A 144,179-nucleotide genomic window follows, 5' to 3' on the forward strand; every position below is an offset into this window, starting at 1 on the left:
ACAGAAGGAGAGCGTGAGGCTGGGGGGGGGGGGGGGGTGGTAGTATAAAAAAATTCCAAGAAGCATATTATTCAAACATCAGCCATTCCCATAAAGTCATCAGGATTATTTGCGTAGCAATGTTTTACTTATATATGGAGTTACTTAATGCTTAATATATATCTACTTGTTTTAAAATTCAAACCTATTTACTAAGAAATAAAATGTCTGTTAAAATAACCTTATTTTTACGCTTACATGCCATCTAAAATAAGCTGTATTACTGGTGTCACATGAACAAATTGGAAAACAATGTCCTTTGTTTTATCAATGGTAATAAAAAGGAAAGGCTAGAGTTGAGATACACTAAGAGAGATTCATCAAAAAATGGTAGCTGATTGAGTGATGATGGTAATATTAGCTAACTTTATACTAATATGTACTTAACACAATTGTAAACACTTCACCCTATGATAATACTATTCATGGCTCCATTTTATGGAATTACATAAAATTCACATTTTATAGATGGGAAATCAGGCATGAAATGTAGTAGGATTGTCTTAAGGCTTCTTTCTCATCTAGGTTTTTTTCTAAAGCTTCAGTGGATGCAATAAGGAAAAATGCATTATAAATATGAAAAAGGCAACATTTATTGGACCCTTGTATATTATTATTAATTATAATAGGATATTAATGGTATTTGGTGATATTAAATCCAGACACAAAGAAATAACCATATTCTTTCTGACTAATGAAAACTAACCTCTTGTCTTCTATCACTACGTGAATTTCTCTGTACAATTATTCGGGTTGGACAGAGTTCCATTTCTACAGCAGTCGCGTAACCTAAATTTTGGTGAAAGTCGAAACACACACTATCCTAAGTCACTTCCATATCCTAACACAGTTGTAAAATCATAATCTAGAACATAAATACACAACTAAGCCACAGGAAGAGGATACTGCATATTCTTCCACCACATGCAACCAAACTAGCTCATCCATGTAGTCTGTAAGCACGACGCCAATGGTGTAAGCCAAAACACTCACATCTTAATTTCTTTATATTTTTATAGGAGTGAGCATTGTGAACTTGAGCTGTCATACGTCGAAGTCATAACCTGAGGACCCCCTGTCTTCTTAAAGAATAGCAGCACATTGAGACATCAAGTGCCCATTGAGACAGGATTCCATACCCCAAGGGAAACTTTGCTGAGACTGAGTTGAATATGTATAGCTTGGGCATTCCATCTTCTGCCAGCTTACCCTTTTCTGTGTGTCATTCATTTGGTAAATAAAGATCAGTTACATACCCTGTGTCAAGTACTAGGAATATAGGATTGAACATATACCTCTTTTCCTTCTTGGACTTTATATTCTGTTGAAAGAAGATAGATAATAAGTTAGATTTTTAGTATATTGGATGATCACTAGGACCATGTGGGAATAAAACAGGGGATAAAATAAAATAAAAATGAACAGGGAAAAACAATAAGGAGAGTGTTGGGCAGATAAAATATATTATGCTCACTTTGTTAAAGATGGAGCTGCCCACATGGAAACCATCACCCAGGTGATATTAATGTGTGTTGGGGATGGCTGTGGGCAGGCAGAATCCTTGTAGCCTGGGGCTTGGTTTTAGGACTAAGCCTTTCCCACCCTTTTTGATGTGGGGTAGTACAATCCCCTTATTTTGTATATTGGATTAAAGGTTTTGATTTCTACACTATAAAATGGGGCAGAACAGGAGCTTGCTCTCTTGGTTCCTGAGATTAATATTAGAGGAGAGAGAAGAGAGGCCACGTGGAGGAGGCCAGGAGAAGCAGCCAAGATGGTGGAGTGCTAAGTGAGCAGCCAGTTTGTGCAGAGTTTGTGCAGGGAGAAGGAAGGAGATGGGGAACAGAGGTGAATAAGGCTGTTGAGCTAGAAACCTTTGATTCTAGGAAACTCGGATAAGTCAGTAGCTTTGTGAGCACTGAATGTGAGTGGGTTTTGGAGCACACTGTGTGTTTTTACTTGCCCGCCAGGTGCAAGCTAGGATTAAAGATGATGGCCCACCAATTTTTGGCTACGTTGTTTCTTTTTGACTGTCTGAATCCAATGCGAACCTGCATGGGCCAGGCGGCTGTGATGTTGGCCGCGGCCACTGGCTTTACAGAGAGCCAGAAGGATGGGATTGCAATTTGTTACAGGATGGGCCAGAGAAGGTCTCCTTGAGAGCTCTGCACTTTGACAAAGACCTAAAGGAAGTAAGTCATGAAATGACTGAAGCATTTCTATATAGAAGTAAAACGTGAGAGCTGGATGGCTCAATCAGGCTCCCATCCTCTAGCTGCCTGCAAAGAGGAAGTGGAAGAGAAAGAACCAAAAAATGGCAACTGCCTTTTAAGTTATAGTGACTCCATTTGCTATTTATTGTGGTTTGTAATATACTTGAACGTTGACCAGGCAGAGCAGCAACTACCTTTACCTTGAGAAAAACTTAAGACTGGTTTAAAAAAAGCAAGTATGGCTCAGGGAAAAGTGTTCTCCCAATGCTAGCCTTAGATTATTGATAGATAAATAGAGGATCTGTGTACAAATAACTCCAACTCATGTTAGATTGTGTTTAAAGAATTGCTTTTCCAAACTGACTTTCCTGTGTTATCATCATGCGTGCATCTACTTAATTTAATTCATCACTAAAATAAAGGCTATGCTGAATAAATTTTACACTTAAATAAAAGTTGTTTTCTAGTAATCATTGAATAAATATCATAATGTAATTAACCACTATTTTGTTAGACATTTTTCACTTAAATGTAATCTTGTTTTTAATAAAATATTAAGTATTAGTTTATAGAAATCAATAGATTATTGGAAAATAATTTTATGATAGTATAAATATGCATTCAACCAGTAAAGTTGCTCGTGAAAGAAGAAACCTTCCAAATAGAGGATATTATTTAAATGAATGTCTTATATTTCCCATTGGAAAGACTCTGTGTCTAATATTAAAAAAAAAAAAAAGAGGATTCTTGTAAAATTAAAAACTACACATATGTCAAATCCAGTAAAAGAGACATTGGCATGACTTTCTAATGTTGGCTCTGTCAGAACTAGACAACTGTAAATGGAGAAGTTTTAGCAATTGAGTAGTTCTGGTGCCTTTAAAAAGAGGCCGGAGTCTTCCCTCAGGTGTGCTTCTGCCCGGAGTCTTCCCTCAGTGTGCTTCTGCCCAGCAAAACAATATAAAATGTGTGATTTGCACCAAAGATCATAGCAAACTCTGGCAACACCTCTGCTTTCCTTGTAACGTCCTACAGTGAAAAGAGGAGTCCGTCCTTCATCCTCACCTTTTCATATCAATTCTGAAATGGAATAAACCATAGAAGTGACAAAGTTTAGACCATAATTAGTATCATCCCTAAGGTTCCAAAACACACTCCCACAGAGATGAAAATTTAGATTTACACTGATTAATATTCTCTTTGTAGATTTAGTAATTACACATTTTGTGGTCAGAGTTGGTATAAACCTTAAAGTAAGTATTCCATGGTATTTATTTACTTTTTTTTTTTTTTAATGAGAGGAGAAGAGAAAGTTAGGCAGACTCCCCTGGGATCCACCCTAGCCAATGCTGAGTCAACCAAGCTATTTTTAGTACCTGAAGCTGATGCTCAGCTATCCTTAGCCCTGGAACCCAATAGAGCCACTGGCTGTGGGAGGGGAAGAGAAAGAGAAGGAGCAGAGAGAGGGGGAGAGAAGCAGATGGCCTTTTCTTTTGTGTGCCCTGACCAGGAATCGAATCTGGGATAGCCATACACTGGGCCGATGTTTTATCCACTGAGCCAACTATCCCGGGCCTACTTCTCATTTTTTGAGCACTGACTACTTGCTAGCCAAGGGCTAGACTGTGGGGGAGACAAACAGAAGCCACAAACATAAATCTTACTTTCTAGAAGTCTGTTCTAGTAGAAATAGAACAATTTCCAATTTGCTTAATAGCTTATAATGAAAAATGATTATTCTCTCTGAGGAAGTCCAGGAGGGCTTCCCAGAGGTGGTAACAATTTAATGATGCATAAAATATGACTGTAAGTTCACCATTTGTAGAAGTGAGGTGGGTTAGCATGTGAGAAAGCATATAGAAAGCTCTGAAACAATATATAATGTTTGGTGAATGAAAACTAATTCTGAATGATGATATTATATATTGGAAAGCAAGAGACAAAGAGTTTAAATGGCTTTTAAACATTAATGGTTCAAAACTAGATCCTTTAGAGCTATGGTCCCCAACCCCCAGGCCACAGACTGGTATTGGTCCGTGGGCCATTTGGTACCGGTCCACAGATAAAGAATAAATAACTTACATTATTTCCATTTTATTTATACAGTGTGTCCGTAAAGTCATGGTGCACTTTTGACTGGTCACAGGAAAGCAACAAAAGACGATAGAAATGTGAAATCTGCACCAAATAAAAGGAAAACCCTCCCAGTTTCTGTAGGATAATGTGGCAGCATGTGTGCATGCGCAGATGATGACATAACACCGTGTATACAGAGGAGCAGCCCACGGCCATGCCAGTCGAGATGTGGACGGTACAGAGGAAAGTTCAGTGTGTTCTGTGGCTCACTAAATTCAAATCCGTGACCAAAGTGCAATGTGAATATCAGCGTGTTTATAACAAAGCGCCACCACATAGGAATAACATTACTCGGTGGGATAAGCAGTTGAAGGAAACCGGCAGTTTGGTGGAGAAACCCCGTTCTGGTAGGCCATCAGTCAGTGACGAGTCTGTAGAGGCTATATGGGATAGCTACCTAAGGAGTCCTAAAAAATCTGTGTGTGAGCCCACATCAAACTGCACTGAATAGGTATGAAACTGGGAGAGTTTTCCTTTTATTTGGTGCAGATTTCACATTTCTTTTGTCTTTTGTTGCTTTCCTGTGACTGGTCAAAAGGGCACCATGACTTTATGGACACACTGTATTTAAGTCTGAACGATGTTTTATTTTTTAAAAATGACCAGATTCTCTCTGTTACATCCATCTAAAACTCACTCTTGACACTTGTCTCAGTCACTTGATACCTTTATCCGCCCCACCCTAAAGGCCGGTCCGTGAAAATATTTTCTGACATTAAATCGGTCTGTGGCCCAAAAAACGTTGGGGACCATTGCTTTAGAGAACTTGTGCCATTGGAAGTTTTTTAAGTAGGATTATTACATTTTATTTTTAGAGATATAAATTGTGGAGCAATGTAAAACAAATATTCATTACAAACAAATAAGTACCATTAAATGATTTGATGGAAAAAATAAAAGCTATGTATGTTTACAGGCATGTTCAAATATGACCACGGCCATTTATTACCTTTGCTTTTTAACTTTTAGAACCAGTTTTTCCTCTCTTCTGTAAAATAGTAAATCTCTAACTTGCATGATCACTGGACACAATTCACACAGAATCAAGTACATGGTAGGTGTTCAATAAAAATTTTACCACCAATGGTTTTATTCATAGGGTTGTTGTGACAATAAAAAATAATTTTTTATCTGTTTAAATTTCATAGTGTCAACCCTGGAATATGTAAAGCACAATGTTTCATTTCTTTTTCTCTTTATTTTTTAAATAAAATAAGTAGTTTTTTTATGTTATTTTTTTTTTCACAAGAAAAAGCAAAAAATAAGAACTTACTTTGAAAATGCCATAAGGAAATCTTGGGAATCAAGCTGTGTGTTTAAAAAATAAAGTGACAGGCCCTGGCTGGTTGGTTCAGTGGTAGAGTGTCAGCCCAGGATGTGGAAGTCTCAGGTTCGATTCTGGGTCAGGGCACACAGGAGAAGCGCCCATCTGCTTCTCTACCTTTCCCCCTCTCTTTTCTCTCTATCTCTCTCTTTCTTTCCTGCAGCCAAGGCTCCAATGGAGCAAAGTTGGCCTAGGCGCTGAGGATGGCTCCATGGCCTCCACCTCAGGCACTAGAATGGCTCTGGCTACAACAAAGCAATGCCCCAGATGGGCAGAGCATCGCCCCCTGGTGGGCATGCCGGGTGGATCCTGGTCAGGCGCATGCAGGAGTCTGACTGCCTCCCTGCTTCTAACTTCAGAAAAATACTAAATAAGTAAATATATATATAAATACAGTGACAATAATAAAGTGATATACATTCACACAGAAAATAATAGTTTTCAAATGAAATGCTGACCTCTATATATACAATTATAATATGTAAGAATTTTAGATATGGGCGAGAGAAATGGTATATAATGTGATCATGGTAAAATGTAAATGATGTGTACAAAACAAATTAGAACACAATATCTGTAGGCTGATCACATTTTAGGGAAAAAAGTATGTATTATGTAAATACAATACCATTTGAAAGATATATGCCAAACAGTTAATGTCACTTCTGTGATGATGTGTTCCTATCAATTTTATACTGTTATATTGTTCTGCATTCTTTACATTTTTATAGGCATGTGTTGTTATGTTTTTGTTATAAATACAAAATTTGGTGATTCACAAACCACAAGCTATTTATTTATTTTAGACTGAGATAATACACCAAAGATAGCATAAAGAACAAAACATCAATTCCTTTTATACAGGGACCCCGCTCACAAAAATGCAAAGGGGAAGTGGTGGCTTTACCTTAATGAAGATAGAGCTGACGCTGAGAAAGTCCAGCGCGGTACTGAGGGAGTGCAGAGGTATGCCTCCGCTCATTTGTGGTCGCCGACTACCAACTCTGCTGCTGTGCACGGACAGCTGAGGCAATCTGTGAGCTTCCAATGAAGTAAATAAAGATAAATCTTCCCCTTTATACTACACAGAATTAGAAACTAAAGGGTTCAGGGACCGAAGTGATAAATAGCCTAAAATTAAATTTGAGCATATGGCACCTATAGCCACACAGGATGTGTTTTTCAGAGATTCCAGCTAGAGTGAAGAAAGTTTGTGTCACTTTCAGATGACAAATTGAAGGTATAACATTATGAAATGATAAATATGGAGTCAAAAAGGCTCTCATTCTGAGTTACACTCAAAAAATGTTGGCAATGTTAAAAGGGAAAATGCTATTTTTCATGTAGATGAGAACTTATATTTTCTTTTTTAAACACTTTATGAACATTTTGCATTTGTATATATTATGTTTTCTGCTTAGATAATCTCAAGGCTGAGAAGGAACATTTGGAAAGTAAAAAACTAGAATTATCTGCCAATCTAATATATCGTGTTTAATTCTTTTTTTACCTCAGTTGAATCTTGTCTGTCTAAGATCAGCCATAGCACCTTCTATCTGCCGAATCCTATAGCCTTATTATTTTTTCTTGTATTAAATGTGGGTGTGTGCTTTACATTATATAGTAGAAAAATTTTATAGAAAGTAGCAAGAGTAATTTAAATCACCCCTTAGTCTGTCATCTTATGGCTATAGATGTCACTATTTTGGTTTCTTGCCATGAGAGAGAAAGATCTCACAAGCACAAGTATTTTACATGTAATGTCAGCAATATAACTTTTGAATAGCAGTGAAATACATCTATGAGTTTGTACTGTATATTATTTCATTCTGAAGCTGAATATTTAGGTTTTTTAGTGTATAAGTGTTATAAATTTCTTATGATAAACACATCTACATGCTTTCTGTTCTCTGTATATAAAATCGTTTCCTTAGGCTAAATGAATTAACCTTCTTGGCCTTGCTCTCAGGAACCAGTAGTAATATATATAATAAATAATGTTCTTGACACCAGTCACTCTGGCCCAAACCAGAGTTGCCTCTGAGTGGCAGGTCAAGTCAAAATCGATACCTCTTCATTTGGAATATACGCCTGTCTGAATATAATGTTGATTTCATACATGGGATCACCATTTGTTTTCTCATTCCAAAGAATCTTTTTCTTTTCAATTTCATTCAAGCATAATTTATAAATAAAATTGTGGCAGAAGCTTACTGCTTATTGTGTGCTGTTACTGATTGACCTTCATGTAGGGGTCTTAGTATTTAGTAGCAATCCTGTGATGCATAATTTAAAAAGTCAAGATAAGCTAGGTTATATCATGGTGATAAACAACATGAATGTCCTGGTGATTTTCAGTATAAGAGTTTTATTATTATTTTTTCATCCCACATATTTATTGTTAGTGGAGAAAGCATGAAAAAGGCCAACTTCAGAACTAGACAGACTTGTCTTCAGTTTCTAGCACTCTTTGGAAGCCAGAGCAGATTAGTGTTCATTATACTATGTGAAGAAACCAAAGTGTACGAAGCCAGAAAACAAGCTAATTATGTTCCAAAGATACTTCAGTTTTTATTTTGTTAATGGGAGCTTAAATTCATGCAACCCATTTTAAAGGCAATTTGACTCTGTATGTGAAGAACTTCAGAAATAATCATCTCAATAATCCAGAGATTCTTTTTATTTAAGTATATAAGGAATTTAACCTATTTAACCAGTGAATCTGTTTCAATGAAATAGCTGAAATAATTTTTTTCTCAAAATTGGAAATATGTATTTTGAATAGTATGATATAAATTTTGTTATATGAACAACATGAAATATATTTAGGAGTCCAGAGGACCCTCAAAATAACAGACAGTTATTGTGGTAGGTTATGTTATTATCCACAAATGTTCCCTCCCTCTCCCTGGGGAAGGATTGCAGTGTGTCTCATAGACTCTAGCTTGGCCACATGACACTCTGTCTGTCTATGGGCAGCAGATTTCAGTCCCTTCTGCAATGATGACTGGCTGTGGTCCAGGCTGTGGCAGCTCCATCAGGCTGGTTAAGCAGAGAATCTTATGCTTTGAATAAATACAAACTCCTAATCATATCCTGGGAAGCTCTGCGTATGTAATCTGGCTCTTGCCTGCCTCCAGACTTCGTTTTCCACTGCTCTCCAGACTCGACTCCAGACACTCAGGCCTCCCAGGTGCTCTTGTTCTTCAAGCATGCACCAGCCCTGTCCTCTCTTCTCCCTCCCTCCCCTCAGAGCACGGCTTTTACTCCACATATTCCCCATCTCTAGCCAAATAAACTTTCACAAAGAGAAAGGTCTTCCCTGACCAGAGCTAATACTTCAGGCTCTTCTTATGACTTGTCTCCCTACTCCTTTTCACTTCTAAAACCATTGCTTTTATATTTTTAAAATGCAAAGTGTATTTACTTGTTTACTGCCTGTATCATTTGCTGTTGTGTTCTCAATGCTTAGAAAAGTACATATTGAACATAGCATCTGTTCAATAAATATGTGCAGGTTAAATTAATTAAAAAATACTATAACTTAGAGCAGGGCTGAGTTTTATATTCTTAAATAAGTGTTTTGTTGTCTTGCTGTAAGGAATTTTCATAATTATCAACAGGAAGGCAGAACATACAAATGCAGCAAAAACATTAGTGTTTATGTTAAAAGAGATGTTTTGATTATTTCATCTTGCTATTGTAACAATGAGAATAAAGTGCATGTATGGTAGAGCAAGATGGAGTTTCTGTAGTAAAGGGCACAGATTGAATGCTGTCCCTTAAGAGCTATCACTGGCCCTGGCCAGTGCTTCAGTGGATAGAGTGGAGGCCAGTATATGGATGTCCCAAATTTGATTCCTGGTCAGTTCACACAGAAGTAATCATCTGCTTCTCCCCCTTACTTCTCCCCCTTTTTTCCCTCTTCCTTTCCTGCAGCCAGTGGCTTGATGGTTCAAGTATGACCCTAGACACTGAGGATTGCTCAGTTCGTCCAGCCTGTCAGCCTCAGGTGCTAAAAATAGCTCAGCACTAGACCTAGTCGGGGTTGGCAGTTGGATCCTGGTCGGGGCATATGAGAGTCTGCCTCACTGTCTCCTCTCCTCTCCTCTCATCTAAAAGAAAAAAACAAAAAGAGCTATTACCATGCCTAGTTTCTAATGTTCTTTTAACTTTTAGGTAAAATGAAAATATGTAGATTATTATAATTGTGAATATTAAATTAAAAATCTCTATTCATTTCTTAGTATGGCATCTGTCATATAGCAGGCACTCAATAAGTATCAACTGTTTTATATAATCTTTAATATATATGCTTTGAATTTTAGGTATATAACACATCATTAATTGGCAGTAGATTACCTAATCATAATAATTTCCAAATGAAATGTCTAATAATGAAAAGATAAAAAGTACGTTAAATATATACTTTAATTTAAGAATTTGGTCATTTTAAAAGAAAACTTTTTCCCTCAGAAATACATAGAGTCCTTGGAAGAAATTCCTATGAAATATCAGGCTTTGGTTGTATTTTTTGATGTACTGCATTCTTTATCACAGGAATATAAATATGTTTAATTTGAATTAAGCTATTACTAGAGCACGCATTAAAAATACTACTTCAAATTCTTTCCTGTGAAAAATCTCTTGCATAATTATCTAGCATATGATCAAATCATAAAAATGTTACGTGAAATACTCAAGACAAGATGTTAAATACAGTTTTGTTTTTCTAATTTCACAAGGTTTTTTTTGGTTGTTTTCTTTTGTAAAAAAAACACACACACACACAAAAAACAAAAAACAAAATAAACTCACTGATTGTACATTTTCTTCCCACAAAGTATACAAAATTGGTTACAATAAAACTACACATAGTAAATCCCTGGCCAGTTGTCTCAGCTATAGAGTGTCAGCCCAGGTGTGTGGAAGTCCCCAGTTTTATTTCTGGTCATGGTCAGGGCACATAGGAGAAGCAACCATCTGCTTCTCCACCCCTCCCCTTCCCCCTTCTCTCTCTCTCTCTCTCTCTCTCTCTCTCTCTCTCTCTCTCTCTTTCTCTTCCTCTACTACAGCCATGGCTCAAATAGTTCAAGCGAACTGGCCCCAAGTGCTGAGGATGGCTCCATGGCCTTGTCTCAAGTGCTAAAATAGCTCGGTTGCCAAGTAACAGAGCAGCAGCCCCAGATGGGCAGGGCATCACCTGATAGGTGCTTGCCGGTGGGTCTCTGTCAGGGCTCTTGCGAGAGTCTGTCTCTGTGCCTCTTCATCTCTCATTTCATAAAAAATGAAACAAAACAAAACAAAGAAACAACTACATAGAGTATATACTTATACTCCAAACCATTTTATGGAAACACATTTAAAAATATTACTGTCTGGCCTGACTGGTGGTGGCACAGTGGATAGAGGAGCAGTCTGGAATGTTGAGGACCCAGGTTTAAAACCCCAATGTTGCTGGCTTGATGGCAGGCTCACCACCTTGAGTACAGGATTGCTACAGGACCATCAACATGATCCTGTGGTTGTTGGCTTGGGCCCAAGGGTCGCTGTTTTGAGCAAGGGGTCACTGGCCCAGCTGTAGCCCCCTGGTCAAGACACATTTGAGAAGCAATCAATGAACAACTAAATGTTGTAACTACGAGTTGATGCTTCTCATCTCTCTCCCTTCCCCTCTCTGTCACTAAAAATTAAAATAAAATAAATAAATAAAATAAAATAAATATATAAATGTCATTCTCCTTCTTAAAATCCTTCAGTTCTTTTCCAGTGCCTACCTATACCTGTATTAACAGTTCTTGATTGTTCAGCTCATCCACCACCTCTTCGTTTGCCCACTATTTTCTAGCTGCAGTAGAGTTTTTCCATCCTGGAATGGGCTAAGCTCTTCCCTTCCTCAAGTCTTCTGCATCTGCTATTCATTCTGCCTGAAATTACTCTCTCCTCCATCACTTTTTGCCTGACTAATGCCTACTTCATATTTCAGCTTAAATGTTACCAATTGTACCCCACCCATCCTTCTCACCCAGTTACACAACTCAAAGTATGATGCACCAGTTAATTAAATTATTTTCATATATATATATATGTGTGTGTATATGTGTGTGTATATACATTAACATTGATGTATAGTTTTTCCTATTAGATCTTAAACTCCATGAGAGCATGTGCAAAGTCCAATTTCTTCACACATTAATCTTTATTACTGAGTAATTACTACATGATAAATAATTATTAAATGAAGGTATCCATAATTATCTGGTTGGAGAATTTGTTTTCATTCCATTTCAAAATACAATCACGTTACAATCTCAAAATTTTGTTTACTCTTAAAATAGCAGTATTTCCAAATTCTTTTGTGTAATGTTGGGAAGGTTGTTTCCACTGGCTTCAATCATATGTTTTATTTTACGTCAGGGCATATTTATTGCTCACTTACCGTGATAGTGCTAGGCCCTGGAAGCACAGGACTGATTAAACTGGCCCCTGCCCTCGTTGTCAGTGCACCAAGCCCAGGAAGCAGCATGAACAGAGCCTGCGTGTGCGCTGAGGCCCACTCTGGCCCCTGCCCTCGTTGTCAGTGCACCAAGCCCAGGGGGCAGCATGAACAGAGCCTGTGTGTGCGCTGAGGCCCACTCTGGCCCCTGCCCTCGTTGTCAGTGCACCAAGCCCAGGAGACAACATGAACAGAACCTGTGTGTGCGCTGAGGCCCACTCTGGCCCCTGCCCTCGTTGTCAGTGCACCAAGCCCAGGGGGCAGCATGAACAGAGCCTGCGTGTGCGCTGAGGCCCACTCTGGCCCCTGCCCTCGTTGTCAGTGCACCAAGCCCAGGGGGCAGCATGAACAGAGCCTGTGTGTGCGCTGAGGCCCACTCTGGCCCCTGCCCTCGTTGTCAGTGCACCAAGCCCAGGGGGCAGCATGAACAGAGCCTGCGTGTGAGCTGAGGCCCACTTGCTGTTGGACTCACATTGCAGACGTCACTGAGTTTCCTGGCTCATCTTTCCTTCATCTTCCAATATTGGTAAGTCCTAAATCTTGCCAGTTTGAACATTAGTTTTCTTATTTTATAAACACTTTCATGACTGTGTTAGTAATAATTTAACCAATTTTAAAATTATTTTTATTTTATTTATTTATTTTTTTTAATAAATTTTTATTAATGATAATGGGATGACATTAATAAATCAGGGAACATATATTCAAAGAAAACATGTCTAGGTTATTTTGTCATTAAATTATGTTGCATACCCCTCGCCCAAAGTCAGATTGTCCTCCGCCTCCCTCTATCTAGTTCTCTGTGCCCCTCCCCCTCCCCCTAACTCTCTCCCTCCCTCCCTCCCATGCCCTCCCTCCCCCCACCCCTGGTAATCACCACACTCTTGTCCATGTCTCTTAGTCTCGTTTTTATGTTCCACCAATGTATGGAATCATGTAGTTCTTGTTTTTTTCTGATTTACTTATTTCACTCCGTATAATGTTATCAAGATCCCACCATTTTGCTGTAAATGATCTGATGTCATCATTTCTTATGGCTGAGTAGTATTCCATAGTGTATATGTGCCACATCTTCTTTATCCAGTCTTCTATTGAAGGGCTTTTTGGTTGTTTCCATGTCTTGGCCACTGTGAACAGTGCTGCAGTGAACATTGGGCTACATGTGTCTTTACGTATCAATGTTTCTGAGATTTTGGGGTATATACCCAGTAGAGGGATTGCTGGGTCATAAGGTAGTTCTATTTTCAGTTTTTTGAGGAACCACCATACTTTCCTCCATAATGGTTGTACTACTTTACAGTCCCACCAACAGTGGATGAGAGTTCCCTTTTCTCCGCAGCCTCCCCAACATTTGCTATTACCCGTCTTGTTGATAATAGCTAATCTAACAGGGGTGAGGTGGTATCTCATTGTAGTTTTGATTTGCATTTCTCTAATAACTAATGAAGCTGAGCATCTTTTCATATATCTGTTGGTCATTTGTATTTCTTCCTGGGAGAAGTGTCTGTTCATGTCCTCTTCCCATTTTTTTATTGGATTGTTTGTTTGTTTGTTGTTGAGTTTTATGAGTTCTTTGTAAATTTTGGATACTAGGCCCTTATCTGAGCTGTTGTTTGAAAATATCATTTCCCATTTAGTTGGCTGTCTGTTTATTTTAATATCAGTTTCTCTTGCTGAGCAAAAACTTTTTATTCTGATGTAGTCCCATTCATTTATCTTTGCCTTCACTTCTCTTGCCATTGGAGTCAAGTTCATAAAATGTTCTTTAAAACCCAGGTCCATGATTTTAGTACCTATGTCTTCTTCTATGTACTTTATTGTTTCAGGTCTTATATTTAGGTCTTTGATCCATTTTGAATTAATTTTAGTACACGGGGACAGGCTGTAGTCGAGTTTCATTCTTTTGCATGTGGCTTTCCAGTTTTCCCAACACCATTTGTTGAAGAGGCTTTCTTTTCTCCATTGTGTGTTGTTGGCCCCTTTATCAAAGATTATTTGACCATATATATGTGGTTTTATTTCTGGGCTTTCTATTCTGTTCCATTTGTCTGAGTGTCTATTTTTCTGCCAATACCATGCTGTTTTGATTATCGTAGCCCTATAATATAGTTTAAAGTCAGGTATTGTAATGCCCCCAGCTTCATTCTTTTTCCTTAGGATTGTTTTGGCTATTCAGGGTTTTTTATAGTTCCATATAAATCTGATGATTTTTTGTTCCATTTGTTTAAAAAATCTCATAGGAATTTTGATGGGAATTGCATTAAATTTATATATTGCTTTGGGTAATATGGCCATTTTAATTATATTTATTCTTCCTATCCAAGAACAAGGAATATTTTTCCATCTCATTGTGTCTTTTTCTATTTCTCTTAATAATGCCTTGTAGTTTTCGTTATATAGGTCCTTTACATTCTTTGTTATGTTTATTCCTAGGTATTTTATTTTTTTTGTTGCAATCGTGAAGGGGATTATTTTTTTGAGTTCGTTTTCTAATATTTCATTGTTGGCATATAGAAAGGCTATGGACTTTTGTATGTTAATTTTGTATCCTGCGACCTTATTGTATTGGTTCATTGTTTCTAATAATCTTTTTGTGGAGTCCTTCGGGTTTTCGATGTATAGGATCATATCATCAGCAAAAAGTGATACCTTTACTTCTTCTTTTCCGATAAGGATGCCTTTTATTTCTTTGTCTTGTCTGATTGCTCTGGCCAGAACTACTAGCACCACGTTAAATAAGAGTGGAGAGAGTGGACAACCCTGTCTTGTTCCTGATTTAAGGTAGAAAGTCCTCAGTTTTATGCCGTTTAATATGATGTTGGCTGATGGTTTATCATATATGGCCTTTATCATGTTGAGATATTTTCCTTCTATACCCATTTTGTTGAGAGTCTTAAACATAAAATTGGGTTGTATTTTATCAAAAGCCTTTTCTGCATCTATTGATAAGATCATGTGGTTTTTGTTCTTTGTTTTGTTGATATGGTGTATTACATTAACCGTTTTGCGTATGTTGAACCATCCTTGAGATTCTGGGATGAATCCCACTTGATCATGATGTATTATTTTTTTAATATGTTGTTGTATTCGGTTTGCCAGTATTTTGTTTAGTATTTTAGCATCTGTATTCATTAAAGATATTGGTTTGTAGTTTTCTTTCTTTGTGCCATCCTTGCCAGGTTTTGGTATGAGGGTTATGTTGGCCTCATAAAATGTGTTTGGAAGTATTGCTTCTTCTTCAATTTTTTGGAAGACTTTGAGTAGAATAGGAACCAAGTCTTCTTTGAATATTTGATAGAATTCACTAGTATAACCGTCTGGGCCTGGACTTTTATTTTTGGGGAGGTTTTTAATAGTTTTTTCTATTTCCTCCCTGCTGATTGGTCTGTTTAGGCTTTCCGCTTCTTCATGACTCAGTCTAGGAAGGTTGTATTGTTCTAGGAATTTATCCATTTTTTCTAGATTGTTGTATTTGGTGGCATATAATTTTTCATAGTATTCTACAATAATTATTTGTATATCTATAATGTCTGTGGTGATCTCTCCTCTTTCATTTTGGATTTTATTTATTTGAGTCCTGTGTCTTTTTTCCTTGGTGAGTCTTGCCAAGGGTTTGTCAATTTTGTTGATCTTTTCAAAGAACCAGCTCCTTGTTTTATTGATTTTTTCTATAGTTTTTCTGTTCTCTATTTCATTTATTTCTGCTCTGATTTTTATTATCTCCTTTCTTTGGCTTGTTTTGGGTTGTCTTTGTTCTTCTTTTTCTAGTTCCTTAAGGTGTGAAGTTAAGTGGTTTATTTCGGCTCTCTCTTGTTTGTTCATATAGGCCTGAAGCGAAATGAACTTTCCTCTTATTACTCCTTTTGCTGCATCCCAGAGATTCTGATATGTCGTATTGTCATTTTCATTAGTCTTTATATATCTTTTGATCTCTGCGCTTATTTCTTCTTTGACCCATTCATTTTTTAGAAGTATGTTGTTTAGTTTCCACATTTTTGTGGGTTTTTCCCCCTCTTTTTTGCAGTTGAATTCTAGTTTCAAGGCTTTATGATCAGAAAATATGCTTGGTAGAATTTCAATTTTTCTAAATTTGCTGATATTGTCTTTGTGGCCCAACATATGGTCAATTCTTGAGAATGTTCCATGTACACTAGAGAAAAATGTATACTCTGTTGCTTTGGGATGAAGTGTCCTGTAGATGTCTATCATATCCAGGTGTTCTAGTATTTTGTTTAAGGCCACTATATCTTTATTGATTCTCTGTTTGGATGACCGATCTAGAGCCGTCAGCAGAGTATTGAGGTCTCCAAGTATGATTGTATTTTTGTTAGTTTTTGTTTTAAGGTCAATAAGTAGCTGTCTTATATATTTTGGTGCTCCTTGGTTTGGTGCATATATATTAAGGATTGTTATGTCTTCTTGATTCAACTTCCCCTTAATCATTATGAAATGACCATTTTTGTCTCTGAGTACTTTTTCTGTCTTGTAGTCAGCATTATTAGATATGAGTATTGTTCCACCTGCTTTTTTTTGGGTGTTGTTTGCTTGGAGTATTGTTTTCCAGCCTTTCACTTTGAATTTGTTTTTATCCTTGTTGCTTAGATGTGTTTCTTGTAGGCAGCATATAGTTGGATTTTCTTTTTTAATCCATTCTGCTACTCTGTGTCTTTTTATTGGTAAGTTTAATCCATTTATATTTAGTGTAATTATTGACACTTGTGGGTTCCCTACTGCCATTTTGTAAATTGCTTTCTGTTAATTTTGTATCTTGTTTGATTCTTCTTTTTTGTTTTTCTATCATTTGTTTTTGTTTGTTTGTGTTCCATACTTCTTTCCTCAGTTGCTACCTTTTTTAAGTCAAGTGTTTTTGTGGTGGTTTTTTCAAGGGTGGTTACCATTAAGTAATGAAAAGGGTACCTACCATATTCATTGTAGTACCCTATCTTATGAGTATTTCTGCACTTCATCGTCCTTTGCTACTGTTAATCTCCATCCTCTCCCCCCTTTTTTTTTCCTTTGTTGTCACAGTTTAAGTTTGGTTTTATTGTGTTCTTGGTGGAGCTGTTACTTGTGGTGTTGTTTTCTTTTGTTCTTTGAATCTGGTTGGAAAACCCCCTTTAGTATTTCCTGGAGTGGGGGCTTTCTGCTGATAAATTCTCTCATCTTTTCTGTATTTGTGAATGTTTTTATATCTCCTTCATACTTGAAGGACAGCTTGATGGGTATAGTATTCTTGGCTGAAAGTTCCTCTCTTTCAGGGTTTTAAATATTGGGGTCCACTCTCTTCTAGCTTGTAGAGTTTCTGCTGAGAAATCTGATGATAATCTAATAGGCCTTCCTTTATATGTTGTACTCTTCTTTTCCCTGGCTGCCTTGAGAATTTTTTCTTTGTCATTGGTTTGTGTCATCTTTATTATGATGTGCCTTGGAGTGGGTTTGTTGGGGTTAATAAAACTTGGTGTTCTATTTGCTTCTTGAATTTGAGGGTTTAGTTCTTTCCACAGGCTTGGGAAGTTCTCGTCTATTATTTGTTTGAGTATATTCTCCATTCCATTTTCTTTCTCTTCTCCCTCTGATATACCTATTATTCTTATGTTATTCTTTCTGATGGAGTCAGACAATTCCTGTAGGGCTTTCTCGTTTTTTATTATTTTTGAGTCTCTTTCTTCTTCTCTCTGTTGTGCCTCAAGTTGTTTGTCTTCTATTTCACTAATACTATCTTCTATCTGGGCTGTTCTGTTAGCTAAGCTTGTTACCTCGTTTTTCAGCTCGTGAATTGAGTTTTTCATTTCTGTTTGATTTGTTTTTATAGTTTCAATTTCCTTGGACATATATTCTTTGTGTTCATTGAGTTGTTTTCTGATCTCCCTAAATTGCCTTTCTGTGTTTTCTTGTATATCTCTGAGTATTTTTAAGATTTCTATTTTAAATTCTCTGTCATTTAGCTCCAAGGCTTCCAATATGTTAAGTCTTTTCTCCACAGATTTTTCCACATCTATTTGTGTTACCTCTCTTTCTTTTGTATCCATAATATTCGATTTCCTCTTTCTTATTGGCATCTGAGGGTGGTCTTGTTGATAGCACTAATTAGAATTAATAAAGAGTAAAAAGAAAAAAAAAAAAAAAGGTAAAACACCCTACAAAAAAAACATTAATAATATATTATTTCCCCCTTTTTTCTTTCTTCTCTTTCCCTCTTCTCCCCTCCTCAGGGAAATATCGTGATGACCTGTGAATTATATTATGCTAAATGGAACAAAAACTGCCTATAATGGAGGGCCTGATTTGGGGTGAAGAGTTCAAGGGGCCAAAAAAAAGGGAGTAGGGACCTACTAAATGCAAAAAAAAAGAAAAAAGGAAGAAAATCTTAGACAAGCATAAGATGATTTGCTTGTAAGTGATGGTCGACTAAGAGATATAATGAGAGGGATAAGAGGGAACCAGAAAAAAGGAGAAAAAAAAAGAATAATAAAGAAAAAAATAAAAATAATAAGTAAAAATCTGTTGTATTAAGTGGAGCGAAGACTAAATACAATGGAGACCTTGGGTTGGGAGGAATGCTAGTAAGTTGAAAAGCAATGTAAAAAGTACCCAAAATTCCACAAAAATAAACAAACAAACAAAAAAAACAAAAATAAAACAAAAAAAAACCCCTTGAGTCCCAAATTAACTAATTTGTTCGTGATTGAGGATTAAATGGGAGGGAAAGTAAAACGAGAAAAGAAAAAACGAATAGAAAGGAAAAAATAAGAAAGAGAGAAAAACGAAGGAAGAAAAAAAAAGGAAGAGAAAAAAACAAAATAAAGCAAAACAAAAATAAAACAAAAGAGGAGAGAGTGAGAGTTAAGTGTTTTGGAGTATAACCTTAAAGGAGGGTGAGGATGAAGATAAGAAATAAAATGTAACACTCATGGGTAGTGTAGTTCAAGAAAAGGGAAGCATAAGATGGGCAGAGAATAGAAGGACCGAGGTGGAGGAAATAGAAATAATCATAATAAAGGCAATAAGATAGAAGAAACAAACAACAGCAAAAAAAAAAAATTAGTGGAACAAGTTGTAAAGTCTGTGGATTTTTCTTGATTTTGAGAGGTTAACTTCTTCCTTTTTCTTTTCTCTCCCTCTTCCTGGTCGGTGACTCTGTACCCCAGGCTCTGCCCCTGTGTCACACTTAGGTAGGGATTTGCAGTTGATGGGATTCTATGGCAATGTCATATAATTGGCTTTAGTCTTGCTGGTAGTCAAGGCTTGTTGGCGTTTGCAGGGTCCAACGATGAGAGAGTTTGCTTTCCTGGAGTCTCTCTCCTAGTCCCCCCTTCCTGAATTAGCAGCCTGGTGATCCAGCTATAAGGCTGCTACTGCTTCTGCCTGGGGAGTAAGAGGTTCAAAGAGCTAGGAAATCCCCACTCTATCCCCACTCAGCGCAAGGCTTTGGGAAAGGCTCTGGCAGTCAAAGCCTCCAGTGTAATCAGGCGGGGGTGGGAGTCAATTGTTGTCAAGGTGACTGTTCAGCGCCTAGCATTCAGTTGGACCACTCAACCCAGGCTTTCCACACTTTGTAGCCTGTTTTGGCTGGGAAGAAGAGGCACTAGTCTCTGCTTGCGACTAGTGTAGTAAAGATCTTATTATCTGTCAAGTCCCTCTTGTTAGCGTTTATCCCTGAATATGGAGGCTCTATCAATCAGAAGTTGCCCCCGCCCCTTTAGCTAGAGGTACTAAGAAATATCACGCCTCTTGTCTTGGATCCCTGAACTGAGAGAGATCTTATCAATTAGAGCCCGTGGGTGCGCAGATTTCATGGGTTAAGCTAATTTCAGTGATTGGGTCCGCAGCTGTGCTCCCGAAGGTATTTCAGGCTGCCCGCGCGCCCCTCCCCCAATGCTTGATTGTTAGCTTGAGTGGCTGGGTGAGGTGCCCCGCCCACGGAGAGAATCTCCCAAGTAGGGAAGACCGCCCTGGCGCCTCTCCCGCTCGCCCCGCCGCTGGCGGCTGGGGCGCACCGTGCACAGGATAATGGGGCACCCTGGGTGTGCGGGCCAGTAGGGCGCACCAGGCGCAGGATAATGGGGCACCCTGGGTGTGCGGGCCAGTAGGGCACGTGCGCAAATGGGGTGCTCCAGGCACCGGTGGCTGGGGACTCTCACTCGCAGTGCGCGAGCCGCTGGGAACGTTAGCAGTGCTCGCTCTGCAACCGGACCGGTTGCGCGCCGGCGGCTGCTCGCCGCTCCCGAGTATGGGCCGACTCACCACAGGCGCGCTCCCTCCGCGGCTTGAATGAACGTCCCTGCGGTAGTTAGCTTCCTCCACACCCTGTCTCTCAGATTCAAGTGATAACAGTCCTTTCTCTTTCAGTTTGTGTGGAACTCCGGAATGCTCCGAGGATAAATTTTTCTGTTTCTAGTTGATAAATTTGTTGTGATTTTGGGGAGATCTGTCGGACACGCTGCTCACGGCGCCATTTCCTTGACGTCACTCCAAAATTATTTTTATTTTACCTTCCTCTTCTTCTTTCAATTTTCCAAGTTCCTAATTTTTTTAATCCTGCCCCTTTTTCTCTACGTTCTCAACAATTTTATGACACTTTTAGTAAATTTAGAGAGCTTTATGCATTTATTATCAGAGAATTTTGTAACTTTTCAAATGGTTAGAACACTGGCAATTTTTAGAGATAAAATGGTAAGTGTTTCTTTTGCTAGCACAAGATTAATAAATGTTTTATCATCATAAGTTTTTAATTATATTTGAAGATGACCTAATAACAATAGATAATACTTATTCAGTGTTTTCTGTTTGCCAGGTTCTGTTTTATCTCATTTAATCATGATTATAATATTATATAGGCAGGTTCTATATTACATCTATTTTAGAGAAAAGGAAGTATTTAAATAACTTGTAATAAGAACACACTGACAGGAAGATTTTCAATATTAATTTTGGTTGACCCTTTAGTTCTATCCCATCTAATGAACACTTAATTTAATTATTTTCAGAAAAATAGAAAAAAGAGAGTAACTCATTTAAACAAACAAAACAATACAAAGAAACCGCTGCCATCATCTGGCAGGATATGAGCAAGAAGCTATTCAGAGGTCAAAATGCTTTTCAAGCAGGCCTTGCCCAAAGAGGCATCACTAAAGGAGCGTGATCTCCTCAATTTCAAATAGAAAGATTCAATATCAATATGAGTTGCTTGTATTGCTAAGTAGTGCAGGCTTGGTTATTGGGGTCAGGGACTAGTTTAGCAGGAGAGGCCTCTGTATCCTTGATGGGGGAGGTGATACAGCTATTAGTGAGAAAAAACAACAGCCTTGTGAGATAGAAATAGTAACAACTGCAGAGAAACACATAAATGTAAAAATTTAAAGAGGCCCAACGGGGGGTGGGATGGGGTGGGGGAAGCTCAGAATTTACTCTAAAACAAAGAAGAGCAGTCATGGTGCCTTCCATTTGTCACAGATACCACAGGGTGTTTTATGAAAGAGGAAAATAGCTACAAAGAAAATTATAATCTCTTATACAAGGCCACTGTAACCCCAGGGGGAAAAACTTGATTTACATATTTATCTTTTGCATTATAGTACATGGAATTACAGACTCTGCCCTCTGCAAAGGCAGGCCGAAAATCACCTCATCAACTGACAAAGAGGAAAGAGAAGAGGAAAGTGTATCCACCGGCTGGAGTTCCCCAGCTAGAGATGGAGCCGGCCCTGGAAACAAAACCTACTCTCTAAATTAAAAACCTTAATTTTATTATTTATTTATCTTTAAACTGAGATCATAAAGTGCATACTATTGAAACTTAGTCAAAACCTCAAAAGAACTGAACTATTTTTAAAAATGTGAAACAGAAACTTAAAACACTTCCCGAGCAAAAAGTCAGTCCAGTCCGCAGTGCAGAGGGATCGGGACAAAGGGCTGGCAGAGAGGACCCTTGGAAAGACGTAGCGAGCTCCTTCAGAAGGACCGAGCCAAGGTGGATGTCACTGGGCTGCCTGCCCCAATTCAGAGATCTGACTCCGTCCTGGACGGGGAAGACATCCTCCCGGTCAGAAAGACAAGTGCAGGGATTAGTTTTCTGGCAGAAGTGAACTTGAAATATGGAAGAGGAAGAGAACACGCTAACAGGCAGTAGCACGGAATGGGCTGATGACTGCAGGGCCGTCCGTCCCAGCTCCGGGGAGATGAACCTGCCAGGACTGACCAATTCAGAAATCTACAGGCATTCCTGACCTAGAGGGGCCATTTAATTTTTTTTCAAACTTTGGACGATTGGCTTCGTTGGCAGATTAGAATAGCCTTTTGTTTCTCAGATAGGGCCAGGAGTGTTCTGTGGTTGTGCAATCAACAAGCAGATCAGTTTTCCCAAAGACAAGTTTACACACTGGGATTAAAAACATTCAATTGTACTGATATGTAGTTTCCAATATTATGCCTCAGCCACCTAAATTCAACAATTGGAGTCTTCACACTCTGTTCCTATGCACCTTAGAACAATATGAACATTCTCAGGTCCTCCACATACGGAAAACACCTGTGTCTAGTGACCCTTTCTGTAAACTGTGCAGTCTCTTTCTTTCATTCAATAGACTGATGGTAGAAAAGGTAGTGTTGACGAATGTTGTCTCCTGATCATTTGAAGTTTTACCACTTAGTACATGGTTAATGATAAACAGTTGCATAAGCTTGACCTATAAAACATTTTTGTAATAATAATGGCAATCTAAAAAGCGGTGTTCTTATTAACCTCACAATAAAGTGGCATGCATTATAGTCAATTAAATTTTGGACCCTTCATACAGTGTTACGCTCCAGTTTCTTGTGTCTGGAGTCTAAAACGCTCTCCCGAGGTTTACTCAGACAGACAACCTCCTCTCCCTCTCTCCACCTACATGGCCAATAGGTACTTCCAAAAGCATCTTCCAGACCAGGCGGAAGCACAGTGGAAAAGCATCTTCCAAACCCAGAACATGTTGTTTCCCTCCAAACCTACTTTTTCTCTAACATTTTCTTTCCAGCTGTGGCTGCGCCATCTGCACAACCACAAAACAAGAGCCCCGGTGCCGCCCTCTTCTCCCACTCCCACCCACAGGTCGTGCAGCTCTGCTGATGTTGCCCCCTCGTTGTGCCTTGAAAATGACCATTCCTCTTCTTTTGCCCCTCCTTTCCCCGGTGAAAGCCCTCACTATTTTCCTCCATGGCTTCAGTATTGTAAAAGTCTAAATCTAAATTGGTTCTCTCTTAAGACATCCTGTCCTGTGCTGTTAGAGTGGCCTATGGAAAGGCACCTATGAAAAGAGCAACCCACGCCTCCAGCCCCTCTCCGGCTCCCCACCGGCCAGGACACAGCCCACGGCTTCTCGGTGACACGAGAGCTCCTGCCATACTTCTTCCCCCATCGGTAACTCCACTTCAGGCTAAGAGAGCCACGATGGTGGCATAAAAGACCAGTGACTTGTTTTATTGTTTGTTAATCTCTATTTTCCTTTGTTTCTTGCTTCAATGACTTTGTCATGGTGTTCTGTCTTCCTGAAATAATTCTGCTCTGGCCAGATAGCTTAGTTGGTTAGAGCTTCATCTGGATATGCAGAGGTTGCTGGTTCGATTCCTGCTCAGGGAACATACATAAACAGATTGTTTCTGTCTGTTGCTCTCTCTTTCTCTCTAAAATTAATAAACAAATATCTAAAAATCTTTAAAAAAGAAATAGTTCTGTCTACTATCTTCACTTGTTGCTGAATTCTAGTTAAGTTTTAAGTTTGTAGGTGCAGCCTCCCCTTGGTCTTTATCCCAAACAGCTGGCTGGCTGGGTCCCATTTTGTGTTTAGTCCTGCCAGCCCTGTTGTCTGGGAGGAAAACACTGCGCTAGATCAGTTCCATCTGGTTTTAGATGGATATCCTTAAAGAACCTACTTTCCCTGCGGCAACAGGATCTCAGCACTGCAGTTATTCACTGTGCCCAGCTCTCAGAGCTGGAACACGCACGTGGAAAAGCCTGCGACATGGCCACACTGTAGTCCCTCTGCCTTGGAGCGCATCATCCCATCAAATGTCACCTGATGTGCTCACAGCTTCAGGGAGAACAGGTGTTTTTCCCTGAACCAGAGATTCTGATGTTTTTGCGTTTCCTTCCATGAAATGGAATTTAGAAGGCAGTACACAATAAATGCCTTTTAAAATAATTAGAACCTTGAGTTATTTTCATTTTAGATTTTTAGTTAGACTTTTATTTAGTTAACCAGCAGTAGTGCAGATCACTCTAACTTCTACTCCAGTTAACCATCACTGTGTGATGGTGAGGGAGTCTAGCTATACTTTGGTGGTTTTGTTTTCGTAGTTTGCAAGGTTATGTACTGGGATTGTAAATCTTTGGTTTATTAATATAAAAGAAAATCTCATGGGTGTAGGTTCATCAGTTAAAATTAGATTTAGCTATGGCTAACTGGAAAATGAAAGCTCAGATTAGGGGGACTACAGTATTCAGAATTGTTCCTATTTTTGAAGAAAAACACCTACTATACAGCTCTCTTCCTTGTGCAGTAGGTGTAGATGGAAAGTAACAAGATAATACTATTATAATTCTTAGAGGAAGTATTGATATAATTTTCTCACTCACCTAGAGATAATGGAATTTTCCTTTTTTTTTTTTTTTTTTTTTTGACAGAGACAGAGAGTCAGAGAGAGGGACAGATAGAGACAGAGAGGAAGGGAGAGAGATGAGAAGCATCAATTCTTCATTGTGGCACTTTAGTTGTTCAATGATTGCTTTCTCATATGTGCCTTGACCAGGAGGCTACAGCAGAGCAAGTGACCCCTTGCTCAAGCCAATAAACTTGGGCTCAAGCCAGCGACTTTTGGCCTCAAACTAGTAATCATGAGGTCATGTCTCCGATTTCATGCTCAACTGGTGAGCTCTGAGTCTCGAACCTGAGTCCTCTGCTTCCCAGTCTGATGTTCTATCCACTGTGCCACCACCTGGTCAGGCCGGAATTTTACTTAAGTGAGAGGCTCAGGCTACATAAAAAGATAAGTGGGTATTAGGTATCTGTAAGGGGTTTCCGTAAGTATTTCCAGTATCTAGAGTAAGGATAGAAATATTTGTTAATAAATTTTACTTCCTCCAAATTCTCTTAAATTTATTTTCTACTGTTTTCATCTGATTATAGTCCTGAAATTTTACTTTTTAATATAGGTTGGGGGAAAAGTAGGTTTGCAATTGTTCATATAGAAGAAAATACAATAATTAATAAATTATCGTGTGAGAATAAACTCTGTGTTTCACGGACTCACAAATGTAAAGCTTCTTTCCCCACCCTGTACAAATAAATGACTGTGACTAAGAAGGAAAGAGGCTAATAAATAATGCTTCAGATCTTTTTGTTGACTTTACTTCTGGGGACATGTAAACACCTCCAGAAAACTTTTTCCAAATTTCCTCCAGGGTTTTTTGGGTTTATTTCTTCTTTTTTTCTATTTTTTTAAAATAATCTTTCCTTGTTTTTTTTCTCCTTACTTTCTCCATTAACATTCTAAAGCTGGAAATTACAGCAGATGAGGGGATAGTATAAAGGCTAGTAAGACAAAAAAATAATTAGGTTACTTTGTCTTTCTTTTAACTTTAGGTAGTAAATAGTATCACCTTTGTATCTTTTGTTTTTCTTCTTTTCCAAGTGAGAGGAGGGAAAATAGAGAGACAGATTAGTATGTGCCCCACTGGGATCCACCCAGCAACCCCCTTACGGGGCCAATACTTTACCCATCTGGAGCCATGCTCACAACTGAGCCACTCTTAGCACCTGAGGCAGAGACTCCATGGAGCCATCCCCAGTGCCCAGGGATGATGCACTCGAACCAGTCAAGCCATGGCTGTGGGGAGAGAACAGAGAGGGAGAGAGAAAGGGAGGGTAGGAGAGGAACGGGTGGAGAAGCAGATGATCTCCTCTCCTGTGTGCCCTGACCAGTAATCAAATCTGGGACATCCAGATGCCTGGCCGACACTTACCACTGAGCCAATCAGCCAGGGTCTATCACCTTTATATCTTGATTTTATAATTTTGCTTTCATATTAATGATATGATATGAGAGACAAAGCAGATGGTACACATATGTAAAAAAATATGCCTTAACTCCTCCTAAATGTTCAAGTTTTACTCAAATTGGGTATAAAAGAATAAACTCAGTAAAAAATTTTGGGAAAATTTGCCAAATGGAAAGATTGTAAGGAGATATTTTAGTAGAGAAGAAAAAAATATTATAAGTTATAAAAGACAATAAAAATCTTAAACTATGTAGTTGCTACTGCCTCCCATTCAAAAAAAATGTAATCAAGTTTACCTGGACTGCATTTAGCAGAACTCTAGTGCTAAATGTATAATATTGTCTCCAAAATTTTAAGGGGGTTCTTAGTATAGAAAATTTGAAGACTATGCCATACCATGCTCCCTCACAGAGCTTCAAAATATACATGAACATCCAAGGTCCTTGACAAGTCTACAGCAAAGTGACCTATGTAAAGCGCCTCGGCATTTTTAAAACTTATTCAAGTCCTGAACATGTTGTTTTTCTCAGCACAATATTATTTTTTTTTTATTCTTTGACAGAAAGAGAGAGAATCAGAGACAAGGACAGATAGGGATGGACAGACAGGAGAGAGATGAGAAGCATCAATTCTTTGTTGCGGCTCTTTAGCGGTTCAATGATTGCTTTCTCATATGTGCCTTGGCAGGGGGGTTACAGCAGACCAAGTGAGTCCTTGCTCAAGCTAGTGAGCTTGGGCTCAAGCTAGTGACTATGGCTTCATGTCTATGATCTCAAGCTCAAGCCAATGACCCCCACACTCAAGCTGGTAAGCCTGTACTCAAATCGGATGAGCCTGCGCTCAAACCAACAACCTCGGGGTTTCAAACCTGGTCCTCCCTGTCTCAGTTTGATGCTCTATCCACTGCACAACCGCCTGGTCAATCTTAGCACAATTTTTAAGTATTTGAAAATTCTGTTCTTCAAGAAACCAATTTGGTCCTAGCTCTCGTAAGTCATCGAGGACATATTTTCTATTTTAATATGTCCATAGTAATAGATTCTATAAGCTTTCTTATTCATTTATATATTGTGTAGCCTTCAGAGAATTATGAAGTTCTGTTTGGTACCTAAACTATCTGACTCAAATATTAATCTCAATTTTTCCCAAATTCTTACTTTTTTAACCAGAACAATTTGAGAATTTTCTCTCATAATGGCTTTTAGAACCAAGAAAAAAAAGATTTTAAATTACACATGTAACTTATCATCTCTAACTTAAAAATCCTTTGTCACTTTTATAATTCCATAATGTCAAATTTCTACTTATTAAATTATTTATTTTTATAGTATATAAAGTCTTTGTTTTAGAGTATTGTCATATATTCTAAACTATTACTGCATTTGAATTTTAACCACTTAAAATTCAGAGGTCTGAAAACTGAACAATATCTTTGTAAAGTTTTAGAAACACATGAAAAAAATAATATGAAAATCCATCTGTTTTTTCTCCATTTGATTTCATTGCAACATGTTACCCAAGGTGACTTCTCTCAGTTCAGAAAAGTCCTCAAATGAAAACCTTTTGCTAATTGAGTAACAATATTGTGAAACTTCTCAATGCACAGCAGATGGCATATTTGCACAGTAATGAGTGGACATTTGTTGACTTAGAATATTTTTTGCAATAATTGATATGACTTTTCCCCTTAGTGCTATGACATCAACACTTCACGTAAGCTCAGATGGGAAATGTTCACCAACATAAAACTATATTAGCTGGTGTGAAGTAAAGACCTGTATCAATTAACAAACTAAAATCTAATTTTCCATGTTTATTTTTAATAACATTTATAAATTTGTATAAATGCATAATCTTTTACAGGTTAATACTTTCTGTTTCCTAGCTGCATGCTCTAGTGTATGCAATACAATAAACCACTTTAGAAAGTCCCACTTAATTCTAATCTAAATAACAAAATTAAATACAAACTCCTAAAATCCTTAACCCTCAGTAAAAGTTGCCCAATGTCTTCAAATATTACAAATCTCTAAATTATACTGATAAACCTTCAAAAATGATGATTATAGGATATTTATAAAATATAGGTTGTCATTATGTGTGAAGTACTATGCAAAATAAAGAATATATAAATATTAACAAGACATTGCTGGTATGTATGTCCAGGAGCTTAAACGGGGTGGAGGTAAACCGCACAGTGAATACAAAGCAGAGCAACAAACCTCGTGTAGTCACCAGCAGACTGTTACAATAAGCGAGCAGGAAGCTTTACTACACCCTGCAGTGAGCCGAGAAAGGAATGCTCCTTAGCTGAAGATGCTGAAGACTGATTCACAGGGAGAATTACATATTTGAAAGTTTCGAGGAGTTAAAGGGAAAAAAGCCTGATGTTCCCAGGGACTGTTTGAATGCAGGCATGACATTTAAATGTGAAGTAATGTTCCACATGATGAAAAAAAGTGATGAGTGTTCAGGAGCATTTGGGAGAAATGAGGTCCCAAAGTTAGTTTGAAGTTAGATAATATGTTAGATTGATACCTTTTGTTTTGTTTCATGTTGTTTTTTACTTTTTTAAAACTCTTCTATAATCTCACACTCTTTTCAAATTATATAAAGTAGGTGTCTTTCTTTTACCCAGTATTTTCTATCTTGCTTTGATGTGTTTTAGGTGATGACATATGCTTCATAGTTCTGTACATTTGCCCAATTTACTACAAATACTATTTTTATCTTGAAGTTACTTTTAAATTTCAGCTTTCCCGAAAAACACATGCAATGGAGAAATTTGTAAATGTAAGGTGCAAAAGAAAAATAGACTGTCAAGAATAAGACTTTTAATCTGAATTTTACATGAAAGGGTTGCACTTTGGTGCAACTCTATAGATTGTATAGATGGGAAACGGTGCTTGTGCAGGGAAAAGAATGAAAAAGAATGATGAGGAAAATCCTGGACTAAAACACTGAGAAAGTGCAAACCAAGGAGATTCTATTCAGAGTACTCACAAATGGTGACTAATTAAAACATACGATTTGTAAGAGTAAATAAATAACCTTTATTAAGAAACAAAAAAAAATATTGTCCAAGTTTTATTTTCCAGATAGCAGATATTTACACTGTTCACTCTCTCACTTCATAGAGAATCCTATTCAAATGCTACCTCTTAAAGCTTTCCTGGACTAGTCTAGCTAAAAAATAGAATATAGGTTTAGACTGAAATGGAGTTATAGAAAAAAGAGGGAAATCTAAATTTTGTATGAATATTTGAAATATTCTAATACCAGAAACTAACACCAAAAATCAATAAGTTCATATATTCTGCTTGGATTAAAATCATTAAGAAGATCAGATATTTTATCATGGGATCTAGAATTAGGTATATTAATCATTACTTGAGATAAATATCTATCTTAGAAAATGAAGAGCAAATCTTTTGGGGAAGAGGCAATATAGCTCAGCTTGAAATGTGTAACAGAGCTCTTTTTGGTTTGATCAACTGATAGTTCTTTCAATTTTGCTTCCGATTGTAATTCAATGAGTCCATTTGGTTCATATTTATTCTGAGTTTAATGCACATTTTAAAGATATACTCCAAATTGATTAACTGAATCATTTATAATTGCTTTTGAAATATTTAGTGATCTGGTAAAGAAACTTAATGTTCGTTTCCAGTGGTTGTCAACCTGGTCCCTACCGCCCACTAGTGGGCGTTCCAGCTTTCATGGTGGGCGGTAGCAGAGCAACCAAAGTATAAATAAAAAGATAGATTTAACTATAGTAAGTTGTTTTATAAAGATTTATTCTGCCAAATTTAGCAAAAATCTGACATAAAGTACTTGGTAAGTAATTATTATTATTATATGCTTTAACTTGCTGTAAAGAGTTACAGCAGAGCTTTAAAAATTTTATAAAATAAAGTTACTTCCCTACTTTATAAATCACCATTACTGTGGAACCAGTGGGCTGTTAGAAAATTTTACTACTAATAGAGATACAAAAGTGGGCAGTAGGCCTGACCAGGCGGTGGCTCAGTGGATAGAGCATCGAACTGGGATGCGGAAGACCCAGGTTCGAGACCCTGAGGTTGCCAGCTTGAGCACGGGCTCATCTGGTTTGAGCAAACCTCACCAGCTTGAACCCAAGGTCACTGGCTCAAGCAAGGGGTTACTGGGTCTGCTGAAGGCCGAGGTCAAGACACATATGAGAAAGCAATCAATGAACAACTAAGGTGTTGCAATGCGCAATGAAAAACTAATGATTGATGCTTCTCATCTCTTCGTTCCTGTCTGTCTGTCCCTGTCTATCCCTCTCTCTGACTCTCTCTGTCTCTGTAAAAAAAAAAAAAAAAGTGGGTGGTAGTTATAAAAAGGTTGACTACCCCTGGTTTATGACAAAATATTTTGTATATTAGCAAATTACATCATAGCACCATTCTAGAAAATGTGAAGAATGACTATATTTCACAGTGGGGGAATTTGAAGTCCATAGAGATTAATGGTTATTGAAGACATTAAGTTTCTTTACCAGATCACTATCAATATCTGATATTGCCATGGATAGCAGTTGGAATAAAACAACAACTTTTGTCTTAGTTCTATGACATTTCTTGCAACAAATTGTATGTTATTTCTGTCAAGAAAATCATTATTGTTTTCTGCATTAAACCCCTAGAGCATATTCAAATACAACCATATATATAATTATAATAAGACAAAGGGAGGATTTTGTAAAATATTTTATTAATAATAATAATAATATAATCAAGGTTATAAAAATAACAACTTTATTAACTACAGAAACTTCATATACAAGTCATAAGCACAGTGTTCCCTTTCTGGGTAAGCATCCTGCTACAGCACGGAGTAGGCAGCTTATCAATTTCCTGTTTACTCACAACACAAGCGGTCATAACACCCACAGTATTCCCCTTTCAGTTCCTAAGAACAGAAACTTTCTGTGCAAATGGAAATTAACCTACATAAAATTACACTGTCAAGACATATAAGGTCCAGAGAATTTTTGTGTGTGTGTGTGTTTATATTAGTCAATTCTCAATTCAGAACTTAGTTGAACACTGAAAGGAAACTTTCAATTGGACTTTTTTGTAAAAAGTAATTTATTCACACAAAGACTATGTCTTTTTATTCAAATCAAATTAATTTTCGAGTGAGTTTGTCTATATATAAGGGTATAATTTTATGAAAGCAGTCAATTTTGGTACTTCAGTAAATCAATTTAAAGTTTTTAGTATGAGAGTTTATTAGAATTATTTACATCATGATCTCTATTTTGCAAAACCAGTATTTCTTTAAAAAAATTATGTTTCAAAACAAGAGAATGCCTGACAGCATTTTTTTCACTTGACAGTGGTCCCTCCCCCCCCAGAGAATGTTGTGGCTATAACATTCACTTTGTACAGTACCATTGGTACCAACAGGAAATATTCACAGGAATAAGTGAAATACAATTTTGCTATCACATATCATTATTATTATTATTCTTGCCTTCCAGTGTCTCACATTGCCCAGTTTGAAACACTAAGTTAGCAAGGAAAAGCCTGTTAATACTAGAGACTGATTCAATATACACCATGCTACTGAGGACCTGCCCACAGTAAACAGGTAAAAGTCATTACATATTTTACAATAAAATTAAAGAAGTATACAAAAGAATTATCATCCCTTCTGCACAGCAGAGGCATTATGACAAATATTTTAATTTTACATAACTATTCCTGGTAGACATAAGAAAATGTCCATAATTACAACAACATATAACCATTATTCAAACAGCCAAAACAAAAATAGCATTGAAAACTTCTAATTTAAAAGACAGTTTTGTCCATGACTCAAAGTTTAATGAATTTTTGGATAAACTAGATTTTTAATTTTTGTAGTTTCTTAAGAAAAGAATGCCCTGGCAATAGTATTTTTCACTAGAGAAAAAGACATGATCATACCCTGTCCTACCACCTAAAACAACACAAATATTGCTCATCTGGCTTTTATTATCTATTCCACATATCTTCTCCTATTACAAAGGAAAGTTTCCAAAGGGAGAACTTGTTTGTACACCGTATCTGATAGTTTCTTGGTGGTGTTGTTTTTACCCTTTAATAAAATCTTTGGCCTAAATAAAGATCATTCTAGAGAAACTAAATTGAATAAGTGGATTTGAATCATTCAAATATGAATTTGAATCTTTCAAATAATTGTTTTTAAAGATCTTTTGTAGAAGAAGATTTTGTAGAAATTCAGAAACTATCCTATTATTCTTTATCTCATTTCTTTACAATTAGCTAATCACAACACAGTAATATTATAATTTAGTTATAATCATACAGAACATAAAATTTGAATGGATATGTCCCATGGCATAAAGAAAGATCTATGTAAAATGAAGTAAGATAAAATGAAGATATCTTGATAAAATATCTCTTTCAGCAGATTCAACTCTACTTTTTAAAAATGAATTGAATACAGAGTTTAGACAAGTCATTTTATTTCATTTTTTCCTTTACTGTAATAAAGTTTTATTAGGCTAAAAGAATTCTAGGTGGAAAAAATATATTTTTATTTTTTTCTTCAATATGTACTTGAAAACATATTTTGAAAAGGAACTATTTGCAAGTCTTTGGAGACATGGAAATTTTCCTCTGAAATAATTTTTAAAAATTAAAGAGGGTAAGCTTGAAGCCAACCCCAGCAAGTGAACTTAAGTACATTTTAAAGACCAAAATACATTTACATTTCAATTTATCTAATAATTTTAAAAAAATTTAGGAAAATAAATCTAAAAATGTTTTGCATTAAATAGTGGCCCTAAATTTGGAGGAAAGAAATGATACTGATACACATATTACCCTCTTCCCTTTAAGAATTAGAAACTAGGCCCTGGCTGGTTGGCTCAGTGGTAGAGCATCAGCCTGGCGTGCAGGAGTCCCAGGTTTGATTCCTGGCCAGAGCACACAGGAGAAGCACCCATCTGCTTCTCCACCCCTCCCCCTCTCCTTCCTCTCTTTCTCTCTCTTCCCTTCCCGCAGCCAAAGCTCCATTGGAGCAAGGTTTGCCCGGGCACTGGGGATGGCTCTGTGACCTCTGCCTCAGGCGCTAGAATGGCTCTGATAGCAACAGAGTGATGCCCCAGATGGGCAGAGCATCGTCCCCTGGTGGGCGTGCCGGGTGGATCCCGGTTGGGTGCATGTGGGAGTCTGTCTGACTGTCTCCCCATTTCCAGCTTCAGAAAAATACAAAAAAAAAAAAAAAGAAACTAACATTGAAAAGCAGTGTAGAGAGATTAATTGACTTTTCCATTAAATCATTTATCATCCAGCAATTATACCTTTGTATTTTTTAAATCCATTCAAGTATCTTCAGGAGATATGTTACTACACTTACATGTACCTTAATTCACTTCAACATTTACAAAATAACACTGATGAACAAAACAACAGAAAACACGTATAAATATTAATGAGTATCTTAACAAACATGACACTCAAGTAGTTGTTTTAAAATTGTTTTAAGTGACATTATAATTTCATGTTCTCTGAATCTTCATGTAAAAGACAGATGTATTGACGAAGCTTCAGACACAGTTACATCAGCTACAACTGTGGTACCTTATAAGTTAATATAATTTTATGTATCCATTTTGCATAATATGCTACTCGGACAAAAATACCAGGTCGATTTGCAATGGCACATCCACGACCAGGAACAATGACACCAAGAACCATTCTCATTTTATGTTGTTCACAAACAAGTGGGCCACCATAATCCCCCTAGGGAAAAGACATGCAACAACAAATTATTATTTTACAAATAAAAATAAATAACTAATTAATATTTTTCATATAGATTGGTGTCTCAAAGGTACATATATTTAAAAAGAGAATAATTGCAACTCAAATATACCATTGGTTAGCTTTTCATTGACTTAACCAAGCAAGACTGAGAAAAGGGGAAAGTTGCCTTTTTTGAATGGATACTAACACATACCCACTGACAGCTACTTAAGAGGGTAGATTTTATATTTATTTTGATTCTCATCTGATGTTCAAAGTATGTTTAATATAGAAAATTTGGAAAATGTAGAAAACTCCAAGTATAAAGAAAACCCACCTGTAATCATACAGGTTTAATAATTAAACTGCATTAAATTTTCTCTTATTTCTGGTCTTGTTCTTTCCTTACTCCAATCCTACCTTTAATATGGTCTTAACAAATGAAATAAAAACATGTCAGTTGATAAAAATAATTCCATTTACTGTTAAAATAACTTTTCCAGGTAAAGGAGGAATGTTTTTGCACTTGCTGTTGGCAGTAGTAGTTAATTAATATAGTTATATGGGGGTCCTCGGGTTACGACAAACTCGACATACAACATTTCAGGTTTATCATGCTCACTCCCATAAACACTTAAAAAAAATTGAGACATGATTGTTTTGGTTTACACTGTTAGAATCGTTTTTTTATACTCCTTTTTTTTTGTCATTTTTCTGTTAATACAGTACAGTGTACAGTACATTATATTATGTCCCTTTCCTTTTCCTGTGGCTTAGTTGTGTTTTATGTTCTAGATTATGATTTTACAACTGTGTTAGGATAGGTAAGTGACTTAGGCTAGGGTGTATTTTGTCTTACACCAAAATCCAGGTTACATAACTGTCATAGGAATGGAACTGTGTTGTAACCTGTGTCATAACTCCCATATTTATATTTTATGCCCCTCATTGTGAAAAAAAAACCCTGTGATTTTATGGCATTTTTTGTATAGTAACCTTGTTATATATTGTTGTATATAATCATTACAAATGTGTTGCATCATTTTCATGCACCATGTAGCCTCCTAAAATAGTGCAGACTGGCTTTTGAGTGTTTGGGATTATTTTAATTCCATCATAACAGTGATGTGATAAAATAAAACTAAACTACTACAAAATCTAGTTCTTTAATACAAGTGGAAAGAAGAGAGCTATCAACATTCTTTGATGAGGAAAATCAAAGCAGGAATAAAGTATAATGTAAAACAATAAAGAAAAATAGTTTATTCTACAAGACTTCATATAAATTATGGCACATGCGTTGATAAGTTTGATTTTTAAATAAAAGCACCAGTAATTACTGATATGACTCTTCAAAGCAATTCACTTTGGGAAACTTTTATTAAATGTGATGCTATTGCTACTATGCAAACATTTGGGAAATTTATTTTTTAAGTATTTAGATTTCAGTGGTTTCAGTAATTTTATTGCCCTTTTAAAAAAATAACGTCAAAAAATATATTCTGGAGAATAAATACATTTTTGAGAAGTGGTAGAATCAATTTGAAGTCATCTTGTCTACATGAATAAAATAATAAGTATGTGATAATGTAATAAATACTTCATGCCAATGTTAGGAATCTAAGAATACATAGGTGGTAAGCCAGAGTACAGGCTACTCCTGGAGAGCAGTTGTCAAAGCATTTTTGGCAATGGCAGTAGGGCTGCGGTAAGTGCATAGCTTCCTAAATGATCACAAATAGTGGATCTAGCTCACACTTGATGCTAACAGGGCTCTTAGGGCAAGAAAAAGAATAAAGAGAAAGAAAAGAAAGAAAGAGAGAGAGAGAGAGAGAGAGAGGAAGGAAGGAAGGAAGGAAGGAAGGAAGGAAGGAAGGAAGGAAGGAAGGAAGGAAGGAAGGAAGGGAGAGAGAGAGAGAAAGAAAGAGGGAGGGAGGGAGGGAAAATTTGTTTCTCTTAGCAGATTATTATTTACAATGAACACAATAATACTGATTTACTAGAAAAACAAAATTAAAAGTGGTTATAAACACATAATCTGTATCTAACCATATGATTTTAAGCAGTTCTAAAAATCTTTAACTTAGTAAACATTTTCTTTTCAGGAAAAAAACTCAGAGCAATATATATAACACACACATTTCTATACATATTAATGCTTCATACTTGGGGCATATCCTACATGTCAAAAGACATTTCACTATTACTGAATTCATTCTATGCTTTGCAATAAACAAATTCTACAGTCCCACGGCTCCCAGGCTTGGAGAGTGTGTCTCTTTCATTCAAAATACATCTAAAATAACAGTTTAACAGCTGGTCTATGTAAAACAGGGACAGGAACACTGCCAAGTTGAAAGAAGAGTTGCCTAACGAGTTACAGTGTCCAAGCTCTTAAAGTACACTGCTCACAAAAGTTAGGGGATATTTCAAGATGAATATGAAGCCATAAATAAAAGAAGAATTTGATTTTTTTTTTATTAAACAAGAACATCAGAAAAGCAAACAACAAGTCAAAGAAAGTTGTTCAGTTATGCAAATGAATGCAAGCAAACCAACTTTCATTTCATTGGTCAAAATGCACTGTACAAAAGGCTGAAAGTACCAGAGTATCTGCACGTTCCCTGATCCCCTAATTTTTGTGAGCAGTGTATATCTTCTCTTCAAGTATCTTTTGGTTTTTTAAAATAGAATTTGCTAGCACACACACACACTGGCTTAACCAAAACCACATTTAAAAGTTTAAAACTAGGCAGGTGCCTCTTAATAAATTATTAGTATAGTTCATTTAGGGAAAATTGGAAGGATCAGATAAATTTAGAAAAACATTAGAAAAATTAAAGCTATTATATCAAACTCCTGTTGGATACCTCTAATTAGAATAGCTTCTTTTAGAGTTTTGGCTCTATAAATTTATTGATTCTTTTGGTTGGTTGTTTTTTATGAAAGACAAATGTCATCATAGTTTACTGCTAATGAAATATAGATGGTCTCACTACTTAGTTAAAAGAAATATACAAGAATAATATAGAGTTATCTTTCCCAATTTCTCTCTCTCTCAGAATATATTGGTATACAATGATTTTCATTAGAGTAAAATAGACAAAAAAATAAATAAACACAAGAAACTATGCTATTCATCCCATATGCCTTATTTAAAAACCTCCTTTTTTACCTCACATGGTCCTGTTCCAATATTTTCAGCTCCAGCACATATTTCAGATTCATTCAGAGTCACCTTCCCTTGATGATATTGGCTGCATTTCTCATTCCCCAAGATATAGAGATGGGCTACTCGTAACAGACCATCAAAGTTGATCACTAGAATAGTTCAAAATATGTATAGTTAATAAGCACAGGGAAGGTGGGGAAAAAAAAGAAACAAATACAATTTTTAAATAAAATATAATGTGATATTGTCTTATCTTTTTAAAAATAGCTTACATCCAGTATAGCCCCAGCCATAAACACTGCAAGTGGTTTTCTCAGGTATTGTACATCCATAATTAGGTAAATCAATTGTACTAACAAAATTATCCAGGACAGCAGGTCTGAAATGAAAAAATATAATGGTAGTACTATTGATTGGATTCAATGCAAAATTACCATATTGAAATGTAGTGTTAATATTTAATATGATTTTAAAGAGAATAAAAAGCCACATTTTTAAAGAAGAAAAAAAAGGAATTTTTAATATATAATGTAGCAATCTGCAGTGGGTGGTAGAGAAATGAGTTTTTTGCTAATATTTAAGAGTAAATGGGCTCTGGCCGGTTGGCTCAGTGGTAGAGCATTGGCCTGACGTGCAGGAGTTCCTGGTTTGATTCCCGGCCAGGGCACACAGGAGAAGTGCCCATCTGCTTCTCCACCCTTCCCCCTCCTTCCTCTCTGTCTCTCTCTTCCCCTCCTGCAGCCAAAGCTCTATTGGAGCAAAGTTGGCCCGGGCGCTGAGGATGGCTCTGTGGCCTCTGCCTCAGGCGCTAGAATGGCTCTGATTGTGGCAGAATGACGCCCCAGATGGGCAGAGCTACCCCCTGGTGGGCATGCCAGGTGGATCCCAGTGGGGCACATGAGGGTGTCTGTCTGACTGCCTCCCAGTTTCCCACTTCAGAAAAATCCACACACACACACACACACACACACACACAAGAGTAAATGGGCACCGCTTTTTTGTAAATCAATTTTTTACCTGTTAAAGTTATCAAATAATTAACTGCTCACTAAGCTTTGGTTTTAGAGTAAGCAAATCAGACTTCTGGCCCAATTTCACTTCTTCATTTTTGAAAATTTTGAAAATGCTTCAGTGTGTGCGTATATGCGCTTGCGCGCGCGCACACACACACACACATACCATGTGACATTTGTTGTTATAATAAATCTACATGAGAGAGAAAGAATAGCCACATAGCAGAAAGAGCTTCAACAATCCCAGTCTAAATTAAAAATACAAAACCTTCCAAAAGAACTAACCTAGAAAGCTTCAGTAATACCAGATCTGATCCTTCCGGCCCGTATACAACCTGGGACACATTCAGAACCTGTTTGTGCTTCTCATCTCCTCTTCCATGGACGTCATGAATCCCAAGCCAAACTTCATAGTCTTTCAAGTCTTTGTTTCTAAGTAAAAAAAAACAAAACAAAAGCATAATATATAACTTTAAATTGTGTAATATTACTCATATGTATTGTTATTTTAGTTTATGGGCAGAAAAATCACCTACATTTCAAATCTGACTCAAAGTACAATAAAGAGTAACACATTTCTTATGTAAAATTATGACTTCTACAAGTACACATAAGCAGAAAGAACCTTTAAATTATGAAAACTCAATGGCTATTTCAAAAGAAATTTGATTATGCTTGCTAGAGAGAAAATTTTTTCAGGTAAAACATGTTACATGAATTTTAATTTTACTACAAAGCTTCCTTTTTATCTCAGCTGTGTATATGTTTGGTTTAATAATAGGAGTTGAAGGTTTATACTAAGAAATTCAGAGAGACCTTGATGAGAATCAGGAAGTTAGCTTACAGATGCTGCCTCCATATCATTTCCTTTCACTGAAAACTAGTCCCAAGATGACTCTGAGGCTAGCTCTACAGAAGAACGTGAACTGAAAATAGAAAGTTTTTGATAATTCACTAACATCATCTCAATAATTTAATAAAAAAGAAAAACAAAACAAAAACTTCTATCTAGAAATATAGAGTATGAGAAGTTGGGATAAAATTATTTACATAATTCCAGCAAATATTTTTCCCAAATGAGAGTAACACCAATGGGAAAAAGTGAATAGTAATAGTGCCCAGTACAGTATATAAATATCCGTTAAGTCAAAGAAAGCCTTTTTTTTTAGCTAAATCTAAAAAAAAAAAATTTAGTTTGTTCACTGCATGCTGGTGAATCTCTGTTAAATAAATACACAAACTAAGCCTAAAAGCCAAGTGGAAGCCATACATATTTTTAGATGATCAAATAAATAATTAGTTTTAGAAACACTTTACCGAGAAGGGAAACACTGTCTTGCAGTAAGAATCCAACTTTCCTTTATCAGTGATCCTCCACAGATATGTTTATTTCTATGAGAAAGAGAAAGAGAAACAAGTAACATCTGTGCGAGAAAGTTGGCTGCCAATTAATGTAAAACCTATGGCGATGTGTGAGAAATAAATGCATTTGAGAAAAAAATGTAGAAATTAACCCAACTAGATTTAAATGAGTACTCCTTTTATCAGAAAAATAGTATTTGGTGATTGTAGCATTAGTACTCTTTTCCATAATGTGATTACAATTCTATGAAATCATCTTTGTTTTCGTATGAGGAACCCTATCACTATATACCAAGATTTGTTCCTTGCGAGAGAAAGTATGTGCAACAAAGAATAATTAGAATGAACAAAAATATGACAACAAAAACCACATAGACCTATTCAGTGTTTGCTTATGAAAAATGCAAATTTAAGCTTTTATTTCAACTCTAAAAACCATGTGGCAGTACTAATATATACAACTTGTACACTATTTCCTTCTTTCATTGACACTTAGTTCTGATATGTTAACTTAGAATATAATAGAGTTTGAGTAAATTTCTTTGTTCAGCTTAAGACTAGCAACATAACATTTCATTTATAAAATTAAAACAATTTTGCAAGATATATTATCTACAAAATAGGACAATTCTAGAGAATAATAAATACTAGTACATTTATTTGGTGATATGCAAAATCTGTAAATCCATTATTTTTGCCAGGGAAATAAAAAAAAGTACTTTTCACAATTGACACATCCAAAGCATACAGATGTTCAGTGCTTGAGAGAGTAATAGAAGAAGATTCCCAGCCTAAGACCATGGTTATTTACGGCCTGTACCACACAGGAGGATAAGAGTATATATCGTTTTTATGTCTGTTCTTCTCAGTATGTGCTTTGGAAGAATAACTAAACAGCTGTTGTTACTGAGAACTTGGATTTAAAAGAAAAAACTTTTTTTTTTCCTAAAAGTTTATAGTACTCTGAGCTAATGAAAAACAGTTTCACCTGCTTCTCCATGGAAACTTCCAAAAGAGTATCCTTGTATGTCCTATTAGTAATAAATTTAGAGGTACATATCACTTTTTTTTGGAGTTATGAGATTTGTTTAAGAATCACTAATTAATTTAGAGATGTGGATTTTTGAAACATTTTTATAGCCTTCATTAAATTTTATAGTCTTCATTAAGTCTTCATATTGCACAATTAGCTTTAATATGCTGGTGAGTTTCACAATTCCACTCAAGTAGTACACACATAGGACCCTACACTATAATTATCAGCATACATATTTATAGAAGTTTATCATTTACTCCTAGAAAGGAAGACATACTAGAAGAAAACTTTAGGCCATCTTCTATCTGGTATATATCAAAAGACTGCTAATAATTGGCTTATTCATAAAAGAGCTTCAGTTTCAAGTTGTTTCTACTGTACTTTAATATGACTATGATTTAATTGCAGTAAAAGATATACTTTTCTCCCCTATTCTATGAGGTTAGAGTTAAAGGAACAGAGAGAGTTTTACAAAAGAAGAAATATTCAAGTAAGTATTTGAAGAATGAGAAGGATTTTCCAAACACAAAATATGGAGGAAGAAAGCTACAACATGCAATGGGGAAAACAACACCAAGCCTTGGAGGGGAAATACAGTATAACTGTGGGCAGATTTCAGGTACATTTTGAGGTATGTGTGTGATGAGGTTTCAGTAGATACAGACATTGACAAAAATATTTTAATATTCTAACTACCACATGGTATAAAATATGTAGCATATAAAAATTTTAAATTGGATTTTAAAGTAACTCTCATTTTCAATATTAAACTTTTTTTTTTTAGCAGGGTGGGGGGACAGACAGTGACAGACAGAAAGGGAAAGAGATGACAGTCATCAACTTGTTATGGCACTTTAGCTGTTCATTGATTGCTTTTTCATGTGTGCCTTGACCAGGGGGCTCCAGCTGACCAGTGGCTCCTTGCTCAAGCCAGCAAAGTTGGGTTCAAGCTGGTGAGACAGCGCTCAAGCCAGATGAGCCCACACTCAAGCTGGTAACCTCAGGGTTTTGAACCTGGGTCCTCAGCATCCCAGGCTGATGCTCTATCCACTGTGCCACCACCTGGTTAAGCTCAATATAACACAATTACTAAGCTTAATTTTTGTATAACACTATATTTTGCAAAGCGATTTAACAGAATATTCCATTCATTCTCAAGAGCAGGGGTCCCCAAACTTTTTACACAGGGGGCCAGTTCACTGTCCCTCAGACCGTTGGAGGGCCGGACTATAAAAAATCTATGAACAAATTCCTATGCACACTGTACATATCTTATTTTAAAGTAAAAAAACAAAACGGGAACAAATACAATATTTAAAATAAAGAACAAATAAATTTAAATCAACAAACTGACCAGTATTTCAATGGGGACTATGGGCCTGCTTTTGGCTAATGAGATGGTCAATGTTCGGTTCCATATTTGTCACTGCTAGCTGTAACAAGTGATATGATGCGCTTCCGGAGCCGTGAAGTGTGCATCCCGCATCACCGGAAGTAGTACTGTACATGAGCGATGCCACGCTTTGCAGCACCGCCACAAACAGTACTCCAGGAGTACTCCTCTCACTGACCACCAGTGAAAGAGGTGCCCCTTACAGAAGTGCGGCGGGGGCTGGATAAATGGCCTCAGGGGGCTGCATGCAGCCCACGGGCTGTAGTTTGGGGACCCTTGCTCAAGAGCATTAAGACATAGACGTGTCAAGAATTTCTAGTCTACAGCAAATATTATAGTAGCAGGACTAGTTAACCATCACTAATGTTTGTTACCATTTTTCTTTTTTTTTAATTTTTTTATTTTTCTGAATCTGGAAATGGGGAGAGACAGTCAGACAGACTCCCCCATGCGCCCGACTGGGATCCACCCTGCTAGCCCACCAGGGGCGACGCTCTGCCCACCAGGGAGCGATGCTCTGCCCCTCCGGGGCATCGCTCTGTTGCGACCAGAGCCACTCTAGCACCTGGGGTAGAGGCCAAGGAGCCATCCCCAGCGCCCGGGCCATCTTTGCTCCAATGGAGTCTCAGCTGCGGGAGGGGAAGAGAGAGACAGAGAGGAAGGAGAGGGGGAGGGGTGGAGAAGCAGATGGGCGCTTCTCCTGTGTGCCCTGGCCGGGAATCGAACCTGGGACTTCTGCACGCCAGGTCAACGCTCTACCACTGAGCCAACCGGCCAGGGCCTGTTACCATTTTTCTTAATGGTAAAGTGTTCTAGAATTTAAAATTATTGCTGTTCTCATTAGCATGACAATAACAAATCAAAAATTTTAAAGAAATATAAAATTTCTGATGTAATTATGCATAGGCATGTTAGGAAATAAACTCAAAAGGTTAGATTAGGATATTTTATAATATACACATTATAACTAGTCTGGTGATATCAAGGTATAAGTAAGTTGTCTGTGTAGTTGTTTTTGGCTTAATCAGAACTGAAGTGTCACTCACTTGTAATTAGGGACAGTGCCAACACATACGGGACCTTTGCGAACATTTAAAAAGACACACTCTCTGGAGGCCCAAATGGTAAAATCTAGGGCTGTTTGGCAAGCAGAATGTCCTTAGTCCCCTCCTGAGCTCCTGTCACACGAATGCTCATGTGGAGGGCACAACCTGCATGACCACATATGACCAGACTTCTCGGAATAGACCTTTTGCAAATAAGCCAAATATATATAAATTATATCCATTAACAATTACCTGTATTTCAAACTAACCATCCATCCTACATTTGTTCGTGTTGGAATTCCATTTACAACTCTCAATTGTTTTGTTTTGGCACAAGATATTACAGGATCTAAAAAAAAAACCAAACATAATATTATGACAAACATTGTTAAATACTATGCCTCTCAGCTTCCTTAAATGCAATAGTAACTAAACAAATATAACTACTGTAATTGTGTCAGAAGAACATTTTTTCAGGAAAAAAAGTATTATGACTACAGTGCCAAATCAGGTCCAAAATGTCTGCCATCCTCATCTTAGTAGATGAGCAATGCAAAAAACTAATCAATTCAAGGTCGACAACATTGCCATGATAGTGACAGTGCCTTTCCTCACCCAGCACTAAGTACAAGTTCTTCAGGTCTATTAGTAACTATTTTCCTCACCAACCTCAACATAAAATGAAACAATGTCATTTATAGTGGTTATTTCTAAATGTCAATAGAAATCAATAGCCTGAGTAAAACAAACAAATAAGAAACTATATTGGGCTTATTACTTCTGAAATTATAAAGTAAGAATGCAGGGCCATTTTGAACCAGGTTACCAACTCTCTATTTATTGAAACTTTATCCAAATGACATAATTATTAATTTTAAATCATTATATCCAAAGGACATAATACAGAATTCTTTGAAGTAAACTTTTTCCTGACCCTCCTTTGTCTTCCTTGCCTTATGGTATGAAATTGACTTCCAAATACCTTCTTCAGCCTGGGACACAAGTGGCCTAAGAAATATGTAAAAATTAAAAACAAGTAGCTCTCAGCAGATTTTCTAAAACTGAGGAATAACTGAAACTCTCACGTTGTGTCATCTTCTGTTTTGTAGAAGATTCAAAGAGTTTTAAAGGTACAGCAGGACAGAGACACTGTGTAAGTTTCCAAACTTTTGGGTTCTTTCTTTCCGATTTTTGCATCTTTGTGTAACTTAAAAGGAGGATGAAGGTTTATATACACAGTTTGCCCAGAATTAAAAGCAACATAAATGCTTTTACAAAGTTAAATGTATTTTCTTATAAAATTTAATTTTGATTGATATTTAGTATACAGTTTCCTTTGTAACCCCATTACATATGCACATCCAAAAGTTTTAAATAAAACTAAATTAACTTATTTTTATGATGGAAGTTAATTTAGTGATAAGATATTTTCCTATGAAGAAAATAATGACATTATTTCTAACACATAGAGATTCAAATATAACAAATATTACTTACGGTCTAAATTGACTATTGTAGGTGTGGTATCACCTTCACCTGTAAAAATAAGTATATACACATATACATAATTCACATATACATACATATTTCTGTTATTAGAACCAATTCTATATTTTGAATTTAAGTATCTATGAACTGAAAAATTTGCTAAAATTCTTGACATGTTATTCAAAGATAAAATGTAACACTACTCTTATATAATTATGTGTCATTTTTACTGGACCTTATTGGAGGTACATGCCTCCTGGTAGTGGGTGATGTAAGGAAAGCCTTGTTTATGGCTGTGGAGGCTCTTCTACTGGGATCAAGGAGCTGCCTCATTCTACCAAGATGACCAACATTGGACACAAGGAACATGTCGTTGAAGAACACTAATGCTTATTATTGCTTGCTTGGGCCATTCATATAGATAGACTGATTTACTTTCATTTGATCCATTTATATTTATTCTGAAAATTACTTTAAAAAAATATGGTTGAGGATAACTGAAACTTCACATGCTTCAAAAAACTTTAAGAACTATAGGAGCTAGAAACCCACATCATTAATGGGAAAAAAAAGGGTTAACAGAATATAATTGTTTTGCTAAGATATTTTAAAGATTGGTTTTTCCTGATGGTAGTACAAAAATATTGAAAAAAGAGAACACTAGAAACTAGAAATTAGTTCTAACTAAGGCCTCAGAATTACTCTTTTTTCATAACTTCCTTACTGGGGCTTAATTGCTACAAAGAGAAAAGCTTGAGAGATGCTGGGACATGAGAATGCTGATGCAGTAACAAGTGAGGCAGCAGACACATATTGAAGTTCAATGTCTGCCTGTTCAGAACTGATGGCACAGGGTTTAATTTCGGCCCAGCTGAGTGTTAATCCCTGGAAATGCCCTGAGCTCAAAGAAACTGGTAACAAAAGAATGAGGGTATATGGGTTCCTTTATAATAAATGCAAACTTGATTGTTATTTATGGGGAATCTCAACTAAATTAATACATGCTAAAGAGTAAAGAGTTTTTACTTAAGTTCATTTACCAGATAGAGGTAGTTGAAATGAATAAAGATAAAAGCAAACATATAAATTTCATCATTGCTCATTACCTTTAGCTATCCTGGGAAAAGATTTTGCTTAGGGTCAGGTGAGGTCAAAGTTTTAGTTTATAATCCAAATAAGGATTGAGGCTGACTGTGGGTCATTAAAACATCAAGGATATTGGTTTTCCCACTCAAGTCAATTACTTAAAAAATTCTAAAATAAAAAACTAGGTATTTATTTGTTATATTGTCCTGATGAGAAAAACTACACTATTTATTCTATCATTAATTGCATATCAAGTTTCCTATTTCTAAGCATCAAGTTAATAGGTCAACATAGCATTTACTTTGTTATTGTACTTTACTAAAATATTTAAAAAATTAAAAAATTTAAATTTTTAGATATAGTAGATATAGTAAATTGTGGGTTTTAATAATTAATTTTAATTGTATATTATAAGCAGTCCCTGGGTTACAATGAGTTCAGGTCTTGTAGATTTGAAAATGTTAAGTATTTATATGCACAGAAAGCTAAAAATAAATACTATGTTGAAACAAATATCTAAGTTGCATTAATAGGTAAATCTACTTGTTCTAAATTACATACAAAAATAACTTACAGAACAAACTTACAGAACCTATCTCATTCATAACCCAGGACTGACTGTATTAATATTAATATTATATTATCTGACCAGGCGATAGTGCAGTGGATAGAGCATCAAATTGAGACATGAAGGACCTAGTTTCAAGGCCCCAAAGTTGTTGGCTTGAGCCGATTTCATCTGGCTTGAGCGTGGGCTCACCAGCTTGAGTGTTGGGTCGCTGGTTTGAGCGTGACATTATAGACATGATCCCATGGTTGCTGGCTTGAAGCCCAAGGTCACTAACTTGAGCCCGGGGTCGTGGCCTTGAGCAGGTGGTCCTTCGCTCTACTGTAGCATCCCCCCCTCAGTAAAGGCACATGTGAGGGAGCAGTTGATGGGCAACGAAGGTGCCGCAGTGAGGAACTGGTGCTTCTCCTCTCTCTCCCTTCCTGTCCGTCCCTATCCTGTCTCTCTCTCTGACTCTGTCACAAAACTAATTAATTAATTAATTAATTAATAATTGAGAATATATATATACACATATATAGTTTCTTCTAAGCCAATATTTCTCACACTTTAGAATAAACTGAAATACCACTTTAAATAAGATTTCTGGAGAGTCTGGGTTGAAGGCTAGATTATTAATTTTTAAAAAGCATTACAGATTTTTCTGTCAAATGCTTTGAACAATACCTTGAAAAACTGCTCTCTAGGCCTTTTACATTTTACCATCAAATACTATTCTCAATTTTGCTCTTTTACTTCTCCTCACTATTGTCACCACACTACTCAAATATGAAAGAAATATATGATACAAACTTATTTTGTATTGATTCAACTTATATTTTGAAGAAGGAAAATGTCAATGATAAACATTATATCTTTAGAAGAGCGGGAAGTGTGCATGTGTGTATGTCCTCAGAATCAAGTATGTACATTATTTTTATTATTATTAAGTGAGAGGCAGAGAGTCAGAGATAGACTGTGCCCTGCAGGTGCCCCGACCGGGATCCACCCAACAAGCCTCTACCAAGTGATGCTCTGCCCATCTGGGGCCACTGCTCTGTTACTCGGTAATCAAGCTATTTTAATGACTGAGGTGAGGCCATGGAACCATCATTAGTGCCTGGGGCCAATTTAAGCCATGGCTGCAGGAAGAAAGAGAGGGAGAGATAGAGATAGAGAGAGAGAAGAAGAGAGAGAAGGGGGAGGGGTATAGAACCAGATGGTTGCTTCTCCTGTGTGCCCTAACTGGGAATCAAACCCTGGACTTCCACAGACCATCCAACATCTACTGCTGACTCAACTGTTCAGGGCCCAAATATGTACTGTTACTGAAAACAAAAAAAAAACCCTTTTAATATACTTTTAAACTTTCAACTCGGGTTCAAAACTTTATGAACAACACATATTTACCCAGACAGACATCTATGTTCTTATCCTCTTTATTTATTTTAATATTAATATGTATTTATGAAATTATTATATTTCCAATTATTTACATAAATGTCTCCTTTCTACACTAAAAACTATTTAAAAGTAAGAAACATTGTTTATATTATTGTATACCTAGCTTTGTATAGGGTTTGCATACAAGAGTAGCTTAATTTTAAAACTGTTAATAAATGAATAAAGAAATACAAACTGAGATGTAAACAAGTTACCCAAGGCACATACAATAATAGAGCTGAAATTTTTGCCCAGAAGTCAGAGTTAAAGCTCTGACATGATACACTCTCAATTGTTAAAACTTAAGTTTTTTTTAAATTATATTTAATGTGTATATGTATAGACAAACATATAAACATTTCTAGTTTTATTTTTGCATATTTTATAATCTTAAAATATATGTTAAATACTATTTGAAAGCATTTTTTAAATAAAAACTTTTAAATGTTTTGTAATACAAATGTATAGTGCAAAAATGATTTATATAGTCTCTGCAGTTAAATAAATAAGACCTCAAATCTAAAGATAAACTTTATTAGCCTTTCACCGATGGTAAAATGTAATAAATCCTGGCTATAAATATCTGTTAGAAAAAAATTACAGTGTAAAAATACTTATTAAAATCAATGTTCAGAATACATTGAAATAAAAATGAGTTATCTACAAGTGTTTAATCAAATACTAGCAAAAGCTCAAAGTCTTTAAATAGCACAATACAACTTTAGTTTAAAAATATTAGTTGAAAAAAATTTTAAAACTATAAAATTATTAGAGTTCTGTGTCAGCTAGGTTTTTAATCAAAGCACAGTTCCATTAGATTCTGGAGATTTTACTTTATGTGCTAAAATTAAGCTACTGTGATTTTGACAAATCAGGAATTCTAAAGGGAAAGCATTAGAACCTGTTTTAAAAGTCAGATCATTGGCCTGACCTGCGGTGGCGTAGTAGATAGAGCATCAACCTGGGAACACTGAGGTCTATGGTTTAAACCCCTGCACTTGTCTGGTCAAGACACATATGGGAGTTGATGCTTCCTGCTCCTCCCCCCTTCCTCTCTCTCTCTCTCTCTCTCTCTCTCTCTCTCTCTCTCTCTCTCTCTCTCCTCTCTAAAATGAATAAATAAAAGAAATAAAATCAGTAAAGTAACAAAAAAAAAAAAGCCAGATCATTGACTTTCTTCCCTCTTTCTAGATCATTGGATATTCTACTAGTATTTATTATTCTTTTTTTTTAATTTTTGACAGAGAGAGGGACTGATAAGGGACAGACAGACAGGAAGGGAGAGAGATGAGAAACATCAATTCTTTGTTGCAGCTTATTAGTTGTTCAGTGATTGCTTTCTCATATGTGCCTTGACCGGGGCTACAGCAGAGTGAGTGACCCTTTGCTCAAGCTACCCAACTTGGGTTGAAGCCAGCAACCTTTGGGCTCAAGCCAGCAACCATGGGGTCATGTCTATGATCCCATGCTCAAGCCAGTGACCCTGAGCTCAAGGGGGTTAGTCCGTGCTTAAGACCTGATGCGCCTGCACTCAAGCCAGCAACCTCAGGGTTTCGAACCTGGGTCCTCCATGTCCCAGTCTGATGCTCTATCCACTGTGCCATTGCCTGGTCAGGCTAGTTTTTATTATTCTTAATGATAGCAACTCCACCAAAAGTTTCCATGACATAAAACTAATTTAAAAAATTAATCCTTTAAGTTTTTTTTTTAATTGTGTGCCAGAGAAGTAGGTTTGTTTGCTTGTTTATTTTAGCATTAAAACTTGACAGACATCTGTGTAGAAGAACATTTTCAGGACCTATGCAAACCATAATATGGGAAAAATAGAACCACCAGTGAAACACTAATTAATCTGAAAGGCTATAATTATAGCTGATGAAATAAACTCTAATAACATAAATAGCCTTATGTAAACATATAAGATATTTATTTATTATAGAGAAATTCTTTATTAAAAATAAGTTGGGAATTTTTAAGCCTTAATTGTAGAAATACTTGGTTAACATATTTAAAGTTTGCCATTTTATACTAAAATTTCATAAAATATGACTAGAGTTCCTACTTAAGATGAGAAATTATCTCTTAATTTGATATATGTTAAGAAAAATATAGACTTGTGTTTATATTTCATGTTTTAAAACAAACATGATTTCTTCAATCTAATCCTTTTTAAAGCAGATGCTTTTGCTGTTGTTTTCAAGGTACTTGTTACTGGTTTGTTACAAAGGAAAAACATTCTTAAAATACAACAGATTCTTACTGAACTTATAAAAGTATGTCTTTTTAAACAATAAAGTGCTTAAAGATGTTTGCTATGAACAGAGATGTGAGATATGTATCAATAGTATAGTACAATGGTCTCTTGTTACTGCAATGTTTTATAATAAGGCTTTTTCACTCGATAACATGTTGAAGATGTATTTCCATTTCAACATATCTTATTCTTCATTAGTGGCTGTCAATGGGGTTATTCCCCCACACCCACCAAGGGGACGTTTAGCAATGCACATAGTTTTGATTGTCATGACTGAAGAATTGTACTACTGGTATCTAGTGAGTAGAGCCTGGGGACACTAGACAGCATCTTATAATCTACTAGACAGCCTCCCACAAAATATATCCAGCACAAGATGTCAGTAGTATCGAGGTTGGAAAATCATACATTTCTCCGTACGACTTCTGGATAAACTTTCCAATTCACAAAGTAACAGAGTATTGGAAGAGCTTGATTCCCAGGCCCTCACTGATATTGGGTGTTAACAATTATTTTCTTATTTGCCAACCTGATAAGAGGAAATTATTTCTTATGCTTTTATAATTTTATTTTTCTTACTATTAAGTTTTAATGTCTTTTTATTTGTTTATTAATTATATTTATTCTTTTTAAAGATTTTGTTTATTGATTTGAGAGAGAGGAGAGAGAGAGAAAGGTGTGGGGTGGGAGAAGGAGTGAGAAGCACCAACTCATAGATAGTATAATAGTTGCTTCTCATATGTGCCTTGACCAAGCAAGCCTGGGGTTTAAAACCAGCGATCTCAGCATCCTAGGTCAACGCTTTATCCACTGCGCCACCACAGGTCAGACAACTATATTTATTCTTGAACATTCATTTTCCACATTATTCTCCTGAGTAATATTTTTCTTATTGATATATAGGAGATCTTTTATGTGAAGCATTTCAGACACGTGCTTTACATATATCTTTTATTTTACACACTAATACTCTATTAACAAAATCATCTTGGGCTCAGAGAAGTGGATAGAATGCCCCACACTTCTTAGTCTTAGACTAAAAAATGGGAAGAAGATAGAAACCCCACTAGCTCAGGTCTGTTCATCAGATAGTTAGTGGTTGGGGCCTTTGCTGAGAGCCACATTCAGAGGCTGAACAGGTGGTATTGATGATGGAGACAGAGCCATCTTCTAGAGCAGTCAGACCATGCCAATTACTGCTTCTGGATTATAAAAGAGAACCTTCTAAGGGCGGAAAATCTTCTTTAAAAGGTCAGCAAAACATCTCCTTGTCTAGATGAGAGATGAAGACAGTTGTGTGAGTGGGTGCAGATGTGTGTGAGTGTGTGTGTGTGTGTGTTGCTGTCTAGAGTACATCCGCATTTGGGGATCAAGTGCAGTTCTCCAATATTGTTCTCACCTCTGGTTTAGGTATCATTTAGAGAAGATGCAGTATATTTAAAATATTTCACCTGAAGACGATCATTAAATGTACTTACAACGAGAAATAGGGCAATAATCCCAAGGAATGAGAGGATTCCCTGTGTAACACCAGGGACCATGGGCGTCATCGTCAGGGTTCCGGCAATAATTCTTGTTTAGCTTACTAGCATCTGGTTCCCAGAAGATATGCCTGCAAAAGCAACAAACTCTGACCATTACAAGATGCTCATTTTGTCCAGAAAAAGCAGAATGTCACCAAGAAGACACAATCCTAGCATATAAATTTAATATCATAGCTATAGCACAAGCTTCGACCGGTATGAATTTTGGTTATTTTGTTTGAGATTTGTTTTGTTGTTTTTATAGTTTGGGAGCATGTTCTCTAACTCAGGAATATAGGCTAGAGCTGAAAAATTAGCACAGACAAAATGATAGAAAATTTTGTGACTTTACTTCTATTCAATTGCAGTGGTAAGATAATAATACACCTGCACATAGAAATGGAGAAATATTGCTAAAAAAATGAGAAGATGACAGAGGTTAAGTTTATTAAATACTTAGAAAATATAAGCCATTGCAAAAGACTTTTTTATTGCAGAAACATAAAAAGCATCATTAGTGAAATAACTATGCCAAAGTATAAGAATATTGAAAATTAATAATTGTGTGCTAATGAAATAGTTAAGTATGATTTTTGAAAGAAAACCGAGTAACACTTTCGCCTTTCATATTTTACATCTTCATTAAATTTATTACAAAATACTGTATATCATTTTATAGGACTATGCCTACTTGTATACCAATCATTATTTATAGTTTCCTCAGTAACCTTAATAATGTTAAATTTCATGTGGCTGTCCTAACCAAGTCACAAAAGCTATACATTTTACTGGATTTGTTTTAGATTCAAGTTTGAATGTAATTAATATGTCATTTAAAATATCAGGAGAGCTTAGACATGGAAAATTAGGTCATCATTTCAAACTCTGGTTTGTTTTCTGGAACAACAGTAAACACATATAATACTTACTATGTGCCTGATTTTATGTTATTTAAATATATAACTTTAAATGGACCATGCAGCTTAATTATTCATCAATATCCTAACAGTTATTTCCAAATGACTTTTAACTATTTCTGAAAGAAAATCTATACTCAAAGAGTTAAGTTAGAATCACTGCAATACCTAAATAAATATGTCACACATATCCTGTGGTATGCTTCTAAATGTTTAACAAGTGGCACTCTGAGGTGTCTACATGGGCAGTCTTTATGTGTTGTCCCTGCTGATCTCTTTGGTGTAAATACTTCTACCATAAAAACATCAATCTCCTAATGAGAAATCACCAGATGTAGAGTTGGTGCAATTGTCTCTCATTGGTCCATTCATAAGAGCTACATCCACACCTCTCTATTTCTAAAGATGGTTTTTAAAATAGCGGTGTTGACGTTGTTGAGGGGTGAGGGTGTTATATTGAATGGGACAGTTAACACAATAAATTAAAAAACAATAAAAAATAAACAATATAGCAGTGTTGAAATCAGCATTTTATTTTAATCATGTCAATTCCTGCTTAAAATTTTTGACTGAATTTCTTTAATGCTTGGATTAAATCTAAACTCCTTGACATGGCTTCCAGGTCTCTACATGGTCTTGCCATTAGAGATTTCCTTGTTTGTGGATAGTGGGAAAATTACATTGTTTCAACCTTACCAAAATTATTTCTGATTTTCAAATACTTCAAAATTTAGCCTTTTGTACAAGCTATTCCTTCTGCCTGATGTATTCTTCTTATATTTCTTTTTACTATCTCTTACTTATCACATATGTCCCAGGTAATGTCTCTTCCTCGAGGAAGTTTTCCTGACCATCGAAGGAATGGCTGTCAATTATTTGCATTCTCACAGCATAAAATAATGCTGTTTTCACAATGTTTTATAGTATGGCTCCTGAGAAATTGGTATGTGTTTAGTCCAAATTGAATGGTGCTATAATTGTAAATATAAACCAAATTTGAAGCTTTGATGTAAAAGATCTCATTAATAATTTTATATTAAGTACATATTAAAATAAAAATGCTTTAGATATATTTGAGTCATAAAATATATTAATAAAACAATTTTGCATGTTTATTTTTACTTTAAATGTGGTTATCAGAAAACTTAAAAGCACATGTGTAGCTTACATGTGTAAATTGTAGAGAGCATTACTTTAGAATTATCACTATTTGTAAAGTAAGTTAATTGAAACAATATCATCCACTAGTGAGTACATTTTGGAAGAGAATAAAGCAGGGGTCAGGAAACTTTTTGGCTGAGAGAGCCATGAACGCCACATATTTTAAAATGTAATTCTGTGAGAGCCATACAATGACCTGTGTACATTACGCATTATCCAATAAAAATTTGGTGTTGTCCCGGAGGACAGCTGTGATGGGCTCCAGCCACCTGCAACCATGAACATGAGCGGTAGGAAATGAATGGATTATAATACATGAGAATGTTTTATATTTTTAACATTATTTTTTTTATTAAAGATTAGTCTGCGAGCCAGATACAGCCATCAAAAGAGCCACATCTGGCTCACGAGCCATAGGTTCCCAACCCCTGGAATAAAGGCTTTAAGGTTAAAGTGGGACTGGAGGCAAAATGACTCAACTTCTCTGAGTCTTGAAATTCTTACACATATACACGTATCTTCCATATAGGAGTATAATGGTCAAATGAGATAACAACTTTCATAAAGCAACCACATACTTGATCAAAAGACACTAACTTTTTTATCTCTTTTTCCAGTGCATATATTCTGGGATATTAAACATCAATTTCATGTCACAACTATTTCTCAGACTTTTTTGGAATTTCAATCACAGTAGCACTAATGCTAGGATTAAGTAGAGGAAACATATTTCTGTGAATATGTCCAATGTCAAAATCTCTACTTCTCTGGAATAGATTTTTTTCCAATTACATATATATACATTCCTTTAATTATAGAAAAATGTTATATGTCAAAGTAAAGCTATACAAGGACATCTGGACCTGTTTCTCTGTTTTTTAGTAATTACGTAAATATTAATGTATGTACGAAAATGGTAACTTACTGATTCTTTATGAATATTAACAATAATTGTGAGAAAATCATACTATAATGCACTTTATAAAACATGAGATTTGTCACTTAATTATATAATTTCTCACCAAGTTATGTAATTATTTGCTCAATATGACCATGTCCTCCTTAAAGATGGAGCAAAAATGTATGCCCATTTTTTGTTAATGTTTCCCAGGGCCTATCAGTCAGTAGAACATGTAGTGAATGCTCACTAAATATACTTTGAATTTCTCATTTGAAATTTGCTACTTACAGATAAGATATCAAATTGAGTTGTATGAATAACTAGTCTGTTGTTTTTGTGAACTTACAGTGATTCATAATAATGGAAAGAAACAGCAGTGTGCACACCTGACTAGACTTACTTGCTGTTGTCACTGAACACCATACACCGAGAAAGAAACCACATACCGGTGCAAGTCCTCCATGTTCTTGTCCCACATCGAACACGTCAGTCCAGATCGTGTTTTGGATAAACTGCCCATATAATTTTTGCCATTCCCACGATAACAATCTAAACATAAATATATGAGAAGAAAACTAGTGACTACTAAGGAGTACAATACAAAAGCATTTTTATAAGCATATAATTTCTTTAAAATCTACATAAAATTAAATTACTCTGAAATCTGTACCAATTAAAATACTTTACTTTCACCCAAATTTATTTTTCCATTAAAACTGATGTATGAATCTAGCTAGAGGGACAGATCTGGGAAGATAGAGCTGGAGTCTGACCAAAGCAGAGAGGGCAGGTTTTAACCAGAATTGCTCCCGCTAAGACCTTCGTGTGTTAAGATTCTATTCTGAAAGAGTCTTGAAAGAGTTTCTACCTGTTTGGCTACTAAATTCCCACAATCAAAAAGCTGAAAATAATTCTAAGAGTCTCTCATCATTCAGAATCCACAGAATAAACAGCCATCCCCCAAATTACACACAGATAGAAGGTGATGGAAGACAATTTGACTTTGGGTGAGGGGTATGCAACATAATCAACTGTCAAAATAATCTGGAGATGTTTTCTCTGAACACATGTACCCTAATTTATCAATGTCACCCCATTAAAATTAATTTAAAAAGATTACACATTTTATTTTTTTTTGTATTTTTCTGAAGCTGGAAACGGGGAGAGACAGTCAGACAGACTCCCGCATGCGCCCGACCGGGATCCACCCAGCACGCCCACCAGGGGCGACGCTCTGCCCACCAGGGGGCGACGCTCTGCCCCTCAGGGGCGTCGCTCTGCCGTGACCAGAGCCACTCTAGCGCCTGGGGTAGAGGCCAAGGAGCCATCCCCAGCGCCCGGGCCATCTCTGCTCCAATGGAGCCTTGGCTGCGGGAGGGGAAGAGAGAGACAGAGAGGAAGGAAGGGGGGGTGTGGAGAAGCAAATGGGCGCTTCTCCTGTGTGCCCTGGCCGGGAATCAAATCCGGGTCCCCGCACACCAGGCCGACGCTCTACCGCTGAGCCAACCGGCCAGGGCCAAGATTACACATTTAAAAAAATAAACAAAAAATTAAATGAGTGGCTCCTGAGGACACTTAAAATAAGATTTTCTAGAATGACGTATATAATTACCAGCATTTTCTTCCAAAAGGTGTTGCTTCACAGAAAGCAATGACATAATGAACATTCATATATACTCATCACGTTTGTTGTCTTTTGATTTTATTTTCCATGAGATTGACTTTCTGAGTCACCTGAGCCAGCAGTTTTGCAAATGCTCTTTAATTTCATATTATCTTTTTATTTTATCATGAATAAAAACAAGTTAAAGACAGGAATACTGCATAGATACCATTTTGTCCTTTCCAGAGCTTTATATCATGTGACACATGATGTTGGTTTTTTTCATCACTGGTGGTGAATTTGATAACTTTATTAAGTGGTGTAAAGAAAAAACTTCTCTTTTTATATAACAACAACTACAAAAAGTGGGGCCTCTGAAACTGAATAAACACCTTATTGTCAAGCAATAGTCACAAAATAGCTTAGGCATACTTGGTTCATTTTGCACACATTGGTATTATGGTGGTTTTAAAATGTTTATTTTTTTATTACCTGCACTTCTTTATTTATTAGCTGTCAATCTTGTAAATAGGGTTTTCCTTCTCTTCTACTGCTTCCACTTAGATGTTACTGTGACCATCAGCTGCAGTGATTGTGGTAGTAATACTAGTGCTGGTAGAGGAAGAAGTGATCTAAATAAAGACCCATGAATTTTCTTTTCATTCGGTGGGCTATGTAATCTATTCCTGTTGTTCATTTTGTTGCTCAAATTGTTCCAAATGTAGCCAATAGAAGACACCTTAAACTGGCTCTTGTGTTGTTCATCATGTATTGTGTGTTTTTATTTTTGGCTTTTTTTCAATTGTGCAACTTGTAGTCTAGTAAACATTGATATGTATTCATGTACTTTTTTTTTTCTTAAATGAGAGGAGGGAAGTTAGTGAGAGAGACTCCCACATGCCCCCGCACGGGGATCCACCTGGCAACCCCTGTCAGGGGTCGATGCTCAGACCAACCAAACCACTGGCTGTGGGATGGGAAGAAAGAGAAAGGAGAGAGGGAGGGGGAGAGAAGCAGATGGTCACTTCTCCTGTGTGTCCTGACCGGAAATTTAACCCGGGACATCACATCCCAGACAGACCTCCTGTCCACTGAGTCAACCGGCCAGGGCCTGTGTTCATAGTCTTAATTTTAAAAATCATTAAAATAATTCAATTTCTACCAAATATGTAAGTTTTACTTCTACAAACAAAAGAAACACTATTCTATATTTTGAAATAATATATATTTAAAAAGTGGCTATTTATGAAACAGTCCTTAATGTTACTATATGAATAAGAACTATAGATTTGACTATTAAACTTTGTAAATCATAGTATATTATCATTGGCTTAAATTCTTCTTTGTGATTATAATAAATAATATGTAAAAATCCTAATTATTTTTAAATAAATAATAATTTATTCAGAAATCAGTTAACAGTGAAAAAGCATGGATGTATATATGCAACATACACATGTATACATGTATACTATAAATATACAAATTATTTGTATATATTCTATATATGTATTACTATGTCCCTTTTTCATTAGCAGTAGTAAATCATTTTATTTATTAATAAAAGATTACCAAATATATACTTTGGTGTCTTGAATTTTTTATTGATAATATACTTAAAAAATCACTCCATATTAGTTCATGCAGAGTTTGATTATATTTATTACAATTTCACAGTATTTCATTGTGTTTATTATTTATTTTTAGGAGAACTTTATAATCAATTTATTGGTATTAAAAAAGACTTTTTGACCTATTTATTAGAACTATTAAATTTATAAATTGGCCTAGGTATAATTTATGAATTTATAACACTGAGTTCTCCTATATTATCTGATCCATTAATACTTCTGATCCTTCGCTAAGTAATATATATGGACTATACATAAAACTATCTTAACATATACCAGAAACTTAGAAAACAATTATTGTCATTTGCCTCTATTACCACAAATTATCAGTAGTAGTTTAAAGGAACAAGACAGGAACAAAACATCCAGCTGGTACCAAAACTTTGTTAATCATCGATTTTAACTTTATTTCAAAATGACCTTTAAAGTCTGCCAAAGAACAGCGGAATTGACTGAAAAGATCATCCCCTCTTTTCTCTACAACTGTTTGCAGAGTTGTTCATAAAAAATGTCATTGAGAAAGAAGTTAAAAGATGGATAAATACGTATAGGGCAATAAATCTATAAAATGAAGCTTTAAACTTGGCTTGGTATTTTTAGGATGATTTAAGACTAACCATGACTATCGTAATTAACTTTATGTATAGAAATATAATTATTTAAATATTATAGTTCTCAATTCACTGTATACCAATAAATGCCCAGAGCTGAACATTATTATTAATCATGGACCGATGCTTTCTTTTTGAAACCTATATCAATCTGACTTGGCCACTGTTCCCCGAAACAATTCTCTTCAATGCTATCTATGTTTCCAAGTACAAGGGTGCTTTATCCCAAACCTACTGCTACATATCGTCTCCACTGCTAACACACAGGTCCACCTCACTTTCCTCTCCTGACTAAATTACTAAAACAATCACTCAATTGATTCCCCTATTTTGATCCTTGTCAGAAGTTCTGGCTAGTTTCCATAATGCAGCCCACGTCATCCAGTTAAAATTTAAGTCAGACAGGTCATTTAATTTCTTTTCTCAGAACTATACAACAGAGTTCCTTCTCTTTAAGAATAAAAGTAAAAATCCTTCCAGTGCCTACAGGGCATATGCAATTTCAGACCAGTTGCTCTCTAACTGCCTCTGCTGCTGCTCTGTAACCTGCTGATTCTGTATCAGCCACAATGATGTGCTGTTTCTTTAAATTTTTCGAGCACTCTCTCATCTCAGGTTATTTTCAATTGCAGATTTTTCTCTACCTAGAATGTTCTTTGTAAATTTGTGCATATGGCACATGCTGTTTCCTCACTTCTTCCAGGTCCTTCTTAAATGTTACTTTAATATGTAAGATCTTCCCAAAGAATTAAAATATAAAGTAGCAAACTCCTCTTTTAGAACAGCATCCCTTTTCTCTCTAGCACTTACAAACTACCGTACTCCTATCTCCACTTCCTTTTTCATTTTGCTTGTCTTCAGTTTACTAGAAATTACTCCAAGGAGTCAAAGACTTGGTTTTGTTTCCTGGTATATTTCCAGGGCCTGGCACTGTGTCTGGCACTGGTATATACACAAATAAATAAATACGTGTTGAGCAAGGGGATATGAAAAAGAAATTCCAACTTTAGAACTGGTGACTTGTTTGCTAGCCAGCGAAAGCTGGACAATGAGAAGTCGGCCTTCTGCTGTAAAATGTGAACTTTCTTTCGGCATTTTCACTGAATTTAATCATGACCACGCTGCAAAATGTCAACTATTACCTTGTCCACTTGACACGTCACACTTCGGAATTTGGGAGCAGTAGCCAACTCGGATGTTTGCATCAGTGGTAAAACACCAGGGTGACTCAGCCCCATCTGGATTTCGGCAATAATTTTCTCTTAGGTCCCTATTGAGAATAAGCATGTTAATGTAAATTGCCCGAGTTCTTACACTGATGGAATCAGCACCATTACATCTCTAGAACCTCAGAATGTATGCGTGTTTACAATTAAAGTTCTAAGTGTTAGTTTTAGGATCGTTATAACAATTTAGAATTTCAGTATACACAACTGACACTGCCCCATTAGAGAAATAAACACTATCAGATGTTGTATTCTTTTCCTTCCAGACAAACAAACATTGCTTCCCGAAAGAGAGAACTGGTACCGCTTCATCCTTCTCACTTATTCTCAAGACTCAGGCTCTCAACTCTTACAATTTTTAAAAACTAACCTGTTATGTAGTAAGTTTTTATGGCTCTTATACAATATACAAACAACATGGATCTGTCTGCAGAAGAAAGGCTGTTATTAATAGTCATTAACTACTCTCATTTAAAATGATAGTTTCACATATTCAAACTTACTTGCTACAGAAAAAAAAATGATAGCTGCTATTTCTTCTTTGAATTCTGTATTTTCTTGATTTATTGAATTTGCTACATAATTTATTTTAATTGCAAAGTAATTATTTCTTGATTTAGAGAAGTTACCTAAATCTTTATAAATGTTTTTGTAAAATAAAGGCATAATTACAATATGGAAAACTAACTATAGATGTCAATGTAGTATATATGCATCCTTTATTTTCCCTGTGATTTATTAAGTATTTAGAGTTCTCTATAAGAAACTATTATATACAAATATTCTCTGTATGTAAAAGAATTTTAATGTGAACCTTAATAGAAGATTTGCTTTAAATAAAATTGAACTTATGATTTGCTTTTCTAAAAATGCTCTCTAATTTGAAGTAAGCTTGTACTTTTCTTTCTTAAACCTTTGGCTAATAATTTAACAAAATTAATATTCAATCTATTAGAAACCACATTACTTAGGTCCAGTTGAAAGCACTATAATTTTACTAATACCCAAATTGACCATTAAAAACTCAGACATTTTTTAAGAAAGAATCTTGGGTTTGTTTATAAAATCAACAAGTAATAGGTTATCTAATAAAAATAAGTATTGACACAAACTTTTTATTTAAGGTTATAAGAACAATGCTGGCCAATAGTTATGGTAACAATGTAGCAAGTTTTCATAGTATATCCCATTTTCAACCTTTACCCTTCTTATAAAATGAAAAATTATTATTTGGAAAGAGAATAAAACCTTTATTTCTATCAACAAATTTATACTTATGTTTCAAAATTTATGTCAGTACAAAATATGTGCATTTAAATTTCTATAAAGTTTACACAATTTTTATTTTAAATAAATAATTACGTAAATTATTTTGAATTGTTAATTTCAGGCAAGATAATTAAACAGAGATCTAAGGCTAACAAAACTCTTAGTATATGCTGACTTTAGAAATCTATATGTAGAAGCACCTCGTTAATCTAGATAAAGCAAGAATGAGAGTCAAGGTGTGGCCAAGTATTTTTCCTAATATCTTTCCCTTCACTTGAAGAAAGAATTGTTTACAATTACTAAACCAAATTATCATTATATGTTTCATGTAGATTCATCACAGGCACTAGAGTTGAGTTATATAATCTTTTAAATTGTCTTTTGTTTGGAGTATCAGTATTGAGACAAATAGTTTTTAATACGCACAGACACCTGACCAGCACACTATTCTCTGCTAGACCACAATATTAATGCATCAATATTCTGAGAAATATATTGAGTCAGATTTTATCCATTTTGTAACACAACTCACTTTTTGATGTGTAAGTTTGGTTATCTTGACTAAATAACTAAATTAAGAAAGATGGCTTAAATTATGATAACAAATAGCTAAATTGTTGATAATTTTTAATTATAAAATGTGTAAATTAAATTTTTATAGTTATTCTCTTTTTCTTACAAATGAACTTTACTGGGCATTCACACATAAACAATTTCTTACTTGAGTATTATCGGTCATTAGAACTTAACAGAAAGTGTGAAGGGCACAGACACATCTCATTTTCTTTGCTTTCTCTACTTCGATATTTCTATCTGAGGGTGTGAAACACATAGGTCAGGAACAGAGAGTATACTGCTGTGAAGAAAATGCTGGGAAATAAACCCAGAATGACAACTATAAATTTGTTATTATAAAATAATAAAAAATCAGATGAATATTGACTATCCAAGAAAATACATTAAATTAACTAAAAAAAAATCTCTCTAGTGGATGAGCAACTAGTGCTCATAATTCTCCATCTTGAAATGTTAAGCTCTCTTATTAAAATCCAATTACATAAAGCCAATATATGTTATTTATAGGTGCTATTTCAGCAAAACCACTGTGAATGGAACGTGTGTTATAAATTTCAAAAGCAATCATTTTATGTTCCCCCTAACAAGGTGGACAATTTAAAAACACATGGCATTGTGGCCGTGTCTGTTCAGCAAAAGTCAAGTGGTAAAAAAAAAGCAGCCACAGAGAAGGCACTTACAACTATATAATTGACATATTCACCTAAAAATTGTTTTGATTCCCCCTCCTCTTAAGCAAATCTAGAAACAATAGAAAATATTCATTTATATTTTTAAAAATAATTTTGTTTCAAGTTTTAAAACTCAGTTTACAATATTAAATATAATTAAATATTCCTCTTTTTGTAGGAGAAAACAAAATATGTAATCTCTCCTAAGGTTAATAAAAAATTTTAAATAAGCATTAGTTTGAAATGTGACTGGTTATTATTACCATTTATTGGTTTATTATTAAAAAAACCTGCAAGAACAAAGCTGTGATCACAAACCTGTATATGTGCTTCCAAAAGCACGGAACATCAGTCATCTGATGCAGAATTACCGTTAAAATACATATTTGAGGTCCAAATTTCAGACCCAAGCCATCAAAATCTGAGTGAATTAATTTGCCGTTTATCTTTTGATTATCCCTAAGCATGCTCAAGTTTAGGATCACTCACACAGAAATTAGTTAAAAAGTAACCACCCTGTTTCTATTCCCCAAGGCTTACCAAAAAATTGTAATATTCGCCTAATTTACTCACTTGCACTTGAAATTTTCAGGAGTTACATCATGTTGGTGAGGATACTGGGAATCCCATCGCTGACATGGAATTCCATTCCAAATGGTATTGACTGTGCCCCGGTAACCTTCACCTTGACCTTGAAGACATTCAGTTGTTTCCACAGGGACATCCGTGTCATTCACAGTACTGTGAGCTGTTGGTAAAAAGAAATGTAAACTAAATAAAAATTTTCATTCTATTATTTCCTTCTAATTGTTCATTTGCATTTGTATTACCAGAGCTTTTTTGTCATATAAGTTCTTATAATTAAGTGGAATAAAAAATTCATTTTATTATCATTAATATCACACTCAGCTTAAAGGAGTGAGTTTACATGGTGGACTCAACTGTGATTTTTTTATTTTTGCTTATAAAACAGAATATTTTAACTTGGCTTTATCTAGACTAGTTTGAAAAAGCATCAACTAATAGTACTTAAATTTCCTGGATCTGTCTACTCATTCATTAATATTAGAGGTAAAAATCTATTTATTTATTAATGTTTAAGTACCACATGTATGTTTTTTTTTAATTTTGAAAATTGAAACACATCTATGAGTAATATAGTGATCAAGTAGAGAAATTAAATAGCATTCTTCTCTAAGGTTAGCCATTAAAAAGAGTTAAAAAAAAAAAAAGGAAAATTAATGTTGGTTTAGAAAACAGTTATAAAAAAACTTAATTTATTATTATTGTTGTCTCCATTTCAATTTTCCTTTCCAACACCAAATTAGGTTGTTCTTGAAATGTTCTTTAAAGGGATTTACTTCCATATGTCACAATTACATATATGCTGAATATACAGTATTTCTAAAATAACTATACAATTATTCTGAAAATTAATTTGTTTATGTACAAAGTTGATAATGGTTTTAATCATGGTTTATCTCTAATATTATAAATATATTCTAAGCCGATATGCTAAATATTTTCTTTTTAATCAACTTGTAGGCACTCAAAAACCAAATTAGTTGTTTCTAGGCAGATTGATTTCTTGCTCTTTACTTAGTCCTACTGCAATTCTTACCATACTTTGTGAAGATCATAAAAATCTCAGTAGTAAAGTTAACAAATAGTACAAAATTAAACTGTTACCACAAATTGGACTTTCTTTTTAGCTTTAATGTTTTTCAATCAAAAATTTCAATTACTAAAAATTTCTGAAGCAACTAAAATTAATAGCTTTCTCAAGACCTACATGAAAATATTTACAGTTCAGATGAACAAAGTCAATATAAACTCCTCAGTTACCTGTACAATTCCAACGGTCATTCAAGAGATCACTGGATAAAACTCAAGTTGATACCCTCCAAGTTAGTTTAACATTTAAATGTCTTTCTTCATCTATTCTGGAATTAGATGCATCATTTTTCCAAAAAAAAGGTCAAAATTAGACATGACTTCAGAGGCTAGGAATGTCTATAAAAATGTTCCTTATGTAATAGCGTAAATTCTTTTAAAATGGCTCTTCAGTATTCTTTAAATTTATATGTTTCTTACAAATAATTAATACCTTATGTGACTGATGCTTTATTTCATTAAATTCAATGGAAATTACATAGAGCCTAAGTTTGGAGTTATCTTATGAAACTTTGCAAAAAAAGAGAATTAATTAAAGACCATTCCAACCACTGGAATATATTGTATATACAGATTTCTACCAATTGCCCTCTGAATAGCTTCAGCTCATTATAAAATGTTTTAAATTTTTATCTATCTACTTTAAGAAAAAAAATATGGCTCATAATAATTATCCTAAATTAAAAGGAAATGAAGATGAGGAAGTGTTCGAAGATTGACCCATACAGTGGTCATTAAGAGTTGATGGTCTAGAGAATTTATACTAATTATAAATTATACTAATTTATACATACATATTGATTTGGGAAGAACAAAAACTTTTGGACTGAGAGAAATGAGTTGTACAGAAAAAGTTGGTTCTAATTAACTAACTCCCTTTTTATTTTAACATTACCTAAAGTTCTTTTAAGAAATAAAAGATAATACTCTCATAGATCCTGAGGAACTATATCATATTTCATTAAAACAAGTGCCACTAAGCTACTACATTTCTGATGATTTGAGTTTACTGTTAAATTATTTGAGGAGACTGTTGTGGGAATTCTTTGAAAGATAACTCTAAAACAGATAAAAGGTTAAGCTTGTACTGATAGATTTTGTATCTAGTTATAAAATTATGCTATGAAAGAAGACAAAAACAGATATCACCAGGAACCCATCAATTTATTAGTTTAACATTTTAAGAAAAAAAGTTTTGATTCCTTGAATTCTTGGACATAAGCACTTGAGCAACAAACTCATGACCGTGATCAGGACTCAGAATCCTGACAATGAGAGGTCAGTCTTAGAGCAGTCAGAGTAAAAAACTCTTTCATTAATTTTTTCACAAACCTCATTGCCTGTCTTGGGTATTTCTACTCTTTTACTTTCCTACTTATGGATCACTAATTTCACATGGACAGTTTAAAGGAAGTCATCACTAGCTTTCATGTACACCCCTCCCCCAACACACACACACACACACACAAAACAAAACCTTGGGCTTAAAGGAAACTTATCTGTCACTAGAAGCCAGGTTGAAGAATTCATATTTTTAGAAGGAAAATACAGTGCAGAATTCTTTAGAGAGCAGTTTTAAAGCTAGTTGCGGGGGTGGGGGGTTATACTTCCCAAGCTCAAGTATTACTCTGGTACTATGACCATGTTAACCAAGAAAACCAGTCTTGATGAGCTCCAAAGTCAATCAGGGCTAAACACATCTCTCTAGAAACCTAGAAAGAGGCTGAGCCCATTAGAGATCAACAGGCTCTACTTCTCCTTGGACAACAGTATGATTTTCCAGATCCCAACCTAAATAATGAAAAAGGGAATATGATATTCAGAAATGCTTAGGGATTTGGCTATTATTTGATGGAATTTCTAAATGTAGAAGCAGTGTCAGGGGCTGTTTCCTCTACTATGTGATTGTAGACTCTCATTGAGCAACTAGCATGTATGCAGGGATGAGAGCAAACATTGTGCCTACTATGTTAATATAAGATTAAATATAAGGTGTCTTTTTCTAGAGAATAATTGCATTTTTCAAGTAATTTTTCATAAACACCTTTTATAAAGTGATGCTATTGTAAAAATGAGTAATAACTGTTAAAATTGAAATGATACATCGAGTTTTAACCTCAAAAATAATTTTAATTACACTGCTCTTTATAAGAGGGAGATAATTAAAGTAGAAAAATATTATTATGGTTCATTAGAAAATTAATACCAGGAAAATTCAGAGTTAGCAACCATATCATCATCAGAAAATACTATATTAAGAGGAAATATAAAATATAAAAGTTAGTAGAAAACATTTTTCTAATTTGAGGACAAAGTTATCAAACTTTAGAAAATAAATTTATGAGAAAAAATATATATTACAAACCCCAAGTCAAAAAAGAATGCCTTAACAAGGAAAATATTTCACTGCTAATTGCTCCACTAAAATTTTGTGTTAAATTCAGAAATCTTTCTGTTGGTTTTAACTTTGGACCTCAACTGCAGAGGTTCCCAACAAGATTTAATTAAAGAATCTTTGACTTTTAAAGGTAGCAATCATAGAATCATCATTTGAAGAATTATACTGAAGATTTTTTTTTTAATTTTCATTAGTACATTTTAAAACTTTTGATATAATCTTCAGGAGTCACTGACTATTAATAAAAAGACTATGTAAGATAAAATGATTAAATAAAAACCAAAATTTTGGATTTAGATTAAATAAGTTTATTTAGCAGATTTAATTTAGAAACAGAAACTAAAACCTATAAAATTTACAGAACACAAAAAATTACAGATCATTAATAGAAATACAAGATGGTAGAATACATATAGCTTTAATGTAAGCCTTGCTATAGATTAAATATTTGTGTCTCCCCAAAATTTATAATTTGAAATCATAATCCCTAATGTGATGGAATTCAGAGGTGGAGCCTTTGATAGGTGATTAGGTTACAAGAGCAGAACCTTCATGAATGGGATTAGTGTCCCTATAAGAGACACATCAGAGTTCCCAAATAACTTCCACTATATGAGGACACAGAGACGGTCCATCTATGAACCCATTACCCAATCTGCCAGCATCTTGACTTTGGACTTCCCATACTCCAGACTGTGAAAAAAAGATGTTTGTTGTTTATAAGCCGCCCAGTCTATGGTATTCTATTATAGCAGTCTGAAATAAAACAAGCCTCAATTAAAATATAAATGATATAAATGATAATATTATTTTAGTATTTTATTTTAATAAGCACCCATAACTTTTAAATATATAACCTCAAACAATTTGATGGTTTTGCCTATTCTTGTGTTTTAGTTCAGTGAAAATATTACTTATGATTTTTAACTACAAACTAGCAGTATTTAGATAACATTTTACTTTAACTAAAAAGTACCTTCTAAAGTTAGTGCACTGTTTTTATCCAATTTGACATTAAGCTGTTAGAACTAACATCATAAACAAAACTACATAATTCTGGTGGCAGTGTTTAAGAATAAACAGCAAAGGGAAAAAAAGTATATTAGTACAAGATAAATAAATAGTTTTCATCAATAAATAAGAGTTATTATGAGACTCATGCAGCTACCTAATAAATATTATCTGGTGAGGACCATGATGAATGATTTGTCCATAGACCATATAATTGTGATATAAATGTTTGATCTTTGCTGCCTACGTATATACTTACTATTCAAACAAAATGAATTATTCTTGAACTGTAATAAAATAGACTTACTTGGCTGTCCTACTATATAAATATCAAAATTTGGTTTAAAAAACAAAACATTTCTTTTATACCAGTTAATTTGTAACAGGCTATTAAATGTTGGAAAAGCTATTCCTTTAAATTTAATACCTTAACATGGTACCTTAATTAAGGGAAGAATTTTTTTTTTTTGGTATTTTTCTGAAGCTGGAAACGGGGAGAGACAGTCAGACAGACTCCCGCATGCACCCGACTGGGATCCACCCAGCACGCCCACCAGGGGGCGATGCTCTGCCCACCAGGGGGCAATGCTCTGCCCCTCCAGGGTGTCACTCTGTTGCGACCAGAGCCACTCTAGCACCTGGGGCAGAGGCCAAGGAGCCATCCCCAGCGCCCAGGCCATCTTTGCTCCAATGGAGCCTCGGCTGCGGGAGGGGAAGAGAGAGACAGAGAGGAAGGAGAGGGGGAGGGGTGGAGAAGCAGATGGGCGCTTCTCCTGTGTGCCCTGGCCGGGAATAGAACCTGGGACTTCTGCACGCCAGGCCGACGTTCTACCACTGAGCCAACTGGCCAGGGCCTAAGGGAAGAATTTTTAAGAGTCTCCAGTAGCCAAGTAAAGTGTTTAAAAAGGACAGAGCCTGACCAGGCAGTGGCTCAGTGGATAGAGCATCGAACTGGGATGAAGAGGACCCAGGTTCAAGACCCCGAGGTCACCAGCTTGAGCACGGGCTCATCTGGTTTGAGCAAACCTCACCAGCTTGAACCCAAGGTCACTGGCTTGAGCAAGGGGTTACTTGGTCTGCTGTAGATCCATGGTCAAGGCACATATGAGAAAGCAATCAATGAACAACTAAGGTGTTGCAACAAAAAACTAATGATTGATGCTTCTCATCTCTCTCCATCCCTGTCTGTCTGTCCCTGTCTATCCCTCTCTCTGACTCTCTCTCTCTGTCTCTCTAAAAAAAAAAAAAAAAAAAAGACAGAAAAGACAGAAATATCAGCTGAAGCTGATCGAGTCTAGCCAAAGCAACATATTTTAAAACAGTGCACCCCACATACACAAATATCTGTAAGTTATGTCTACTGAGCTCACACTGATAATACCAGGAACTCTCCTAAGTGTTCCTCACAATAAAACATTTGCCAGAGGTGTCAGTAGTGACCATACTTTGGAACAGATGAAAATATATCGATATGATTGATCCTCGGTAGCCTATGAGAGAATGTTTTTTTGGGTTTTTTTGATGATGGACACAAAGTTTTCTGTTTGGAAATGCTTTAAAGAAAATAACATTTTTTTTTAAAGATTTCATTTATTCATTTTAGAGAGGGCAGAAACACACACACACAGAGAAGGGGGGAGGAGCAGGAAGCATCAACTCCTATATGTGCCTTGATCAGGCAAGCCCAGGATTTCCAACTTGTGACCTCAGCGTTCCAGGTCGACACTTTTATCTACTGCCCCACCACAGATCAGGTGAAAATAATATTTTCTATTGAAACTTTTTACTGTTCTGTCAGAACACAATCAATTACAATGGGTGCCCCTTGAACATTAATTTCACTCTACTGGTATGGATATGCTATGATCTGATTGCTAGTAGGAAACTTTAAGGCTTAAGTAGATTTATTGAGAGAATCAAGATTAACTGTGATGCAATTCTTGTGACAAGCATCTGGCTTCCCCCCAAAAAAGACCAATAGAACAAGATGACTAATAAATCCGATCCATTTTCTCTGTGAAAGTCTAGCCAAATCTGCTCTGAGAGACCGCACAACCCTGATGGAGGTCCATGAATGGCAACTAGAGAATTGGAATGCACGTGCATATTACAGAGACCCACGCCCATGGCTCTGTAAGATCCACATGTACAGTAAGTAAATCCCTACACTTACATTTCCTCTACCCTCCCCCCAAATTTGGTTTTCCCAGTGTATTAAGCAATTGTTATTCTGTTGCCCATAGAGAAGAATGAGTTGCTTTACAGGACCTTAGTTAGACAAATACCTGTTTAATCCTTGGAGAAGTTCGACCCAACCCACTTCTGATTCCCAGCTATTGAAGAGCAACTGAAATGTAGGGTTTACTTCATGATGGTCCCTGGAGATTAAGAACAGTGTGTAGAGTTACTCTCCTGTCAACAGACTTGTACTCTTTGGGGCCACAAAAGACAGGATCAGGCTCAATGTAAATTTAAAGAACTTCTTGTTTTAAAATTGATGTGGGAAAGTAGTAGAAAGATCTCCAAAGTGCAAACCTCAAATTGCTTGCACGTTTGCTTTCCATGTGAACACACAATTCCTGTCTGAAACTTTCCCCTGGACTGTATCCAAGCCTTTTCTGGTATAAAATACTCCAGAGACAAGACTTTCATGGAAGGTCTTCAATTCTATACTCTTATTCTTTAGTAGATGACTTGGAAAAAACCTCCAAGTATAAGATCTTTCCCTTGAGAAAGGGTATTGATATCATTGTTTTTTTCCTGACTCAGACTACAATAAGATTTTCTTTTTACAAACCTCTGTCTGGCCGTGGGTGGCTTAATGAAATTCAGAGAAATAATCAACTTTTAAAAAAAAAAATAATATTTTCAGTGTGTTTGTATGTAATTTTAGAAAATTATTTTCTCAACATACAAACACACTGAATTTTAAAAGGTATTCTATTAAAATGACACCAATATGCATTGGTTGTTAGGAGGACAAGTTCTTTTAATTACCAGTGGCAACATATGTGTGTTAGCCACTCAGGCTGCCATAACGAAACACCACAGACTGGGTCCCTTAAACAACAGATAAGCATTTTCTCCCAGTTCTGGAGGCTGAGAAGTTCCAGATTCAGGTGTCAGCCAATATGGTTTCTGGATGACAGGTGGCGGCTTTCTCACTGTGCCTTCCTATGGTAGAACGAGAGAAATCTTTCTTCTTCTACTTATAAGGTCATTAGTCCTCATTTAACCTTAAGTACATCCTAAAAGGCCTATCTTCAAATCTGAGCTATCAAATATCTGCCTGGGTCAAAATTCTGAAATGGGAAGTTTTCAACACGTATAAATTTTTTATGTAAGATGAGTAAGTGCTAGAGATGTACTATACGGCATAGTACCTATAGTTAGTAAAAATTGTTGAGAGTAAAAATTATTAAGAGAATATGTATCAATTTAGATGTTCTTATCACAATACATACATACATATGTATGTACATACATAAATATATATACACAAGACGGGGTGGCAGACGGAAACTTTTGGAGGTGATGGATACATTTATTACCTTCATTTCATGAATATATGGATATGTTCAAACACATCAAACTGTAACATTACATATGTGAAGTTGTTAAAATCAATTTTACTTCAATAACTGTCAAAAAATGATTCTGGACACTCAGATATCCATAAGTTTAAAAAATAATAAAGAAAAAAATAAGACAAGAAAAATAAATCATAAAAGGTCTTGCCTATTTTGTTGATAAAGACCATCAAGACAACCAGCAACAGTTTGACCAGGTGATGGCACAGTGGATAGAGTGTCAATCTAGGACACCCAGAACCCAGGTTCGAAACCCAAGGTCTCTGGCTTGAGCACGGCTCACCAGCTTGAGCGTGGGATAATAAACATGACCCATCGTCACTGGCTTGAGCCCAAAGGTTGCTGGCTTGAAGCTCAATGTCTCTGGGTTGAGCAAGTGGTTACTGGTTCAAGACGAGTCCCTTGGTCAAAGCACATATGAGAAAGCAATCAATGAACAACTAAAGTGCTGCCTCTGTGAGTTGATGCTTTTCATCTCTTTCCCTTCCTGTCTGTCTGTCCTTGTCTGTCTGTCTGTCTGTCTCTCTCTCTCTGTCACTTAAAAAAAAGACAACCAGCAAACAAAGAAACAAAAAATTAGGCCAAGGAAGCATGAAACCTGAGGATGAGTTGATGAGGTGGTGGGAAAAAGCATAAAGCAGATCTCCCTGGTGGACAGTGTCTGACAAGTTTTCTCATGAAAACCAAGGAGCACAGAAGAAATTTAGGGAGACACAAAGAGAAATGGAAAACTACCACCTTGTAGGAAGGTAAAATTCATTCATTCAACAAATTTTTGTAGAACTCTTGTCATGTGCAGGACAATGTGCTTTGCATTATGGGATACAAAAAGAGACATGGTTCTTACTCTGATGGAGCTTACAAATTTTTTGTTATTAACCAAATATTTTCAAAAATAAATTTAAAAACTAGACTCTAAGAAGTACATGGGAAGGGAGGTTTTGGTGCTATAAATATATAGAAAGGAATTTGACCAAATCAAGGACATTGAATGAACAAATTATAACTGAGGAAATGATGACTGAGTTGGACTTTGAACTCAGGAGGAGAAAATTTTTCAGTGCAGAGCAGATGACAGGCGTGAAGAAATTATAATGACAATAGGGGAAATAGTGAGGTATAAAGAAGGAAACGATTCCAACAGAACAGGGCTTGGCAAGCCATGTGGCAGTATATGAGGTGAAAGATATGTGTGTAAGAGCAAAGCATGATTTCGTTCCATCTTTGTCCTGAGATTAAAGAAAATCATTGAAGTTTTTTAACGTGTGTGTGTGTGTCTGTTGTATGCTATAGATGGGGATTGATACACACAGATTTAAAATACATACCAGTTGCAGTGCTAAAAAGGAGTTGAAAGGGAAAACTGTGAGTATGGGTAAAACCCCACTCATGGGAACGATGCTCTCTTGGATAATGGAGACAGTGATAAAAGGTAACGGCTAGATTGGAGCAGACAGAAGATAAAATTGACAGGTCCTGACAATCAAATGTGAGGAGTGGGGACAATGTATGTCTAAGATTATTCTAAGTTTGTGGCATATGAACTGTGTAAACAGTGTTGCCAATCACACAAAACAGAACTTAAAAAACAGAGTAGTCCACCCAACAGCATAAATAAAGAAAAGCAGGGAAGAAACCCCAACGAGGAGGCACTGCTGGTGAGTGGCGAGGAACAACGGAGTGGCTGGCAGGTACATCCCAGTTAGTGGACTCTAACGGGACTACATCAGACTTACACGTCTGACATGTAGCAAAAAAGTTGTTCTCAAAAGACATCTGGGATTCTGCAGATTGTATTAGAAATCTAGGAAATCAAAACTATTTTTGTAACAATACCAAGATATCATTTGTCCTTTATACAGTGGAATTCCCATATGTGAGGTACTATATCCGAAAGTAATAGGTGCACAAGCAAATGTGGGACAGTTTTCTTCTAATTAATGTGACATTAAATAAATTTGTAAAACTTATGAATTTGCAAAAAAAATCTAAAACAGTGCCAGTTTTCTGTTTTTCTGAAAAAAAGTTAATTTTATTTAAAATAAGTTATATTTATTAACATCTAATAAGCTTATTTTTAGTAAATTAATAAAAATTTTAAATTTATACTTTAATTTCCAGTATATATTGATTCATATAATCCACCTTGACAATTTGGGGTTCTCAATAATATTAAACACTGTTAAGATATCTTCAGCCCAAGAAGTTTGTGGACAACTGATTTAAATAATCAAGCACAACAGTTTTTCAACTGCCAGAGAACTATTCAAGTTCTGTTCAGAAAAACACGATGAGTCCTAACAAATAATATTATTTCTTCCTGAAAAGCAGTAAACAAACTGTTTCTCAGAATATAGAGTTATTACAGGGGAACACCATAAGAAAATCAATACTTTATTTAGGCCCAACCCAGGACCTCCAACCTTATGTATCTGCAATGTCTTAAAATTCCATATACCTGGAAGTCTGTTAGAAGTTACAGAGCCAGGGTGTACTGGGCTGCTGCCAGGGGGTAGACAACACCTTCTGAGGAATGGGGTGAGAAGGAAGACCAGGGTGTCCCAGAACACCCGGTACACATTCGTCAGGCGAAGAGAAACATTCACCCTTCTCACTCAGTGATACACTGATGGTAAAATTAGAAAGTTTGGAGCCAAGTGACAAGAACAAATTTGTGGTCCATTCCGCTTTTTAATAAATAAAAGTAACTGAGAATAATATTTAAAACCTTGGCTCAGGAAGGTGTGAATATCCTAATGTCAAGGCAATGTCAGATTTTACTGGACTAGTTCATGCTAAAGCTCTGAAGGTTCAGTTTATTATGGGTCTTCTGTCTGTTTTGTTCACTTTTGTTTCCTCAGCATCTAAAACAGTGTTTGACATATAAGATCTACTCAGTAAAGCATTTATTGAATAAGTCCTACAGGAATGAATAAACAGCCTTGTTTGTGCTCTCCATGAGTTATGTGGGATTGCTGTTCTGCCCAGGGCTTTAACTCTCACTGCTATTAGCTACTTATGACTGTACATGACCTTCAGAGAAGACTGAGCTTGATTGTGCTACGAGCACACACATCAATCACCTGCATCTCAATATAAGCAGAATTAAACTTATTACCTTTCTCCTCAGATTTATAACTCTCTCAAATATACATCATCTGCCCAATAATGTAGAAAATATTTTAGATTTTTCTCTTTCCCTGTCTCATTTCCCACTACATCCAATTTGTCATTGTCCTGGACATTAGACCTCTTTGGTGTTGGTCCCATTCCTCCTTGCTCTGTTACTCTCCCAGCACAGGGCGCTCGCTGGCATTCTCTTCACTTCTTACTGGTCTGTTAAAACCAGATCTCATCAGACCCACCTTCCTCCTTCCTCTATCCTCTTTATGCAAATTACTTGGAGTGTATAGTAACTCTTCCAGATCAGTGGTCTTCAAATGTTGTTGACATTTTGCTTTTGTTTTTTTCTCCTGTTACTAAAAAAATTTTGAAAAATTATTCATATTTCCTCTCATGTTTTTAACTTGACCTCTGCACATTTTATTGTAAGTTTAAATAGTTGCAAAAGATGTTTCTAGCACATTATAATTTCTAGCACAAGTATTGATATTTTTAAAATTAAAATTCTGTATTATTTTAATGGATTTAATAGAGTGTAAATATTACAGTGATTCAATACCTACCTGTTTTTGCTTATAATGTACATTATCAAGTTTCTTCTCTCCTTGAGTCATTTTTCCATTTCACTTTACTCAAGAATATTATTATAATGCAATGTATTTTATTTTATGCTGGAGAATCTTTTATTCCTTACCCCATCATATATTCCTTAAAAATTTTTATATATATTGAAACTAAATATTTTTAATTTATGTGATCACAAAATTCTAAGAGACAAATACACACATTCACCACTAAACACACACACACATACACACATATGTATATTTATATATTCTGGATAGAGCTATGTAATTGTTGGTTGTACATTAGTGGTAGTCAACCTGGTCCCTACCGCCCACTAGTGGGCGTTCCAGCTTTCATGGTGGGTGGTAGCAGAGCAACCAAAGTATAAATAAAAAGATAGATTTAACTATAATAAGTTCTTCTATAAAGATTTATCCTGCTAAACTTAGTGAAAATCCGACATAAAGTACTTGGTAAGCAATTATTATTATATGCTTTAACTTGCTGTAACTCTGCTTTATAAATTTTATAAAGTAAAGTTACTTCCCTACTTTATAAATCACCATTACTGTGGAACCGGTGGGCAGTTAGAAAGTGTTACTACTAACAAAGATACAAAAGTGGGCAGTAGGTATAAAAAGGTTGACTACCCCTGTAGTACATAAATGATAAGCAGCACATATGTATTTTCAAAGGTCTCATTGTTTAGTGTCCCTAAGGTTTTACACCCCAGGACAATGTACCACATTGTAATTCAGAAAGGATGGGCAGGGTACCTTCGTTCGGTAAAATGTGGTTGTGATATGAAGGTGGGGTGTTGAACTGACTAACTCCCTAGGAATACATTCATCACAAGTAGAAGACTTGGGAAAGATTTCTGGTGGAAGTGGAGGATGTGGAATTTGAGCCCTTTAAGCTATCTGTGCCCTCAGACCTTTAGGAGAGTCATTCTATTCCCCTGGCTTTCATGGACGCTAATTCGGAGACTACTATCACAAATCAGATGGCATAATTGGTGGCAATTATGACTTGAAAATACAGATACTGTACAATAGAATAAGAGTTTAAAATTTTCCCTTTAACTTTAGAAGAGAGGATAAGCGACATAATCAAACGTTTGTTTTTTTAAACATATTGAAAACTCAGAATGAATTCAAGCAATTGGATCTGAGAGATAACCAGAAAACTCACCCAAGAATAAAATAATGCAAATGAAAGTGATAATCAATATTCTGTTACAACCAGTTTATGTAACACATGTATGGTATTTAGAATGCAATTATGGCCCCTGGGATTCCCTCCCACTGGTGTACACTCTGTATAACTCCCTCCCCTTGAGTGCGGGGTGAACATTATGGGAGAGCCACTCTTGTGATTAGTTTGTTAACTTAGCTTCATAGAAGTGAAGGGAATTATATAATCAGCTGACTCTAAGTTGAAGGAAGACTACCTTTAGGTGGGCCTTTCCTTATCAAGCAAGCTCTTTAAAAGAGAATGTTAGGGTCAGAAGCTCAAAGCTTCCAGTTGGCTTTGAAGAACTAAACTGACATATTGTGGAGAGGGTCCTATGGTAGAAAACAACAGGTATTCTCTAGAAGCTGAGAACTTCAGCACTACATCCTCAGGAAACTGAATTCTGCCAATAACCAGTGAACTAGGGATAGAACCCTGAGTCCTAGGGAGACAGTAGTTGACAAGCACCTGGATCACTGCCTGTGAGAACCTAAGCAGAGAACCCACCTGGGTTGTGCCTGGACTTCTGACCAACAGGAACTATGAGATAAGAAGTATTTACTGTTTTAAGCCACTAAATTTCTTGTATTTTGTTATGCAGCAGCACAAAACTAATACACAGTTGAAACCAGCACCAACTTTCTTGATTTTTCATTATAAGCTTTATAACAGTGTATCCGTAAAGTCATGGTGCATTTTGACCAGCACAGGAAAGCAACAAAAGACGATAGAAATGTGAAAGCTGCACCAAATAAAAGAAAAACCCTCCCAGTTTCTGTAGGATGACGTGGCAGCATGTGTGCGTGAGCAGATGATGACGTAACACCATGTAAACAGCGGAGCAGCCCATGGTCATACCAGTCGAGATGTGGACGGTACAGAGGAAAGTTCAGTGTGTTCTGTGGCTCACTAAATTTGAATCCGTGACCAAAGTGCAACATGAATATCGGCGCGTTTATAACGAAGCGCCACCACATAGGAATAACATTACTCAGTGGGATAAGCAGTTGAATGAAACCGGCAGTTTGGTGGAGAAACCCCATTCTGGTAGGCCATCAGTCAGTGACGAGTCTGTAGAGGCTATACGGGATAGCTACCTAAGGAGCCCTAAAAAATCTGTGCATGAGCCCACATCGAACTGCACTGAATAGGTATGAAACTTGGAAGTTTTCCTTTTATTTGGTGCAGATTTCACATTTCTATTGTCTTTTGTTGCTTTCCTGTGACCGGTCAAAAGTGCACCATGACTTTATGGACACACTGGTTATATCAAAGCCAAAATACTTGAAAGGATATTCATAAAACATTATCTCTTACACTCTTCAGAATTCTAAAATGTCAACTTTTGTTCATTTTAATAAAAGTATAGACCCTCTATATAATTTCATAAACTAAAAGCATTTCTGTAATCAATTATTCCTAAAATATTTCCAAAGCTCAGAAGATTATTTTAATCTTAACTCTGCAGGCTTGACTCACAAGTTCTACCATTTTCTTAGAATGAACGTTCTATAAATACCACCCTATGTTTAGCAAAGTCATCAGAATTATTGCACATTACTTGCATAATTAGTCAACTCTTCCTTGGACAGAAAAAAAAAGTATCTAATTATTAAGAAGTGTTACATTCATTCTATCTTTTTCCTCTTCCAATTTAAAAAACTAACCAAAGAGGCCCTGGCTAGAAAGCTCAGTTGGTTAGAGCAGTGGTCCCCAACCTTTTTTAGGCCACAGAGTGGTTTAATGTCAGAAAATATTTTCACAGACCGGCCTTTAGGGTGGGATGGATAAATGTATCACGTGACCGAGACAAGCATCAAGAGTGAGTCTTAGACGGATGTAACAGAGGGAATCTGGTCATTTTTAAAAAATAAAACATCGTTCAGAGTTAAATATAAATAAAACGGAAATAATGTAAGTTATTTATTCTTTCTCTGTGGACCAGTACCAAATGGCCCACGGACTGGTACCAGTTCGTGGCCCGAGGGTTGGGGACCACTGGGTTAGAGCATTGTCCCAATATGCCAAGGTTGTGCATTCAATCCCCAGTCAGGCACATACAAGAATCAACCCTGAATGCATAAATAAGTGGAACAACAAATCAATGTTTCTCTTTCTCTCTCTTTTTCTCCCCACCTCCTCTCTCTCTAAAGTCAATTAAAAAAATAATCAAAGATTGGTTGGAAAATGGAGAGTAACACTTGGGCATTTTTGTTGTATGTGTGTCAGTTGAAGGGTAAACGTTCACGTGAGTATGCATAAGCACGCACACACTTGTGTATGTGTGTGTGTGTGTATTTATACCGGTTTTATTCCAGAGACAATCTATAAGAGTACCTAAAACACAAAAAAAATGGCAGGAAAACAATTGTTTTCTTGTAACTAAATGGTCTAGAATAATGGAAAGAGTAACAAAATTTTAAAAATAAACAAGTAGGCCTGACCAGGCATTGGCGCAGTGGATAGAGCGTCGGACTGTGATGCAGAGGACCCAGGTTCGAGACCCCCAGGTCGCCAGTTTGAGCGCGAGCTCATCTGGTTTGAGCAAAGCTCACAAGCTTGGACCCAAGGTCACTGGCTCAAGCAAGGGGTTACTCGGTTTGCTGAAAGCCCCCGGTCAAGGCACATATAAGAAAGCAATCAATGAACAACTAAGGTGTCACAATGCGCAACGAAAAACTAATGATTGATGCTTCTCATCTCTCCGTTCCTGTCTGTCTGTCCCTGTCTATCTCTCTGACTCTCTCTCTGTCTCTGTAAAAAATAAATAAATAAATAAATAAAATAAACACGTGGAACTTATTCAATCTATACAGAGAAATACTGTCACAGGAGTCATCTTTTATTTAAAGGCCCAAACAGATGATTCAATTTCCTTGGAACATTGTGTTCCATTGAGAGCCTTCCAGATTCTGCAGTTATTTTACATACGCCAGACATATCCCCTTTCTATGGGTTTTGAGTCGTCCAAAACACTTCCTTTTCTTAGCAGGTCTAAGTGAAGAGATTTTCCTTGGCAGTACTATACTGTAGATAACACTGAACTAGGTTTGCTCAAAGGAGCATCCCCATCCTCCTGCTGTTCTACAGAAATACACAAATCCTTGTTGATAGCCTCATAATTGTACAGTTATCATTCTGGGTGTTTGTGTGTGTATCTTTAAAATATCAAGCCAATTTATAACATTATATACCTTATTAAATGTATGCAGTTCTACTGAAATAAGACCTGTACTCATAGGAATAAAAGCATGTCTATATATAATTATTATCCAGTAGTAGTATTTTAGAAAAGAATAAAAATATGTGAGTTAACCATGGAGAGAAGCAAGCATACAGATATAGATACCACAAAGCAAGTAAGAAAAGAAACTTCTTATCATAAATTCCAAATAGTGGGTAAAGGACAGTGCCTAGGAAGACTGTTGGACTGCTGAAAGAGGATGGAACAGGATGCAGGTGGGGGCAAGGACAGCCAGAATGGTTGGCGTCAGCTACTGGGACCAAAGACGTCTCTGAGAAATCTGGTGACTTCACCTTCATCATTGCAGCTTCTGTCATTCACCAGAAGAGGTTCACAGGGAGCTGACAGCTCAGGTTATGTCTGGGAAGGAAAGGCAGGGAAAGGATACAGGGAAGAAGGTAAGAGTCTAGGGTCCTAGCATTTTCAACCTGGTAACATTAACACAGGTAATCCCTGCTCTTTTTCGCCTTCTGTAGGTTTTTTTTTCTCTTTCTTGATAACGTGAGAATGCTTAGGTCTTTCAATATGTATAAATGTTTTGAGAGTATGTGTGCACTAGGATATCTATCTCATTCAGAGTAATGGCTTGGGTAGGATTATGTCACACATTTAAAAAATATTAAAACTTACAAACATAAAAACATCAAGTAAAATTGTTGTTAACCTGCCTCACTAATAATCACCTGCTTAGATCCAATCTATGAGAGGAAAAGGAAGCAATAAATTTGACCCTAACTTACCACACATTTTAATTGCACAGTACTCCCAAGGGGTGTCAGGGTCAAGAGTATAGCACCATGGCCTCGGCTTGCCATCAGGATTGCGGCAATAATTATCATCAAAGCCCTTGTCAGGATATCTGCAAACCACACCAACAAAAGTGTCAAGTAAATCTGCCTGGAAACACCACCCAGCCCTTAGCTCACAAAATAACTGTTGATTTAGTTCAGATACTGCTAGCCGGAGAAAAATTAGTCTCTCTGTGTTGCCTTACAGGATTGCAAATGATTGACAATTCAGTCTATTAACTGACATTCCACCAAGCATATAGTACCATCGCCTTAGCTAATAATATAAGTGAATTCCATTAGGTACCTGTCTACCACTTGAGGTCCCAACTGAATCCTCTTTTCATAAAGCCCAATTAAGGATAGATTACATAAACATGACCTCTTGTAAAATGCTCATTAAGAAAACAGGTCCTCTACCATGGCAGGCTTAAAGTTTAAACCCAAAGGTAGGTTTCAATAGCTGTTGGTAATGACAGCTCAATTCTGAAACCAGAGCCAGTTTCTGGGTCATGCCCTCGCCTCCACCAGAGCAAGAGACAGACTCCATCACACCCCTTTCTCTATGTCCTCCTCCCTTTAAATTAATGGGGGCCTGCACTGGTGACTTCTCTCTAATTGCTACCATGTCCCTTCTGCCCTCACTTGAAAGGCTAGAGATGCACTTAAAAATAAGGAAAAGTTTTGATTTTATTTAGAAGAACAATAAATACAAATGCAAAGAAAACACCTTTCAGCAATTTCTAAACAAAGGTAGAGAAAGAGCTTCCTCTGTAATTATCTGTATTTTTATTCTTTATAATAAAAATAAAATTATTTTTTTAACTAAAATATTTCAAGGGAAATGAATGGGCCAAAGTAGACACTTCTTTTAACTATTTAAGTGCCAAACCTCCTTCTGAGGAGAAAGTAGATTTGGTTACCTGATTTCTCCAGATTGGCAATGATGTCAAAATATACCAAGAAAAAGCAGCCAAAGAACTGTTAGATCTAACTTTCTTTCTTTCTTTCTTTCTTTCTTTCTTTCTTTATTTATTTATTTATTTATTTATTTATTTATTTATTTATTTTGGTGAGAGGAAGGGAGATAATGAGGCAGATTCCTACATTCATCCTGTCCACAATCCACCTGACAACCCCAACCAGGGCTGATGCTCTTGTACCAAGCTATTTTTAGTACCTGAGGCTGATACATTCCAATAGAGCCATTCTCAGCACCCGGGGCCTCACTTGAACCAATCAAGCTACTGACTGCAGGAGGGGAAGAGGGAGAGAAGGGAGGAAGTAGATGGTCGCTTCTTCACTGTAAATTGAAGGTGGGATGTCCATATACCAGGCTGACACTCTATTCACTAAGCCACTGGCCAGGGCCTTTTTGCTCTACCTTTTTATGGGCATGAACTCTCTCATGTTGTCAAACATGAGCCTATTTTATCAAACTCACTAAATACATGGCTCTAGAGGAGATTGGTTTGTATTTAGCAATAATGCTTTCTCCCACAGTTCAGGCTTGCCAAAGTAATCATTATTGAGTTGGCCTCTGTCTTTTTACTGCTATGGAAGAGAAAGAGGAAGCTTCTTAGTGCTTCCCGTCCACACTCCACTTTTGCTCCTAAGGACCATCCCAATTTATGGGGATCATTATCTACTCAGCCAAGACCAACTGACGGTGTAGCCAGCATTTTTATAAACTTCTGTCATAAATTTCTTGTCCACGACTTTCCAGAGAACATTTATATGGAGAAGTTCTATTTTAGTTTGTCATGGAGCAAGTAACAGTTTGAAGAAAGTATCATTGCTAGCATGATTTGCTGGTATTTTACCTTTCTGGCACAAATTTGTGCCGATGTGGCGTCTGCTGATCCCAGCGCTGGCAAATCTTGCCCGATTCGGTGTGATCCATGGGCCCTCGGTAACTTTCCCCAGTACAGGTCATGCATTCAACTAATAAAATTAAAGTAGGGCATGTCAATTGCTTCTGACAGAAAAATCAAGCACACCACTGTTCCATTTAAAGAATAGTAAATCACCTGTTTAGCAGAAATTTTTAGAAAAACCATACATACCATTTTACCTTTAAATTAGGGCCTAATTCCATAAAAAGTGACATAAAATACTCCTTACTGAACTTTTTATAGAGCTTAAATGGGATTTTTGTATTTAGTGTCATACAGATTTACCAAAGGGTGAAGACACTACTATTCTAATTTTTTATAACTGTTCAAAAGACATTTAGAAACTAGAAATATCAGCTAGAGCCTCGGGGTTTTTCTCTTAGTTGGTCTAAAATGCAAGGGATTTCAGTCTCTATCCGGTCAGTGCAATAACGCTCCTCTCTCAACTGAACCTCCAGTTACATACACAGGAAATAAGTATACATCTGACTCTTACAGTTAATGCCAGAATCAGGACAAGACAGATTGGAGGGACCAGATTTGAATAGAAATCTGGTACTATTCAAAGAACATGAATATTTTAAAAGAAGAAATCACAGCTCCTTTTTGTTAGTGAACATTCATGTTAAATAATGGGACAGACCTATTCTTATCTAGTTAAGGATAGAAGTTGACCTGCTTTTGAACTCCTTGTATTCATTGTTTTAAAAATGTATAAGCTGATCTAGCTATGCAGGATCTTCCTGATGATTCTGTGTGGTTAACAGTTCTCTCTGTCTGGCCTCTTATGTCACACTGAAAACTCTGAATCACATCAACTAGCTGAAAAAGAGACTTCTTAAATGGGCAGGTTGATTTGTAGCACAGCAGGTAACCTGTAGAATAAATCATTGCTTGGCTTTCCTAAGACCAGGCAAACTTCCCCAACACATCATTTGTATCTTGTGATTACTGATCATCTAACGTTAGCTGAAAAGGAGCAGATATCAATGTTTAGCTTTATCTACCAAAATCTAGCCTAATAAGCATTTGTAATAACTTGAGATATAATGTCAGAATAATCACTTTTGAACCTTTGATTTTTTTTTTAATCTCATAGGATATTAACTATTAACTTTCTGAAACATGAGACCATTTGGCTTGATCTATTTCTTTTCATATAGTTTTATCTGTGAACTAAGACAAGGGACCAATTGAGCTTCCTCTCATTTGATCCTGAGGTTCCCCAGACTACAGTCAGTAAGCACCTGAACTAGAAATGAGAGGGGTCCAAAGTGACTGATCAAGGTTCTCTGTTTGGCCAAGGTCATTTCCACATTGAAATGCGTAACAGAGGTTACGCCTTATCACATCTCAGCTCTCCATCTGAATGAGGCACAGATTCATTTACGTTCCTTTTTTAAGAAAATGCAAGGTCTGATATCAGCACGAAAAATGATGTGCTATTTATCATTGTGGTTTGTCTCTTTGTAATAAAATGAACAAAATGGAATTAAAAATTGAATGTAATTAAATAAAAAAGTGGAGTAGAATACCATGGTCGCTCACAAGGGATACGTATACACACAATGCAATCTCTACCCTTGTGGAGTGCTCCAGGAACTAGAGTGTACCTATTCTGTCTCCTTCAGCAAATGCAGCTTACAAGAGTATATCTTATTATAAGAGAATGAATAAAATTATTTTCTAGAAAGCTGTACTATGGAGATTATTATAAAATATTTTTCCTGGACTTTAGGATTTTTAATTTTCTTATAACCACTTTCTAGAATGAGCATGGTAGACCAATGCTTCTCCAAATTTTAATGTGCATAGAAAGTCACTTGGAGATCTTGTTAAAGGGAAAGCTCTCATAAAGAGGATTGGGGGGGGGGGTGCTCCCTGCCGATACTGATACTTCTGGTCCTTGGACCTCATAGAAGAAATAAGTTTGTAGATAATTTGTTCTATTCTAAAAGTTCCATGTGTTTGGCAGTAATGGCTTTTTAGAAGAGAATGGATTTTACTTGGTCTATAAAGGATGACTGTGAGTTGGATAAGCAAGCTAAAAATGAGAAAAGTAACATAAAATGGTATGGAAGCATGAATTAGCATGTTATGTTTATAGTAGGGCAAAGAAACAATTATAGATGCAGTTTTAAACTTAGTAAGATTTTTAAAAAAATAATAAAAGTTAAAAAGGAAGATATTAGATTTTGGTAGTCAATAAATGTTGTTGGGAGTAAAAAAGAAATACATTCTATGATAGAAGTGTAATGCTAAATATATTATTGTTACATATTATTTGGTTATTCAGTACTTTTACTACATAGGAATTCATTTAATCTTTGTAGTGAGGAAAATAACTCACAAAATTTTTACCTAAACCAGAAAATTTCAAACTTGTGCTTGGAACACAGGTCTCCGACCACAGTGCAGGGTTCTTTCCATTCTCCCTAGTTGCCTTTGTGCCCTACATATTTGAATGTGTTCCCTACACATTCTAACCGATCCTAGTTTAAGATAGACTAGTACCAGTACTTGTACAAAGTCAGCCTGCCTGACTTGGTCCGCACTGGCCCAGTCACCCTTTGCCCTCTCGTTTCTGACAGTAGGTTGCCCTCCTGTTGGATGCTCACCTAGTGGGGGAAACGGAAAAGGAAGCCATGGGAAAGCAGGTATATTGCTCATCTTCTCGAAGCTAAGAAATTTGTTGTTTTGCTACCGCATTAAACCATCAGGTTAGTCATAAAAATTATGTCAGGAAAGGCATACTTTATGCTCATGGTCACTTTTTAAACTTCCAGAATTCTGCTAAGTTTTTGCAGCTCAAAGTTAAGCAGTACAGGTAGAAACGGAGTTCACCTCCTCAGGGAACCAGGTGGAGCAGTACCTATGTAACAGGACAGAGGGTGAGGACCAACCCGCCTGCCCTACTTCCCTCGGCTCTCTCTTTTGTAGCCAGTGTATTACTTAACCCTTCTAGCATGTTCTTCCCTTTCAAACAAAAAATAAAAGAACAAGCAAAAAGAAAAATACTGTTTTAGGTCACACAAATGCAAACTAAATATTTCTATTCATAATGAGAATCTATTTTTCTAATATAGTTCTGACCTAAACAGTAGTAGAAAACTTTAAAAACTACATATAAATTATAACTAGAAGTAGGATTAACTTATTATCTTTCTCACTGTATTAATCAATTAACTCAAAAATATTATGTTCCATTTTTCCCAAATATAAAACCACAAGTGATCTGAGTTTAAGAGTAAAACATATATTTTGAAAGTATTTCTCAGGAAATTCTATGCTGGTGATTACTTCAGGAAAACTGAATGTTTTATGGGTAGTCTCACAAATCCATATTTATAAATCATTATTTTATTTAAATCTTTATTTTTAAAAGTCTTTCTCCACACAGAGTACGGAATTAACATATAAAGTTATGGCAGTATTATTTGAAATAAGTGTAAGATATTGAAAAATAATGATTAGGGCTTAAAATGTATTTACTTGAATATCTGACAGTCATTAAAAAGACATCTGTTCCAATGCTAGTGGTGGTTCTATTTTAAATCCCAAGCAAATACTAAAACAAGGAATTAGATATTATGTACCTCAGTTTTCTACAATCTTTTAATCAAACATTAATAGTCTTTTTTTAAAAAAATATAATTATGTCAGGTTCTAAATGGGGGAAAGTATTTGTTTTTTATTAGAACATTTAATATATTTCAAAGTTTTAAGTCATAAGGAAATAATATTAACCATTGGACATCAGATACATATCTTCTATGAACCAAACTTTCAGACAAATTTCAGATGACTATTTAATTAAGAGTTTAATTGTTACAATTATTTTCAAAAATATGTACTGCTCTACATGTCTGTTTAAAAGTTTGGCCTCAGATCATTTTCTTTTTTTGCTTAATTTTAAATATACAAAATGATTTGACTATTACTATCTCATCCATAATGATGCAACTTTTGGAAATTGCCATTTAATAAATTAATAGTTATAGATAAAATGGCTCACCCATTATATTATTTAAGCATTCTGGATTTTGAAGTTTCCTTACATATTTATATTTTAATAGAGATTAACATCATATGCACCTTATTTTGTGTATTCTTATAACTTATTTTATAAAGAGCTCTGTTTTTTATCAATATTTTGACAATGTTTCTTGTTTTAGATCCTCTTTATTAAAATCCTGCTAAAATATTGTTTATTATAGAATGAATTTAAACATCAAAGCTCAGTTCAAACTCCCTGAAATATGTTTAGACTAAAGGGCAGGTGTTCGTTTACTCTTCTCACAGGAGGGTTATTCCACTACTGTCAGATCTCTAATTGTTTCCAGAAAAAGCGTATCTTCAACCTTCAGTGCGAAGGTAACAAATATTCTAAGGTATCATTATTCTAACGAGAAATGCCTTTTTCTGAGGGAGATGTAATGACCTCAAGTGAGTGAGGATATTAGAGATGTATAATCTTATGACATAAGTAAGAATAACTGGACTTCCACGATTGCATCCTCTCTAACACTTCCGTTTGACATTGCCTAGCAGTTCAGATCTAAGCCAGTGTATTTTGATGAAGGTTCTTTTTATAAACCAGGGGTGGAAAAATCACATTCTCACACAGATGAGACAGGTAACATAAATGCTAAACTGTTTACAGTTTGACCAAGTTACCTTCCTTTGAAAGCATTTGTCTAGGTCAAGCAAAACCAATAACATAACTCCTTGCAATGACTTTCAATCTCAGAAAACTGTGATAATGGAGAGTTTCCAAGAAGTAGGTTATTGTCTTCCAAGTGTAAATTTAAGACAAACATTAATTACAGACTTATTCATACAAAACAGACTTGTTCATAACGTTATCACAGATCAGTTTATTATTTTTAAAATAAAACAATGATGAAGAAGTAATAGTGAACAGAATATGATATGGAATGAATGAAAAGTAAGAATTTACAAACAGAGATAGAACTGACTGGCACATGAAGTCAAGAATTTTAAATTAACTAACAACAGAAAACAAATTTACCTTCTCTGTGACAATTAACTAAGAAAGGTTTTTTTATGTGATACTATCAACCTAACATAAATTGATATTTATGAAAGAAATATTTTTTAAATTAATGACAAATAGATACCTTACTATAAAAATTAGCCTTTCAGCAGATCCGCTTCAACGCATCTGCAGTGCTTCAAAATCCTACCGAATTTCTATCGGAATTTAATCCATGTTTCATCTGGATTTTCAGAATTTTAGTATCTGACAGAACCAAAAAGCCAGATATTCGGTAGCCAGATAACTAAAGAAAATAAAACCACATACAATGCTGGAATGGTTACTCTTCCCTCCTGTCCCGCAGTTTTCCACTGCAAACAAGGACAGTGCCCTCTGATGCCGAGAGGCAATGCCAACATAGACAGATTTAGGGTGCCAGCCTTCCAGACAGTGTGGGTCTCCTCAGATACGATTCTGACTGGTATTCCAGTCTCTGTATTAGGCTTGGTTCTAATCATATTTTCACCAAAATGCACACAGGTGTGTCCAATTCCAGTAACCCCCCCCACACACACACACACATTCTCTTCTGGGTCCATATTATCCTTGCCACGCCATATCAGAGTAGGTTTGACAAAATTTCTGTGGCAGCAGGAGCTAGATGAATAAAGAATTAGCTTTTCTCACAAAGGGCTAAATTTCACTTGGCTCCCTTCAGATGATGAATAAGGACAGATTTTTGAAGTCAGGGAGCTCCAGACAGTAAATGAAAAAGCCCAAACTTTTCCTCTCCCCGAAGGATGCCTCAGGCTCTATTGGAACTGATAACTCACTCCATTATTCTGCATTCATCCGGTGATAAACAGGGTTTAAAACTTTGTATGAGATGCTCAAATAATACTCTGAAGTGGTATTGGAACAAAAGACATATTTATTGTGATTTGATTCGCTTTGGTTAACCTTTCATGCGAGCTGCAGCTCTACACAAAGGAGGGCAGAGTGCCCGCATGGCATTCAGGCTCATTTACCTTCTGAACACTGAGGAATGTCACAGACTTCGTAGCGTACCTCTGGATTGCTTGTGAAACACCACGGTCCCCCTTCTTCCCCTCGAGGGTTTCGACAGTAGTTTTCCTGTAGGTCTTTACCCCGATAGCTCGAAGGCAAAAAGCTAGTTTTAAAATGATAATCATTACAGTATAAGCGCATGCAACTTTACTTTTGGCCTATTAATTTTATTAATTAGTGGGTATGTGTTCCTGAAAATACAGAAACCTTTATTCTAACTCAGACCTCCACATACAGGGTGGGGCAAAAGTAGGTTTACAGTTGTTCATATGGAAAATAATACAATGAGTAATAATTAATAATACAAGCAAAAACTCTGTGTTTCACGTACTCATACTGCAAACCCACTTTTGCCCCACTCTGTATATTAACTTGAATTGTTATTTTCCATCCATTTTTAAAATCCTTAAATTTTATAAACATTTATATAAATTAATTCACATATTCAACATCATTAAGAATAACTCATCTCTGGATGTGTAAAAAGCCAAACATTCAGAACCTAATGAACACTGTTTGAACCACAATTTCAAAGCTTCGTTCCAAGGCAACAAGGGACTGAACAAGGCCACTAAGGAGAGAACTAAAGAAACTTTGCAATTGACCTCGAAACCTCAAAATTGCACTGCTTATACCACAACACTACTTGTTTGTTTGTTGCTTTTATTATGGAGAATAGCCCTCCAATTTTCTGCACAACTGAGAAACAGGCTGATGACGTAACACGGGCAAATTGTCTAGAATCAAGTGAAACCTGGCCTCAAATTTCAACTCTCCCGCTTACTAACTGGAGCTCCAGCAGGTAAGTTAGCCTCTCTCAGCTGTGAGTTTACCTGTACAATGAGTGTAACCATAACTTATGACATAACTTATAACATCTTACACCCTATGGTTGTTTTAAGAAGTTCTAAGAGATGACAGAGTAATTGACAATAAGTGTTACCTATTTATTAAGCACACTCAAGTTAATAGTCTTTACTCTAGGGAAATAAGGAACATAAATGCTATTCTCTTCAAAAATTTTAGTAATTTTCATTGTGGCTAAGACTTGGTGTTTCCAGGTTTAGTTCATATTAGTTGGCTGCAGACATTGAGCTACATTACCTCCACTTAAAATGTCTAATGCCCTAGTTAGAGTTTTGTTGCCAGTATAAAGAATTTCAACACGAAATCAGAAATCCAAAGATGTTTCTATTCTTTTGTACTGCTTGTGGCATTGGCTTCAATGATGCTGCCTTTATCTGCTAGATGGCACACACACAGAAAAAAATATAAATAAAAAATATACATCTTTATTATAAATCAGATGTATGGAGTAGTTCAGTGAGTGGTACAGTGGATCGAGCACCAGCCTGGGATACTAAGGACCCAAGTTTGAAACCCAGAGGTCACCAGCTTGAACATGGACTCATCCGGCTTGAGTATTGACTTAGCAGCTTAAGTGTGGGGTCACTGGCTTGAGAGTGGGATCATAGACATGACCCCACGAGCTCTGGCTTGAGCCTAAAGGTCCTTGGCTTGAAACACAGGGTCAGTGACTTGAAGCCTAATGTCACTGGCTTGAACAAGGGGTCACTGGCTCAGCTGGAGCCCCAGTCAAAGCACATATGATAAAGCAATCAATGAACAACTAAGGTGCTACAACTCTGAGTTGATATTTCTCATCTCTCTCCCTTCCTAGCTGTTTGTCCCTGTGTGTCCTTCTCTTTCTCTCTCTCTTTCACTCTTTCTCTCACTCGCTTAAAAAAAAAAAGAATATACACCTATAGGTAACCCTAGTAAACACTGTTTTGTAAAGCTGGTTACATTTTCAATATTAGTTAGTTTTTGCTATAAGGCTTTATTTCTACTTTTACTAATCTGAGTTCTAAGTAGCACTTAAACTCCAAGGATTTTAGTGTCTTGGTAAATACCATTCAGGTGTGTTCCTTCTATATTGATACTTCTAATGAAAAAAATCACTTTTATTGCATTATGACATGAAATAAATGTGGGCATGCATCAGATATCAACCAACATTTTACAATAAAATTCTTTCATTTGAACATGAAAAAAAAAGTGTTAAGTCTTCAGAAAAAAAAATTATTGGCCAAAAAAAAGTCTACTCTAAGAAACTTACTACTAATCAAATATTTTAAGGAAGCTATTAAGTATTATAAACATTATTAAACTCCAAAATGTCTTTAAATAAAATGTTTATAATCTTACTTCACTAGCATTCTAAATATGGGAAAACAAAATTTAGACATTAGTTCATATAATTGACAAAATTATAACACAATTAAAGCTTATCATGATTTCATAGTTTCCTAACAGTTTTAATTTTCAAAGGAAAAAGAAGTCATCCTTTGTCTTAGCATTAGCCCCTTTATTCCAGATTACTTTAGGGTACCTTTAGTTTGTACCATTACTAGAAATGTATTTCTATCATTTTTGTCAATTCTCCAACTTTTTAAAGTAAATTTATAATTATATACACATTGGTCTGATATAACAAAAACTGATTTTACTTTTTTAATAAAGTAATATATTAATCAAATTTACCTCAGAAAATTTTCTTATAACTCTATTTTATGAAAAAGCTTAGTATAGCCTGACCAGGTGGTGGTGCAGTGGATGGAGCGTCGGACTGGAATGTGGAGGACCCAGGTTCGAGACCCAAGGTCGCCAGCTTGAGCGCAGGCTCATCTGGTTTGAGCAAAGCTCACCAGCTTGGACCCAAGGTTGCTGGCTCAAGCAAGGGGTTACTCGGTCTGCTGAAGGCCCGTGGTCAAGGCACATATGAGAAAGCAATCAATGAACAACTAAGGTGTTGCAACGAAAAATTGATTGATGCCTCTCATCTCTCTGCATTCCTGTCTGTCTGTTCCTATCTATCCCTCTCTCTGACTCTCTGTCTCTGAAAAAAAAAATAAAAGCTTAGTATAGTAGAGTAATAAGAATAAGTTATTGTTAACGCAAAATCTATATTGCTGGTATATATCACTCACCTAGAATGACACCAGTCCTTAGACAATTTATTTACTCTTTGGGTTTTTAACTTCTAGATTTATAACAGGAATGGAGTGAATTGGGTTATTATGAGGTCCTTTATATTATTTTACATATTAAGTTTACTTAAGAAAATAAATAATGGATTTATCACATATTAAATGAACACATTAAATATGTACGGTTTTAGAGAAAATTTTTTGTTCTACACACACACACAAAAATAAATATATATACACATGTACCTTTCCAATGTATTTGTAAAGCCAAAAAGAAAGTGTGAAGAAGTAGTGGATGAATCAGTAAGTAATTTAGTATGAAAAATACAAGTATGAAGGAAGAGAGATCAAGAAGAAGTCAAACCTATATATGGCTGCAAGACGAATAAAGTTTTCCCACTAGAGTTAATATTATGAGAAATGAAAAAACATGTTCTTTGCCACAATTCTGTATCAATGCATATCAAATTCTTCTTTAAGGCATTCAGAGTAACAGAATTCTGGGTCATCTCTTTTCGTTCTTTGGCAAAAATGGTTTTTGCCCAAATAACAGTTTTTCCTTTGTGTTTTGTGGTATTAACATGCTTTACTCTAGCATCTGTACTTGATCGAGGAGTGAAGCCTACTTTCTGTTCTTTCCTCTTATATATGTTCATTCAACAAATGTTTATAAAAACTCGTGTTACTCCAAAGCCATGTGTCAGTCAATAGGCTTTGTAATAAACTTTTACTTACATACATATTATTTTTGGTACTTTGTCCTTGTTAGAAAGCTTTAAAAGAGAGATAAGTGAAGAAATATTTAAAATTAAATTATATTTAAAGGTGCTTTGAAACATAAATTAAATCTTCTGGATGCTGGTCACCTTTTTTTTCCTTTTAATATAAACTGTGTTCATAGGAAACTTAATCTATTCCCTCATCTGCTTCATTAATAAATACTGTGTGGTCAATGAAGGCTAGAGATATAGATATCAGGTAACCTGATCTACTGGTTAAGTTTCTACACTAATTTCATCATCTATCATCATCTTCCCATTAAGCCACTTTTAAAATATTTCAATTGAGGGAGTCAACAATAAATCATTCCTCTAGACAAAGACATATGTATATCTAGAAAAAGAAATATATATATATTTCTTTTTTCATTTTTCTCTTTTTTCATTTCCCGTGAAGTTAATCTTTACTTAACACTTAACTTGAAAGTTATCATGCTGATATTCCCATAAGCTAATTGATGATACTTATGTGTTGCTCCAATTGAATTTAAAAAATTTTTAATAATGTACAAGATCTTCTCAGCCCTCAACTCAAGGAAATGCTTGTTGGAAAAATAGCTGATTGGCCTGTATAGCCTGTTCCCAGGGAGCTCTATTTCACAGTTACTCCCTCTAGCAGAGACTCACAATCATAGAGAATTTGGGTTGAAACAAGACCTCTCTCGGGTCAGTCCAGTGCACTCTACCCAACGAGAGCAAGATTGATTTCAAATGCTCGTCCTTTGTTCATGAAAAGCATAGATCTATCCTTTTAAACAAAATGTTTTCCTCATTATCCTTGGAGTGACACCATTCAAACACTTCTGAAAGGGCAAAACCAATTCTATTATTTGTTTTCATAATATAAGGGCAATAGTATGTTTCAAAGATGTTTATGTATAATTAAAAGTAAATAATTTGAAAAAATAGTTGTTTTCTGTTATTGAAACACTATGAAGCTAATCAGTTTGGTCACTTACTAGCTGGTGTTAATTAGGCCAAGATTACCAGGTTTGATCCCAATGTCGAACAACAAACTCTTTTCTTTCCTTTGTACCTAGTCCAATTAACTCGTCTTTGTTACAAAGGAAAATCATCTTGCATAATTATACCCTCCAAAAATTAATGAAATAGAATAAAAGTGGATTTATCAAGGCAAAGTTATCCTCACTGTTGCAACTAGTCACAGCATGTGTTCCACTGACTTGCTAAGTGCATCGTGCCCTGGAGTTGTTCAAAGCAAAGGTTATGGCTGGACTCAGATTCTGGCCATATCACCTGCCAGCTATGAATGACCTTGAAAATTTATGAAGACTCTTTATGCTTCAGGTTCACCATATATAAGACAATTTAAAAAACCACACACTATGTGGTTGTTGGGTGGAATAAATCAGATAAACCTGGTAGCTGTGTTAGGCTGCGGGAAAAGTAGCTGTGTTAGGCTGGTTCACTGGTTTCCCAGCTGCAAGCACTTTGCACAATGAGTGAGATTCGTCTGTGAGCACGTGGCAGAGAGCCACATGTGTGTCTCTATGAAGTTATGGGTGCTTTCCCTCGGTGGTAATCCTCCCAGATCACTCTCCAACCCCTGCATGGTGTGGTTCCCTGATTTCCTCAGGCAGCACCATGATGGGCGGTGTTCCTGATGCCTTGCCCTCCACTGCAAAGAAAAGCTTTTTTCTTTTGCTTATCACTTGCCCATCTCCACAAGCCTCCAATAATGGGAATTGCCTGATGCTTTCTTGCTCTGCAGTTCCTCTACTCTCTGCCCAAATCCAATGTGAACTTTCCTGCCCTCAACCATAGGCATTACAGCTGCTCAGCAAGGTAACTGGCACATGGTAAACTAAATCTTATAATGCATTTAATATCTAGGGAAAGCTGTTTTCAACTATACACTTTAGTTCCTGTTAAAATTATTTGGGAAATAAGTCCTGAAAACTGGCTATATTCAGTTCTCTAGTGGGTAGTAGATACATATATTTCTCCTCCATCATGATTAAAGCCTTGAGACTAATGAGCCTTTGGATATTATGTTTGCTTACTTTTAAATAGCATTCATCTGTTATAATGAACACAATTTTTAAGTGTAGACATTTAATTCTCAAGGAATGGGAAGTGTTTTCTAGTCATTGGACAATAGGTAAAATGGGAAAGCTGGTCAATCTGAAGCATGATATTTTAGCCAAGATTCTCACTTTTGATTGTACTTTGGAATCATCTGGGGAGAATTTTTTTAAAAAATGCTGGGACATGGGTTATTTCTCCCTAGAGATTCTGGTTTAATTGGTCTTGTTGACACCTGGGTGGTAGGCTTCATTAAGGGCTCCTAGCAGGTGACTTTAATGTGCAGCTGAGGTTGAGAACCAGCGTGGTTAAAGCACATCTGGCTTCTCGGTAAGGTCATAATGTGTTACATCTCTAATTTACACAGTCCACCCCTCTACCCCAGCTGCAGAGTGCTGAACATTCTCAAGGGCAAAAGGAGGGAAAAATCTTTTTTAAAAATCATGTTATAATCATTTTTTCACAAGCACCAAGAGATCTTTTTTATAAATTGAGCTTTTAAGGTAAGATAATGTTAGGCCACATCTTAATGTTAAATTTACTAATCTTTGATTAAATATCAGTCATGGAATCACAAAATGTTGGCCTAATGTAATTCAGCAAAATTGGCTAAGTTATTATAGAACTGTAGGATTATTCTGAAGGACTAATGTGAAATGTATAACACACACAAAGAAAAGAGAGTTTTATCCTCTCTTCTTCATGCTTTTCTTACCTGTGTTCATGGGGGATCATGGAATTCCAGGGCTGGCATTTGATGCCACTCTTAGTGATAGACACAGTACCCTTGTAGCTACCTCCTTTACCAATGATGCAGTTCCTAATATAGTCTATCAGAAGAAAGCAGAGAAGAACGCTGTAACTATGAGTAATATATGCTGTATATATTTTTTAAAATTCCATTCAAATCTCCAAATAATTAACACTTATAAACTCTAAATCATATTGAAATGTCTTTCCTAAAGCTTCTACTAATATTTTCAAAATAGTGCATTTCTGAACAATCCAAAACAAACAAACAAATAAGACTATTGAGAAGTTTTAATTTTATGAGCATATACCTGGATAACTACAGAGATTAATCTATGTACTTAACATAGTTTCTATACTCAACGGGCCAAACAAATTTATTTTGACAAAATGATTTGTTCAACTATATGGACCATGTTAAGAAAAATATTAAAACAAAAATTAAGCAATTTGTAAAACCTATGTTAAATTCAGAAAGTTATTTTAAGAACTAAAAGTAACTAATTTGTTTTTATTTCCATAAAATTGTGTGGGTTTTTGTGTACATGTGTGTGTGTAAAAAGAGATAATTACATTACCTCTTTGATTGTTTTCATGTTTTTGCTAACATTTTAACTGCTAAATTATAGGGCAATCAAATTGAAGCACATTGTACATTTCTGTCAAACAATACACTTCCTATCAACTACAATAGAGTTGTTAGCAATCTTGAAGACTGAAGTTCATCTTTTACTAGATTATGAATTATGTTTAGAGTTTGTAGGATTATTGAATTCTGAATTCAACATAAACATAATTATGAATTCAATATAAACATAATTCTGAATTATGTGTTTAGAGTTTGTAGGTATCATCTTATTTTCTATCATGAATTAATTTAATTTAGATATATGTCCTATTAATAAGAAAATATCTGTGTATATTACCAAATACCCAAATTAATAAGAAAATATGATTTGAGAAGACATTAAAATTGAAATAAATACTATTATCATAAATACAGCTCATGATTAATTTTAGTAATAAGATATTTATTTTGTTAATTTTATATTTATTTAACATCCCTTAATCACTTATTGGTATTTTCTGCTTTTGAAAAAAGTAAATACTTATGAATTTCAGAACACCAAAATAGACCAATTAACATAATTTAGTTTCAATTCTTCTTTCAAAGATTTTTTTGAGGAATATAATTATTAATAGATCCAGCTAATAAATCCAACTATCATTTTTAAAACCTCCACATTTATTATCAGCAATCAACATAACTTAAGATTAGTTATCCAAAGTTGTTTTAATTTAAAATACTATAGTAAGCCCAAAATTTGCTGTAATGTAAGATGTCTTAAACTACTAGCTGAAGATGGCACTTTCTAAAGTGACATGGAGAATACCAGTTCCTGGAAAGGCTCCCGGAAATAAACCAAGAGAGAACAGATAATATAATTATGGAAAGTTTGAGAAGTGATCTCTTTTATCAAAAGTATCATACTGAATATCTTTAAGGTGTTCGTGTCATCTGTCTTAATAGATTAAATGACTACACAGCAGATCCAGGGTATAATAGAAAAATCAGCGGGAAGGAGCACTGTGGCAAGACTTTCTGCTTTATTTCATTATGAATATTGAGGGGAGGCAGTTACCTTTGTTTTCATAGAGGTCAAACTGATGGCCGAACTCTGTTTTCACTCCACTTGACATGCTATTGAAAGGGAACCAGAGGCATCGTTTTCTTGCTTTATCAAAAACAAAGGCCCTGAAAAATATATCTGAATGAAAATATGGAATACTACCATAGTATTTATACAGTTTTTAAAGAATGGGCACATGGTTTAACCAAGAAGGGCAATCTAAACATCTTTCTAAACAAAAATAATAAATGCAAAAATCTCTTAACCAAGAATCGTAAAGTACTTCATAAAACTTTCTGCATATTAAAAGTTACCATGACAAGAAATAATGTTGGAATTCTGAACTGTTTTCCATCCATTAAGGAATGTTGTTAAAATTCCTCTCTAAGCTACTTACAATGCCACCATATATAAGTATCTAATTTAAAAAAATACACGGGCCTGACCAGTTGATGGTGCAGTGAATACAGTGTCGGACTGGGACATGGAGGACCCAAGAATGCTGGCTTGAGCGTGGGCTCATCCGGCATAAGCACAGGCTGACCAGCTTGAGTGCAGGCTCACCAGCTTGAGCAAGGAGTCGCTGGCTTGAGCATGGGGTCATAGACATGAACCCATGGTCACTGGCTTGAGCCCAAGGGGTCACTCGCTCTGCTGTAGCCACCCAGTCAAGGCACATATGAGAAAGCAATCATTGAACAACTAAAGAGCTGCAATGAAGAATTGATGCTTCTCATCTCTCTCCCTTCCTGTCTCTCTGTTCCTATCTGTCCCTCTCTCTGACTCTGTCTCTGTAAAAATAAATAAATAAATAAATAAAATAAAAAAGTACATGGGCTTTCTAAGAATAAGAATTATTTTACTTCCAGACCATATATATGTTTTTGAGAACAAATGACCTTATAATTTTAGCTTTTTCAATTTAGTAATTTATTTCTTAGTATAGTATTTTGACAATTTTTAAGCAATCTTAAATAAGAGAAATAGTTTTTATAAAACAAGTATATAAAAAAGTCTAAAATTTTAGGAAATTTTTATATATTATTTTATGTTTTAATTACTACATTAAATTTTTATCCATAACTGTAAAACATTACATTAATAAACTCTGTGCTTTGATTTACATATAGATATTTAAAAATATCTACCTATAAAAATATTTTACATCTGAAATAGTAATTAAGAGCAAATCATTAAAGTGTTATTTTTGCAGCAGTGGCAGAATAACTAGATAAGACAGAATTGACTAATAATAGACTCAAATTTTGGTCTGGTTGAGTGTAAGCTTATGTAATACATGTTAAATTTCCTACTCTTTACTGTGGGATGTCAGGGGGAGGGTGTTAAATGACCTTGAAAACATAGTAATTAGATAAAGAACAGACATAAAAATAAAACTAAACAAACATTAAAAATAAAGTTTAAAGTTACAGACTCAGTAGTTTGTCACTTAACTTTACATTAAAATAAATATGTACCACACATCTACAAACTACATTTCTATATGCATTGACATGAGATCACATGCATGTGCGCCATGAGGAACATGGCAAATCTGCATCTGTGAATACAAATGTGGTTACATATGGAAAGTGAGGGACAGGGTTTCCAGTTTGCTGGTTTCATTCACTTTATTCTCTCCTTCCATGACTGTACCATATTCTCCCAGAAAATGTTTCCTCCATATAAACCAGATGAAGCTATCAAATTTCATGAGTTGCATCTTTTTTGAAGTTTGATTTTAAGAATCTTTATCTTAACCTTATTTTAATTATCATTCTTATTTCAAGAATTTATTTTGTCTAGTTTCCTAGTTGTTCAAGGCAGGAAGGCAATTCCAATACAAGTTACTTAGTCATTTAAGAAGGGGAGACTCTCCCGTTTTCTTCTCTTGGGCCAAATGATAAATAATGATTTTCTTAAAAGCTTAGAATCAGGCATTCTGGTCATCTTTTCTACTGAGCAAAGAAAAATTTCAGTCTCTATAAAATCAATATTGTTGATCCTTCTTAAGAGAAAACAGTGTTTGAAATTGTTCCACCGCATGCCCACTCAATCACAGATGTTTTCACACAGCTTTGTTGGTATTTTCCAAACATTGCTTGTATTTGCCATTATTTTCCAATGATTCTAGTCCTATAACAAGTCAGCAAAAAGATTCATTAATCCTTTAAGAACCTAGTTTCAGGGTATCACAGTAGGCTTATTTAATTCTGAATAACTAATGTATTTAGTGATTTCAAAAACATAGGTAAAATACACATATTCTGGGACAGAATGAGAAGGAAGGCACAATTTCTAGGCAGAAGAACTTGGGCTGTACCCGGGTAGTTACATGTGGTTTTCTGTACAGATTGCCCCAAATTTGAAGGTCAAACCTCACTCAACCAGAATACGGTAGGAAAATGTTAAACCTCATATACATGCAATATGTAAAGCTTTATTAATCAAATCACTTGTTCTCCAATGAAGGAAACTCATTTTTCTTTCTCCTAAATAAAACAAAGGAAAAGGTTTTTTGTTTTGTTTTGTTTTTTATAGGCATAAGGCAGATTAATGTGAAAATCAAAAAGTAGCAATACTTTTCTCACTTGTGGATCCAGGAGAGTGTACTTTCAGATTCAGAGTTAAAAACCAACACTGAGATGAGGTTCTCCACTTCCCTTCCAACCTCCTCAATTGCCAGAGCATCATTCCCATAAATCTTCATAGCTGAGATGTTGATGGAGAGTGGTTTTCTCTAATTTATTTTTAAGTATCTCAAGGATTTTATTAGAAAATCAGGGATAAAAACACAATTGCCATAGAAGTATACTTGCCAGGTCAATCCCTCACTCCCCTGGCTAAGAAATCCCTCCCTGAAAGTGGCAGTGTGGCTATAAAAACACTTCCGGAGAAGCTGTACATGAATAGAAAAGAGATAGTCTCTTCTCCCTCTAATCTGGTGAAGACCTTCTCTGACCATGGCCTTTCCCCTTGGGACCATAACACTCATTTCTCTGAGAAAGGCAAGTGAAATAAAGACCACTTGCAGTGACATGACTAAATCTGTGTTTACATGATATGTCATGACCTGAGTGTAATAGAGTAGAATTTAAAATTCACAGGGTGCCATGCTCAATCCTATAAAATGTGGGATAAAATGGGGTGAAAATTAAGTGAGCAGAGAAATGTTTATGGAGAAGAACTAAGAAATGCATTTTCCTCAGGTAGTTAAGAAGACTATTCAGATGAAATTGTCACAGTCATGGCCCAAAACTCCAAATTTTATCCTCTAAGATCACTGGCAAAGTAGTACGAATTCTTCCCTGTGAGGTCACACAGGGACTTTCACAAGTCTCTTCCTGCCTCTTTGAATTACCCCATCACTTTTCACCTAAAACATCATCGCTACCCCTAGCCTCTTTTAAACAGCCTCTGCTGCTAACACCAATTCCTCTAGGTTTTTATCTAAGTCTCTCAACACCCTTTATTTAATCCCTAAAGACATTAAAATAAATTATAGTAAATTTTGGCTGTTGCCCAGTTTATATTCTAAAAATTCCTTCACTTTTCTTGTAAGAAAAAGTAATGTTTATTCTGAGTAGAATATTTTTAAATGTTACAGAGCTAAGTCAAACTAATTAAATTTTAGTTCCTAAAGTTCAGTTGTTTATAAGATGAGAAAACATAATTCATAACCAAAGCCACTGTGGATTCTAAAAGATATCAGTTTGTATTCACTTCCTTACTCATATTTCTACCAACTGAGAGTTAACTGTTGTATTGTGTTTAAAACTAAAGCCAAGCCTATTAATTTAAGGGGAAATTACACAGAATACAAAAATAAATAAATAAAATAAACATCATGATGATAATGAGTACATTCTGTTTTTGGAAAATTATCCTAAGAACAAAATAAAGAAACTTACTTGCAAGTAAATGGAAGTCCTTTATTCCTAATACATCTATTGGCACACTGGTCTGCAGTGCTCATTTTTTTTGTTTTTATCTTCAGTAGTGGGTCTTCTTTAAGTAGGGTGGTCTTTGATGACTTTTTGAATTCATGAAGTGTGTTTCTTCTTTTCTTCTGTCCTTCTATTAATAATAGTTTAAAAAAATACATGAGGAATAAGCTTTTAAGGCTCATGTAAAACAAAATGTCCTTAAGGATCATCTACAAAATAATGATTTTATCTGACAACACACTAGACCTCCAGGTGTTGAAATGGAGTGAGGTGAGGAATGATACTCTTAAATAGTTAAGAGCAACAGAGAAATATTGTAATCAGTGATGAATAAATAACTTGTCATGTACAGTCACTCATCTACATTCTTTCAAATGAAGGATGTTTTTAAAAATTAGGACAAAGTTCATGCGAAAGAAATAAATAATATGATATTCTCTAAACAGAAGAAGAGCAAGGGTCAGGTCATGTCATATCATGCTCTATAATTAAATTTGTCAATTTTTTCTATTTTGGTCTATAAGTATTAATTAAGCCAATTCAATGACAGGTGTGATTCTTCTCACTAAAAATTATGCAGTGGATAAAGCTCTTTAAAGTATTTCATATTATTCATATTTTAGCCATTCTCATTTTCTACATAATTGTTTTCTGTGCTTTTGGAGCACTATTTCTGAATATTACTGAACTGTTTGTCTTGAAATCAAGCCAAATGCTGCAAATCATATGTATGTAAAACTTCATCCTTTAATGTAATAGTATCATTTTTCTTCATGAAAGTATTCTACAAGGCACCTAGATAGCATGAAGCCTCCTATTAAAAACCTGAAAACATAAAAAAAAAATCCTATAAGATGTAATCTATTGACTAACATTGGAGTATCAAGAACTTTATTCTCCATTTGCCTAAGGTCATCTGGTTTCAAATGATGATCATCTTCACCATAAGGATCAAAATGTCTAAGAGACTGCAGCTATTTTATAAGAAGGATATACATAATTGTGCCCCTCCTCTGCTTGCCAATCCTTTTGAACACCCTATAACAAAGGCAGTAATAATATATTCATTTTAAAAACCAAGACACAGAGACAAATTGACCACTTAGAAGATCTGGTTTAAAACCCTGCTGCCTAGCTTCAGCACCGCCCCTTCTTAAGCAATTATGATGCTATCTTTTCTCTAATATTTGCTAAGAAGGTATTTGAAAATACAACTTGTAAATATCTCCTGAATATTGGATTTAGAGCTATCAGTAGAGAAGAAACTTGGACAGCAGAACAGGAAATGCATTCCTGGTTTTTATATGTGGTGAAATGTGTCAAGAAAAAAGAGTGATAATTTTTGTCTAGAAAACCTGGAAATGAGGCTAGCAAAGTGAGGTACCAGAAATGGCATTATACTCTTCAGTCGCCAGCAACCACTGCTCTGGTTGGTTTATTAAACAGACAGATGCTACCCATTAATGTCTCTCCTAACCTGAGGCTCACAGTAAGTAAGAGAATACATGAAGTCCTCTAAATTTCTGGTTCTTTAATAACTCCAGAACATAAGGCCCAAAAGACTGGTATACTACTAATTTCTGTAGTAATGCTTTCATTTTTAACTTTTCTTTGCCCTACAAGTTGAATGACTATGGTACAACAGATATAATTTAAAAGACATTTTTGACATAGAAATTCAATCAACCAAATAATCTATCAACATGTTATTTATTAAGTGTAGACCAAATGCCTTGCATAACATTGGCAGACAGAAATAATTCTGGCATCTCATCGGCTTGCCAAATGACTTTGTTTAATTACCTGAAATGCTAATATCTCAATTATTCAATCTAAAAAAAATAAAAGTTATATTTGAACTATTTGAGCTACTTAAATAATAATCATTAAGTAAATATTTAGAAACCAATTTGGATAAATGATGCTATTAATATGAAATGTTTTAGTTTTAGTTTTGAAATTTTATTCTTTGATTTCTGGCATAAGAGTGAAAATTATTCTCACAAGCAAAAAAGTGATATAATTCTTTTCTAATTTCATTTTCTACCACAGGACCATGTTAATGGGAGATAAGTTTCTTCAATAAAAGGTTCTCCTTCTATTGACCTTAGACTATTTCTCATGTGCTATGAAACGTTTTACAGTATAATATCACCTGATTTTCTGTATAAATAGAAATATTTCTTAGAAAAAATATAGTAAATAGATGTAGATTATCTATTTAAAAAAAAACTGTCCACCAAACCAGAAGAATTATATATGTATATGTATATGTATATTTCCCAAATAAATTGTGAGCTAAAAATATTGAATTAAAATTGACCTTATGTATAATTTATTATACACATCTCAGTAAGAGAGAAACTTAAAATGTCTATGATAAACATTAAATTCACATATGTATTTTACTAATTATCAAACAAAATAGAACCCCTGGTCAATGCTCTGGTTTCTTTTCTCTATACCATGCAATATGAAAGCAAGCATTAAATACTACTGAGAGAAAGAAAGTCTCTGTGGGTGTGTTGGTTGTATTGAATTCTGTAGCTCCTCAGTAGTCCTATTGAAATGTGTTAATGTGTGGCTCTACCTCATAAAAATAGTCTACTCTTGCTTGCTGATAAATTTTTCCATCACTGCCTTTCATCTAAAGATCAAAACGCATTCTAAAAAGCAAATACATCTATGATTTCCCTTTATTAGATAATAAATAGGAGTGAAAAGCTTGCCTGGGCTGCAAAACTAATCAGCCAATTGGATCCAGCCCCCAGGATTCCCTTTCCACTATTTATTTCTCAGGACTTAAAAACTTTCCCTTATAATTTAGTCATTTCTACTGGGTCAGTAACTACTCAAAAATGTGAAGTTCAAGCTAATTGTACATCATATAATCCACACATCTATAAAATTAATTCCTTCTTCAATAAAAGAAAAATTCAAAACAGAAGTCCTTCACAAATAAAAACCGAAAATAAAATTCCTTTGCTGAAACAGTTTCAACTTTCTCTTCCATATGTATTAACAACTGATGCTTGTTTTATGAAAACAGTTAAAATTTGGGGAAAAAAACTCAAAAATATCTTTGGATCTAACTTAGCCCTATTGTTTTGGGGGTTTTTTGTTGTTGTTGTTGTTGTTGTTTTTGTGCATGACCATTAGTTGAAGCTTATAAACAAAATATTGAAATGAAATCAAAGGGTGAGAGATTACTCCAACTTTGTCATGTTCCCTGTACTTTAAATTGCAACTACTGTTTTCTCTTCTCCCAGTATGGGAAAACATTCTGGAAGCTATATTTCCTGAGGAACCTGACATCCCTGTTTTAGAACTGAAGTCATTAGAATCACAGTGAAAGCCTACAAACAGAGAGTAGGGTCAAATGTATCAAGGTGCTTGAAGAAAGACACATTTCTCCCTCTGGTCCCTGGGCCTCACACTCATTTCTCTCAGTACCTCATATATTTTCTTCTCTGTATGGACTAACCATTGACTTCAAAGGAAAATCATGCAAGGAAAGCATTTGCAGGGTGTGGAAAGAGGCAGGAATCTGGCTCCACATATCCTGAGAAACCTACACACATGATTAGTGATTAACAGCTTGAAGTGGCAATATGTTAAGATGAAAGTACACAAATAATTAATGGAAGGGAATGGTTGTGACCAGAATGAGATTTTCAAGTCCCCAACTACAAGAAGCTTAAATACTAGAACAGATTTTCACTGCTAGGACTTGGATTTGACAGATCCCTTCTTTAGAGAAGGTAACAGTTATCACGCACACAAAAACAAAATAAATAAAAATGTCAGGAAAAAAGAGATCATGTCAGACTTAAATGTTGCTATTTGAAAAGCAGCATAATCATCTCTTCCAAAGAGATTTACAAAATGAGTGATGTTCAGTATGACATTTGGGGCTTTCCTAGATACTTTTCTCCTTCTATTTCATCCTCCCTCCTTGTTCAGTCAGTCATTGACACAGATGCCTTCTCCTGGGCTCCTTCGCTGTCTGTTTCTGCCTACCCCTCTGCCTGCACACAGCAACCAAGACAACCACACTAAAATACACCTTGTGCAGGGTACCTGTCAACTCAAAGACTTTCGGTGGCTGTCCATTGTTCAGAATACGGTAGTTTAGCATGATAGTCACCACTTACGTGTGCTGTCACACCTCACTGCTCTAACCACAGGTCACACTACACCCCTCAGGCACTCAGTGATCCAGCCCCACATGGTTACCTGTCCTCTCTTCTACTTTCTCACCTCTACACCTTTGGTCACTTTGTGTTCCCCTGACTTATGTACTGACTCTAGAAACCCATCTTTTCATTCTTAGCTAGGGTACCGTATACTCCCTAAACTGGTCTGAGCCTTTAACCCTTTGAGTAGTACGAACGTTCATGTACGTCCTCGTGCCTCCTGACCATCCAGCGAGCATGAAAAAAACTCACTACTCAAAGGATTAACCTAGAAATGAACTCTCTCTCGATCACAGTATAATAGTATTTCTAAAATAGAGTTTTTCTGATATTTCTTGGCAAAATAAATTTTTAAAGGCAGTTTCAACTAATTTCACAGCTCTTGGCTTCAATATAAATGATTTTCCTTAAAAACCTCATATATTTCATTCTCATAGATTTGGGTAAGAATCTCAGCTCTGTCCCTCAACTAAGATAATAAAATAATTAAAATCTTTAACCTCAGTTTTCTCATGTCAGATAAGTCCAACAATGCCAATGTTATTAAAATTCATTTGTATTCTCAGAGCTTGGTCCATAATGCTCAGTAATGCTGGTTTCTTTCTCATTTGTTCGTCTTTATACATCCACATTAGGTGCTCATTTAATGCTTCAGTTATTAAAAGGGATTTTTGGATATTTGTTTCCAAATTTGGCAGCAGTAGGTAGAGTATAACTCTGTAAATTTCTATAAAAGTGGCTTGTGTACACTTTATTGAGTATTTCTTCAGAAATTCGTCAATCAAATATCTTTATAATACATTCTGCTCAGAACTGGTTGTCACCTTACGATAGCATCCAATTCTTTTCTAACATTGTGTTATTTTACAGTATGTACAATACCAATGCATAAGTTAAACCAAAAAGTATAACTAAAGCAAGTAACAGCAAAAAATTCTAAATGTCCAATGTTAAATGATATTAAAAAGAGCATTCTTTGTATGTTCTAAAAGGGCTGTCCATGTTTTCCATTTTGAAGAGTGTTATTTAAAAAAAAACTATCAAAATAAACTTGTCACCCCAACAAAGTCAGAACCCCTTTTGATGACAATTTTAGCATTATCCACTCCAGGAATTATTCACAGCATATCTGTAATTCCCAGTTGGCCTCTCCTTGCCTGCCAGCACGCTCTTGGGCTGCGTTTTCCCTATACTCAGGAAACGCCGTCATTTCAACATTAGCCAAAGTGAAATATAATTACAAATGTATATCTCCTGCCAAAACTCCATAACGTATGCCAAAAACAAATAGACATTGTCTGTGGTTGATCTACTGTTTGGGTTTTCCACACTGTGCTCCCCTTGCATTAGCACAGATGATCTCAGGTAACCACAGTCTACTTAAGACCATCAACACTTTAATCTTTAAAAATGAAAGCCTTCAAAATATTAACTATGATTTCAATGTATGCTCAAACTCCTCCAAACCAACAATGTCTTTTAGGAATCTATTTTAACATGACACATCTCAAGCATGATAACCTGCTTGATTGCATTAACATCTTTTTCACCTCTTCAGAAACCTGACCTAAATGTTTTCAAACTGACCCTTCCCACACAGTATTATTTTCCAAAAGGGCCACTTCACATAACAGAAGAAAAGTCAGGTGGATTGAATGATTTCTTATTTAGCAAATCCTTGATATTTTCAACCCTTGCATTACATCAGAAACTAGATCAGAGGTCTGATGAATTTCATATTTAACTTATCTCAAAAGATGCAGCCAGTTCTCTGTTTTAAATTATAAAGAAGGCCATGTCTACCATCTGGGCATTTGTTCCATTCTTTTATTCCCCTGTGCCCACCCATGATGCTCACTACCTTCTCCCATTGGCATCCCAGACACTACTATGATAATACAACCAAATGCAGATGTTTCCTCTTGTCCTGATAACAACAAGAAAATTTTCCAAAGCAGTAAATGCAATCTCTCAGCTTTCAGGCAATCTGAACTCTCAAGCAACTCCTTCCCAACCTGTAAATTCAGGTGAGAAAATGAGACCCTGAAAGAATTTCTAAAGCTCTATTCAAAGTCACACAATTTCTGCCCTTCTTGCCCTGCAGTTTCAAAAGGGCAGGCGTCCACACCCAGAAAGAATGAGATCTTGAGAGGGAGGCTTTCCTTTCATTTTCACAACATGCATCTACTTAGAGTTTAATCTGCCTTTTCCAAATGTAAACCTGTGTAAAGCCATAATTTGGCTCTGAATGTTGACCAAGTGATGTGATATAGGGGACTGTCATGGAAAATTATTCTCTGGAAGAAAAATGACTCCCTGCTGTACTGACCATCACTCTCCTCTCTTCAGATCAGACCTGTTCAGCTTTAAACTTGTCCAAACCAGCCAACTTCCACCCAGTGTTAGCACTCCAGTCCTATCCCACAGTCCAGGACTATCAGGCTCCAGTGAGAAGGGGCTGGGTCAGGAGGGGTTAGGGTGGGGTAGTCACAGTGAGGGGATGTTAATTATCATTTTAAATGCTTTGCAAATAGAAATAGCTCCAAAGGAAAGCCAGTGAGAAGTTTAAAAGACCCACACCACACACTGAGCTGGGATGCTGGGAGTAGGGTAAAAAGAAAGTGTTAGAAAAAGGAAAGCTTAGCAAGAAAAAGTTAAAATAATGGTGATGATGATGAAGAGAAAACTAACCTGCATAGGGGATGGCGATGGGGAGCAGAAGGAGGTGGAGGAGGACAGGCTGCATCAGCAGGACTGGCAGAAGTTTGGTCACCCACATGCTGCTGGACGCTGGCGGATCCCACTGGAGGAGACGCCGGGCTAAAAGAATCCTGTCGGACCCAGTGCCTGAAAGAGCCAGTCGGCTCTGAGCGCCTTTTTATTGCGATGAGCTAAATTTGTTGTGTGATTAACTGGAAAGATCTAGGTCTGAACTCCCTCTTACGGTAAGAAACTGTTTAACAGCAGCCCTGTACTCTCTTCCACCCCCTCCTTTCCTCATGGCCCCTCCAACACCACCAAACAGATCCCAGCTCTCCGCCCCCCCTCCACCCCACCCCCCAACTCCGCTTAGGAAAGAAACTTACAAAGAAAAGGTCACCTGGCCTGGGGCCAGCTTCAGTTTGGAAGCTGGAGCTCCGGATCCCAGTGGCTCCTATCCGAGGAGGGAAGGGAGGAGCAAGGCTCAGCCCAATAGCTAAATCAAGGCACAGGCAGAGGACCAATTCGCTAAATTTAAACTGAAAAATACATGTGTTTACATATCTATTTGGGAAAAGAGGAAGGGGAAGCAGCATGAGAAGAAAGCGAAGAGCTGCTTTTCAGTCAAATGCGCTTTAGCTCCTGATCCGTCCAGTTTCACTGCTAGAGCAACCGAGGGACTCAAAACACTGACACCGGTTCCCGGGATGCGACAGACGGGGTGGGCGGGGGCGGCAGGCGCCCGGCGGAGGCAGGCAGGTCCAGCCCAGGTAGAAAGGGCTTAGGTTAGAAAAGGGTGTGGTACGGTATGGAAAACCAAATAAACCAGCAAAACAAAAGCACCCACGATGCCAGGTGGGAAAATTGCCCCCGTCCAAAGGCTCAGAGCAGGCAGTTTGTTTTTTACAGAAGCTGTACTAAGCTCCTCCAGTCACCACACATGTACCGAAGTGCATAAAAGAAACTTGTCTCATCTAGGGTCTCATAAAACCCGGTCATGCTCTCAAAATATCTAAGAGATTGGGATTATCCACTGTCTGTCCCTGACAGATAATGTAGCAGATAAATGTGTCCTTGTACACACACACACACACACACACACACATGCACACACTGACACACAGCCATGTATGTCATGATATGTGCACCTTCACAGACTAACTTTCTCTGGAAATCTCTCAAGCTGTTTCCTTACAGGAATAATGAATGGACCTCTCTTCTTCAGCTCCATCTCCTGCATTCACCCACCTGCCTCCCAAAATCTAATGGGGCAGGGTAATGGATATAGGGATCACTCATATCAGCAGAGCTTTGTGAAATTGCGGGAGGCAGCTAGACAGACATGAAAGGAGCAAGACTATACAGGCCAGGCACAGAAGGCCACCAGGGCGGAGAGCCCCAGGTGCCTAGCAAAGGGCAAAACTGGGAAAACAAGGACCTTACCGGCCTCTCCCCCTGCCAGGGTGAACTTTGTTCCACTAGCATATAGTTAGTCTTACCTTTATATTTTTGACATTTCATATTGCTGGTCCCCTGACATTTCTTCCGCTGGCATGTTGCTTGTCATGTGGGTTAGACCCCTTTAGAGAGGCAAACAAACAAGGGGGTAGAAGATAACACGTAAGCATTAACCCCCTAGGGAAATCATCTAGGCCTCAGTTGTGCTTCAGCTCCAGGCGCAGAAAAGCAGCAAAACCAAACACGTAATGCCAAGCCTGACCTCAGGACCCGCTGTGTTGACTGACTAAGGACACTCTGCCCTGGTGCCTACTAATCAGTGGAGACCAGGACCTAAGAGGACACACCTAGAGAGCTAATGAATATTCTATTAGAATCCTTCTCTGGGGCCTCCCCTAAAATCTCCACCCTTAAAATCCCTCTGGATGAAAGACCCAGAGTACTCACCAAGCTCTTTATCCCAGAAACATGCCTATGCCTTTCTCCTCCTCATCCTTCTCTTCCTCCTCCTCCCCCTCCTCCTCCTTGTCTTCTTCCTCCTGCTCTTCTCTTCCTCCTCCTCCTCTTCCTCCTCCTCTTCCTCCTCCTCCTCCTCTTCCTCCTCCTCTTCCTCCTCCTCCTCCTCCTTCTCTTCCTCCTCCTTCTCTTCCCCCTCCTCCTCCTCCTCTTCCCCCTCCTCCTCCTCCTCCTCTTCCTCCTCCTCCTCCTTCTCTTCCTCCTCCTTCTCTTCTTCCTCCTTCTCTTCCTCCTCCTTCTCTTCCTCCTCCTCCTCCACCACTTCCTCCTCCTCCTCCTCCTTCTCTTCCTCCGCCTTCTCTTCTTCCTTTTTCTCTTCCTCCTCCTTCTCTTCCTCCTCCTTCTCTTCCCCCTCCTCCTCCTCCTCTTCCTCCTCCTCTTCCTCCTCCTCCTCCTTCTCTTCCTCCTCCTTCTCTTCTTCCTCTTTCTCTTCCTCCTCTTCTTCTTCCTCCTTCTCCTCCTTCTCCTCTTTCTTCTCTTTCTCCTCTTCCTCCTCCACCACCACCACCAGCACGTCTTCCCCCAAGTACATTGTCCTTGCCTCTCTCTCTTTCAGGGACCCCACCAGACTTGCAACCAGGAGAACAGTGAGCAGCAGCTGCTTGTCCTGGGCTACCCCCCTGAACTTGTCTCTAAGGCCACCTTTTCTCTGACTTCTCAGTGAGCCAAAGCCCTGCCGAGACTTCTTTCTTATCTGTAACATTTCTAGAGATCCAAAGCATGCCTACTTTGGCTCAGTCCTGTTGCCTTTCTTGTTTCACTGTCCCGAACTCTGTAACTAATCGGAGCACCCATTCTCTTGAGTGAGCTGCCCACTCAGGGCCTTCTGCACCTTGTCTCTTAACTGAATTCTTTCCTTCAAGAAAACAAGAATTGTGATCTTGCCCTTTTGCCAATGGCAAAATTAATGCCCAGACTTCCCATTTTATTGAAAGAATTTGTCTTTGCACTACTCTGATTACTTTCGGCAAGTGCTTGCTTCAAAACGGATTTGAGGGATAGTTGCCACATGTGTCTCTGAGACGAATACAAGTAGGGACGAGTGTGCACAAAAGAAGGGAAAACAGGCATAATGTGAATAGCTGTGGAACAGCGTGGCGCTGTACAGAAGTGGTAGTGGGAAATGTTCAAGCCATCCACACAGCAGCCTTTCCTCCACGTACAGCTCTCACTCCTCCTCCTCCTGCTCCACCCATCCTCACCTCCAGAAAAATAACCTAAGGTTGCAGGATAGCTGGAGGAGATGGGATTGAGCGAACTACTTTGAGGAGTCCACCTTATACTACCTTGTTAGTTGTATACTTTTGAGATACATTGAAAAGTTGTTAACTTTTCTCTTTGATCATTTTTACTTATACAAACAAAGCCAATCAAACTTAAAAATCATTTATCACCCTCTCCCTGGTGTCCCAAATATCCATTTTACTTTTCTTACTTCTTTTACAGTTTTTGGAAAATCTCAATTTTAGTGTATTGCCTGACCAGGATCCTGAATGGTCCTGTGGCATCTCTTGGGCTTTATTAGGTATTCAAACTCCTTTTAAAGAATCTATATTTTTCTGCAAGAAAATTCTTATAGGTAAAAAATGCAGAAGAACAGTTTTTCTGTGTTCTCTTTCTCTCTCCCTCTCTTTCTCTTTCCCTCTTTCACACACACACACACACACACACACACACACACAGAGCAGTATCACAGCAGTAAACAATTTCAAGTATTACTACAGGCTTGGGACAAAATCTATCCTGGGTAAAAGATTATTTAATAGGTCACACATTTGCACAATTTTTTATTGTCACATTTAATACAATAAATACTTAAACCTATTTAGCACTGTATATTTAGATTTCCCTTTCAACAGCTTACTTGGATTCTCTATTGTAAAGTAAATGACTAATATGTGTTGAGCTTTTAGTATGTGCTAAACATTGTGCCAAATACTCTTTAAAAGATTATCTTTTTAAATCTTTATAATAAACTTATATTAAGAAAGAATTGTAATTTTCATTTATTAAAATTTTCATTTATAATTTTTACTTATAAATTAAAGTAAATTATTTCTATTATTAAATGACTTGCCCAAGATCTTAAAGGAATAAAGATGCAGGTATGAGATTTAAACAGAGTTGGTCACTCCCCATAAAATGTGGTAAATTTCTGTAAGGTTCTTCTTTGAGAAGAACCACCCGTCTTTTGTTCAAGATTATAATCACCAAAATTAGCCTAAGATAGAACATATAGGAGATAATCAGTAATAATTTACAAAATCATATATAAATAATTTAATATCTTTCAAAACTATAATAAAGTGTATAAATAAAATAAATTATTATTTATTTTAATTATTTTTTGTGTGTGTATTTTTCTGAAGTGAGAAGTAGGGAGGCAGAGAGACAGACTCCCACATGCGCCCAACCAGGATCCACCCAGCATGTCCACTAGAGGGTGATGCTGTGCCCAACTGGGGCATTGCTCTGTTGCAACCAGAGCCATTCTAGCACCTGAGGTGGAGGCCATGGAACCATTCTCAGCGCCTGGGCCAACTTTGCTACCATGGAGCCTTCGCTGTGGGAGAGGAAGAGAGAGATAGAAAGAAAAGAGGGGGGAAGAGTAGAAAAGCAGATGGGCACTTCTCCTGTGTTCCCTGGTTGGGAATTGAACCTGGGACTTCCACACACTGGGCCGATGCTCTACTGCTGAGCTAGCCGGCCAGGGCCTAAAATAAATTATTAATTATGCTATTTTTTTTTCTGGATAATACATTCTCTTTTTTTTTCTAAATTATAATAACGATGTTTTCCCCCATCCCTTGCTGTTACCTTTATATATACTTCTTAGGTATTAGTTCAACTGTTTTTATAAATGCCACAATGTATCCAAAAATTTTGGCGTAAAACAGAAAAATCTTGTAATAAGAATATTTTAAATGTTAGAATTTGTGTAATTATTTAAATATAGGATGGATTCAAATTACCTGTATAATTTTTTTTTAATTTGTAATAAGATTGAAGTCTCTTGCCTGACCAGGCAGTAGTACAGTGGATAGAGTGTCGGACTGGGATGCAGAGGACACAGATTCAAAACCCTGAGGTCACCAGCTTGAGCATAGACTCCTCTGGCTTGAGCATGGGCTCACCAGCTTGAGTATGGAGTCACTGACTTGAGCGTGGGATCATAGACTTGACCCCATGGTCTCTAGCTTAAGCCCAAGGTCATTGGCTTGAGCTAAGTGTCACTCACTTTGCTGTAGCCCCCCAGTCAAGGCACATATGAAAAAAGAATCAAGGAACAACTAAGGGGCTGCAACGAAGAATTGATTGAAGTCTCTTTTATTTCATGGAAACAAGATGGAGTAAATAAAAAATTGCACATTATTGTACTTTTTTTAACAGAGACAGAGAGATAGAGAGTCAGAGGGAGGGACAGATAGGGACAGACAGACAGGAAGGGAGAGATGAGAAGCATCAATTCTTTGTTGCAGCTCCTTAGTCTCCTTAGTTGTTCATTGATTGTTTTCTCATATTTGCCTTGACAGGAGGCGGGGGGGCTGCAACAAAGTGAGTGACCCCTTGCTCAAGCCAGTGACCTTTGGGCTCAAGACAGCTACCATGAGGTCAGGTCTATGATCTCAGGATCAAGCCAACAACCCTGTGCTTAAGCTGTTGAACCCGCGCTCAAGCTGGCAACCTTGAGATTTCGAACCTGAATCCTCTGCATCCCAGTCTGACACTCTATCCACTGCGCCACTGCCTGGTCAGATATTATTGTACTTTTTAAAAAGCTGCACTTCATTCAACTGTATTCAAAAGTTTTATGTTTCTCAAGCTCAAGTGATGTTTGCGTCTCTTCTCACCAAGAAGGAACTGATCTGTGTGCTCTGCAGACTGTAATGAGTTCTGTGCCCTTGAACCAGTCATTTCATTTATTAAATGACTATCAATTGTGTGGTGTCATCCTCTTTGAAGCTATTGCTCCTAGTCTCAATTCTTATTGAGACAGTTCATTTATCTCTCTATACCTCAGTTATCTACCATTAAAATAGGACGCTTGAGCCAGATATTGGGCTAAACATTCCCAATGTATAATATTATTTCACTTACCCAATGCACCTCACCCCCAATGTATTATTATTGTCACTGATTTATAGATAAGGAAACTGATATTTAGAGATAATAAATAACTTGCATTAGGTTAAACCACAGCTTTCCAAGTACCAATTTACTGTTACCAAATATGATACTATGCCAAATTAGTAGAATTCCAGATTGAGAGAATTTTAACATTCTTCCCAGCTTTTTTTTTCTTAAGTGAGAGGTGGGGAAGCAAAGAGACAGACTCCCACATGTGCCCCAACCAGGATCCTATGGGGCAATGCTCTGCCCATCTGGGGCAGTTGCTCCGTTGCTCAGCAACCAAGCCATTTTAGCCATGGAGCCATCTTCAGTGCCTAGAGCCAACTCGCTTGAATCATTCTAGCTATGGCTGGGGGAAGGGAAGAGAGAGAGAAAGGGAAGGGGGGAGGGGAGGAGGGGAGAAGCAGATAGTTGCTTCTCCTGTGTGCTTTGACTGGAATCAAACCCAAGAAATCTATATACTGGGCTGACACTCCACCACTGAGCCACCTGGCCAGGGCCCCACCTTTAAATATTGATTATTCTACTTACCTGAATTCTTTAGTGGTCACTATGTTTTTATATAATGCCATCTTTCTACACTTAGTTAAAAAGCACCTGTGTAATATTTTATATCACTTATTGTTCCCATGCAGCCATATCTTCTCATTCTTTCCCTCTTATTGGTTCCACCCTCGGAATGGTCATTTTTCATCTATAGGCTTCACCAACGAATAATTTGTATTGACTACTTTTAATGTTGGAAGTGTGGCAAAGTTCATTACAATTTGCAGTAATTTCTTTTAGATAATACAGCTCAGTTTAGAGCATATGCATAAAACATTGGTCAACAGATTAATTTGCTTTGACTTACATGGTAAGTGGTATTTATTGTCTAAAGGTTTGTGTCTCCCCGAAATTTAATATTGAAATCTTAATGCCCAAAAAATGGTAGTATTGGGTGATAGGGATGTTTGGGAGAGGCTTTGGTCCTGAGTGTGAAATCCTAGTGAATGGAATCAGTGCCTTTATAAGGAGGTTCCAGAGAGCTCCATAGGCCCTTCTACACGATGAAGACAGAGCAAGAAGGCAGGCACTACCTGTGAACCAAAAAGTGGGCCCTCTCCAGACGTCCAAACTATTGGCACCTGGTTCTGAACTTTATCCTTCAGAACTGTGAGGAATAAATTCCTGTGTTTATAAGCTACCAAATCAGACTGAAGACAAAAGTATCTTTGACAGTAACTCCTATTTAAGAAGGAACATATATTTCAGGGATGAAAAATAGTTGGCAATTGCTTTTTAGAAAACAAAATACAAAAGTGTGTCTAATGTTCCACACTGAGTAGTGATTCAACTATAACTTTGGGTTAGATACAGCACATTTTTATTTTATTTTTATATTTAATTTTTAAGTTTCATTTATTTATTCATGAATTTATTGGAGTACAGGTTTCAAGTGTGCAGCTCAATAAACATTATCTGCACCTGCATCATGTGCCCATCCCCCCAAGCAGAGTTTCTTTCTGTCTGCATTTTCTCCCTTTGCCCACCTCCACCTGCCCCGTCTCCTTTTTACCCTGCCTGTCACCACACTCTTGTCTATGCGCCATATACATACATACATATATATATATATATATATATATATATCACATATATTTTTTCAATGGGGACTAAATGATAGGAATGAACAGATAAACACATTTTTTAAATATATGTGAAGCAGAATCAGAAAACAATGAGACAAGCAGGCATAATGGCTTGTTTATTTTAAAATGCTTTGAAGAATGGGTACAATGGCCATATTAAACCTAGACTTTTGTGCTGTCAGTATGGTAGCCACAAACCATGTACAGCTATGTAAATTAAAACTAAAATTTCAAAGTTGCACTAGTTACATTTCAAGTGCTTAATAGCCAACATATGCAGTTAGTGGCTCCCATAATGGACAAAGCAGATATTAAAACTTTTATCATTGCTAAAATTCTTTTAGATGATAATGTAGTCTAAGGTGATTAGAATAAATGTCACCTAGACAGAGGACAATCTGACTTTGGGTGGTGGGTATGCAACATAATTGAACGACAAGATAACCTGGACTTGTTATCTTTGAATATATGTATCCTGATTTATTGATGTCACCCCATTAAAAAAATAAAATTATATATAAAAAAAAAAAAAAAAAAAAAAGAATAAATGTCACCTAAATGTGATTATTGTCTCAACCAGAGGGGCAGAGCAAGAGAATGACTGTTAAAAATGTAATAAAAAAAAGAGTTGGCCCTGGATGGTTGACTCAGTGGTAAAGCATCGACAAGATGTGTGGAAGTCCCAGATTCAATTCCTGGTCACAGGGCACAAAAAAGGGGCAACCATTTGCTTACTCCCCCTCCTCCCACAGCCATGGCTCCCTGGGTGCTGAAGATGGCTCCATGGCCTCATCTCAGCACTAAAATAACTCGGTTGCTGAGCAATGGAATAGCAGCCCAGATTGGCACAGCATCACCTGGTAGGGGGCTTGCCAAGTGAACCCTGATCAGGGTGCATGTGGAAGTCTCTGCCTCCCTGCATCTCAATTAATTTAAAAAAATGTAATAAAAAGAGTATAGTAAAAAACTTTGTATGTTGGCAACATTTAGTTTGAATAACCTCCACTTTCTTTCTGTTGGTACTTTACATAGTGGAACAAGTGTTACAGGACTTCAATTGCTTTGCCTTTGAGTATAAAGAAATTATAACAGAAGACAACTCCTTGTCTGGAAGATATGTCAGGCACAGCTACAGACACAAGCACAGAGAAACTGGTCAGAAAAAAAAAACATTTTTCAGTAGTTATTTTTAACAAACACCTGTCTACTAAGAAAAGTAATTCATTCTATACATTCAAACATGTATGGGGCCTCTGGAAATGTGGCAAATCCATCTATTACAATTAAAAAATGATCTAATTGAAAACAACTGACAACTTTAGGATATACTATAGATATAATGTAAAACTTTTAAAAATTAATTTAACACTGATTAACTGTTAAAAGGACTCTAATGTTTACTCAGTCAGATCATAGGCTCTGCCACGTACCCGTGACTCTTGCCCCACTTTCAGGAACTCTGTTGCAGAACTTGTGAAACCACAGGGCGACATCCAGGAAAATGACAAACACAGTGGAAGGACATCCGCACACAGTAGGGACTGTCAAGTGTGTAAAAAGCAGGGTTGCTGTTCTCTAGAAATACTGAAGCAGAAATCGTCGTTTTTCTTTGTGCAGTTCACAAATGTTGATAAAGCAATCCTGTGGCGCATGTTAAAAGAAATTCACGCACCGTATTTTTCACTCCATAAGATGCACCTGACCATAAGATGCACCTAGGATTTTAAGGAGGAAAAAAAGAAAAAAAATATTCTGAACCAAATGGTGTGTTAAAATATTTAGTAAAATATACGACAATAATTTTTCAACAATGTAAACTCAACAGCAGTATTAATAACCATTAACACTGTTATTAACAAATGAGAAGAGACTTTAATGTTCAAATACTCTTCTAGTGGTCCGGGAAACCGCAGCAGCTAAAAATAAATGAACATTAGCTCCATAAGATGCAAAGGCATTTTCCCCTCCACTTTTTTTGGGGGGGAAAGTGCGTCTTATGAAGCAAAAAATATGGTAAAAGCAAAACAAAAGGACAGCCAGGACTGGAGCTGCTCTCGCCGTCGGGAGTGGAAAGAAGATAGGCGGTGAGAACACCAGAAATCTGAGTAAAACTAAACTCTGCGATGCTGCATTTTCAGTTTTCTTTTCTGAGCCACAAGGGGCCAGGCTCTGAATCCAGGGGGCCCAGTTAACTAACACTCATCACCTTACGTTTTAGAGGCCAGCTTTTATGTCTTTCCAGGTGTTGGCCGCTTTGTTAAGTCTGGAGTGCCCCAAAACTTATAAAGTCTGAACATTCTACACCTGGTATGTTGGACACAGGGACATTAGTAAAATGTAAAAATTTGGGGAATCAATTACTTTTCTTTGAGTTTAGAACCTAATGATGATAAAAGTCATTAGTGTAAGAAAACTAAAATATCACAGGAAGGTACTTTTCAAAACAACTGTTTAATCCATTTATTTTGCTTCTTAAAAACCACATAATAAAATTGAAGTTTCCTTTTATGATATGTACATGTTTCCTGTTTATGGTGGTCTTGGGGATATCTGAGGGTGACTCCATTTACCAGATGGCACTCAGTACCCGGAATTACATTTCAGACTTGAGAGGAAGGCTTCACCTAGTGGAGCACTGCTTTTCTGTAGGGAGGAGGTGGGTGAGGGGAGGTGTTTCTTTATATAATAATATACTATTCTACATGCAGCTCATCGGGTTTATTGACCCTACTTATGAATTATTTAAAAAGCTGTTTAACTAATGCTATGATACCATGGTCCCATATAACATAATAATCCTGGTAATTTTTTTAATGACTGAATTTATATCTAGTTTGTTTATTATAAGGTGGTATCATTTAGATTTTTAAAGAAGCTTAAATTCCTACCCTGTGAGCCTGAGACTTCTCACTCTGAATGGTAGGGTCTTTGTCAGACTTCCCCTTTCCTTTCGTCTGGACGTGTTTGAACTCACTGGACTTCTGGAGACTTTTCAGAACTAAGGGACTATCAGATAAACTAGAATCATTGCTTTTCTTTAGCCAACTAGCCCTCTGAGGAGACAAATTCATGGTTCCTGAAACTGTCTATGGTACTTAATTATTTAATCATGCTATATTTATATGTTCTTATAATTCACAATCATGTTGAGAAAAAATAGTAAAATTATAAAAGTTGCTGAGCGTAGAGGTCAGATAAATGTTGCTCAATGTTTTAATCTAATCCTGAATAGAGAAAAATAACTCTAGAATGAACCAAATGTTCTCACCCTGCAACTCTAGAAAAGAATTATACCTCATATATTAAATAGGTGATGACATTTAACAGAACACCCACATGTAAGACACCAGATTATAGCTGTCAGAAGTTTTATTTTTCTGATAAAAATAAAGTGTTCATAGAGCTTTTTGAATCTCTTTGCCATGGTTGGTTTATTTACTTTTTGTTTTAATTCTTGTAAATGACAGTTTACAGCCTTCTCTTTTAAATGTAAATAAAATAATTTATTTAACTCTTTCTAGCCCCCAAATGATAGCTTTGTCATAGTATTTTTTATTTAAAGGTATACTCATATTTTTTGAGGGTTTTGTTTTTCTGTCTTTTTCCTAAGAAACAATTTCCTGATTCTCCTAAGTGCTATTACACATTGTAGTTATTGAGCGTCATTCTGAGAGTTACTTAGAAGATAGCATTGAGTCTTTCTTAATGTATAATTCAGAATTTCTGCAATAGATAGCTTTAATGTCTTATAATTTAAGAATTCTCATTATAGAATTATTTAATTCTTTTTTCATCTGCACAAAATGATAGCACAAATTCAAAACCAGCAGGATCAAGTCTTAATTATCCACTTATTAACTGAGAAAACCTAGACATATTAACTCACTTTACTCCTCTGCAAAATGAGTTATATTATTTGATCATTATTAATTAGAGTAACAATTGGAGAATAGTCATACAAGTACATGAGAAACATTTAGGAACACAATTCAATTTAATAATTATGTTGATATTGTAACATTTAAAATAATTTTTTTTAAGTGGGAGAGAGAGAAACAAGCAGGAAAGGACAGAGATGAGAAGCATCAACTTGTTCCTAGCTGTGGCACTTTTGTTGTTTATTGATTGCTTCTCATATGTGCCTTGATGTAGAGTGGGGGGTGGCTCCAGCTGAGCCAGTGACCCCTTGGTCAAGCCACTGACCTTTGGGTTCAAGCCAGCGACCATGGGATAATGTTGATGACCTGATGCTCAAGCTGGCGACATGCACTTAAGCTCATGATCCCACATTCAAGCGGATGAGCCAGTGCTCAAGCCGGCAACCTTGGGTTTTAAACATGGGACCTCAGCACACCAGGTTGCGGATCTGTCCACTGTGCCACCACAGGTCAGGCTAAGATAATCTTTTGGTCTTTTATTATTTCAAAAAAAAAAACCTGATTAAAATGCAGAGTAAAGATACTCTCTTGTCAAAATGACATTAGGAAACCCCCTAGTGTTTAACAGTTATTTAAATAATCTGAAGTGCCTGTTAATATCTTACAATAAATTTTAAGTGACACTAGATATGAATTTAAGTTTTCATTTATAGCCATGTGTTAACTAATCTAGGGAAGCAGAAAAGCTACAGAATCCATGTCATAAAAATGCTGCCAGTGAAAAATTATATATAAGTAAAATAATTTGATATTTTAATATGCAAAATGTTTTGGGTATGTTGAACTTTGCATTGGCATCTTGCCTGGATAGATGTCATTAAAATAATTTTTTTGATATTACTTAAGGGAATTATAGCATCTGGAAACCAACAATATTTGTGTTTTCCTCCATTAAATCAGTAAAAAAGGGATTAAATACTAACATGCTTTATCCAAAATATTCTTATTGACTAAATTTCTCAATACTAAAACATTAACTGTTTTATTCCTATTTCCAGATAACTCGAGCTAGACACACATTTTGCATTCAAATGTATAGAGTATATGATTGACTATATATTGTCCACTAGAGCCCATAGAGCAGTGGTCCCCAACCTTTATTGGGCCACGGACCGGTTTAATGTCAGAAAATATCTTCATGGACCGGCCTTTAGGGTGGGACAGATAAATGTATCACATGACCAAGACAAGCGTCAAGAGTGAGTCTTAGACGAATGTAACAGAAGAAATCTGGTCATTAAAAAAAAATAAAACATTGTTCATACTTAAATATAAATAAAACAGAAATAATGTAAGTTATTTATTCTTTCTCTGTGGACTGGTACCAAATGGCCCACGGACAGATACCGGTCCGCGGCTCCGGGGGTTGGGGACCACTGCCATAGAGTGTCTGGACTATCTTAATGACTATTAAAAACTATTTAGACTCTGAATCAGCTTTATTAATTTTCACCTAATATATCAAAAATGTTTGATGTAAAAAAAAAGTTTGATGTGCCTCTGGCTGGCTGGCTCAGTGCATCACGTATTGGCCCAGCATGCTGAGTTTCTGGGTTCAATCCCAGGTTAGGGCACATATGAGAAACAATCAATGAGTGCACAAACAAGTGGAATGGCGAGTTGATGCTTCTCTCTCTCTCTCTCACTTCCTCTTTCAAATCAATGAAAAAATTTTTTTCATTTTTTTAAAAATTAAAAAAAAATGATGTTTGTCATTGTTGGGCAGATAAAATGTATTATGCTCACTTTACTAAAGAGGCCATCGCCCAGGTGATATTAATGTGTGTTGGAGATCATTGTAACCTGGGGCTTGGTTTTGGGATTAAGCCTTTCCCACCCTTTTTGCTGTAGGGTGGTACAATCCTATCATGCCTCATAGAAGTGACTTTGTATTAGAGACTTCCCTGTTATGTATATTGGATTAAGGGTTTGGATTTCTACACTATAAAATGGGGACGGAACGAGAGTTTGCGCTCTTGGTTCCTGAGGTTAGCATGAGAGAGCGGAGAGAGTAGAGCCAGCAGCTAAAGGAGGCCACGTGGAGGAGGCCAGGAGAAGCAGCCAAGATGGCGGAGTGCTGAGTGAGATGCCAGTTTGTGTAGAGTTTGTATCTGGGATAAGGCAGGAGATGGGGAACTGAGGAGAAGAAGGCTGGTGAGCTAGAAACCTTTGATTCTAGGAAACTCGGATAAGTCAGTGGCTTTGTGAGCACTGAGTGTGACTGGGTTTTGGAGCCCAGTGTGTATTTTTACTTGCCCGCCGGGTGCAAGGTAGGATTAAAGGCTATGGCCCATCAGTTTTTGGCTCCGCTGTTTCTTTACCGACTGTCCGAATCCAATGCGAACCTGCATGGGCTGGGCTGCTGTGATAGTGGCCCCGGCCCTGCCTGCTGGCTTTACAGTCTTCAAACAGCATAACAAAATAGTAATAAAATCACCATTTAATTTTATCTATAGACACATACACACATACAAATGCATAAAAAGTCTATTATTCCATTATAAACTTCTCTAAGAATAGACAGTTTACCATTTAGTAGCCTATTAGAATTTTTAGTGACCCAAAGTCTGTCAATTCATAAGAAAAAAAATGAAACTGAAAGTAATATTCCACTTTTCTAGAACTTTTAAATATTTCCTATTTTCAGATACATGTTGGTCAAATAGGTTTGTAAATATGATGTATACGTATGCTTGCTTTGGGTGTGGGAGACAGGCTATAAACTGGCAAAGTCATTATAGCCTAAGGCTTAGTTTTAAGACTAAGCCTTTCCCTTCCTTTTAATGCTAAGGTCTTCTCAAAACTAAGCTTTTCTCCACACCCTTGAATGTTGCAAGATAGGGGGTGGTGCACTCTTATGAGGAATCCCATTATGCCTCAGATAAGTGGCTTTGTATCAGAGACTTCCTTATTTGTGTATTGGCTTAAAGGCTTTAATTTTCTATGTTATAAAATGAAGCAGACCAGGGGCTCTCTCTCTCTCTTGGTTCCTGCTATTAGCATTGCAGAAGCCTCCCTGATCCTTTGCCCTCTATGGGAAAAGCAGGTCTTCTGCTTTTCCCTTGGCTTTTCTTGTGGCTTGCCTCTCTTGATGAGACACAAATAAACAGAATGGCCCACCATCCTCCAACTCCGCCATTTCTTTACCATCTTCCCGAATTCAATGAGAACCTGAATATGAATGGCCACGATGGCAGCCCCTGGCCATATACACATCTTTGGACATTGATGTAAGACAAAATCCAAGATCCATGTTTATTGAGTCTCTATTGAGATTCACTTCAGCTCTAATGAATATCTTCTTAATAGTATGCAATTTGCAATAGTAAAACAGGTGCTATTAATAATGCATTAACATTAGAATTTATTTTCAATAATTATGAAAATGTTAAATAAAATATTTATAAGCAAATGTTTTTAATAAATTCTAAATTGATATCTTTAAATCTTTTGACTTGAAATCTTTCACTTAGAATAATTTCTGTAGCGATAGCCCAGTCCTATATACAGACTTGTCTGTGTTAACTGTTCTTTTCTGTTTCAAAGTAATTGTACAAGGAATACCTACTTAAAACGATCTTTCCTTGTGTCTTTACTACATTGTTTTATACATCTTAATTCAAAACATTTATGAAGCACTCTGCTAGATACTAGAGTGACTTTATACACAGTGACTTCATATGTTGTGAAAGAAAAATGGCTCCCTAAAAGGTCCATATGCTAATCCCTACCCAATGAATATGTACTCTTTGAAAGCAAAAGGGGCTTTGCACAAGTGATGGAGATTAAGAACTTTAAAACAGTAGATTATTTTGTGTTATCAAGGTGTATCCTATCTCATCATATGATTCCTTTAAATCAGAGAGGGTTTTCCAGCTGTGTTCAGAGAGAGCCAAGATGTCTGAAGAAAGGTGAGAGAAATGCAGATTACTGATGAGTGAAGAGGACAACAAGATAAGACATGGGGACAGCCTCTTGAAGCTGACAAGGAAAGTAAACAGAGCTGCCTTATAGTCTCCAGAAGGAACAGTGCCATGCCATCATTTTGATTTCACCCTCATCAGAGCAACATTAGATGTCTGACTGTAAAGCCAGTAGCCATGGCCACCATCACAGCTGCCTGGCCTGTGCAGATTTGCATTTGATTTGGACAAACAGTAATGAAACAAGGGAGCCAAGAACTGGTGGGCCATTAGCTTTAATCCTAGCTTGCACCCGGTGGGCAAGAAATATGCACAGTGGGAAAACATTTCCCTTTCTATTCAGGGCTCCCAAAGCCACTGACTTATCTGAGTTTCCTAGAATCAAAGGTTTCTACCTCACCAGCCTTATTCACCTCTGTTCCCCATCTCCTTCTCTCTGCATAAACTGGCTTCTCCTTTAGCATTCTGCCATCTTGGCTACTTCTCCTCTCCTCCACATGGCCTTTCTGTGCTCTCCTCCAGCATGGGCTCCTCTGCCCCATTTTATAGGGTAAAAATCAAAACCTATCATCCAAGGAAGTCTGATACAAAGTCACTTATCTGAGGCATAATGGGATTCCTCATGAGAGTGTACCACCTCCTATCATGCAACAGTCAAGGGTGTGGGGAAAAGCTTAGTGTTGAAAAAATCTTAGTATTATATTAAAAGGGTGGGAAAGGCTTAGTCTTAAAACTAAGCCTTAGGCTATAACGACTCTGCCTGCTTACAGCATGTCCCCCAGACCCAATGCAAACTTTAAGCGAGCAAACATATATTGATATATCATATTTACAAACTTATTTGACCAACACTGACCTATATGAACAAGGGTAATTTGTATTGTTTTAACCCACAAAGTTTGTAGTGATTGGTTATGACAACAATAAAACCAATGCATATGTATGTGTATTACTTTCCTGAGTAGTTTGCAAACTTTTAAAATTTTTATTGATTGATTTCAGCAAGAGAAGAAGGAGAGAGAGAGTGGCTTTTCCCGGCCTGACCAGGAATCAAACTGGCAATCTCTGTGCTTCGGGATGATGCTCCTTCCCACTGAGCTATCCAGCCAGGGCATAAACTTTTTAAAGGTAAGGATTATGCCTCATATTTTCTATGTCTTTCCAAATCAGCTATTTATGCTTTCCACTTAGTAAGTGTTCAAGAAATCTTGATTGAATGATATAATAAGGAAGTTGTGTTTTTTTAAACTATTTGTACTGTTTAGGTTGTGACGGCAATCTTAACCTCATAGTGGTTTCTGCCGGACTCTGCAATGATACATTAACTGCTCTTTGAGAGAGACATTTTGCAATGTGATGTTTATTCAAGTAACAGAAGAAAGCACAAAAATTACACTTGACATTTCAGGAAGATTAGGAAACAATAGTGCTGTTTTGAAAGACAGAGATCTGAATCTTTGAAAGGGGAAGTTGCAAAACTATCTTTTCATTTATCTATGCAGATTCCTAAGGAGGGAGGCTTTTACAATGAGTGTCATCCGTGTTGGAGGCTCTTTTCTGTGTCTGGCACTCCTCCAGGCCAAGTTTATCTGATAGCCTAGGCTTTGCTGAGCCTCTTCTGGGATGTAAATCCAAAGCTCTTGTGCAAAATGTAACTAAAAAATAGATGTAACAGTGCAAAAAAATTGCCAAATAATTTATTAAAAAGAAGCAGAAAGGCCCTGGCTGGTTTGCTCAGTGGTAGAGTGTCGGCCTGGCGTGTGGAAGTCCTGGGTTCGATTCCCGGCCAGGGCACACAGGAGAAGCGCCCATCTGCTTCTCCACCCTTCCCCCTCTCCTTCCTCTCTGTCTCTCTCTTCCCCTCCCGTAGCCAAGGCTCCATTGGAGCAAAAGATGGCCCGGGCGCTGGGGATGGCTCCTTGGCCTCTGCCTCAGGCGCTAGAGTGGCTCTGGTTGCAACAGAGTGATGCCCCAGATGGGCAGAGCATTGCCCTCTGGTGGGCATGCTGGGTGGATCCCAGTTGGGCGCATGCGGGAGTCTGTCTGACTGCCTCCCCACTTCCAGCTTCAGAAAAATACAAAAAAAAAGTAAAAAGGAGCAGAAAAATAGTTGTAAAAATTATGCAAAGTCAGTCAAACAGATGGGTTTTGCTAACAATCCTGGCCACTGGCCACATCCTCTAGGACATGTGAGTGTAAAGTGGGTAATTGAAAGGATTTTTATCCCCTGCCCCACCTTTTTGGCCTATTTACTATTTCTTGGATGACTGTTGTATTTACACATCTTATTACAAACGTAAATCATATGTTATAACCTACTCCAATTCTTGCACCTGCCAGAAAATGACATTAATAATCTTTGAGTGCTCAAGGTATGAATAAATATGAGGTCATACAAAGATATAGAGAACATGATCCCCATCCAAAGGAATGATCTTCTACCAATATGCCTAACAATGATAACCAGAGAGACAAATCAGACTTGCATGAAGTTATTTCTTACATTTTTACATTTTATTCTGTGTCTATCTATATTCTTTGTATTACTTTTCTCATTGTTAGTCAAATAAGTTTATAAATATGATATATATGTTTGCTCTCTTATAGTTTGCATTGGGTGTGGGGACACACTGTAAACAGGCAGGGTCATTATAGCCTAAAACCTAGTCTTAAAACTAAGCCTTTCTCACCCATTTAATCCTAAAATCTTCTCAACACTAAGCTTTTCCCCACACCCTTGACTGTTGCATGATAGGGGGTGGTGCACTCTTATGAGGAATTTCATTATGCCTCAGATAAGTGAGTTTGTGTCAGAGACTTTCTTGTTTGTATATTGGATTAAAGGTTTTGATTTCTACACTATAAAATGGGGCAGAGGAGCCCATGCTGGGGAGAGCAGAGAACGGCCACGTGGAGGAGAGGAGAAGCAGCCAAGATGGCAGAGTGCTGAAGGAGAAGCCAGTTTGTGCAGAGTTTGTGCAGAGAGAAGGAAATGGGGAACAGAGGTAAATAAGGCTGGTGAGGTAGAAACCTTTGATTCTAGGAAACTCGGATAAGTCAGTGCTTTTGGGAGCCCTGAATGGAAAGGAAAGTGTTTTCTCACTGTATTTCTTGCCCACTGGGTGCAAGCTAGGCATTGGGCAGATAAAATATATTATGCTCACTTTATTAAAGATTGCACTGCCCATGTGGAAGCCTGTCGCCCAGGTGATATTAATGTGTGTTGGGGGCGGGCTGTGGGCAGGCAGGATCCTTTTAGTCTGGGGCTTGGTTTTAGGACTAAGGCTTTCCATCCTTTTTGATGTGGGGTAGGTAGCACAATCCCATCATGCCCCCGATAACTGACTTTGTATTAGAGACTTCCTTGTTTTGTATATTGGGTTAAAGGTTACACTATAAAATGGGGGCAGAATGGGAGCTTGCTCTCGGTTCCTGAAATTAGCATTAGAGAGCAGAGCAGAGAAAGGCCACATGGAGGAGGCCAGGAGAAGCAGCCAAGATGGCGGAGTGTTGAGTGAGAAGCCAGTTTGTGCAGAGTTTGTGCAGGGAGAAGGAAGGAGATGGGGAACAGAGGTGAATAAGTCTGGTGAGCTAGAAACCTTTGATTCTAGGAAACTCAGATAAGTCAGTAGCTTTGTGAGCACTGAATGTGAGTGGGTTTTGGAGCCCAGTTTGTGTTTTTACTTGCCTGCCGGGTGCAAGCTAGGATTAAAGATGATGGCCCACCAGTTTTGGGCTCCGTTGTTTCTTTACCGACTGTCCGAATCCAATGAGAACCTGCATGGGCTGGGCTGCTGTGATAGTGGCCTTGTATACTGGGTTCACACTAGGATTAAAGCTAATGGCCCACCAGTTCTTGGCTCCATTGTTTCATTAGCGACTATCCGAATCAAATGTGAACCTGCATGGGCCAGGTGGCTGTGATGATGGCCGTGTCTACTGACTTTACACTCATGATTATTGAACTTAAGTAGGTAGATTTTTTAAATTAAGTAGGTTTATTCTCTTTTTAGTTATCCTTGTTTTGAGTCATTAAGATGGCTAGTCAGTAATATTTATCCATTTCTAGTTATTGCAACCTTATTATTTTCACTGTATTTTCTAATTTAAAAATAAGTGGAAATAACATTTTTATTTATTTATGAAATGTGCCTGGGGAATCACCATGTTATCTCCCTTTTTGATTTTGCTGTAAATACTTAAATAGATTAAATCCAGGCTGTAATTAATAATAGGCCTTTATTGGAGCACTATTCTAAGTTTATTCTGTATATATATTTGTGTGTATGTGTGACAGAGACAGAGAGAGAGAAAAAGAAAGAGAAGGACAGACAGACAGGAAGGGATAGAGATGAGAAGTATTAGTTCTTCACTGCTGCACCTTATTTTTCATTGATTGCTTTCTCATATGTTCCTTGACCAGGGGACTGCAGCAGAGCGAGTGACACCTTGCTCAAGCCAGCAACTTTAGGCTTCAAGCCAGTGGCAGCAACCTTTGGGCTCAAGCCAGTGACCATGGGGTCATGTCTATGATCCCACACTCAAGCCAGCAACCCTACACTCAAGCTAGTGAGCCCATGCTCAAGCCAAATGAGCCTGCTCTTAATCAGTGACCTTGGGTCCTCCACATCCCAGTTTGACGCTCTATCCACTGTGCCACCATGCAGTCAGGCTAAGCACATTCTATATTTTATACTTGAAAAATACTTCCTTAAATCTTTACAAGAAACATATAGATAGGTATTATTATTATTTCCACTTCTCAGATACTGAGTTTTACTGCAAATAGCTACTATATGACAAATCTAAGATTGGAACACAAGCATGTTATAACCTCTAACAACACCTCCCCCCCACCACAAAAGAAAGAAAGAAAGAAAGAAAGAAAGAAAGAAAGAAAGAAAGAAAGAAAGAAAGAAAGAAAGAAAGAAAGAAAATAGGCTGAAATACTTCAGCACAATCTAAGAAAAAATAATCAAGGTTTGGCTCTAATTAAAATTTGACTTAAACATGAAAAATCAAGAGAAATCTGTCCATTAATAATATAACAGATTTATCCATCTGGTAGGTGGCAGTGTGGATTAGTCATTTCTGTTAATCACTACTCAGGACTGCTCCACCCCTTGTAAGCATCTATATAACTTTCTGTTCTTTTTCTGAACCCTATTAGTGGTTAAAAGTTTCTTAGATACTGAAATAAAACATTGATTCTAAAATCATAATACTTGTTGCTACAAATGACACCTTTACCTGTAACCATTCTTCCTTTTATATCTTCAAAGACAAGAAATTCACCTTCATTTTTGGTACTTTTTTATAATGTTGAACATTGATGCTATTAGACCATTCTTCTCCATATTGATTAGAAATCAGCCACCTTACAATGTTCATGTTTTTCTAATTCTGCTTCCCAGAGCCAAAGAAAGTGAGACCATTCCCTTTCAAATACATAGAGATGGGCATTGCTTCTTCAAGTGACGCATCTCGTTCCAGTCCTTTCAACCCTCATCATTATCAGCTTTTATATTCAAATGACCTCTTAAATTCTCTGGAGAATGAAACAGCATCAAAATGGTCCAATCTACACAGAGTAGAACTCAGATTATCTCTATTCTTGAATTAAAAATTAAAGAGATGTCAATTGGATTCAATTCTTATAATGTAGAATCTGCCATGTATTGACAGGCTATTCTAGTGATCTGAAAGTGGGAAATAATTTTATATAGTGTTGTACCATTTAATCCTATAAACCCTTGAGGTGGGTAATATGGAGAATAAAACATACTATATCTGTCCAGATGCAAATTTCTTTCTCCACATTTTATTCACTGTGTCTCTCAGTGCCCACTCAGTATCATTTCTTCAAGCAGCCTTGTGAAATTTCTCTTACATACTTTGTAGATATTTAGGAACAATAAAATATAAAATGTACATAACTATATTTTATAGCAGTATTAAAGCAAAGTGGTAAAACTATTCCCATGTAATAAATCCTCTTAAATGCAGTAATTTTAAAGTGTTATTTTCCCATATAATTCATTCTTTAACTCATGCTTATAAGGTTATATCAGCTCATAGATTTACATATGAATTGATTACCTAATATTTACAGATAAACATTTGGTTATAAAATTTTTACCTATTTTTTTCAAAATTAAACTCTACCATAATTATGGAAAAATGCATATCTTTAAGAAAAAGCTTTTTGGAACATAAAAATAAAAATAACTATAAAAATATCCATAAATTACAAAGAAAAATCTTTAAAGTATTTACCTACATTCCATTATTTTCAAGTGGGATAAAATTTAATTACTGTACCATTAGGATCAGAACAACTGTCCAATAATGTGTTTTAAATTAAGTAAATGACACCTAACACTCTTTTCACATCTACTTCAGGAACCCCTGATCTTCATAGTTCACAAAAATATAAACAGACTTGTCAGACCTTTCTAAATTTATTAAGGTCTGGCAGAATGCCTGCAGGAAAAAAATCATATTTCAGAATAAAGTTTAAAATAAGTAAGAAAAATAACCTCTTGAAAGTCAAGCACCAGAGCAAAGCAGGTTGCCACTAACTGGTGAAATAATGAGTTCTTTTAATATTTGTCTATACTTACCTTTTTTTTTGGAAACAGAGTTTTAAAACAGATTTACTGCAGCCTGAGTTCTGTTATTCTGGAATATATAATCAAAATCGTACTGAGGTAAATCTGTGTCATGAAAATGAGGGAGAAAGATGAAGATAAGCATATTAACTAGATGATGCTATCACATGCATTGATGCCTTAAAATTGTTTTCACCTGTATCTTAAATTTATATAGCTCTTGGTACATCAATCCTGTCTTATGCTGGCTTAGCTGACTTTAGGCATAGAACATTAGACCTGTGTTTTTTCAAAATAAGCAATAAAACAATGGATAAGTAATCTTTTATAATACAGAAATTAAATGCATTTAAATCACCATTCTTTAATTTTCTTATTAATAAATTCAAAAATATTAATAAAAATGAATGTACATATAAATTCACATATTCAGAACATATGCAGAATAAATGATAAGTAGAAATTCACAAATATTAATTAAAATAATTTATAGTTTAATGTCATTATTTTTAAAAAAGTCATCACTCCTAAATTGTGTTTGCTTTATTTCTAAAAATTTGATAACTATTCATTAAGGACTTCTGCCAGTGTAACATTTTGCAAAGATAAATCCATTTTTAAACTTAATATCTCAATATACTTGACTTAACAATGAAAATTAAATTTTTTTCAATAATGTACAAATTATTTAAGGGCTTACTGATGTGCTACATTAACTATGTTCATGATTAACTAATTTTCTGCTACTGTGGTTAAAAATGTGCATAGAATCTAGTCCTGTAAATAAAGAATATGAATTTTGCCAATGGATTTATAATTTAAACTGATGACAGAAAGAAATAAAATGGCTTCTAAAATAATAGAATTGTTTGTTAAATTCTTTATTTTACTTTAATTCTTGAAATAAAAACAAAGAGAAGCCAACTTCTTCTTTTACCTTTTGTTGAATACATCAAAACATCAAAGGCATTTAAGATATAGTCAAAACTCAAACAAATTTAGAGACTAAACCATTAAGTACGTAATTACCCCATGAGTTTCAGTTTGAGTGTAAGTTTCACAAAAATAACATTTAAATGGTAATAATTAAAATGTAATTTAAATTTTCTGCCAGGATAAATATTGTTTTGATTTTGCTAATCTTTTCCAGCTATTGAATGACCACTACTGTTACACTTATCTTCAAATAGGGTCAAGATTTCAAAAAAAAAAAAAAATGATAGCATATAGCAGGTCAAATATTGTGTTCTGATGTTGGAAAAGGATAATTTCACTTAACTGGTCAGATATAGCATGTATTATTATACCTTTTCTATTGTTAGTATATATTTATTTATTATGCTATATAAATATGATATAAAAGAGCATGCAAATTTGTATTTAAATTATCATCATAGAAATGTTTCAGGAATGTTTGGGGCCAAAAGCAAAAAAACTGAAATTTTAACTTATTACTTATCTTTGAATAGAACAAAGGGACTAAAAGCAGAGTCAGTAAGCATCCAAATAAATAGCTCTACCTATTTCTTATCTATGAAATGAATCATAAATTACAATTTAACTCTTTTATTTTATATCACAAACGTTTGCCACAAAACATTTTCTTACTTGATGTCTATGATTTATATTATCGTAGTCTTATTATATGTATTTATTTTTCTTTTTTATTGCATCAGTTTCATTCTCACACATCATACCTTTGACTGCTCACCAGAGTTTAGTCCTTCATTTTGTTCTTATGACTTCTTTTATTCATTATTTTTCTATAAAAATTTATTGTGTGCTTACTTTCTGCTAATAATAATAGTTCTAGACTCTGACTGATCAACAAAATAGGAAAAGTTCTCTGGTCATCTGGAAGGGATATTTTAGTGGGAAGAGACATCAAGCAAGTAAATAAATAATGACTAAGGTTATTTCAGATAATGGTAAGTGATATGAAGGACATAAATACACTGATATGTTAGTGTGATGAGGCACTGGTGCCTTGGACCAGTGCAGCTAGTAATTGTCCAGGTCCTGAGTGAAAGCAGTGCAAAATGAAGAAATAAACTCAGAGAGAAAAAGGAATGAGATAAGGAGGCCTCTGCAAGCTGATGGCAAGCCAGAGCAAAAGCAAAGCCCCCGGTCTGTGCAAACAAGGAAGTCTCTGATACAAAGTCATTCATCTGAAACATAAATGGGAATTCTCATAAGGGTGCACCCCACCATGCAACAGTCAAGGGTGTGGGGAAAAGCTTAGTCTTAAAAAGGGTGTTGAGACGATCGTAGTCTTAAAAGAGTGGGGAAGAGCTTAGTCTTAAACTAAGCCCTAGGCTATAAGGACTTTGTCAGCTTATAGCCTGTCTCCCACAAGGCTAGAGATGGGAAATTTATACTGGACTGGGGAAGACTAAGAGGGAGAGGTGACAGAGAGTAAGATAGGAATGTCAAAAGGAAATAGTTTTGGAAAATCTGGTTCAGGAAATGTTTCGTTACCTTCTTAGTCACCTCAATAAATACTTGGATATCAATCCAGAGTTAGTTGAACAGACCACCATATTAACTTCCTCATTAAACTCGCTAACCTTTTTAACTTTAAAATGTTTTTAGTGGCATTACCACTTTTCAAATGACCAGGTTCAGGGTCTTGAATTAGATGAGACCTACATCCTTTCTTTAGAAGAACAATGCTTAGTTGTTCATTGATTATTTTCTCATATGTGCCTTGACGGGAGGACTACAGCAGAGCAAGTAACCCCTTGCTCAAGCCAGTGACCTTGGGCTTCAAGCCAGTGACCTTTGAGCTCAAGCCAGTGACCATGAGATCACATCTATGATCCCACGCTGAAGCCAGCAACCTTGCCCTCAAGCCGATGAGCCCACACTCAAGCCGGCAATCTCAGGGTTTCGAACCTTGTTCCTCTGCGTCCCAGGCTGACACTCTATCCATTGTGCCACTGCCTGATCAGGCTAAATGACTTTCTTAAAACACAGTTTTTTCTCTTTGAGCAGAGGTAATAATTATATACATTTCTAGTGGAAATAACATGGGTTTTGGAAAAAGACAAATGAATTTAAAATGTGGCCCACTGCTTATCAGGTATGGCCTCAGGAATGTAACAAACTATTTTGATCTCAGTTCCATTATCTTACAAAATTTTTGGAAAAATGATGTACTTGCTTTACAAGACTTTGGTAAAGAATAACGGGAAGAGCCCTGGCCGGTTGGCTCAGCGGTAGAGTGTCGGCCTGGCGTGCGGGGCACCCAGGGTCGATTCCCGGCCGGGGCACACAGGAGAAGCACCCATTTGCTTCTCCACCCCCGCCCCCCCCCCCTTCCTCTCTGTCTCTCTCTTCCCCTCCCGCAGCCAAGGCTCCATTGGAGCAAAAATGGCCCGGGCGCTGGGGATGGCTCCTTGGCCTCTGCCCCAGGCGCTGGAGTGGCTCTGGTCTCGGCAGAGCGATGCCCCGGAGGGGCAGAGCATCGCCCCCTGGTGGGCAGAGCGTCGCCCCATGGTGGGCGTGCCGGGTGGATCCCGGTTGGGCGCATGCGGGAGTCTGTCTCTCCCCATTTCCAGCTTCAGAAAAATACAAAAAAAAAAAAAAAGAGAGAGAGAATAACGGGAAGATACGTCACAAAGAGAACCTAATCGATATTTAATGAATGCAAGTAATCTTCCATCTCCCTTTTGATTATGGAACTAAAGTAATATAATATAAAAAAAGTAATTTATTGATGATATAAAGTATTTTGTAAATTTCCCCCCTTATATTACCAGTGTCACCATAGAATACAAATCTTCCTGTTTTTCCATGTGATTTTTTTCTCTAATTTTGGATGATAAAAAGTTCAGAATTCCATTGCCTTTAGCTCCCTCACATTAAATAAATTGAAATCGGGATATTAGAATATAGAGCCTGGAAATTTTGTCTAGAATACATTATAGGAGACAGAAACTGACATTGAGAATAGAGTTTTGGCTGTTCAGGTATCATTTGATTCTTGTTCCACCACAAAGAGTTCCTTGGGAGTGGATGCCTAATTCCTGTGTTAGGCAGAAGGAGGATTCCAATCCCCTAAGAGGATTCATTTTACCTGTGACCTCCTGGAGATCAAAGCCAGGCCTCGCACACCTCAGTATCACCAGTGCCTAGCACAATTCCTAAAACATGGTAGATGCTTAATAACTGTGTGTCTTTATTTTCACATGATGCTGGTACAGTCTTGAGTGAACTTTTAAATAAGGAGAGTGGGCTATATCACTGAATTTTAAAGCACCAAGACTTTATCACACTATTCGTGATTGAGTTTCTAAAGGTGCAGATAATTATAAGGAGAAATCAGTGACCCCTGACACCATACTGCTGTCACTGAGCCAATTGAGAAGGAAGTCCTCACTGAGCTCTGTAAAGCCCACACCACCCATGAGTAGAAGCCTGGCAGCTTCCTCTGCACACTTTGCCAACAGAGTGACTATAATATGATATCAGAGAGGCAGGTCATGGCCCTCAAAGATCAGAGAGAATATGTTTTTGAAGCTATCATTCCTACACTGGGAGGTCCGGCAAACGGGGTCTTTTGCTGTGGTTGCTTTATTTGTTTTGGTTTTGTTTTATTTTTGCTTTTTTTTAAAAAACAAAAAACAAATTCAAGGCCAGAGAAGGATATCACCCATAAAGTAACCCCAGAACTCATACCAGAGGAATTTCCAACAAAATGAATGGTTTCAAATGTAACAACTGGCTACCAAATTTCCAGCTTGTGATCTCCCTGGAATCTTCAGTCTCAGATTTACCTTCAGCTAAAAAGCACCTCATTCTGATGCCTGTGTCATCCCTATTGTCTGCTCCAATCCTGTGGACACTCCAACTAGATGTGTGGTCATCCTTAAAAGCAATTTTGTTCTCTTCCTCCCAAATACATATATTTTTAAATGTAAGGAGAAAGTAGCAAACCTCTTTAAAAACCCAAATTTAAAACACAGCAGAAGGAACACAGGAAGTTTTCCTGAGTAACTGAAGTGATTAGATGCAAAGCACTTTCCCATAATCAGGGAGTTTCAAAGGAGGGTAGGGGATGATTGACAGTGTTGGCCACCCTTGAAACTACAAGCAGAGAAAAAGAGACCCAGTACTCCACACTCTGTTATTGTCAGATCTATTTTGGGCAAAGAAAGACAGTAGAAAATAAAATTCCGAAAGTTTAGAAATCTTATTCCTGGGAAACAGGAAAGTCAGAGTCCCTGCTTACCTACAACAGAGTTTTCTCTTTCATTCTTGCATTCATTTACTGAACACCTACTATGCTCCAGGTTTTGAGAAAGATCAAAGCATATGATTCCATGGAAGCCCTTTATGTAAATTCCAAACCTATGAAAAGATGGAAGCTGTCATTGTGGGCATTAACTATTTAAGAAAAGTAATTAGGGCAAAGTGGCAAGCTATGGTACCAGATTAAGCTTGCCGTCTGTCCACCAGCATATATAATTATCGACACAAACATGCAGACAGGTGCAGAGTACCGTAATCTCGTTTGAAGCAGGCATGGGGTCACTTGACTCAAAAATTATAAAGGTCCAAGAAATTATTTGAGAGCCAATATGGCTAGAAGAATGTGCTCATGCATCTCTGTTGCTGTTAGTGCTTTGGCCCTGCCGAAGGAGCCAGGCTGTTTTCCCGATGTCTTTGAAACGTTGCCTCCTTTTTCCCTCCAACTTGGTCTTCCACTCCAATGCTCCAGCCTCCAAGTCTTGATCTTTTATTTTTCTAAAAAAGCAAATGCTTGACCACTCTGCCCGAAGATTCCCAGATTCACATTTATCTTTTGATTACTCCCAGTTGCCTAGAGCAACTACTAAAAATAGAATACTTAATTGGATACATTTTTTGTATTACTTAGTCAATACATGAATTTTTCATAAGTGCCAAGAAGCTCGTGAAATGCTGATCTACATCCTTGGTGACCAGTTCTAAGAGTCAGCTTCAGAAGGCTTACCCCTGGCTCTCCTGCTTAATTGCCATGACCGTAAGTAAACTCTTTACCAGCTCTACACTCCATTTTAAAAATCTATAAAATGATAATACTCATATTTAACTTTTATAGTTGTTAAGATTTAAAAAATAATGAATGTACTGTGTTAGCTCAATGCCTCGCATATAAAAAGTACTTAGTAGCTTTTAGCTATTATTATTATTATCAGCATTATATTCACATTCTCCAAGAAGTCTTACTAAATGAACTACTGTTGAATAAAAATTAGAATAAATCCATAGTCAACATTTTTTCCCAAGGAGAAAAATGGAAACTTTTCAGAATGTCACCCATTCACAAGAATGCATTACCAAAGCCAAATGGGAGGGAACTGGAAAATCCTGAATGGAACTACCTAAGCAGAAAGTATGTGAGACTAAGCAACAAGCTGGGTGATGTGGCGGAGAGGGGCATCACTAAGAAAGCATTGGCTTTGAAACCCGTGGTCACCCGGGGCCAAGTTGCATGAGCAGAAAGTGGTGCTGCATAGCTGCCTTGGTGACACTGTTTCTTCCACACTGCAAGCATGTTCTTGGCATTAATGCTGCCTGTAGGTGTTCTGGTCCATTTCATGATTAAATCATTCTCTAAGGTCGTCAGTGGATTTTGTAAATTAATTAGGCAGCAGAATTTACTTGCTCTAGAAATTAATGCGGAACTTAGATATTTTTAAAGGCACAGATTACCCATTACTTCCATGTAAGGACTGGACCACTCATCAGTTTTGCTGTTTTATCACTATAACAAAGCAGTGAAACATGAAATGCAGAACAAAATTTTAGATTCCACCAAATAGCAAACATTGTGACAGTTACAAAATGAAATACTTCATAAATGGAATACCCAGTGAAGCACCTTAAAAGGATTTCTTTTTTAATTATGTTTGAGTACATTTTTTAATCTTGTCATTTTTTCTAATTTGGTTGACATTCAGCAATCATATTAACTCAAATATGTTGGCCATTGATCCAAAACCATCTACATCTCAAAATTAAAACTATTTTATAAATAACTGAAAATTTAACAATTTCACCTAATTTGTGACATATATATAAAAAAACAAAATACTAAACTTTTTTAAAAATAATAAACTGTGTAAATTGTATAATCCACTGGGGACATTTATGATCACAAAAGTAAGTACATTTCTCCATAACATAGTGGGCATTATTGGGGACAGAAGAGGAACTATTTTTAATTCTTTATTCTTTCTAGTTTCAGAAGCCAGAGAATTATAGGACAGGATTCAGCCACTCACTATATATACACACACACACACACACACACACACACACACACACTCACACACACACACACACTCAACTTCTTCTAGGCCCTAAGTAGTTATAATACTCTGGCATGCAAACAATTGCATATATGATAAAACATATTTAGATTTATATATACATATATTATATATAATATACATCTATATCAGCCAGAAAATGTAGAGCTCTCTTTATGTTCCGGAAATTACTCAAAGAACTTTACAATTTAATGATTTAACAAGCTAATGAAATTTGTATTATCTCCCATTTTGCAGATAGATAAACTGAGACATAGAGATATTAAATGAATCTCCTAAAATCACAGTTATTAACTGGCTATAAACCTCGATAATCTTTATCCACAAATGACGAATCTAAAGAACAATTTTAATCACAAGGGAACTTTTAATCATGAACAGAATAGAAAACTGCATTAGTTTTGTGACTTTCTTACTTTTTTTTTACTAATATTAATGCTTCTGTGACTAATCTCATTTACAAATAGAGAAATCTTACCTTTTCAATTTTTCTTTTTTTTTTTACAGAGACACACAGAGAGTCAGAGAGAGGGATAGACAGGGACAGACAGACAGGAATGGAGAGAGATGAGAAGCATCAATCATTAGTTTTTTTGTTGCAACACCTTAGTTGTTCATTGATTGCTTTCTCATATGTGCCTTGACCATGGGCATTCAGCAGACCAAGTAACCCCTTGTTTGAGCCAGCAACCTTGGGCTCAAGCTGGTGAGCTTTGCTCAAACCAGATGAGCCCGCGCTCAAGCTGGCGACCTCGGGGTCTCGAACCTGGGTCGTCTGCATCCCAGTCCGACGCTCTATCCACTGCGCCACCGCCTGGTCAGGCACTTTCTTACTTTTTAATGCCAGAAATTTCCTTAGCCTTAGTTTGAGCATTAGAAATTTATAATCAAAAGAATCATTTTAATCATTACTAAAAGCTGATTTCTCCCCAGTCCTTAAATAACTCTTGTATTGGTTGTATATTAAGGAAAGGTCTTGATCTGTTTCATTCACTTGGCTTTTCTGTTTCATTCAAGATTGCCATTTTAAAAATATTCACAATACTTCAAAGGAGAAACTTTTGGTAAAGATTTTTCAGCTCAGTTTTGAAATATTTTTGTGCTATTTTATTTTCATTTTTTTAGACCAAACTACTTCCCAGGCAGCAAGGCAAATGTTATTTTATTTGTATAACAGATTAGAAAACTGTAGCATCAAGAGGTCAAGAAACTTTTCACATCTCATTACATTGGACCGAGATGAAACTGAAATCTAAATCTCTTGATCCTACTCCAGAGTTTTTCAGCCACTTTACGCTACCTCCTCACATCAAATAGAGCCTACTGAGACAACTCATCCTATGACCACTGGGTTTAGATGGGAGTGGATAATGTTGTGGTCCCCCCAACCTGTGCCTTTCCATTCTACAATATGATTTCACTTTCAATATTCAGCACCTGCAACCCTTCTGAGGGTGTCAGCAAGGGCTTGGGTATTTTTATCCTTTTGGAATGGCCCGTAAGCAATACTGAAGGTGCCCAAACTCCCTTGCCTCGGGGAGTGACCCTGGGCACAGCGTAAGTGTCAGGGTGCCCATGCAACATCCGGGTAAAGCCACCTCCTCCAGGGTCTGCCTGCGATTGCTCCTCTGTTTGGCTCATTCCCAGTCTCTGTTCTGCTTCTTTCCTCTAGGACTGCTTTCCCTTGATCTTCCCCAATAAATCACACATGCCTCTGTGGAACTTAATCTAAGACAGAGATTATTTGTTTATTATTATTAATATTATTGTTATTGTCATAATAATTAGAGGTTTGCTTTCTGTACAGTTCTATGGACTACCATACATTCCTATCTTCTCCTGAGATCTAGATTTGGGTTGGCAACTACTGAGCACCATAGATGTGGTTATTTTGAAAGTTCTCCTTATGTCTGAAAGAGAATACGTTGTCTTCACACCCTCATAGCCGCTCCTTCTTACCTCCGTTAGTGGAATTTTCTTAAGAAAGAAACAACAATCATGTTAACTTTCTCTTCTCTTTTAACTTCTTATATTAAATTATTCCCCAATACTTCTCTGTTCATTCATTTTTTTCAAATAGTTTTTTACTACCTTTGTTTTTATTACTCCTTCATTTGCATTCACAACATTTTTTTCTTCTACTACTCTAATCGTATACTATGTTTTTCCATTGTCTCCATTTTCTGTACTCAAATTTATTCCACATTACGATGATCTTAAAATATGACCTGTTATTTCTTTGTCTGGGGAACTGATGGCTATCCAGAGTCTGGGATACAAGCATCGTCCTAACACAACTCTAATCAAAATTTCCAGTCTCATCTCATAACAATTTCCTCCACTCAATACAATGCCAAAGCTAGTCAGAACTACTGGCAAGCTTCATAAATCCTTGTACTTTACATGTGAGTGTCTATGGGATGTCCCTCTGCCCAAAACACATTTTCCAGGTTTTCTGGCCCCTGCTCATTCTTTATCATTCTATTTTTTAAGCCAACATCTCCTCTGAATTATCCTCTTTGTCTTCACCAGACAAAAGTAGTTCTTCCCTCCTCATTTATACAACAATCTGGTTACAATATTTGTCACATGGTTTTATCTAGAGTGTACCTACCTCTCTCACTTTAGACTTTTAACTCATTGAGATAAAGGACATTATTAATTAGCGATCTCTTTTTAGTTTGAGGTACATACCAGAAGAACAAAATATAGATGTTGAGAAAACAAACGGTATTTTGTGAAAAGTATAATGGTTAATTAATATGTGACAGAGGAGGCAAGGACATACAATGGGGTAAAAATAGTCTATTCAATAAATGGTATTGGGGAAATTAAACAGATATATGTAAAAAAGAATGAAACTAGGCCACCTTCTTACATTGTACACAAGTATAATCTCAAAATAAATTAAATGTAGGACTCAAAACCATAAAAATTCCTAGAAGAAAACATAGGCAGAATAATCTTGGAATTTCTTATAGCCACATTTTTTTCTGATTTATCCCCTCCAGCAAAGGAAACAAAAGAAATAAAGACAAATGGACTACATCAAACTGAAAAGTTTCTGCACAGCAAAGGAAACAATCAACAAAATGAAAAAACAACCCACTGAATGAAAGAATGTATTTGCCAATGATACATCTGATAAGGGGTTAATATCCAAAATTTATATAAAAAAAACAAACAAAAAACAAACTCATACAACTCAACACCAAAAAAAAGTCCGAACAACCCAATTAAAAATCACAAAGAGGACCTAAATAGAAACTTCTCCAAAGAGGACATATGAAAAGATGCTTAATATCACTAATCATCAGAAAAATGCAAAGTAAAACCATAGTGAAATATCACCTCACACCTGTCAGAATGTCTATCATTAAATAAATCAAAAACAACCAATGTTGATGAGGATGTGGAGAAAAGGCAACCCTCATGCACTGTTGGTGGGAATGCAGATTGGTACAGCAACTACAGAAAATAGTATAGAGGTTCCTCAAAAAATTAAAAATAAACTGCCTTATAACCCAGCAATTCCATTTCTGGGATATATCTGGAGAAACCTGAAACACTCATTTGAAAGAATACTCATGCCTATGTTTCTTGCAGTTTTACTTAAATAGACAACATACGGAATCAACCCAAGTGCCCATGATTAGATGAGTGGACAAAAAATGATGGTACATATACACAATGGAATATTACTCAGCCATTAAAAATAATGATATCTTACCATTTGTGACAGCATGGATGAACATAGAAGGTATTACGTAAATTGAAATAAGTCAGACAGAGAAAGAAAAACACCACATAATGTTACTTATATGTGTAATCTAAAGAGCAAGATAAACTAACAAACAAAATCGAGGCAGACTCATTGATACAGAGATCAGACTGATAGTTGCCAGAGGAGGAGGAGTTCAGAGGAATGCGTGAAGAGGTGAAGGGACTGAGAAGTGCAAATTGATAGTCATGAGGATATAAAGTATAGCATAGGAAATGTCATAAATAATATGGTAATATTATGGATAGTGTCAGGTGGGTACTGAAGTATTGGGAGGACCACTAGATAAATTATATGATTATCTAACCACTATGGTGCATACCTGAAACTAATATAAAATAATGTTGAATGTAAACTATAACTGAAAATAAAATCTCATTTACAATAGCAAAACATAAATAAAATATAGAAGAATATATTTTTAAATTTTTTTCTACTAATTCTGAGGCTTATACTTAACAGAACTCTGGTAAGTTTCTTTTTTTTTAGTGAGAAGGAGAGACAGAGGGATAGATAGGGACAGACAGACAGGAAGGAGAGAGATAAGAAGCATCAATTCTTCATTGCAGTACCTTAGTTGTTCATTGATATTGATTGCTTTCTCATATGTGCCTTGGCCAGGGGATCTCCAGCAGAACGAGTGACCCCTTGCTTAAGCCAGCAACGGTGGGTAAGACAGCGACCATTAGGTCATGTCAATGATCCTGTGCTCAAGACAGCGAGCTCGCACTATCCACTGTGCCACTGCTGGCGACCGCAGGATTTTGAACTGAGGTCCTCTGCGTCCCAGTTCAATGCTCTATCCACTGTGCCACTGCCTGGTCAGGCAGTGAGTTACTTTCTTGAATTCACCAGTTGTTCACCCATATCCAAACTCCAGGAAGCCCATTAATAACATCCTTATTACGTATGGTTTACCTCGCAACCTGCTTGCGCACACCATTGCATTTTATTTCCTTATCTACAAGAAGGGAAAATTATACCTCACACATAATAAGTGAAACAAGCAAACAGAAGAATCACCTCAGGGTTCACAAATGCAGATTCTACTGATGGCACTAAGTGACAGCAAGAGAAACAAAAGCCTTTGAGAGAGTTTCATTTCTGAGAGGGGAGATTTGTCAATTATATTTGAACAAACTCCTTTTGTTTGGGAAAGCTCTAAGTTCACATTTCACTAAACAGTGCTCACCTCATTTTTTAAAAGAGTATCTTTCCTTAACAAACATGTTAAGCATTGTAGATTCTGTGATCTAAATATATTTATGTCTAAGAAAATAATATTTGCTTCTAAATATTCTTTGGCTTCATATAATTCTTTGATTCCATATAAGTTAGAAAAGTAAATTGCTCTATAAATATTGATTGCAAATATATATATGCTTTGCTAAATCAAAATGCATGAGACCATTTAAAATTTCCAGATTTAAATGCTAATATATTTAACCATGCCTGTAAGATTCTTTCTGTAACCCCTGCTACTCTTTTAAAAGATATACACATTGACAGGAAGATAAATACTTTTAATAAAATTCCCTGATTGATCTTTCTCTCCCTAAGTAATACCTTAAACAATTTTATTTCTTTGATACATAAAAATGCAAAAATTTTTTTAGGTGAATTGTATAATGCACAATGTTCAGTAAAGTTCAAGAGATGGTACATATGAAAACAATGTTTATTGAAATTCCCCCCAAAAGGAATGTAGATGTAGGTCAGAAAATAGTCAAGGCTCAACGGGAATTATGTTTACCTTAAAACATGTTGTGTGTTTATATATATCTTTATGGTAGGGAAAAATACATAGTAGTTACTTCCCTCATTGTGTTATAGCCTATAGGAAAAAGTGAAGACAGAATAATTCAGTAAGGAAAAAACACACTGGTACAGAATTTTAAATCCACTGAATCAGTATTGGCTAGAAAAGCTCCACCAGCACTTAAACGTGACATCAAAATGTAAATAAAGATCAAAGGCTTTACACAGCTGGCAACAGAGGCCACTCAATTCACACCGGCCCCACTGAGCAGTCAGCAAAATTGTGTTTAATACCTCTGCCGAAGGTTGTGTCTCCCTGAAAACAGTGTATGGTTGGAATAAAAGTGGAGATGTGATTATAAAGGAGACAAGCTGAAAATATCAGCAAAATCCCCAGGAAAACCTTGCCCTATGGAGAAAAAAAATTATGTGTTTTAAAGTTTCTTTTACCTGTAATAAGCAAATTCATTTTACAGACAATTCTTATTAACTGCTTTTGAATTAGTAAACACTTTGAGTTTTCAAACAAAACCACAGGACATTATTAAGTAACCATAACTAAGATTTGATAATATGTCCATCATAAATTTCTCTCTTTAAATCAGAGATGCAAATTTCAAGTCACTTGCTAGGAATCAAGAGTGAATTATCTCTTGCTTATATTAGGTTCCTTTATGCACAGTGTTCATTTATGAATTATTCCTAAGAATACAGTGATAAATATAAATTGAATTCTTCCAGAATGTGATAATTGCACACAGCAAGAATGGGTGGATCTCACAATCTGAGAAACAGACTATTCCCCCCTTCTCTTTGTAATGCCTTTTAAAGTCTGTCTATAATACATCTGGTGTTTGTTCTCCTAGACTGAAAATAACTAGTAGACCACCAGTAATTTAAATTGTACCCTGTTCCAAGGATATTTGACATGTGGTCCCTTTGGAAGAACTAATGCAAAAAACTGGCTCTAACCCTGGAAGTAAGGTTACTAGAGACCCACAGAAGGTTGTAATTAACTAATATCAAGAAGGTTAAACTCCAAATTTCTCTCTTAAATATATGCTAATCTCATTTGTAAAACATTTTATGCAGTTAAAAAGAATGAAATAATAGGGGTTATAATGTTTAATTTTAAATTTGATTTCTTTTCACTAAAAAGAAAAATAAGAAGGAAATGTCACATAAAGTTAATAGTTACCAGTCTACCAAAGAACACACACACGGAGGATTTATTTAATATCTGAAGTTCATAGATTGATGAACAGAGAAGAATTTCTTATGAAGACTATGATAGCTGTTTTGTTTTTAAGCATGCTTAAAAGAAATAAATAAAACTTTGTATTTTAAGGTCTTCCTTCATCATTATCCATCATTGTGATTTCCTAGTATGAAGGTGGAGGTGCAAATAGACTCCTTACAATATTGGTGAATGAAGGGTTAGAAATAATATAATTTAACCACTGCATTTCATAGATTAGGAAACTAAAACCCATATCACTGAAGTGACTTGTAGCAGTGTGCACAGTCAGTAACTGGCAAGCAAAAACTAGAAATCTGTTTTCCTGATTCAAGTCCAGAACACTTTTTTACAATACCACATTGTCTCTCATAAAATATTCTGCATGTATCTCTGTAATTGATAAAATGTGGGCATACTTAACTAGAAGGATAAATGGAAGCATGCAAAAGTTGGTGACACATTTAAATAAATTCTCACAAAAAAAGAGATTCCATTTTAGAATTTTTCTTTTAATGGAGGGGAACAAAGAGCAACTTTCTAATTAAAGAAAGTTATCTATTTATTAGAATTTTCTAAAAATAAAAGAATCTGATTATGAAGACTTATCCATAGTTTAAAGAATTACTTTAGTTTCATGTTGACTGTTTTGGACAAAGTACATTTTAGAATAGACAGGAACACATTACTCCAGTACCCTATGAATTATGATGCCGTCGATCCATGCATGATAGGATCAGTAGAAATCACTGTGATGTTTTCTTTTTCACCTGTTACTTAACACATTGTTGACAGGCAATTTTATGCAGAAGTTATGTCACTGACTATTTTTTCATAATTGAGTATGAAAGTGAAACAATGTAAATAAACTTCAGTATACTTTATTTATATATAATGAATTTAAATGAAACGTTGTACATATCTGCTACATATTATATTTTATACATATTATATATGTCAATAACTTTTTGGTGTGGTATACTATAGCAATCACCTACGTGTAATGGTACACAACATGTTTTGTGAATATATCTGGTTTCGCTGTGCTTTCCTTTTGAAACACACACTGTACACGTTCTAGTCTAGTTGAGCATGACGAAGAAAGATTTTATAATATCCTTGATATGTATGTTCAAACTGCGAGCAGTTAGAAGATAGTCCAAGTTTAGAAGGCTGGACACTGTGACTGTTTATGTGTACTGTACCTTCGATTTTGTGGTCTCACGCCTGGAGGAGTGGGAAGAAAAGGAGTCTGCGTGAGAATATAGAACGGTGTTATGTTTTTCAAACTTCA

The 144,179-nt window shown here is 36.2% G+C and overlaps 1 protein-coding gene across 3 annotated transcripts; it reads right to left on the minus strand.

The window, feature by feature from the left end:
• Window positions 1-33,494: 33,494 nt before the first annotated feature.
• On the minus strand, window positions 33,495-106,814 carry HGF (hepatocyte growth factor). 3 transcript variants are annotated; one of them, XM_066353784.1, is made up of 18 exons: window positions 106,574-106,814; window positions 99,651-99,816; window positions 95,752-95,864; window positions 94,074-94,188; window positions 87,504-87,631; window positions 81,405-81,525; window positions 79,534-79,652; window positions 62,527-62,701; window positions 59,354-59,481; window positions 54,813-54,915; window positions 51,343-51,476; window positions 44,544-44,582; window positions 43,299-43,395; window positions 39,527-39,601; window positions 38,495-38,641; window positions 37,469-37,575; window positions 37,200-37,345; window positions 33,495-34,021 (listed from the first exon to the last, which is right to left on the minus strand). In XM_066353784.1, exons 1-18 carry the CDS (start codon window positions 106,659-106,661, stop codon window positions 33,845-33,847), a joined length of 2,178 nt encoding a protein of 725 aa, XP_066209881.1. In that variant the 5' UTR covers window positions 106,662-106,814; the 3' UTR covers window positions 33,495-33,844. The 3 variants fall into 3 exon arrangements, with proteins under 3 accessions (XP_066209881.1, XP_066209880.1, XP_066209882.1); XM_066353783.1 differs by having other exon boundaries at window positions 87,504-87,646; XM_066353785.1 differs by lacking the exons at window positions 33,495-34,021; window positions 37,200-37,345; window positions 37,469-37,575; ... (6 more) ...; window positions 59,354-59,481; window positions 62,527-62,701 and adding an exon at window positions 78,945-79,153 and having other exon boundaries at window positions 87,504-87,646.
• Window positions 106,815-144,179: the final 37,365 nt, after the last annotated feature.

Source organism: Saccopteryx leptura, chromosome 12 (assembly GCF_036850995.1).
Source record: "Saccopteryx leptura isolate mSacLep1 chromosome 12, mSacLep1_pri_phased_curated, whole genome shotgun sequence".
NCBI lineage: Eukaryota > Metazoa > Chordata > Mammalia > Chiroptera > Emballonuridae > Saccopteryx > Saccopteryx leptura.

Excerpts from the sequence above, each read along its gene's own strand:
- HGF (XM_066353783.1), bottom strand. The coding sequence starts at position 106,661 with ATGTGGGTGACCAAACTTCTGCCAGTCCTGCTGATGCAGCCTGTCCTC. Across the intron at positions 81,526-87,503 it reads CATTCCTCAGTGTTCAGAAG|TTGAATGCATGACCTGTACT; the intron begins GTAAATGAGCCT and ends TAATTTTATTAG. Across the intron at positions 59,482-62,526 it reads CCTGAAAATTTCAAGTGCAA|GGACCTAAGAGAAAATTATT; the intron begins GTGAGTAAATTA and ends TATTCTCAATAG.